General features: G+C 41.9%; 4 protein-coding genes across 4 annotated transcripts; 2 read left to right on the top strand and 2 right to left on the bottom strand.

Moving 5' to 3' along the window:
• Nucleotides 1-10582: 10582 nt before the first annotated feature.
• On the top strand, nt 10583-36076 carry LOC118796352 (lamin-A-like). The gene is made up of 13 exons (XM_036555189.1): nt 10583-10782; nt 11802-12160; nt 28366-28522; nt 29926-30051; nt 30922-31092; nt 31568-31693; nt 32160-32380; nt 32593-32866; nt 33172-33279; nt 33639-33758; nt 33915-33974; nt 34459-34683; nt 35945-36076. Exons 2-13 carry the CDS (start codon nt 11817-11819, stop codon nt 35978-35980), a joined length of 1968 nt encoding a protein of 655 aa, XP_036411082.1. The 5' UTR covers nt 10583-10782; nt 11802-11816; the 3' UTR covers nt 35981-36076.
• A 3253-nt stretch (nt 36077-39329) lies between these two features.
• LOC118796348 (platelet endothelial aggregation receptor 1-like) lies at nt 39330-73587 on the bottom strand. Its single transcript, XM_036555182.1, has 23 exons — nt 73147-73587; nt 57373-57483; nt 56218-56319; nt 56032-56132; nt 55580-55672; nt 52703-52952; nt 51910-52015; nt 49894-50030; nt 49370-49582; nt 48967-49141; nt 48470-48590; nt 47718-47881; nt 46415-46517; nt 46118-46264; nt 45241-45372; nt 44708-44836; nt 43677-43802; nt 42848-43057; nt 42442-42560; nt 41700-41832; nt 41212-41274; nt 40416-40616; nt 39330-39800 (listed from the first exon to the last, which is right to left on the bottom strand). The coding sequence occupies exons 2-23, from the start codon at nt 57480-57482 to the stop codon at nt 39658-39660; spliced, it is 3078 nt and encodes a 1025-aa protein (XP_036411075.1). The 5' UTR covers nt 57483; nt 73147-73587; the 3' UTR covers nt 39330-39657.
• Nucleotides 73588-81043: 7456 nt separating this feature from the next.
• LOC118796577 (disintegrin and metalloproteinase domain-containing protein 15-like) lies at nt 81044-104873 on the bottom strand. The gene is made up of 25 exons (XM_036555546.1): nt 104357-104873; nt 102035-102132; nt 97186-97262; nt 96763-96841; nt 95911-95987; nt 95057-95252; nt 94879-94944; nt 93544-93615; nt 93163-93332; nt 92183-92267; nt 91598-91746; nt 90972-91149; nt 90436-90528; nt 89316-89511; nt 88850-88958; nt 88443-88638; nt 88179-88256; nt 87977-88088; nt 86874-87024; nt 85998-86106; nt 84884-84949; nt 83940-84008; nt 82756-82824; nt 82336-82484; nt 81044-82226 (listed from the first exon to the last, which is right to left on the bottom strand). The coding sequence occupies exons 1-25, from the start codon at nt 104622-104624 to the stop codon at nt 82172-82174; spliced, it is 2967 nt and encodes a 988-aa protein (XP_036411439.1). The 5' UTR covers nt 104625-104873; the 3' UTR covers nt 81044-82171.
• A 4719-nt stretch (nt 104874-109592) lies between these two features.
• Nucleotides 109593-117967, top strand: s100v2 (S100 calcium binding protein V2). Its single transcript, XM_036555248.1, has 3 exons — nt 109593-109723; nt 111652-111783; nt 116742-117967. The coding sequence occupies exons 1-3, from the start codon at nt 109712-109714 to the stop codon at nt 116910-116912; spliced, it is 315 nt and encodes a 104-aa protein (XP_036411141.1). The 5' UTR covers nt 109593-109711; the 3' UTR covers nt 116913-117967.
• The last annotated feature ends 355 nt before the right edge of the window (nt 117968-118322 follow it).

The raw sequence follows: 118322 nt of genomic DNA, 5'->3' as shown, positions 1-118322 counted from the left end.
ACTACTCAATACTGCACATTACGTATACGTGTCTTTTATAAGGGGTAACCGTATGTTCAAAAGAAACAAAAAGTTTCAAATGTGCATTTTTAAAACCACAAACACACTTTGTAGAACTGAATACCGAATGTAAAGGGAAAAAAATAAAATAAATCACCGTAGAATATTTATATTTCAACTAATTCATTTAAATGAAATTAAACGGTTAAAGTTAAATTAAATGAATCTGGACTGATACTAACGATCAATATTTCAGCGTTCAAGGTGTGTGTAACAAAACAATTACTGTTAAATATACGGTATAGGCAAATTGACGTGGACTACTCAGATTTCTCCACAAGGGGGCATTATTTAGTTAAATTTAAAGACACGAAATTTCAAAGAACAGCACCTGTTCATAGTAGGACGTATGCATATCCTGTTCCATCCAAAAACTAAATGAGTAATTTTTCGCATGAGCAAATAAAATGGGGGTGCAGCGTTATGCAAATTATAATATTACACAAGGCTGACGTTGCCAACGAGTCAGAGGTAATTAAATCAAAGTGGCTACCAGGTGCTCGTTAAAGTCTTTTTTTTTTTCTTTTCTCTGGCATGTTAAAAGTAATTGAGCTAAATTTTCCTGTCTGCAGGTAAGCGTTTTCATTCTTTGCGCAATTTTGGTGTCATTTTGTAAAATAACTCACGACACACGTGTTTATAAACGGGAAACTGGTGTCTCCATTCAAAACGCAATCAAACATCCAACGTACCAGAAACAACATGCAAACAAGCTGCTCAGTGACCATGGTAAAAACAAGCACCGTAACTTCGGAAACAAGTACAGCGTGGTATTTAGCTGTTTATCACAACTACTGATATTCCAACGATTGTGTTAGACCAGTGTCGTGAGTGTTGTGAGAAATTACCTTAAAGCTGTATGTTATCGAATGTCTCTTAACTCATTATAGGTTAATACCTGCTGTGTCAACAGAGTCAAGAGTATTTGCTATTCTTTCCTGAACAACAATTAATTGCCTATATTCAGCCAATTCGGTTTATAATTCACTTATTCCCTCGCTCTTCATAAAACCAGAGATCCGCTGATATGAGTAGGCAATAAGTTGCATTTTCTAATTTTTGGATGCGTTCTGAAACTGCTCTCAGGGAATTCACATTGTTATCTAAATTAATGAAACAAAGTAATAATTTACACTGAAATGCACACATCTAGTTCACCTGAGTGTTTGACTTCGAATAGAAGCACTGGTCGTTTGGAGGTTTCTGTGAAAAGCTGATTGTGAAATCGCGACAGGAACGAACTTAAGACTGTCGAGACTCGTTCACCAAGGTTGTATTCGACGGTTTGGTACTAAACTCGGTAGGTTTGTGATTTTGAGACACCAGATGTATGCAGCGTGAAACCAAATGAATTGAGGTTCAGTCGGATAAAATAGCTCAAACTGTGGTGTCCCGAAATGTTTCTCCCTGTTGAGTCCCGTCCAAGAGAACCGTCATTTGTATTAACATGCAATGCTTTTACATGGTGTTCCTTTCCTGCTGCAACTAATCGAAGGCGCTAAACATCACGCCAGTAATGCAAGACTCGTGGCATGTCAAGTGTCTGTCATCCATTGTTTTCCACTTTTCCAAAAACTATATTTTGCAGGTAAACAACGAACAAACCGAACGCAACTAAAAAGTTGCAATGTGGAGCTGTGTAGAGGTTTATAAAACACCTTGATGAAACCCAAGTTCAAGATTCAATTCGCGTCAGTAGGTAGAAAATTGTTTTGATTTAAAAAATGAAGTGAAATGAAATTTTCCTGGTCAGTAACGAAGCAAACTTGAAAACTGTGGGGGTGGGGTGGGGGCTTAAAGTCTACCTGATGTCAGTCAATAACAGCTGGAATTGCTGTGGAAGTGCACTCAAAACTGCAAAACTCCACCCCGTTTTCGTGCAGCGAACCCCAGTGCCTTCAGTACATCCACACTGACCTCCGTGTTGAATGGATTGGTGGCACTTGTCCCGAGGCGCTAAGCACCGAACAGAGATCGTGGCTGGTGAATGAGGGAGCTGCTTATCACCACACGATGGCGATAGAGACACTGCACACGTCTGAATACTCCTGCCTTATTTCTTCTCCAGTTTATACACAGAGAAAAATGTTCGGGCTATGAAGAAAACCAAATGCAATATGGGACTTCACTCTATATAATTCCAGTATACGTTCTGGCAGTTGTATAAGAGTCTTTGCTGAATGGCTAAATGTAAAATGTAGGCTATGTCAAATGATGGGAGACATAGAAGTAATGAGTAATTTAGTAACCTTATTTTTACAGCCATAATCCTGCAGAATTAAACTCACTGGAACACTTCTAGACACCCTTGGTACCCGTTTGTACTAGGTTTATAGGCTCATCACTTTGTCCATAATGGCTGCTTAGGTGTTGGTTTGTGGTTAATTTAAATACCCACACAGGTGGTCTGTAAGACATTGTAATATTTTATCTTTGTGTGATAGAAGACATTGTAATATTTTATCTTTGTGTGATAGAGACACACTTCCTGTAATTTAGAAGTATGAGCATTACATGACCCGACAGTATAATCGTTTATACTTTTCACAGTAAATACATCACCTTCTAAATATAGTAGGCTACTGTTATTAATTATACTAAAAGCCCCATCATGCTTTTTTTAGCCATACTACTAGTGTGAACAGGGAGAAGAACATTTTTTTATTTGCTTTTAGACATGATTTTTTTTTCTCTCTCTCTCTCTATGGATGCAGCATGAGTGGAAGCCCGAGCCAAATTTCCCAAAGTTTTGAATCTGAATGAAGATGAATGCTGAATATTTATACTGCCTTTGAAGAAGCACTGGGGGTGGGAGGGCATGTGGATTTCACACGGAATGACAAGCGATTTCAGAGAGGGGTGTTTATTTTCTCCTTTTACAACAAACAGCTGAATGCGTAAGGCAGGGTTCTTTGCTTTTTAGGCAGAACTTAGGCTTTACTTAAAAGGTGAAAGATAAAATATTATTCTTACTATTATCATTCATTAAAATCATGCAGGCAGCATCCATCATTAAACTACCGTAATATGCTTTGCCATAAAGAACAGCAGGCAGTTTTCACATGGTGCAGAGTAAGTTTCAGCATTTGGCTTGAAATAGGAGCACTCAACTTTCCAGGCGGACACCCACCCACTTCCACAGCTTCGGAGCCTGCGTTGGAGACACATATTTTCCGCTGAATATGAGTCAAGCAATTCTTCTATAGTGCTGGCTCAAGATCTTCGCTAACCATTTCAGTTTTTTAAAAAATGACAGTATGTAATAATAAGCAACGGTTTCCAGTCTGATTTGAACCGCAATGTTAGAAATTGAGTACAGTTGAGGTTGTCATGGTTACAGGGAGAGGAAGCTTGCAGTTTGGCCAAAGCCACCAGTTCTCTTATGCGATTTACGGAGGCATTAATTATAGAACCAAAAAAGGTAGTTTGACTGCAGTCCCAAGATAAGTGTCAGAACTGCCTGCTACTGTGTTCCACTTATCTACCAGATACCAGGGTAGTCTGTCTGGTAAAAACTGATCATTTTTAATACTGTTTGATTTTTTTTTCTTTTTTCTTTTGGTAGAGTAAAACTGATGAGGATGGGTATAACTTATGAAATGAGGAGCTATACAGCAGTGTGCCCTGACATGCTGACTTAGTCCCTAACAGTCTTCTTCCAGAGATCTTACAGGCGAAACTGAATCACAGCTTAATTACTCCAAAATACACCTTCACATACTATGCATATGTGTAGTTGTCCTGTTTGGAGATAGAAAGCACCTTCATTTTGTTGTCCAGTGCAACTTTTAAATCATTCCTGATAATGCTATTTCAGGAAATTCTGCTTTCCCAGTGTTCTCTCCATGAAAGATGCAGAAAGTGGCACTGGTCTTAACCAGTTGACCTTATGTATTCAACAGCAACCTCAACTAAATTATTGGCTTTAAATTCCTTGATGTGTCCTTTCTGCATAGACAGGCTTTGAATTTGGTACAATCATTATTGCAGCTTCCAGATAATAGTGTGAAGAAAATGGAAAATGAAATGTCTATCTCAAATGCTAACATTGTGTGGAGTACCATTTAAAGGCAATTACATGCTTTGTGTTCTTGTGTGGCTTTTTTTGAAACAGTATCAGAGAAAACAAGTATCTTGTAACATTAGATCAAGACTCTACCAAAGCTTTCTGTGTGTGTGTGTGTGAGTGAGAGAGAGAGAGAGAGTTTGTGAGTGTGTGTGTGTATGAGTGAGTGGCAGTGTGGCTTTGAGCTCACTGCCGGTAAAGAGTGAGTCATACAGGCTTATTCTTCCCCTATGGGCCCACTGCCTGCTGGAGCAGCCAGTGGGAGCGAATGCTGTGGCAGTGTCTGTAGAGAGAGGGAGGGGTGTGGGTGTGCTGAAGAATGGGAAGAGATGAGTGTGCAAGAGGGAGGGAGAGAGCGAGTGTGCAGGACATGGCTGATGGGGAGAGCGAGTGTGCAGGACATGGCTGATGGGGAGCCATGACCTGCACACTCGGGACAAACCGTGATGGCCTTGCGGTATGAACGAGAGAGAGTCCATGCAGCAGGAACAGCATGTAGCTGGGAAACTAGAGGGAGGGCAAAGCAATCACCGTTTGCAGATATCTGGATGTAGATTCAGAAATCAAATCTGCAGTGAAATAAACTAACACACACAACTCTGAATGGTGAGGGAATTCTCCATCTTCCAGTGGTGTTTCTTGTACTTTGTTTTCTGACGGTCGGCAGCATTTTGTCCAGTAGTAATCCACAGGCACCAGGTTCCTCCATGGTTAGTCAAGGATAAATCATGTAGCTACAATTCATTATCATTCATTTATACAGTCAATTTAAACTAAATGTAATATATTTGCAGTTAATGTATTATGGTGGTACTTAAAATGAGTGAGGCCAGGGTAGGAGTGTCGAGAATGGTGGTGTATTCAGCCAGAGTGCAGACACGTGTTGTATAGTATGCAGAAACACACCTCTCTCTCAAAATGCAATATAATCAAAACCTCAGGTTGGTGACTGGACTTTGTGTGAAGGTCGCTGCAGCTATTTTGGGTGTTAAGCTCAAGCATCTGAAATGTGAGATTCTACGCCTCTGTTTCTTGGACTGTAAACTATCTCGGTTTGCAGAGATAAGTGGGGAATTGGGTCGGATATTGCCCACACGGAATAGACAGTGAAAATGAAAAAATGTAACGTATCTCTCTGTGCCTGTATGAATTCTGTCACCTCCCGGTGTTTGCCTTATGGGTGTTTGAAAATGTAATTTTATCACACATGCATGAATTTCTGTGGCAAAGCAGTGTGTACAGTGTTTAACACATTGTGACAGAGTACATTGAGCTATGCGGTGTTCAGTTTTGCTGCGCAGTTTGCGTTGGGCTTTCACATTATAGTGCTCATTAGTTCTGGTAATGATATTAACAAGTGTATTTAATATCTTTACAAGTGTGATATGCTTGCATGAAAAGGCAAATGGGTTACATTTGTACGTATGCAGTATTTTGTGTACACATATACCTAGACTGTCCATTTTGCCCCATTGAATTCACTTGCTGCTGTTGTGTACATGCTCTGGTCAGGTGCATAAGATCACCCTGTGCACAATCTGACGTGATTGTAAGGGGGTATCTATGTATATTTTCACAATTTTGCAACTGTGCTGTTCTTTGTAGAATTGTGTGCAAGTCAACTGCTTTTGCATAGTGAATAGCTGATGCTTTGTCATGTCAGCTTTTTTTGGATAAGATTTACTATGCAGTAATGTGATATTATGTTACAGGTAAATCACTGATTGAGGTAAAAATAAATTGGATGTGGATGATAGACTGTGGATGATAGACTGTGACCACAAACATCCTGTAAGTGGGTGGCAGAGATGGCAATCATGGTAGAAAGAGGAGTGCTGGCAGTGAAAATGGCAGCGTCAGTGAAGGCAGTGATTCAGGTAGCAGTGATTGTAGTAGCATTGATGATAGCAATTACATATGTTAGCATGAATGCTAGTACTGGTTATATTAGCAGTAATGCTAGCAGTGATTATAGCTGGCAATGTTTATCTTAGCTGCAATGAAAGCAGCAGTAATGCTAGCAGTTATTGGTAGCGGCTGCGATACTTGCAGTGACAGTGGTAGTGGCAGTGATTGTTGGACTAGTGGCGAGTAACAGCAGTGTAAGTAAAAACATGATTATGTAAATCAGGACTGCTTAAGACAGCAATAAAGGACAGTGAACTGACTGTGACAACAGTTGAATTAATATTATTAAAACATTTCTGTACTTCATCATATTTTCTTTTAATGCAGGATTGCTGCTCATGATAATCTTTTTCATGTGAAATAAATGTGTTATTTTTCATAATGTTCTGATTTTTGTGTTTGTCTTTTCTGTGTTAGTCATGGTATGACAGTGACATGTTTGTCACAGGGATGTTTGGAATTGTTTAGTTGGTGTCTCTGGGACAGTACAGTCACAGTCTAGATCTCTGAGCATTGTGTCCTGATCCACAGTTGGGAGAGGGTCATAATCATGGCCATTTTGCAATGAAGAATTGCAGCAAATTTGTCATCCAATCGACAGACCCATAAAATGATTCATGCAAACTGCAAGGAATGTCACTCCAGATTTCACTATGACGTAGTATGAAAGGTATAGCCATTACACAATAATGTATGGAGCATGTAGGAGTGTTCTTCCTCTTTCAAAAAAGTTGTCTATACCTGTCACCTCCCCTATATCAGAGTCATTGTAAATGAAGCTGAGATATGATTATTTGGAAAGGTAGGGCTTTACCATGGAAGATGTGCACTGATAAACCTAGCATTGAAAGGTCACGTGTAATCTGATGTTGGCTGGCATTTATTCGGCTGTGTGGTTTTGGGCTTAGGGAACTGGAAAAACTTGGATATTTGAAATAGCAAGGGGTTATAGTTGCATGTGTATATGCACAGACATGCCTTCATAGAGGCAAGAAAGTTTTCTCTGCGTAGGATGTGCTTTGCTGGGCACCGTCTGAAATGTGGCACAGAGACGGTTTTTGATGTTACTGCCTCTCATGTTTGCTGTTGACGTAAAACAAGCCTGCTGTTGTGGAGCTGATGTCTGCATGGCATCTGCTTCATCTCAGAGAGCAGCATTGAGCAGGGGTAGATGGACATCCTAGTTCTGCTGTCCTTTCCACTGTGGTGTAGAACTGATTTTGCCAGATCATCTTTATTGACTACTGTCAGCACATGACTGTCCCAAGATATTTTTACATCCAAGTGGTAAGCATGGTAACATAACATTTCAGTGGGTGTGGTGAAGTGGTCCTACAGAGTTTGGGTGAGACCCAGTGACTGATTATTCAAATATTGATCATGAGGTCACTAATTGTTCACTCTAATCAGGATTCAAATGCTTGTAAATTACAATGAAATGATGTTTTATTCTTTCTCAGTATCAGAACCATGCATAAAACTGCATACTCCATTGACATTCTGCATAATCCTGCCTGAAAGTATCTATGAAGGCCAGTCTCTCTGCACTTACAAACACAGAACTAGGGTTTTCTGATGTGTCTGGGGAAAAAGGGATGGAGGTTTGATTATGTAAATACTTGATCTTGAGAGTCAGAATATTCTAGTGCCATATTATTAAAAGTTGCATATCCCTGCTGCTGGCACAGTTCTCACTTGCAGTTTTTCTCACCCTTCTAATTTATGAGTTTAGGCTTGGATGGAGTTCAAAAGTGCACCAGAGGTGCAGATTCAGTAGCCCCTATGATTCTGATCATTTTTCATTTAAAAGCATTTATCTAAACTATATTTATGTGTAAGTGTATTCATCCTGAAGAGATGGCCAATGACCAAAAACATCTGAGTAAATGTAAACTGATATAACAAACAAGGTTTATTCAAATTATGGAAAACTAATTTACAAACAAAGTAGTTTTTTGTTATTGAAGCAATTGATTTGTGTATTGCTTTTGTTTGTAGCAAATTATAAGATGCTCATTGAAACGGTGACTGATTGAAACTAAAACATAGTTGATTTTTTTTTTAATCGGAACACTGTTGTATTGGGATTTCCTTTAAAGTTGCAGGGAATAGAACAGTATGTGTTGGTTTGGCAAGAAATCTCACTAGATAGAACAGGTATAAAATGGTACAGCTTTGTAGAAAATATGTAATTTAATTGAATTTTTGATTGCAAGTTCATGCTTTATCTGCTTGTTCTTTACACTGATCATTAGATTAAGGGTTTCTGGGGTATTGCTGGATGTCAGAGAATGTTGTCACATCTCTGCACATACTGAAAGCATTTGTTGTTCAAAAAGGTCCCCAAAAACATACTAAAACGTCCAGTTAAACTACTGTTGCATGATTTAGAGGCAAATACATGCATAGACTTGTGGGTGAGAGGAATTTTCCTTTACCCTGGTAAAGAATGTATGAAATCCTATGTCATTAGTCAAAAGTATATATATATATATACTATATTCTAAGCATCCAGTGTGCTCAGCTCACCCGAAGCAATGAGAGATGGCCGGTTAGTTCAGTTTCAGCACACTGTTTTTTTTGTTTTGTTTTTTTTTTTTTTTTATTTACTCTGCAGTGGACACTGCTAAAAGGGGTTATAGACTCCAATTCTACATCGTACATAATCAGTCATCTGTTTACGTGGCGAGGTTTTCATGGGGTCAGTGTCCCTCAGGTCGTTATGTTATGTGGTTCCTCCATAGTGATCAAACAGCCTGAATTGTGAATGCTGTAGACAGAGAGTAGCCTTGCAGGTCCTTATGTAAGTTGTTGTAGAGGCATTTCTGGACCTTGATGATTAGTTAGCTATAACAGTATCTGATCTGTTGACAGTTGCAATGCTTTGATAGTTTAGATTACATTTCTGTGATCTGCGTTCCAAAGAAATCTCACTATAGATACCCAAATTGTTCTTTCCATATTGATTAATTAAACACATTAAAAAAGTGTAGTTGTCTTTATTTTCAATGAACCAAATGCTCATCTTTCTATGATAATCTGTTCCTGTACTCAGACTTACTGGTTTAATTTGACTGCTTTTTGAAGTCACGGATAATTGCACTTAATAAAGAAAATATTTGTACTGTTCAACAACCATAAAATGTGGTATGCAGGTGACCACCTGTTCACTAGCCTTGTAAATGACCTTTTTTTGCACCTTTGGAATGTAGCTCTGTAGGACTCAGGCAAAAACACACTAGCTGTTGGTTAACTTGAGGTTCGTCAAGCGTCGGGGGCACTATTGTTCTGAGGGTGGCATATCCTGCTCCCTCACTTCCTGTCTCAGTGTCAGACCTGGGCACCTTCCAAGGTCAGCAGGCATAACTCATTCCTCACACCTCCTGCCAAAACAAGATCAGAACTGGTCTGTGTGAAGTCTGGTTTGAGGAAGGACTCCATCAGCCTCATCCCTCCTCCATCTTAATTAACAGTTTTGTCATTATTGAGAGTGATGCATACAGGGATGTTAGGATGATGCTGAAGCGATGGTATGTGTGAAGGATGGTGATTGAGTGCTTTCTTGACCTGCTTAAATCTGAGGGGAGGAATGGAGGAGTATTTACTAAAACGCCTTCTCACGCACTACTCTGAGCTCAGACAGCAGCTGAGGGCAAACAAATAACCAGAAAGAGACTGTGTGTGTGTGTGTGTGTGTGTGTGTGTGTGTGTGTGTGAGAGAGAGAGAGAGAGGGGGAGAGAGGGAGAGAGAGAAGTTTGAACTTGAACTTTATTCAAAAACTTGACTTGACTTCAGTGACCAAAGATTTTGGTCATTAAAACTGCAGAAGTAGTGTGTAGTTGACACATCAATACACAAGAAAATAGAGAAAAAGTTGTCACATTGGTGCTGACAGCTGACACTTCTGAAAGTAAAAGTGTGTTCTTTATTTAATCTATAGCTTTTAAAACTCAAGATCATTTATTTTACAGAACTTCAAACCCAGATCAGTTCTGTTTTCAATCATATCATGAATGAGTGTGATCAAGTCCAGAGTTCTTTGATCTATATGGCCATCTTAGTTTGGACCAGCTACGATATATTTTATGTTTTAGAAATAATACAAAGTAATAGAAATGGAATAAATAGAATTAATAGAAATGGAAAAAATAAGGACAAAATGATTAAAATCTATTTTAAGAGACTATAAAAACTCTTCAGATCCTAGCCGTGATAGAAACAGTGTTAAAAAATAAACATAGTTATCGTGGTACACGATTATCATTGACAACAAACCCGATTATTGCATTGGTGTCATGTAAAATCTTGTCCTCAACTAAAATGGAGAAAGAGAGAGAGAGAGAGCGAGAGGGAGGGAGGGAGAGGGAGAGAGAGAGAGGGGGGGGGGGGAGGGAGGGAGAGGGAGACACTAAGTGACGGCTGAGCTCCATGTGCGGGCTTGGTGTGTAACCCCGCCTCTCATTTCCCCACCCTTCCCTCCCCTCCTCTCTTTCTACAGAAATACATTGGGCGGGGAAGGCCTGAGGTGAAGTCATTCTGGACCAGGAGCCAGATATACAGGACTGCCACAGAAGAGGTAACCCTGCAGTACAGCAGCATTGCAACTTCAAGACTTCACAGAAGGACAGATCTGAAAACTAAACTCTGCTTTACCCACGCTGAACACACATTCACTCATTCAGCAGTGACTCCAGAGCTCTTCGCTAATTCCAGAGTATCCACCTGTGCACTGCAAACCCTCCCGAAGGTAAGAGCTTTTATCCCTTTCCTATCTTTTCACTTTGGAAGCACAGAGTGTGAAGGCTGATGTTTGGACGAGAGTGGAATTTTTGGATTTGCTCCATGTCAGTTGGAAGGCAGTTCTGAATTTGACTTTGGCGGGAGAGACATGTTATATCTGCTTGGGATGAATGAAAGCACAGGTAGAACATATTCTGATTTTAATGAATGATCTAAAATGTCATTTTATAACATATTTTAATGTATTCTTATGAATACCATTATATGAATATGCAAGACTAAAACAACATGGTTCAGAGTTTAAATACTTTCACAGTTTTTGTGACTGAAATAAAACGCACATATTTTGACCACAACTAAAACACCTATATTAAAATAATATTTGGGGGTAGTGGAGTTAATGCAAACAAATGTATGAATGCAAATCAGTCTCATGTTTAGTATGTATGGATTTAGTAGAGATTAGTATGGATTCTCTCATCTCCGTACATGCAATATGCATGTACTGTATAAAAAATGCATTCCTCCTGTTTTGTGTATTGACCTTTAGAAATTCTGAATAAATTAAAATCTAATAGGACAAAATTGCTAAATTTTGACATTGAAGACTAGACTAGTTTATTAATGGACTTTTTTACCCACTGAACTATTCACATGAGAAAACTCTGAGGCTGATCAGATTTTTTAAGAGTGCAAAATAAATTATTCAAATTATAATGAAAAAAGCAATGCCATAAACGTAACACCAGACTGATGTTTTTCCTTTTGCAGAAATCTGAATAAAAAAAGCTAAATGATGTTGGAGTGGGAGTACTTTACTAGTACTCTAGATAGTATGGAAAGATGTGTATGTTCTTAAACCTCTAAGTATATACCACTAAGTTCACTGAGACCTTGCAGTTCGCCCTCTGATCACCTTCCAGCTTAGCCCTGTGCCTTATCTTTAAAACACAGGCGTTCCTCAAAGCCTAAATCACGGTACGCCCTAACTGACCTTGGATGCCATGCTTTTGTGTTCTTGCACAGGAAAGCGGTTTTGCCATGGAGACACCCGCCCAGAAACGTGCCACCCGCAGCGGCAACACGCCGCTCTCCCCCAACCGCATCACGCGCCTCCAGGAGAAGGAGGACCTGAGCAACCTCAACGACCGGCTGGCCGTCTACATCGACAAGGTGCGCTCGCTGGAGGTGGAGAATGCCGGGCTCCGTCTGCGCATCACCGAGTCGGAGACGGAGATCAGCCGCGAGCTGTCGGGCATGAAGGCCGCCTACGAGACCGAGCTGGCCGACGCCCGCAAGACCCTGGATTCGGTGGCCAAGGAGCGAGCCCGGCTGCAGCTGGAGCTGGGGAAGGTCCGCGAGGAGTACAAGGAGCTCAAGGCCAGGTAGGACGCTCGGCGATCCATCTATGTTTCGCAGTGTAGCGGTTAGCGAACTTGTATCCAGAGGGTTGTGGGTTTCGATCCCGCAGAGGGGCCGCCCCATTTCATCATTACGCAATGTCCTTAACGTATACTGTATTTACGGGTAGTACAAAATGGCAGACACATAAATCACCCTGGATTTTATTTTCCTATCAAATGAAGATGTCATGCAAAATTTTTGCTCACCTACTTTGACATTCCTCTCTGCTCTGGCATTTCCCATGACTTACATGGGTCTGTGTGCAAGAACATAATGTGCATATTTGTATATGTAAATTACACAAAATGTTAAGTGATCTAATGTTATATGAGGGCATTATGAATACCAGAAGCCAGTAGGACTTGGAGTACTCATGCTTGCTGGGTACCTTGTTTATAACTGCAGGCTACTGGCTTGTGCAGTTATAGTTCATTGCTTTCGACTTGTGATGGTATGCCAAATCCATAGTAACATGAATTGCTTGTCCTTGTATATTTGTGTAAGTTAGTGGTAATTTAATTACCCCCGCCCCTCAGTAATTAATGTGACTAACAACTGGGACTGGAGCTAGAGCAGTCCTTAAAAAGGGAAGAAGCAACATCCTCATTACAACAACCTTGCGTGGTCCATTCGGCTGAACACAATTTTACTGGAGCAGCCAGTACAATAGATTATAACAGAACTACTTCTCCTTAATAATAAGGCAACTGCTCTCTGATACAAAAGTGAGGCATGTGATAGAACTGAAAAGCCAGAAACCAGAAAGCCAGCCAAAAAGCCATGAACTCTGGAGAACTTACAGGAACATGTTGCTTTCTTAAATGCTGACACTCATTCTGTTTTGAAGACAATTTGCAGACACAACAGGGTTGTCTAGCCTATAATGCTAATTAAAAAGCTAAACGCTTTAACACTAATTACATCACTCATCTCACAAGAAGCGTTGGGATGGCAGGTATGAATGTATGGTGGGCCAGCTCTGATACAAATGGGGGGAAAAAAACATACATTTTCAATACCTAACAGGAACACTAGCTAACTTATGTGTTTTTGGCTTATGTCGCCACAGTTTTAGCTAGCAGAGACATAAGTCTGCTTTCACTGCTCTAAACAGATGGTATACTGGTCATTAAACATGCAGGTACTTAACCTTTTCATAAACGTGGAGTTTTAACATCACTGCAGATGTTCTCCTCCTTTACCCATTATCCATTGCTATGCGAAGTATTTAACATGTGTGAGAGGTTTGGCATTCTCATACACAGCATTGTTGTGAAGGTACCAAATAACATAAAACCTAGCATCTCTATCATTACTCCTGATGTGAAAATAAAAGTGCAGAGCTGGCCAATGTTGACTAGTACATCACTGCAAAATACTTTGGGTGTGACATGAATTTGTTTTGCCAGTCTTTCTTCACTCATTATTACACTTGTCTTGGGGTTGAGGTTGGAGGTGTGTCAGAGGCAAAAGGGCAGGATCTGTAAACCTGTCAGTCAACTGAGATTGTCACCTTATGCAATGAGTGTGACTACCAGTACCAGAAAATAAATCCTGTGAAAAAGTGATTGTTTGAAGAACATTACTTAATGCTTCTTGTGAAATGTATGACATATTTAAAAGACACTACCCAAAAAAAAAAATTTACCAGGAATGTTGTGAATGAGGAAAATGGTGTGGTTGTAAAGACAACCAGTCCTTCCTGTTACCTCTTGTCCACACATGTACTGCAAAAACAGGCCGACTTTGCAATTCAAAGCTAGTAGGCAATAAACACATTTTTACTCCAAGCCCAGCTACATTCCTCCAGGAGGACATAATGAAAATAAGAGACATCAAAAGCAGCATCCAGAATCAAATGGCAACTTACACAAGAATCTACATGCATTGAAATCTGGATTCACTGCCATGCTGTGGAAGCTATTTTATAGGGATAAATTTGTTTACTTAAAATTATGGAAGTGTATTCTTCATGCTTTTTCTATTTTTTGTGACCCTGTTTGGAATCACCAGTTGAACATTTGCAACAACCTCAGCAGCCATGCAGGAGCTCCGAAGTGAGACAAATGCATACACTTGCATGCAGACAATGGCTGTTTTCACACCACAAGTCCCACATTGCACCACAGTGAAGTGGGTATTAGCCAGTGGATAGGTGGTACTGCACTGACATCCAAGAAACTCACAGGCACCTGATGAACTTGAGATGAGACAAGCCACTTACCCATTCCTGTCCCCAGTGGAAAAAAGCCAATTTGGTCTGCTACCCTGCACCACCAGTCATTGTCAGCTGATGACACGGCTGGCATTGAACCCAGGCTGTAGGGCTAAGCCTGCAGTCAAGACAGACAAGGCTCCCTGCTAAATGAGCCACTCAGGAGACCCATTGAGGTGTATGTTGTGGATAAGAGTGAGTTACTACGGTGACAAATACATTTCATACAAATAGGAATGCTAATTTTGTGGAAATGAGTCATTATTTATGAGTGATTCAAGAAGTAGGTATACAAATTACTGTATATCCTCAAGAATAGTTCTGAAACCAATTGGACCCCATGCTATTTTCCCATTTTGTTAGTTTTTCCATACTAAATTGGCCCAAAATGCATATATATATGCACAATGCTACACAAATAAACTGTGTAAAATGGTGAACATTCTGATATTGGTTAGGAAATAAAAAAATTTGCATCTCATTGCATAAGAAGTATCTGCTCCATAAAGTTGTTTGGGGTCACATAACACTGGGTTCATAATTTTGGATCAGTGTTCCACAGGTATATTGCAAGTTCACAGATCTTTACTTGATCTGGATGGCTCATCCTATTCAGAGTCAATCAGACCAACCAATCCATATACTATTATAGATTAGTCAGTCTGGATGGGATCTCTGTAGTGTTGATAAAGAAGAACCTGCTATTGAAACTATAGGTACTGTAACTCATGATCTGAGTGAAAAGCACTCAAAAGCTAAGTTTAGTGGCAAGATCACATGCATCAGTCAACCACGTGAACTCCATGGAAACACCACAAATGTGTATCCTGCCTGGAGGGATGCCTCCTCTGAACACACCCATCTCGTGTGACACTACGGAAATGCGTCACACCATGCCACGCCACACCACGCCATGGCTACAGCCTCCCCCTCTAATGCCATTGCACCTCTAGCTGTGTGTTTATAGGCTGTGTTTAGTTGCCATGGTGATTTTGAGCCATTTCCACCAGTGTCTGCACGGTGTGACTCAGCAAGGGGGAACAGCGGTGTTGTTTGCACAGAGCAGGTCTCTAGCAGCATTGGAGGAGTTGTGACTTCCCCCTTTCATTTGCTTTGGTCTGAGCCTACTGAATGATCTCTCACATCTGTGTCTTGGATAGCTTTGTGTGGTGTGTTTGAAAGTGTGGTTTATTCATACATTTGTGCATGTAAGAAGTGCGTAACCTGGTTCTGATCCTACAACAGAAAACTAAAATAAAGTGCACTTCCATGTCATTCCTGCAGTCCAAATAAAGTATAGTCACAGTGTTACAGATTTTTATGTCTGTTTTCAATCAAATATTTTGTAATGGGCCAAAATGATTGTCAGCACATAAGTACATACAAAACAATTAATGGGTTTCCTTAGATGTTCACTGGTAGGTTGGTTTCAAACCCCAAGAATGTTCACACTGTATGATATTTCTATTCACTGAATCCATTACCCAGCGTCCTTTGTTTTCCTGTGCAGTCTCTTTGAGGCAGCCGGTAGCAGCTCTGAGAGAGAATCTCATTCCAGGTAAAATCATTTCCTTGTATAATGTAAACACAGAATAATCTGACTCTCTGTCCCAAGTTGGAGTGCTTAAGGAGCTGGGCCTATAACCCTAAAGTTGTATGTTTGGCACCTACAGAGGGGTACTGCCATTCTGTCCTTATGAAATACACTTGATTGATAGAGCTGATGCCTTGTTTAAGGCTTTTCCTAAGTAACTGTAATGATGAAGGGGTGTTGATGAAAGTGCCACATGGTATTTGTGTTTATTATCCTGCTAGGCTTAATTCAAGATGAGATTCTTTTTAATTGCCTGTGGTCTTTGGGTGCAGAGCTGAATAGGTTTAATTGACGCTCGTGGAATAGTGCTAATTAGGTCTTGTTGGGAGTGTTTTTGCGTGCATCGATCTTGTTTGAAGAGTCTCAATTTGTTATTCAAAGCGTTCCTGTGGTGGTGAGATTCTAGCCTAGCAGACTAAATTTGAATGTGTTACACAGTATTCAGTTACAGGATTTCTGTTTATTGCTGTACTTTGAGGTATTCTTCTTGGGATTAATAACATCAGAATAAAATGCTTCCATTTTTGTTTATTACATATATTTTTTTTTTGGTTCAGGGGACATCAGTTCAATTGTTTTCCCTCTAACCCCCTGGAGCATTTAGTACAAATATGTAAATATGTTGAAAGAATAGCATAATCGCAGATGGTTGGAGAGAATCTTGTAGATTTCTGCTATAGAGTGAATGAAGGATCTGTCATCATCTCTTGTGGTTACCCCGTTATCTCTTCAGAGGAGACCTGAAAATGTGAAAGTAAATTAATTGCAGACCTTAGTTCGTTTATTGCCATAGAATAGGTCTTGTATGGAGTTTGTTTAGACTGTAGACAGTTTGCCTTTATCAAAGGGATCATGCCACCACAAATATCAGTTGCTGTCCGTAAGCCAGGCCGATTATAATGGTGCACAGCCACACCCATGCAAAGCCAACATCAAACACCAACCAGGAACCAACCTGTCTCACTATGCCAATATACTTCTTGCCACAAAGTATTGTGGTTTTAACCATACAGTTGCCTCAGCCCCACCCGAACTGCAATGTCTAATCTGTCTGTCAGCTTTGAAACTGGTGCCAAGATGCTTCAGGCCAGTAATCTGGCACCCAGCTAACCTTTCTGTGACGGACCTATCAAGGTTCAGGTCATTAATGGGGATATCTGTGAGTGAAGGTGGTGTACATTACCCCCCTTCTGCTCTGGGTTTAGACCCAGTGAACACTGTAGCATCCTTTCCCAGATTCAAATAGCAAAATGCACAAATAATATACATACTTAAAGGTTATACTTAAATGGTAACAACTGCACAAAGTACCCCCCCAAGTCTGTGCTCACCTCGGTTTGGGTTCAGATGCAGTTTGGGAAATGGAGGCCATTTTAGCCTGTGGTTTTGTGACCATCAGGAAACACAGAAGGAAATATCCTTATCTTAACTGCACTGGACCACACTGCCTCAGGTCAGGGTGTTCATCCATTATTGCTTCCTTTGTATACACCCCTGTCCTAGATAGCTCAGGATCTCCTCTCTATATAAATACAATATTTTCCAGCTGCCCTCATATTCATGGCATCAGTAGACATAGGAAGAGTAAGAATGTATTGGTATATTCATTTCATAAAATATTATTTATATAATTTTGATAGTGTAATGTAAAAAAATCTATCGTAATGAAAAAATTTTTTTCCCATCTTCGTCACTTTAGTGATAGCTTTCATAGTGCTGACAAAATATGGTGGGTCTTATCTATAAATAAGATTATATTTATAAGGCTATATTCATTACCTTTGAAGAAGTGCATGTAAAATGTTTAAACAAGTATGGAGCTCTAGAGAGTTAATGACGTGAATGGCTATTTCTTGCGAATATGGGTGACGATTCATATAATGTGTACTTTGAACAGTAAATATTTTCTATCACCATGGTTTCAGAGAATACACGGGCTATTTTTATCATAGAGAAATCCTAACAATTTCCTGTAGTAATCATCCTGGTTTAAACTAAAACTTACTGTACCATTGTGATGTACAGGCAGAAGAAATTGAAGGAAATGTGAATGTGAGGAACTGACCCATTCAGTTCTGTTTCCAGTTTGTTTGGACGCTCTAGTTGCTAGCCTCTGTTGCAGATTTGTAATGACAGAATGAATCCCCAGTCTCAAATTCATTGCCCTAATGTGGACAAGTGTTGGATGGTTTCTTTAGTAGAGATTATTGTGCTCATCTGTTAGCATCAAAGTCTCCTTTTTGTCTGTTGTTATTGAAGGATGTGACCGATTTCTCCCTAGCATGTGACGGTAATATTCAATTAAGAGCAACTATGTGAAGAATACAGGTATACTGCTTCTCTTATGTCTTACCTGCAGAAGACATGGCATCTGTCTGTTTGATGGGCTCATAAAGATTGTCCTATCTGATGCTTATTGGATGCTGTTAAGCCTCTCAGAGCAGTGGGTAAAGATGTGTGGGAATCCAGAGAAAATGTAGAGATCAGAGCCCAGCTCTAAGGTTCAGTTTCAGCCCTGGAGCAGCTTTCAAGTCTAGTGAATTGACAGCAAGATTTCAAAAGGGCCGGGCACCCTTTGCCATTGCAGAATTTCAGTGGCTTGGTCAGGAAGGCATAATGTTTCAGTCACAGGCAAATGCAGGACCGCCCTAAACATGGCTACTTGCGAGGTTTGAATTTTGGTCAAGTTCCTTGGAAGACTTAACAGTCTATGAGACCTCAAGTAACCGAAACGTTTTCTGGTGGCTGGCTTTTGTTTAGCCTCATTCATTCCAGCCCAGATGGAAACAATCTCACCACCACTTCTCCTTCTGATTTTATAGTCCTACAGAAAGCAGCGTTCAAACAAGGCTGCTCTTATTAACTTTAAGCAGGGAGAAACAGCAGTGAAAGTACAAACATTGCCCCACAGCACAGGGTGCTGAGGCCATAGACCATGAATGTCAGTGACACACACACACACACACACACACACACACACACACCCTGAAGGCGAAGTGTAAACATACCTGAAACCAGAGCTGTATGAGGTGACTAACCTCCTGCGGTCCACCCCGCCTAAGTAATCTCAACAAGACCACGATCGGCATTATTTGTGCTCTTTATAAATATTTCACATTTTTGCACATATTCAGGCACCTTTTTGCTCAATTACCTCACTTGTTACCTCATTTGCTCAATATATCATGTGTAAGAGCCTCAGGAAAGGCCCAACACTCTCACATGGGGTATGAACCTTTAAGCATTTACTGTTGTAAAAGGGAGGGGTCTAATGACTCCATTCTACAGGTGTCATGCAGCAAAGTTGACAAGGCTTTTCAGCAGGGATGTTCCCTCTGATCTGTTTACAGGAATCCGCTCCACCCAGGTGGCCTCGCTCATAGCCATACAGTCATCTGTCCTACACAGGCAGTGTCTTTTATTCGGGCCTGTCAGAACCAGTGGAGGCAGTTTAGCCCCATATGGAGCACTGTTTAGTATTGAGTCAGGGCAGAAAAATGCATCCCACTTTCTAGAACTACCACCCGCAAAATAATTTGGTCGTAGGACCAAAGGGGAGCTGTAAGATTTTGGGGACATAGAAGAAATGCCTGCATTGTGCTAATCTTCTTGAAGTCAGATGGACTTGGGGGCAAATTGAATCCTATTTTGGGACGGAAGGAAAATGCTTGTGTGGGCTATACTCGCTTCACATGACCCTTTCATGAAAGGCACCAGTAATTTAGTGACCCCCCTCCAGCCACAGAACTTTATAGGAGTGCGAGATGGGAAGCTGTGAATGCAGTTCTGGTGCTGGCTGTGTCAAAACTGGGACATCACTGTTACTTGCGATATTAACTCCTGCCAGTGGAGAAAATGTAAGATGGATAAAAACAGCCAGGTGTCTAACATGTACATGACAGAGGCCTGTCTAGTGCCAGTGGGACTGTATTCTGCCGTAGTGGGGGCTAACTTGGAAGGGTTTGGTGTGTGTGTGTGTGTGTGTGTGTGTGTGTGTGTGTGTGTGTGTGTGTGTGTGTGTATGTGCGTGCGTGTGTGTATGCGCGTATGAGTGTATGCATGCGTGCGTGCGTGCGTGCGTGCGTGTGTGTGTGTGTGTGTGTGTGTGTGTGTTTGTAAAAACCAGAGCTGGGATCAGAATTTCCATGGAACTCAATCTGTTCTGGACCAAGCAGAGCTACAGATGAGTCACAGGGCAAATTGCTTTAAGATGGGAGAATTCTACAACCAAACAGAGAGGTTCTTTTCACAACATAAAAAGGGGGTTTGGAGATATGGGAGGAGCCAACTGCAACTTTTGCAACTGGCTTTTTTTACCCTCCAAGAGTTTGTGAAGGTCAAATGCCTGCATTGAACAGGGTGTTTACAGCATTGCTTTTAATTGACATTAAACTGTAATGAATTAAAGTGTGTATTTTTCCAAACCCCTGAATATGTCCAGGTGTTTTACATCAGTAAACATGTGAAACTTGTATAGCGTGTTCATGGCAGCTTCATTAAGAAACTGATTAAAAGTCATGGTTTGTTTCTTTTAACCTTTCAGGTCCATTTTTAACAAAGCATTTGTCAAACTTTGTTTTAATCTTAAAACAGACTATTAAAAAAACATACATCATTGGCCTGTTTCTCCACAGGTGTTCTCAACAACTTCGATGTTAGAGAGCCATGCTCAAATTTGTGGGGGCCTTGTAATCTCATATTTACATCATAGTTTTAATGTCAGATTGCATTATGGTGTTTGCAGTCTGATAGTGATTAGTTTCTGTGTGCAATGCAGACGGCATATCTGAAAGACAGCTGCCTTTGTGCATGTGCCACATGGAACATCTTGCTCAGGGTCACCAGCAAAACATGAGGTGCATGAGGTGCCCGATCTCAAACACATTTAGTCTATGTCCAACAAGACAAAGAGTCTTCTCCAAGGTGGAGGTTTCAACACCTTGGTTAAAATGGACAGACTACAGCGCACCCTCGGACGGCCTAAGACATAAACTCCCCAGACCGCCGCACGGTGCTGCCTCCTGTGTCGTGGCGACTCTGCAGTCAGGGCTCACGTGGCATTGCCGTGTGGTGTAGCGTGAGACCGAGGCCCTCCGGCCTCCACCCCGTGCACTTTGGTGCAGCGCCAGGGCACTAATGCAAAACTCCACATCTACAGTATGCAGCCTGGCACAAAGGCTCCCCAAACTGAAGGCAGCTGGACCACAACGAATGCAAAAAGTAATGCCTGCATATGCGTTTGATTAGGTCTGACATTAACTGAACATTTCCAGCTTTTGCCCTTGGTTATACATGTTGTATATGCAGTATGTTTATATTGTGCTGCATAATTCACAGCACATTACTAAACACAGCACCAAAAGCCTGGCTTTACAAGCTCCAGTCGCTGGACACCCCTCACTCCTTATACAGGTACATTTATGAAAATGAACATGGACATTCTCAGGCCTATATTTAGTCTCACTGCAATGCAATTGATCACTTGCTTTAGTTACTCAAAGATAATGTTTAAGGACAAAGGACATTCTACATGTGTTTAAACATATTCCACTGAAACCGAATTTGCAGCCTTTTGAATATGATGGTGTCTATTGCATTGTGTGTGTGTGTGTGCGCGTGTGTGTGCGCGCGCGTGTGTGCGTGTGTGGTTTGGTGCTTAGAGCTGAATGAAATTTTATTACTGAGCACACCAAGCTGACTCTCTTCAGTAAACAGAATGTGAGTACATCAGGAACATATTTATTTGCAGTTACAATTCATGCTTGTTTTTTTTTTTCCTTTTAAATGAAGACTCTGAAAATGAAGCCTGGTGCACAGCAAGAGTGTAAAGGTTTCAAAATAAGGCTTGTAATTGGAAATTCTTCCTTTGCATTTTTTATTTTCAAATCAAATCTGTCTGGCATATGGAAACAATCAAATATGCTCACAAGCCTTATTTATCCAGAACAATGCTGTTATTCACACAGAAGTTTCCATACAGATACTTGTGGACTGCAGCTATACAATGCATCCCTTTTTCAGATACTTCCTAAGCTGTTTCTTATCTAACATGGCAAATCTTATCTGGACAATGCACAGTGCTTTTACTAACAAAGCCTCAACAGGTACAGTCCCCAGCCAGTCTTTTCTTAACGTGTGAGTGAATCACACTCCGCACGTGAATGAGGGACCACACCCAGCTGTGTGCTCAGTGCTGAAATGCAGGAAGGACCATCAGCAGGATAGTGCCCAGATAGGGATATGGCTCTATAAGACTCAGGTCTTTGCTCATATAAGCTGTGAGTTCTATAATAGATGTAAGTAAATAAGTAAAATAACCTTTCAAACAGGTGAAAAAACCATTTCTCAAAATGCAAATGCTGAACTTTACCAAAATCCTTGGACATATAATACATACCCAAGGACTGTTCTTAATCTTGCCATTTACTCAGCCTGCACCAAGAAGTTGTTCAGGAAGCCACTGTCTAAGATTATTTAAATGTTCAAAAGCTGTTTTGCAGAGGCATTGAAGTGACTTGTAAACCTCTCAAGCTCTTTTCCTGAAAGAGAATTTTTTTTGTTTGCTCTCGAATGGAAAGACAAACAGTCTCAACCCCGGAACTACTGATGCAGAATTCTCAGCTCAAATTCTCAGCCCCCTGTTTGGCTTGTTAAAGCTGTTAACCAGTGCAATTCCTTTTACTAAAGACTTTGGTGCCGGCAGTTCCATCTGGGCGGATCTGGGCGGATCAAAGATGGGAATACCATTTCTGTCACGGCATCTAAGACGCATCAAAGAAGTGCATAGGCATCTTTCCAAGACCCAGTGCCCCAAGTGGAAAAAGCAGCTATCTCTGCAAACATATTGTTTTACGGACACTGTGGATTGCCCAAGTTTTAGGTTGGTTACACTCCAACAGCAGCACAATAACATACCTCTAAATCACATGCTCATTGTGTTTTCAGTCCCAGAAGGCACTGGGAGAATGTTTATGTGCCAGCCAGTTCGGCTCCCTTTATGGTTTAATATTTGGGATATTATGTTATAGCGAGAGTTGTCCAACTTATTGGGAAGAGCGGCCTTTGTGATGTGAATCATTATACTATTACAGCATGACAGGAAAGTTATGACTAACATCTGCCCAAAGCAGTCTAGTCTAATGTGTATGGTGAAAATACCGTATCTCTGTTGCTATTGGAGATCTGTGTTTGTTTACTATTTGAATAATGTGAATGAAGATAATGTGACTTCTGTTAATATCTGTGCTAATCTATTCATAGTGAAATGGTAGTACAGATCAGATAACAGACACAGCTACCAACCATAACATGCAAAAAAATCCAATATTTAGCTCATATATTCCAACACAGCACCATTAATTGAAAATTGGTCAGAATTATACATGTGCAGATCCTGTTGCTGCATAGAAACATAGAAACTGGATTTTTTTAAATAATTATTGAGTTTCTTGAGTTTCTTGGTTGTTTTTTAAACAGTTAATTTTTGGGTAGAAGAGAGGCACTGCCTAAACAATGCACAGCATAAGTACAGTTTCAAGGACTTTAAAATGTTTTGAAGTGCAAGCATCCTGTATCCTAGCGATAGGTTCTGACATGACTCCCATACGCGTACATGACACGCCTGGGCCCCAGTCCTGGAAAACACACGGTCTGTTTCTGAGTTCACTTTCCACTCTAAAAAGCATGGACATTCGTCAGGTCTGGGTCTGGTATTTCACGTAGTAAACTAGGGAGACCCCGGCGGTGCATGTGTAACTTATTCCAATGCTTTCGCACAGGAAACTCCCTCTAAAGTCTGCTAAGTGCGAGCTAACAGGAGGGAGGGGGTGAGTTAAAAATAGGGAGCTGACAGGGTGTTGGGGTGCCCCCCGGTAATGACTGTGTCAGGGAAGTGTGTTTTTGCTGTGAGTCATTGCAGGATCTGTGCTACGTGTTTCCCTGTGCTGGCCAGACAGGCGGAAGAGCAAGCAGTCAATAAACTAGAGCGTTCCCCTTCATGGAAAGGAATCTCGCATGTACAGGAACGAGAGGTGTGTGTGTGTGTGTCTGTGTGTGTGTCAGTGTATGTATGCATGTGTGCGATTTTTCTGTTTGTATTTGTATGTGTTTCCAAGTGTGTGTGTGCGCGCATGTGGGTGCATTTGCCAGTTTGTTTGTCTGTGCATGTGTAAGTGCATGGGTGTCTGGGTGTGTGTGGGTTGGGAGAGAGAGCGAGCAAGTGAATGAATGCAAGATGGTATGCACACTTCTCTCTCCCCAAATAGCCCATTTGACTCAAATATTTTTAGTTTTGATCCAGTTGACCAGGTCAACTGCCAACAATATCACCGCAAAATGATGCAAGGATATCACAGTCCTTCAGATTCCATTTGCATGCATAGTGACCTGCATGTTTATACAGCATGAGGCTGGCACTGCACACTGCAAGAAGTCAGTCATCCCTTTCCTCCCCTCACCCTGCGCATACCAGGAAGCTCCGTTTACATTTTTCAGTGGAAATATTTGATCCGCCTTTGCTTTGTATTGGCTTGATCGTTTTGGATGGAACATGTCTCTGCTTAGTTTGGTCTCTCCTTGAACCTCAGTATACAGTTGAGCGTGAAGTACATTTCAAGGGGTGAAGTACATGGCAGAGGTAAGGACAGGCAGGAGTAGGGAAGAGGTAGGGAAGAGGTGGTCTTGTGTGTGGCCCCTGTTGGTGCCTCTTAAAGTTTGTTGTTGTTGGCTGGAGTGCTCAGTTTGTCCTGGAGGGCCCCAGTGTTTAAAACTTTGTGTGGGCACCCTGTGCTACACATCCGCAGTTCAGATCCCCCCTGGGACGCTCCTCTGATTACTCATTTTGAAGTCCCAGCATTTAATCAGTCCACTGTAAACCACAGTGGAATGCCAGGCAGGGCTGGTGACTAAGTCTTTCCCCGCTCCCCTCCCCTCAGATCTCATTATATATCCAATAAGTAGCTGTGTGAGCACAATTCCACTTCCCTGCTTCAATTATCTCTCCCCAAAAAATGGAAAGGGGGGGGGGGTTTGCCAGATTTAGGTGCATAGACCAGCCAGCTCGGGCCTCGTTGCCATGGAAACGCCACAGCAAAAACAACTGGGCCTCTGCCTGCTTGCGGCTTCCATGGACGTCACAGCGAAGGACAAAGGCATCGATGAGTCACACGCGATGGAAACTCGGCCGAGGCTCTCCCGTGTTCCCCCTGTCCTTTCCAGCAGTTAGCAGAAGTTAATCACACCCAGCTTGCTGCCTCTCCAGCCATTTCATTTTAAAAGGCCAATATCTGTGTGTAATTTCAAAGAACCTTCAAACAAGCACAAGTGAAATCATGTGACAATGAATGCAAACAGTGAGGCATTAACATTTTTCAAACTTACTGTTATATTAGTGCCTCTCCCAGGAGTGTTTGGATGATACTGTAAATGGACTGATATCAAAACAAATCTCAAACAATAGCAATGTCAGGGTATAATACTTGTCAACACATAATTGATGGTATGCATCCAGTGTATGCAAGCAGTATTTTTTTATCCATCAGATGCAGATAGTGAAATGTACTGTATTATGAATGCTTCCACGACATGCTGAAGACACATTTGTAACATTGTAGGGTTTGCCTTGGGATATATGTCCTTATACAATGTCTGTCAACATCTGAGTTATAATGAGTGGTAATCACACAGGATTAATGTCTTCAGGCTGAGTGGATCTGTGTAACATTACAAACCAGTCTGGAGAGCAGGCTAACAACAGACTCCGGTTCTGTGTCAGGCTTCAGCTTGCATGGGCACACCTTAAGGATGAATGTCTTACTGACATTACGAGACTAAACATTGCAACACGGCCCACTTTTGGAACGTCTGCAGCGCATCACACCCCATGCATTCCAGCTCAGTGTTTACGAACAGCATGCACAGAATGTTCACTGTTTATGGCATCCATTACTCCTGTAGCATACTGGTACATAGCTGCCTCCCTCACATGCAGTTTATTTGATCAAACCCCTTTTACATCAATACCATCTGTGCCATGGCCCAGGTTTTAAGTGGTTTCAATGTGACACACACCAAGAATCTCATTATGCTTGATGAAAACTTGATGCAAACATTGGCATTGATTGTCCTTTGGACACAACCATACACAGATGATTACTATCATCACAGAAATGCCTTTGAATATAAGTCCCATTCATTTCATTGTCATTAATTTTTAGCCCCAGACCCATACGCAGTGTGCTTTTTGGCAACACATTGTCACACCATAGTGCAATCACTGTTAAAAAAAAGAAAAGAAAAAAAAGTACAGCATGATGTAGTGTGCAGGTGTGTGTGTGTGTGTGTGTGTGTGTGTGAGTGAGTGAGAGAGAGAAAGAGAGAAAGAACCCAAGTCAGACTGCACTAGACAATCTCTCTCTCTCTCTCTCTCTCTCTCTCTCTCTCTCTCTCTCTCTCTCTCTCTCTCTCTCCCTCTCCCTCTCCCTCTCCCTCTCCCTCTCCCTCTCCCTCTCCCTCTCCCTCTCCCTCTCCCTCTCCCTCTCCCTCTCCCTCTCCCTCTCCCTCCCTCTCTCTCTCTCTCTCTCTCTCTCTTTCTGTCTCACTCTGCATCTGCCACACCCTCAGATGCACTTCCCCCAATTGTCAGACACATAACGACTCTGTGGTCCGCTTCCTGGAGCAATGACATCTGGAAAAAACAAACAGAGCACGCTCACATGTCCTCCCAACAACAGGGCCACACGGCCTCACAGCTTTCACATTTCCCGCCTCTGTCCGCTGGACCCCATCCATGTTGCCCATTAGCGCCATTAGCTCCTCTTCCAAGGCACCTTCATTCAGGCCTGCTCTGAAACCGTTAAATGACCCAATGAAAGACTGAATACCCACAGGCTCAAAAATGAAGTGGCTTCCCCATCCATATCCCTCTATAAATTAGGAGTTTTCTGCCTAACTGTACTTTTTTTCCATCAGGTTGCCTAAATGAATAATGAGTGTTGATTAAGAGCACCTACAGCTATTCCCAATGTACTTGACATTAGCTTAGCTTAAAATGGTCATTACAATGCAGTTTTAAATTAATTCAAAATTTTCTGGGCAGTATAAAAAGGTGGTATTTAACAACTAGCTCCAGGGAAAATGTTTTGTTGGTTCAGGGCTGAAAGGCTTAAGACAGAATTCACAAGGCGACACCCAGACACAGAGACAGGGTGTGTCTCCCAGAAGCTAGCTAGCAGGGGGGTAGGAAGGGTGATAAAGTTTACTCTTTAACTGTGGTACTTAAGCTGTTAAATTATCTTTTAACATGTAATGTTTTTAAAAAATTGGAATTGACACAGCCTTCAATGAACCCATGCCGTAGTGGTCAGCCTGCAAATTAAAAAAGGCTCTTAACAACTGAGGCAGTCTGGAGGCTAATGTTTACTTCGTAGTGGAACTTTAGATCAGTATTTAGCTTTTTCCATCTTACTTACTCCAGTCATTCAGTATGTGAAAATGAACCCCCAGTGAAGGTGTTTACCATGTATACACCAACTAATTGGCTGAGTTATAAATACTGCCCACATCCAGCTAAAACACTTTCTCTTTTTCCCATAGACCAATTCTAGTTGCCACTGTGGTGAATTGCTACTGACAAGCTGTTTTACATTGGTTGCCAAAGACTTCTCCCTTCATTCCAAACTGTTTTTCATGTAAAGCAAGGCTGGGTACAATTGTATACTTGCCTCAGGTGAATGTGTGCTTCGCTGCAGAGCTTGGCAGAGGATGGCTAACCACAATCTCATACTAACAGTTTGTGCATTGATCCTCTATCCACTAGCGTTGCTATATTTAACATTATACAGTATGGGTGGTGTAAAAGAAGAGTTAACTCCTATGGAGGTTAATGTGGTCAAAACTGCAAGTACCCCAGCTGGATAATGGGATAGGGACTGTTACCTCCATAATAACACTCTTGATCTCAGGGAATGTCATTAGCCCCTTCACCTCTTTAATGTACTGCTCCACATATTTCTGCACAGCTGTCCCAACAAAATGGCTTATTGTAAGTCTCTAGCGAGGACCTTATCTTCAGTACTGATGCAGTGCACCTCACAGCTGTTCATGCAGTTCTCCATGAATAACCCAATGATGGAAAGCTTCACAGCACTGCTTGAGCCAATAGAATGTTGTTTTACTGATGTGTACATTTGGCAGCACCAAAACCTGGGACGCACCACCCATGTCTCCACACCATCAGGAAGCCCACTCAGATGAATGAGTTTCACAAAGTGTTACTGGCTACAGAGCTTCCAAAATCATCAACCAATAGCATGCATTGCTGTTGACGTTTTGAAAGTTTATTGTGGCAGAGTGTAACCGTGTGCCCCCTATTTCCTCAGAAACACTAAGAAGGAGGCGGACCTGGCCGGAGCCCTGGCTCGGCTGAAGGACCTGGAGGCCCTCCTCAACTCCAAGGATGCTTCCCTGACCACGGCGCTGGGGGAGAAGCGCAGCCTGGAGGGGGAAGTGCGCGACCTGAAGGCCCAGCTGGCCAAGGTGACATTATCTATGCGATTTGAATAATTAAGTTGCTCTGTGATTAACATGAACCAGTCAAAGCATCTTGGCCTGCTCGTTTAAGCACTCTGATTGGTTTTAGGAAGATGATCTAATAAATGAAGGTTTGGACTAAAATGGTGAAGCGGTTCTGTGTAGCTTGACATTACTCAGAAACAATACAGTAATGCTGAAGAGATGAGTGCAGGGCAGAGCAGGGCAATTCAGCATAAGCTCTATGGGATGGTTCAGTTTAGACTGAAGTTCTGAGGTGTAATGCAGGCTCTAGCATCATTTCCGGGTCTCACTGGTCATCCATTGAGTTACTCTAAGTTCTGTGGAAGTATTGTGCTTCCTGGCTGGAATTTCCCTATGGACTGAGAAAGAGCTGGGAGGCATGGCTGGAAAGCCCAGTCCTGTGGTTGTTAGCTTTGGTCCTGGAATTCCTTTGGTTGTTTGTTATTCCAGCCAGTTCCTCTCCACCCATACTAAATCTTTATCTCTGTGTTTTCAATGTTTTATATTCATATCATTAATAAACATGGTTCAAGTTTATAACCCAATTATTTAGTTGTCAACTGGACAAAATCCAGCAGTCATTTTGATGACCAGGGTGAACCTGCTTTTGACTGAGCTTTCATGTCAGATTCAAATTCAGCTTTGAAATCTGTAACTATAGACACTCACTAAGTGGGTTGCTATTGGAGGACAGCTGTTCAAGGGTTAACATTTCAAACTGTGGCCTGCAATCCTGCTGTTTTTCCTATAGTAATTGAGGGGGACCTTTAATGGAATGGAAAAGTACCATCACAGAAGCACTCAATGCAGCAGATTTTTGTGTAGCCCTACCATTTTGTTGCAAGGGGAACTATTGCAGTTCTTTTACAAGGTGTTAATGGACAAAGGGTGATTAAAACAGGCAAATCACATGTTTTTGAACAGTCAGGAGGTATAACAGTTAGGCACTAGGGCCAGAACCAAAGGGCTCTGTACAATATACTGTAATAAGGGTTATTACATTTCAGATGAGATTTAAGCAGCACCTTAAAATAAATGTTGAAAATTAGAAGGCGGATTCTTGGCAGTGGATATAGCAGTAAATTAGTGTTAAGTTATAGTCTAGTCTTGTCATGGCAGGCCTTCAATGGGTGGGGGTGGCTCCCATTTTAAATCTGTGTGTATCTGCTTGCACATTTGTATATGTGTGTATGTGTGTATATATGCCTGTGTCTGCAAGCATGTGTGCATGTCTGTGTTTGTGTGTGTATACACATACGTGTGTGCGTGTGTGTGTGTGTGTGCACGTACATACACGCTTGTGTGTGTGTGTGTGTGTGTTTGTGCATTTATGTGTGTGTGTGGTGCCCACTCTGACCCTGCTGTGCGCTGCGTTTCTGTGGCAGCTGGAGGGCGGCCTGGCCGATGCCAAGAAACAGCTGCAGGATGAGATGCTGAGGCGGGTGGATGCTGAGAACCGCATCCAGACCCTGAAGGAGGAACTGGATTTCCAGAAGAACATCTATGCTGAGGTCAGTCCCTCTGCTCCCAACACCCACCAATACACCTCACCTTCATCGTACTGAGGTCAGTCTGTCTGCCCCCACCACCCACTAATGCTGCATCTATATCATACTGAGGTCAGTCTGTCTTGCCCCAAGGTCCACTTACACCCAATCTATACTGTATGGAGGTTAATAATCAAAGTAATAACCTCAAATCAAATCTGTTCTTACAATAAGCCATAAGTATAAAAATAACTATAATAATGATGCTCTGTGGGTTTTGACACTCACAGCCCTAGATCTGTTTGGAACAGAAGTAATCGTGGGCAATCTGGCATTGTGTTACCAACTTTCTTTGTAAGGCTCTGCTGTGCTTGTGGGATATGCTGTATAAATGCACAGTATCGTTCTTAGACTGTGATGGCTCAACTGATCATTTCAGTTTCATACCTTGAAATAAAACAGGTGGATTCAAGGTGTGGAGTCGAACACAGCATTGACTCAAAGTCAGATATACAGTATGTGTGCAAAAAAAAGACACATGCATATGGGCACGCATGTGCGTGTACGTACACACACGCACACACGTGCACACACACACACACGCACACACACGCACACGCGCACACGCACGCACACGCACGTACATGTACACGCACACACGCACGCACACGCACGCACACGCACGCACACATGCACACACGCACGCACACACACGCACACACACGCACACACACACACACCCGCACACACACGCACACACACACACACCCACACACACGCACACACACAGCACACCCACACACACACACGCGCACACACACGCACACACAGCACACAGATGCACACTGCACACAGTCAGATTCTTACCATGTCCACCTGTCCCTGGTCCCTCAGGAGCTGCGGGAGACCAAGAGACGCCATGAGTCCCGCATTCTGGAGGTGGACAACGGCCGGCAGCAGGAGTTTGAGAGCAAGCTGGCGGAGGCACTGATGGAGATGCGGGCGCAGCATGAGGAGCAGATTAAAATCTACAAGGATGAAATCGGGAAGACCTACACGTCCAAGGTACCTCATCCACCTGCCGTCCAGATCACAGGTTGCAACAACATCAGTAAACAGCATTCTGTTCAGCAAACAGTTCAGCAAGAGCACTTTAAAGGCAGGTTTAGCTCACCAGCACCAATTCAGAGGTGACACATTGGGTTCCATGCATTTTAACTACATGTAACTGTGCAACCTTTGCAATTATTTTTCACCAAGGTTCTGTCAACATCATAGTTTAGATCTGTTTGAGTCACTTTGTGAGATTGCAAATGTGATCTATATTTCATGCTCTTATCAGGAAGTCAATTTCATGAGAAATTTGTGTTTTTTCTATAGAATTAGATAACGTAGTACCTCGGCTGTACATACTGAAGGCTGTGGGCTGTATAGCTCAACCTTTCTGCCAAAGCACTGTTGCATTAGCACTTGGTTGGCACTGAGCATGCTCCACCCAGCCCCTCCTAAGCCACGCCCCTTTTGCTCATGTGTCTGGCAGCTGGAGAATGCACGTCAGTCCGCCGAGAGGAACAGCCACCTGGTGGGCGCAGCCCACGAGGAGCTGCAGCAGACCCGCGTGCGTCTGGAGAGCATGTCTGCCCAGCTGAGTCAGCTGCAGAAACAGGTGGGCGTTTCCTCACTGCCAAACGCAAACCCATCATACTTCTGATTACGCGCTGATGCTGGATCACTGTCAGTTCTAGTTACATATAATGATCTCCTCATTACCTTGGTGAGGGGCCACAACATTGAGGACGCTTAAATGCTCACTGCATGTATACATTATAGGTGATTAAATAGATGCAGTCTGTTATTTGTCATTACAATTTTCTGAGGGCTTCATTATAAACTATATTTTATGATAATGGCAAAGTTAAAAGATGCCAACCTTTGATTCAGTTCTGAAATGGATATCAGTGAGTTGAGAATCCAGACTGAAGTTGGGTATGCTGATCTCAGATCAGTTAATCGGGGCAGTGACAAATGTTTCAAATAATACCGGACCAGCTAATTGTCTTGAGGCATCAATAAAGAAGTGAGCAGGAAGTATTTCGATGGGACCTGACACATCTCGATCCCCCCCACTGTAGCTGGCGGCGCGTGACGCAAAGGTCCGGGAGCTGGAGGAGGCTCTGTCCCGGGAGAGGGACACCACCCGCCGGCTCCTGGCGGACAAGGAGAGGGAGATGGCCGAGATGAGGCAGCGCATGCAGCAGCAGCTGGATGAGTACCAGGAGCTGCTGGACATCAAGCTGGCCCTGGATATGGAGATCTGCGCCTACAGGAAGCTACTGGAGGGAGAGGAGGAGAGGTGAGAGCAACACATGCATAGAGACAGCCACGTATTTACACAAACACAGACAGAGACATCTGTGTGTACACACACACACACACATACACACACACTCTCTTACTAAGGGAAATATGCCCCTGCACGATACTGCTTGTCTTTATCTCTCCTCTCAGGCTCGTCTAAAATGTGCCCTCCTCTTTTTCCCCGCTCCTTCCCTGCCCTGTCCCTAGGCTGCGCCTGTCCCCCAGCCCCCCGCCGACGCGTGTCACCATGAGCCGCTCGTCCGGTTCTGGCACTCACACCCGCGTGGTCAACTCCAGCGGCCACAGCTCCTCCGCCAAGAAACGCCGCCTCAACGACACGGACAGCGAGGCCTCCAGCACAGCAGGGGGCACTGTGGCGCGCACCCGCATCACTCAGCAGGCCACCGCCAGCGGCCGTGTCACTGTGGACGAGGTGGACCTGGACGGGAAGTTTGTACGGCTCAGCAACAAGGCTGACCAGGTGAGGGGGGGTAGGGGTGAGACAGATGAGAGGGGTCAGAGTCAGAGACTCTTAAACAGAAGACTGTCAGCTCTTTGAATCATCTGTCTTGACTACTTCTGTAGTTCTGCTTGAAAATACAAGGCTGTCCTTTGTGTGTTTGCTAGGAATGTTCCGGGTTTTTTCCCATTAAATTTAAGCATATAGTGCATATAAGTGTATAGAGATTGCTTCATCTACAGTACTAGATGAGTCCTACCCTGTGTTACTGCAGAGCACCAGACCTAATACAGGTATGTGGTCTTTCTGCTCTCTCTCTCTCCCAGGACCAGCTCCTAGGTAGCTGGCAGCTGAAGAGACAGGTGGGCTCTCAGGCTCCCATCGTCTTCAAATTCCCCCCAAAGTTCACCCTGAAGGCCGGACAGAGTGTCACAGTAAGTTCAGCTACAAAAACCGCCCCCGCTGCTCTCAAGGCAGACACCAATAAGTGTTCCACAGCATTATAGGCTGTGACAGGTATAAAATCTGCACACTTTTCATGTACTATATCAGATACTGATATCAGAGTCTCTGTAAGTGTAAATGTCACGATTCTAGATGTTATTTATTAGGTTACAATGATTGCATTGCATTGCCTTATTGTCATTTAGCAGACACCTTTATCCAGGGCGACTTACAATTTGTATCCATTTATACAGCTGTATACAACTGTGCCATTATGTCAGCAGTAGCTTTAGCCTGGATGCAGCGTTGACTCTTGTGTTCTTCTCCTTTTCCCCCCTGTGCACTCCAGATTTGGGCAGCCGGGGCCGGTGGCACCCACAACCCACCCTCTGACCTGGTTTGGAAGGGCCAGAACTCCTGGGGCTGTGGGGACATGTTCCAGACCACCCTGATCAGCGCCAATGGAGAGGTGGGCAGCCCTGTTACATGTCTGATCTGTGCTCAGATCATGTAAAAACAAATTATGGACTACACTGTAAATCACTAGACCTCATATGGATATGAACAATAAGAGCAAAGTGTGATTTCTGCATGGAACTGACTTTCTGTCCTCTTCCCTGTGCAGGAGATGGCAATGAGGAAGGTTACGCGCGTGCTGTTCCAGGATGATGATGATGATGATATGGTAAATAAAGCTGTCTGTCTCATGTGTAATGAAGGAAGGGAACTAGGTGAAGGAGACTGGGAAGAAGGATGCAACTGCTGAATGCTTTTTTGTTAGACTTTTATAGCACCCTGTCCATGTTAACACAGTACAGAAGCCGCTAGACAACACTAAACACACTAAACACTAAACTAGACTATATTTTTACGTGACCGAATAGTTAAAGGACTCCAAAAGGAAAAAAAAATGTATTTGTGCTGACCACACTTACAGTATCATACTCATTTTCACCTGTATTTCTCTTGCCTAAAAACTGGCCACTGCTAACACTGCTACCAGGAAACTTCTTTCCGCTGCCACCAGGAAACTTCTTTATAATGCTTATCGCCATCTGCAGGAGGAAAATACAATGTTTCTCTGTTCAAAGTGCTTCTCTGTCTCCCTTTGCAGGAGAAAAGTGGAGTGTTTCCCCACTGAAAGCATGTCTCTCTGTCTCCCCCTGCAGGCAGCGCACAGCACTTGCGGTGACAGTGAGTACAACCTGCGCAGCCGCACAGTGATCTGTGGGTCCTGTGGCCAGCCTTCCGAGAAGACAGGAGGCTGCTCGATGTCTGCCAGCTCGGGAGTGTCCAGCGCCTCCGTGTCACGCTCCTTCCGCAGCACTGGCGGGGGAATCCCAGAGGGGCTGATCTCCCACTCCTACGTGGTGGGCAACAACATGCGCCGGCAGGTAGGTTCGCTGCTACAGAACCAGCAGAACCATCTGCATAAGCAGCAGAGCTCTGAATCCTAGAACAACAGAGCAGTGTTCCCTGGTGACGGTACAGTGAGGGTTCATGAAATACAAAATGGGTGGGTCTACCATGTAATCAATGCTTTGTCTATTTGAACCAATCGTAGTGTTTTGATACAGAGAGAAAAGTTGTTTGATTGGTTCCTATGAGTGAGTGACTGACAGCACAAGCTTCACTATAACATTGCTATTGTTTTCCAGCCCTTGCCCTGAAGGCACCTGGTATTTCCCTTTCCGATCCAGTCTCAAATAATTATAATAAAAGTAACTAGGTCTAAAATAATTATAAATGATTCAGTTAATTATTTAATACTGATCTGTAGTCTACTGTTAATTCTTTATCTGCTGTTGACATTTTGTGCGTCGAAATAACAATGTTGAATGAACAACTTATTAGTATTAGCACCTTGAACAAATTACATGCAGCTGTCTCAATTAAGGGTAATTAGCTGTCCAATTAACAGTTTTATCTCCCACTACACACCTAATTACTCCTAATTAATAAAGCTAAATGCCTGTCTCAGTTAGTAATTGTGAAGAGACTCAAATAAATTTAGATAATTCACAGAAGCCATAGAACACTTTGCTACATACTGTATAGATAAATCCATAATGCCATCCTCCAGATTACAGAGTTACAGCTTGGGACAAAGTTAAAATGTGGCACACTGTATGTTTTTAATCATGTGAAGTTATACCACAAAGCTTTATTAATAAGCTGCAAGCACTAAATAGTTAGAAATGGAAAATAGCCCATGGCTGTCTTGTTAGCTTCCAGTTTATAATATGATCTGACACAATGGCTTGACATAAATCTAAATAGACAATAAGGTATTTAGTGTACTGGGAATATGTGTTGAATATGATTTTGTCATGTTACATGCATACCCCAGTACAGTGATACGGTCACACATTCTTACTGCTGTTATCCCCACTATTGTCAGGGGGTGTGATTATCTGTGATGGCTCCTTTAACATGAAAAGCCTCAAGACACTCCAGCACCATCAACATGGATTACACTACTATTCACATATATATGCATATATATACAAACACATATGCATACACTTGCACGTCCACATGCGCGTACACACACACACACACACACACACGTATACATATATGTAGAAACCTGGAACCATGTTTGAACAGTGTTTTAGCATTCCTTCCTGACGCTCCTATCTGCTCCCCCCACAGGCTGGCCCCAGAGCAGAAAACTGCTCCATCATGTGAACAGGGGAGCAATCTGACCAGGAAGAGAAACATTTCACATCCTGGAATCCTGAAGAAGACAGGAATTGGCCTTTTTTTTTTTTTTTTTTTTTTTTTTTACAAAGCAAAGGAGTATTTCCATATTTTCAGTTTTTTCTCCATATGTTTGAGATGAGTCTTTAGTACCACTTACTCTGCTGATATGTACACACACACACACACGCATACATAAATACATATATATATATATATATATATATGGTGATTTAGCTTTTTTATGTGCATGTAGATGTTTTGAGTTTAGTGCAGCTAACCACAGTGTCTCTGTAATGTTGGAGAGAGGTACTGAGGAGAGATCCGGCATTCCCAATGCCCAGTAGTTTAATCCACCCTGGTTTCCTTCTGTAATGTTCCAGCTGTCACCAGTGAACACGCACAGCTCATAAACCTTGAGGTGAAATAGACACCTGCAGGCCTGGAGTGCGACCTGTATCCTGTAAAATGCTGCATATGTGACAGTCAGTGTCAACTCTTCCACTTGGTTGGGTTGTAACAACTTTGGTTGTTCATTAACAGTCTAAACTCCAGGGGAAAAGTCTGACATACTAAGCATTTATTTTCAGCTTTGTACAGCAGTTCTCTCTTTGGAGTGTATTTCCCTGGGGTTCACTTGTAATTGTTTTTTTTTTTTTCCCAAAAAACTGAAAAGACTTAATTTTCGAGCATCAATTAGATGCATATGTTGAATGATATTGAAACAGCCAATTTCTTTCAAGGATTAGCCCCAGGTATAATGGAACGCTCAGAGACACACTTATTTGTATTTCCTTAGAGGAAAAAAAAGTCATTTTTGGCCTGCAATAAATTCTAGATATTACATGTAGCCCTTTCTGTTAGTACTGGAGCCCAAAAACAATCCAACTTGTTTTGCCTCCTGCAATTAACTGGAAGCAGTTTTAACTGCATCATAATTATCTTTTTTTTCAAACCATCAACAATAATGCTTCAGTGTTATGAGGCAGGCATTGACCACAACTTTGTTATGGAGAAATGGGCTCTACAATGAAATTTTATGTTAATGTAGGGCCTATTAAAACCAGTGGTGACTGGAAAATGTAGTACTTAATATTGCCCCAGCAAACATATGTAACACTTTAAATGGCTTTCAGATGGTTGATGACTAAATGCCAATTTGTGAAGGGTTAGGGTGATATGTGCTAAACATATGATTTGCTAAAATCTTTGCTTGGGCATTCATTTGAGAAAAGATTTGTTGATAAGTGAATTTGTTTTTTGGGATGAATTTGTTGAATTTTCATTGGGATAAGATGATGGACTAAGTAAGAATAGTTTGATTTTGGAGGTGATGGGCAAGGTTAGCTGAAAGGCTGGATGGGGCATATCAGCTAAGTAGTTATCAAAGGGGGCATAGTCCTTAAAAGTAAGGTTATATTATTAATCATTTTCTAGTGCTGGTTGTCATTAATTTCAGTTGATAAAGATTACCTTTTGGAAGCAGTCATATTTTTGTCAGAAAAGTGAAGAAATTGGCAGCTATGAAGATACTTCCTTGTGTATGGAAGGGTACTGTATATTGGAGTAGGTCTGTATTTGTAGTACTATACTCTAACAAGGAGATGTTTTATGTTACAGTAACATGTAGTGATTAGCTGCAAAGTTAGCTGGTACACCAAAAATGCAACAAAATATCATGTATAGTTAAATGGAAATTAAACTTTTGTTCTTATTGTATATGTAGTTAAAGCTGACAAATGTTTGTCCATAACTCTTGCAGGTAATTAATAAACTGGCACAAGGTCGACTGCTGTTGCTGAATTCAAATCCACCGGTTCAGTTTAACCCACTGCCCTTACTCAAATGAATTGATAGCCAGGATTTTTTGTTTCAGATTAGTCACTCAATGACTGATAGATGTTTGCAGTTGTTAATTACAGTAATGTAAAACCATGAATTATTGTGGTAGCAATAATTTGCTATGTTTTTTAATCATTGATGTGCTTCTCGAAAGACCTTACTCAGGGTATACATGCACCTTGTTGAGTTTGACTCTGTGAGCCCTTTCTTCTATCAGCTGCCTTAATACAGCACATTCAGTCTGCCCAAGCCCCTTCGATACCTCTCTGATACACTGAGAACTATTGTGACTCATTTTAACTGCTCATGTATAGTGTGAGATGCACTGCCATTCAGCTCAGTGGTGATAGTTGATTGTCTGTGTTGACCACATCTATACTGTGTAGCTGTAGATTCCTGAACAATTAAGGAAATGGTTAGATCTGCTTGCTTGCTTTGTTGTGTTTTGATGGGGGACAGGGATAAGGGGAGGGCGGGGGGTTAGGTGAATTAGGGGTGTATTGTGTATGCAATTGGATTGACCACATACTATCACCAAATATGTCCTTGCAGCAGTTGCATGACATGAGCCAACATACTTCTCCCAATTTTTGTTTCAGTAGTTTTTGTTTGGTATGGCTGAAGTGCCATTACCTACAATACAGTTGTAATGATCAAACTGAGTGACCAAACAGAGGCTATTATCAGTTGAATGGTAATTATCAATTGTAATCCTGTACAGGATCTTCATGTGTGCATTTCAAACGATAAGACCTTTGATGGAGTTTTGGCATAACGTTCTTAGGTAAAGGATAAATTTAGATTACCCTTGCTGGACAGTGTAGGTTAAATTTAAAGCTGGAAACTGTAAACTGGACACTCAATGAAAATGTATTCCCAGTCCCTCCAGATCTTCAAAAGGTTTCAGCCCACAGGCCAACTTATTTTCTTAACCTCTATAACCTTTTCCATTTAATTCAATGGAAAGTCTGTCGTGCTCAGCTGTAAAAGGTTATTAAAAGCAATAGGACTACTTATTTTGCAATGCTCATTTTGCAAATGTACAGTATGACTTCTTTTTTTTCAAACTGTAACTATGCATTTGTAAAAATATAAAAGGGAAACCAATGTTTGTGCCTGAAATTTGCCATGCTGAGTTAAATCATCAAAGTGGAGTTCTCCATTGCCAACTGTGCCAACATTCTTTGATTTAAAACACTAAAGCCTTACATGGGCACAGCACTGCCCACCTGTGTGTCCAAATTAGGATTAGTACTGTCCAGTTATTTTCTATTACAAGCTAGGGAGTGGAACTGTTTTACTATATTTTTTTCTAAATAAACATTTTCTATAAACCTAGTATCTGATGTCTTGATTAAATGAATATAATCTCAACAGAATGGTGTTCGTCTGTATTGCTGTGTATTGACTAGAATAAAAACTTTTTTATAGCTGTAGATAAAGTGCATTTCAAAATGAGACACACAAATCAAGCCAAAGAAGGGTCTTATGTACATTATATACAAAACACATGCTGGCATACATTCATTGGTAAGTGACATTCTAACCAGAGACATGGCTGAAGAACAACTGACAGTGCCCGTTTACCAATAAAAAGACAATAAAAAACAATAGTCATGGGCAGAGTATCGCCAGGGGATCTGATGAAGGTTCTCCAGGCCTGAATGGTCAACTAAGCTGTCAGTCACACTCCCAAACCCATCCCAAATTCACTTAGCTCCCGATTTCTACTTATTGTAATGACATGAAATGACACCGTCGAACTACGAAATATGGATTTGTGTTTCACTGTGCTTCTCTGTGACAGTTCGGTGAGGCTGTTGTCAGTGTGGGAGTCTCCGTGGTTTGGGGGAGGGCGGGCGGCGGACAGGAGGGAGGTCGTAGTGTCCTGGAATGTGACTGTTGACAGGACGGTCATAGTGACTCTGGGACTCCTGCTCTGAGACGTTTCCAAGGGACCAGCAATCTGGGGAAAAAAAGGAAGAGAAATGACCTGTTAGAGACTGAAACGCCAGCGACCATCACTCAATGACAAACTGAGCTCTACTACTGACAGCTGTCTCTCTGTTTAACAAATAGATGAAACTACCAGCAGTACATGTGATTGGCTTAACGACAGACTAAAACACGAAGTCTGGAGTGGTTCCTGACCAACAGTATATTCGTATGATGGATTCTACCACGAAATGGGCAGACATGTCTGGAAGTGGAACATCCTAGTTTTTTTCTAAAGGGAGTTAAATATCATAAATTTGTGTGTGATTCAGAATACCTGGTGCTGAAGGTCATATTAACCTACGCCAAATTTGTCTCTCTCTATACTTCCCATCTGCCTTATTTCATTTCCCTTTTCCAATCTCCTACACTTTCCTCTACCCCTCGCTTTCTTCTGCATATCATATTTCAGTTCAGCTTCTTCCCACTGATAACTACTTCTTCTTCAAACACCACCTTCCCCCTCTACATTCTCCACAGCCATTCTTCCTTCCTCTCCCACAGTGTGCCTCTGTGCACAAATGCCTATCACCCTGGTCTGTATAATCAAGCATACTCCTGTCTAACAGAAAACTCTGATTTTTACCCCTGTGGGAGGGGATGGGGGGTGGAGGCGGTAGGCTGATCTCCGCGTAGGACCTCTCCCGCCTGGCGAGTGGAGTCATCTCCATGTAGCTGCTCTCCAGTGGGCGCGGCAGCAGCGTGGGCAGGTCCTTGATGGTGGCATAGAGGTTCTCACTGTTCAGGGAGCTGCTGCTGACTGCCACAGGGGAGTCCTTCGACAGCTCTGTGTGGAGGAAGTGGAGACCAATCAGGCTGCGTACAGGCTAGGCATCCACCAACATACTTTACAGTTTAATAACCTGCCAGTAGCTCAGAAAAGAGACCTGAGATTTTGGACTGAAATTTGAGACTGTTTAACTACGAATAAATTAAGAATAAATTGATATTAAAACAATCTTTTTTAGATGTGTTCAGTTTCTTTACTTCTTTAGAGTTCACCACCATTCACCAGTTGACAACAACACACTCCTTTTAACTCCACTTCTCTTCTGTGTTGCACACTACTTTTGTTCTATTTACTTGGATTAAGTATGCATTTTCCTTCACAAAACAAATAATTATTGGCAGATTACTATGGCTATGTATCTGTACATGCCAATGCACATACATTCAGGACGTTGGCGCTCTAACTTCTCTCGCTGAGTATAAAATAGGAATCTGACTCTCTTTGACTTAAATGTGAGCCTCATTTGCTTCCTCTGAGATCTGCTCAACACTGATTTTCCATGGAAACATGGTCAGTGATACATAGAGTCATAGTCATCCTAAACTACAGGGGTGTGAATAAAGGAATGAGGGAGAAAGACTGGTGAAAATACCTTTGTTGTAGTATTTGCCTAAACTGGAACTGTAGCTGTAACTGCGGTCAAGTCCAAAAGCACCTGTGAAAACACGCAGACATTATTATAATACAAGTAGTAGTTACAAGCAGTTCACCAATTACCCTTTTTGGTATCACCCACCCATTTTCTTTGGGGAAGGTGTACATGTTTTGTGGAGTGTGATGCAGAGAAATGACCACACAATACACTATACTACCCTGTGCCTGGGGTGTAAAAGATGTTTGAACATTTAATATAAACAAATCATAATAAATCTTTGAATTGTCAGCTATTAACCATGTAGCAATTATTTTAAGAATTCATACTACATGAATGCTTATTGTTTGTTTAAATCTGAGTAATATTCTACTCAGTTCTCTGATCAGTTGGTGACCCTCTTGGATTTTTTTAATAGAATTCTACAGCAGAAGGTCAATGTGAAACACCATGTCTTCTGTACTTGAAAACCAGCCTCACTGACAGACCTTGGTTCTTGTGAGCGGGTGCTTCATCGTGCTTCCAGTCAGCGGGCAGTGTGGCGTTGCACTCCGCCCCAAACAGCCCCAGACGCTCCCTCTCCACGTTCTTCACGTTGCAGAACAGCTGGTTATTGGTCTTCTGTTCAAGAGGGGGGAAATTGCCCATATCAGCTCAACTATCCATACTGTCTGCAGTGTGAATGTACTGTGTACTGGTATACAATTTACATTACTGTCATTTAGAAGATGCTGTAAACCAGAGTGAATTACAGGTTACAGTTTTTTTTACATGTTACTCATTTACACATACAGCTGGATATTTACTGTGGTAATTCTGCGTTAAGCACCTTGCCCAAGGGTACAACAGCAGTGCCCCACTGGGGATTCGAACCAGCAATCTTTCAGGTTACCAGTCCTGCTCCTTACCAGTATGCTTCACTTTCTATGTATTTTAGTTCTTAAGCTGCAGTAATGTTGATCAACAGAATGCGTGATATTTTGTGAAAATACAATTATTATACAATTATACATATATTAGCTGTATGGAGTGTGTACATTCACTTCTTATGACATTACTGTCAGCTCTTATGGTGAAAAAAAAAAAAAAAAAAAAAAAACTCATGCTGCTTTATTGTTGGAGTTGTGGAGCGCAGATTTACTTACTTGCACAGAGCTGGTACAGTGATCCCGATCACAGAGTAATTCTGTGTGTTGAATACGTAGGGAAGAGCGATGGAGTGACTCTTACCTTGATAAGGGTAGGAGAGCAGTCCAGGTTGTTTGGGACGTGGGGCAGAGGGGGTCGGTTATGGGACAGTGTGTGGTAGCTGGGGTTGGTGTAGTAATGGTAATAGCTGTGTGGGACATCTGAGCAAAAACACAAAAAAAAAAAAAGACACGCACTGAAATCATCCTATATGCTAACACTCCTATCTTACTTTTACAACTCTATTGTAAGGGAAATGTACTCAGAGCATTAATAGCCTGGTGTTGTTACTATTAATAGAGGAACTGGGAACAATGTAAAGCTGCTTTGTGACAACTTGTGTTGTAAAAAGCGCTATACAAATAAAATTGAATTGAAATTGAATTGAACTGGTGTCACTGGATGACACTGCCCCCCAGTGGCACCGATTCAATTCAGCAGCCCGTACCTGGCACGGCGTACTCGGAGTTGACAGTGTGGGTGGCGGAGTAGGCCACGGTGGGCTCGCGGCTCTGCTTGTCCGTCAGCCTCCGGCGGTAGGCCAGCAGTGTCCCCAGCAGCACCACCACCAGCACGAGCAGCAGCACGATGCCGACGATGGCCCCCCAGGACACCCGTTCCACCGGCGTCAGCGGCACCATCAGGTTCACGTCCCTGTCTGTGGGAGGCAGAGTTCATATAATCACGCGGTGACTCTTTACTCCTGCCCCCTCTTCAGTACAGGTCAATATTTTCAAAGGACTGTATCTGGGGCGGCAGTGTAGCATAGTGGTCAGGAGCAGCGCTTGTAACTGAAAGGTTGCTGGTTTGATTCCCTGCTGGAGCACTGCTGTTGTACCCTTGGGCAAGGTGCTTAACTCAGAGTTGCCTCAGTAAATAGCCAGCTGTATAAACGGATAACATGTAAAAACTAACCTATATTGCTTTGGACAAGAGCATCTGCTAAATGACAATGATGTAATGTAATCTGATGTTACATGAATAATACATGCAAATACAGGGTGGCCCAAAAGACAAAGCCCCATGTGGACTTTAAGTACAATAATAAGTCATATTACATGTCTAAATTGTCAGCTATATCACTAGTACCGCTACCACTGCTCACCAGGGATTCAAGCCTGTAAGCTCCCTGTCACATACTCAGTTCCCTGCTCACTACATTACATTACATTCATTTAGCAGATGCTCTTATCCAGAATGACTTCCAAGCACAAGTGCTTCCAGGACACTACTTTGCCCTGCCAGCACAGTAGATACAGTCTCTGCCAGGCTCTTACCTGGAAGGCAGTCGGTCCCCTGGCCTGAGGCGCACACACACGCTCCAGAGTAGGGGTCACAGCTAGTGTTGGGCGGACAGGAACAGGTGTAGGCACAGTTTAGGCCAAACGTCCCGGCACGGCATGCTGTGGTCAGAGGGGTGTGAGGAGAGCACTGAGAATCTGTCATCTCACACAACATAAAATGTGATTTGTCACAAATATCAACGAGGCACTCTCCCTTCAAGCACAGCAAGGGGAAATGAAAAGCTGTTCACTACCCTATTTATAATATAATCTATGTGCACTGTATACATACATACATACACATACATGGGGTGGCAGTGTAGTACAGTGGTAAGGAGCAGCCTTCATAACCAAAAGGCTTCTAGTTCAATTCACCACTGGGGCACTGCTGCTGTTCCCTTGGGCAAAGTACCACAACTGCCCCGGTAAATAAATGGATAATGTGTAAAAACTAACCTATGTAAGTCGCTGTGGATAAGAGCATGTGTTACATGCCAGTGATGGAATGTTAAAAGCATACATGGTGCTTTTTTTACATAGCACTTTTCTGTTTAGCAAAAGCAGAACTCTTCATATAAGCTGTGACTGCTTTATTGGACAAATATGTATAATTTTAAAAGAATTTTTGTATGTTATGAACCCCATTTATTGTCATTCTGTATCTATGAAAAAGCTCACATCACTTTTGTATTTCCCCCTCTTTTTCTCCCCCTTTGTTGAAATCCCTGACTGCGCATGAGATTCCTGTCCCCACAGCATCCTCTGTACTCAGAAGCCCTGGGCCTAAAAAGCCCAGACTACAGCAGTGGAATGAGGCCAGTCGTGTTCTGCAGCTAGCCTCATGCTCATTGTCGCCAGTTGGCACAGCTAAGGCCTGATCCCAGGCCTAAGTTGTAGAGTTCAACAAGTACTTGGGATGAGTGCCTTGGCTGACCAAGCCACTCTGAGTCCCCCAAAGAAGCCTGTATTTATACATACAGCCAGTGAGGGACTGGATATCCACATGTATGTGAGGGGGAACTCACGCTGGGAGCAGTCCAGCCCTGTCCAGCCTGGGGTACAGTGACAGAGACCATCTTCATGGTGACATGTGAAGTTGTTGGCACAGCGACACACTCCAGCACACTGCCTCCCATAATGACCTAGAGGGCATACTGAGAACGCAAACACACACACAGTAAAATTCCATTCTAAGGATCATGTAACAAATTAACGTCAAACTAAGTTCTTCAGTAGCTCCAGAAGAGCACATCACCTGCCCATAGTGTTAAATTCTCTGTCTTGTATGATTGCACATACTGTATTATCAGTATTCAGGAACTAGGGTGCATTTTTGATTCCCCCCAGTGAGGCACTTCCATAACCCTGGATTTTTTTCCATAAACTTCCATAAAAAGCCATAAAAACAGATAAAAATGGATAATATGAGCTCTGTATGCAAACCACCCTGAATAACAGTAACTGCCAAGCAAGCAGACAGTATATTGTAATTTAGTGCTATGCACCTCTACTTAACTTTGTGTTTGAAAGAGTGATGTCACAGTTCACCAGGACTGACCTTGGTCACACAGGAGTCCGGTGTACCCTGGGTTACACTGACACTCCCCCGTAATGTGATGGCAGGGGAAGGAAGAAGCACATGGCGGGCACGGCAAGCTGCACTGGGCACCATACACACCGGCACGGCACACTGCCAAGCACAGAGAGAGTGTCAACCAGCCTCATTTCATTTTAACATCTCAGAAAAAAAAATCTAGTGACTCACAGGGTGCACCATAGGGAAAACACTTCCATTAACAAGACATTTTATAACAGGTAGTGGTAGAGTCAAAACTAGTGAGATGGAAATGGCAGGAGAGTGTGTGAATATTGCTGAGACACAGAGAATAGAGGAAACCAAGGGAACAGAAGGCAATAAAGATGACAGAAAGATAGATGTAGCTGGGCCTGATACAGCTTGTCCAGAGAAAATGGGAAGCAGAGAGTCACAAATAAAGACCAATTATGAAATAAAGACAAATTATGAAAAAAAAATCACTTGTTAAAGAGAGAACACTGTGAAGTAAATCACCGAGAAAAAAATGGAAAGCATATGGAAGAGAATAAAAACCTTATTACACAACCTGAAATTGAAATTACATTACAATGCATCCAAAACAAAATGATGTTCTATACATTATTTTAACAACTGGCCTAGCTGATCCAGCTTCAACTGGTGTCCAAATAGCACTGAGCTTAACAATCACCAACACAGAGCCAGAAGACCCATACCCCATACTTTATGTAACATGATTTTAAGGTCCTATACTCACTGTTACAGGGATCAGTCATGCTCACTGTCACTGTGAGGACTCATACTCACTGTTACTGAAAGATCCCCTACTGACTGTGACTGTGGGGATCCATTCTCACAGTGACTGAGAGGATATACTTACTGTGCTGGCACTGCACTCCCCAGTACCCGGGCGTGCAGATGCAGTTCCCATTGTCTGTCTGGCAGGTGGCGCTGTTTAGGCAGGAGCAGCTCTGGTTGCAGTGGTGTCCCCAAGAACCCTCTTGACAGTGCTGAGCACACCGAGGCCCTGGGAGACGTACAGAGAGCAGCTGTGCATTAGGACGTGGTATTAGGTTTACTGTTGGTCACTGGTTAAGCATGCAGCTGTGAGCGCACGTCTGGCCTGGCCCCTTTTGAGCAGTTAGTTTCTGTGCTGGCAGAGTTGAGGACCTGTTACCCGTCCAGCCTGGCAGACACCGGCACTGTCCGCTGGTCCTGTCACAGCCATCTGCGTGGAGGCAGTCACACCTCTGCCCACAGCCTGGACCGTACGTGCCCTCCTGCACGGAACAACACGGCGGCACACAGAAGGTCAAAAGAGGGCGTACATTAGGTCATACAACGGCTATATTCATAAAGCCGCTCTCGCAGCGTCTGAGCACAGCCTGTTCTTTTCCGCTGTGCTGTTCATGAACTGAGAGCACTTCTCCCTCTGAGGACACAGCGCACTCCTGTGCACTCCAGCTGAAGAGTCAGACTGCCAGGGCATTCTCATTTCAGAATGACATGTAAAATAAGGACTCGATGTGATGGACGTGGTTCGGTGGACTCAATGGACAGTATTGCGCAACACCCGCCCACTTGTTACAGAGGCTCAAGCGGTTTGGCATGTTTCCCAATACAATTTGCGAGATCTCCACCAGACCTTATCTCCATATACTATGATAACAGTTTCACTGGCTTCTGCCAGCTTCCAGTAGACGTTGGGCTGCTTTTCAATAACAGAATTTGAACATACTGTTTCCTCTGACTTCTCTGATTTTGGACAAGAGCTTAAGGGTGAATTTATGAACACACTGAATGGACTATATTATATGTGTCATACGATTGTCATATATAATAGCAATTTCTACACAGTTTTCTACATTCATGCTGTATTGTGTTAATTGGAATTGGAGTAATTGGAATTCAGTTCTACAAAGTGCAAAACACTTAAAATAGGTTTAAATTTAATCATGAGAAATCAATGAGAAAATGTGTTCCATATTTATCCAGTATTAAATATGATATGGCTGGAGAGAGGTCAATATTCTAAAGCAAAGAGGATGTGCCTTACCACTTTTCACAACCAACTGGCAGCATACTCTACAGTATACTTGTACAGCAAAAGGACATTTTAAAGGTCTCAAGAATGAATAGTTCTCTAAAAATATTTTATTGGCCTTGTTGTCTTACCCACATTAAGCCAACTGGAAGCCATATTGCAGGCCATCAAGGTCAACAAAGCAGCTCAAATTCAAAATGCACTTTTCATGGGGAGGTCTGTGAGCCCATTCTGCTATAAGAGCTATTAACACATTATGGCTGGAGACAAAAACCCATAAATCTCTCCTCTCTGTTACGACTGTTCCTTTTTGGAATTAATTGTGTCTGTCTGACGTGTGAGAACCAAAAATTCCAAACAGCAGGAAAGCTGATGAAAAACAGACATGGGGAATAAAATCTCTATCTACACGAACTCCACGTTATCGTTCATTTACCGGACATGGCTGGTCACACAGCGCCCCCTTCCATCCTGCAGTGCAATTACAGGTGCCGTCTGTCGGATTACACAATGCCCCATTGGCACAGTGGCACGTGCCATTGCAGCCTGGGCCCCAGCTTCCCCTGGAGCATGGGCTGGAACAGTCCAAACCTTTCCATCCTACAACAGCACAAGGAAACATAATAAAGCAGTTAGGTTTAGATCTGGGTTTTTATCCTGGAAAATGAGTTGTATACAAGGGATGGAAACAGATGCAAAGCTTAGGCTTCCAAAGCTGGCACATTCAGATATAAGGTTAAAGTTGGATTCTGTCTCCATATCTAAGGGAACATGTGTCTTATCTCACAATATCTTTGTGTGTTGTGGTGTGTAGTGCAATGCAGTATAGTAAGCCAATTCTGTATTTCTGTATTTCTCTGTTATCTGGGCTATATATGAGTAGATGTGTGCCCTTTTAAATTCCTGGCTCTTCATATTTCAATTCATATCTGTTCATGTATTCTGTGTGCTTAGTTTTTTTTTTGCTGCTTCTTACTGTATGTGTCTGCATGTGACTTGTTGGTTCCTGCAAATCCCTGTGCATGCCTCCTTATCTCCGCCTTTGTTTGTGTGAATCCGCTTGTTCCTGAAGGTGTCTGCGTTTGCCGGTTTCAGCGTGGAATTACCTGTCAGTTCCAGTTCTTGCTGGTTCCCCTCTTTCTGTGTATGTGCGTTTGCAAGTTATTGCGTGTGGTTGCCCCCACTCACCCTCTTTGCAGAAGCAGGTGCCATCAATGGGGGAGCAGGCCAGCGAGTTGGTGCAGGAACACTGGAGCGAACAGTTTTTACCAAACGTGCCTCTCTGACAGTAACTCTCACAGTGCTCCCCCTGCAGGCCAGACACAACAATGACACCACTTACTGTCATAGCTCCACAGCTGTGTAACAAACCTCGCCCTCATTTTCTACTTTGTCACTCCCTACTGATCCTAGATCAGCAGTTAACAATAGATTGATAAGAGATTGATTTATTTACTAAGCACAGATCTAAGATCAATGTGGAGGGAGGAGCAGGGAATGGAAAAACACGTGCTCCTAACCAGTGTACAGCTAATACCACTGAAAATACTATAGTTTTATGGCAGTTTTAATGCACACATTAAGTATTGTAATTATTCTGAATGGAGTCAAATGCATACCCAGTTACCCCCCGGTGTCTAACCCTTACAGAATTACAACCTGTCAGCACCAGCTTGGCCCCTTACCGTATAACCAGGGGCACATTGGCAGTGGCCAGTAACACTGTCACAGGTGCCTCCGTTCAGACACAGGCAAGTCTCCTGGCATCCGTCGCCGTAGTAACCCTGTGGGCAAGTCTCGTTGCAGTACAGCCCCGACCAGCCTGGCTTACAGGTGCAGTCACCCTTCATTGGATGGCAGCTGGCCAATGGACAGTGGGAAAAAGGATGAAATATAAGAGAAGTGGGGATAAAGTCTATAAGTATATGAGCAAATGTTCTGAACAATGTGCGTTGACACTGACCACAGTACCACACTAACCTCACTGCACATCTGGGTGTCTATGCATGCACGTATCCACACTGACCACAGTGCATATGCTTGTGTGTGTATGTGTGTACGTGTGTGCGTGTGTATATCCACGCTGACCTCAGTGTGTGAGTTCTCTTGCAGAGGCACTGATGGTCACATTGCAGGCCATACATCCCCTCTGGACACATCCTGTCCCTGCACTGCGGCCCCCGGAACCCAGACTCGCACAGGCAGCCTCCGTGGATGTTATAGCAGCGAGCCCCGTTGGCACAGTCACACACGCCTTTACAGTCCTGCCCATAGCTGCCCACTGCGCATTCCTCACTGCACCTGTGCAAATCAACACAGAGACAGAGACTCAATGCACACAGAGCGATGCACAGGTATGCCGCATGTCCACCATCGCCCACTGATCTGGGAACAGCCAGCCACATGATATTCAATGAATTTCATTCCATCCACTGTTTTTAGATCTACATACTGTAGATTGTCTCCTGACAAAGAGACATTTAGAACAGCCATGTGACAGAACAAAAAATAATTTCTGCACATTGCCTAGTTGACTGTACAGTAAACGGTCCACCCTTTGAGAATGATAAAGTGGTTAAGTGGTATATGTTATTGCTGTGCCAGAGACAGACCTGTCTCCTGTGAAGCCAGCGGCACACTGGCAGTGTCCGGTCTGCACGTCACAGAGCCCTCCGTTGTGACACACGCACTCATTGGTACAGTTCACCCCAAACCTGCCCTTCGGACATCTCTCTGTGCACACCAGACCCTGAGAGAGAGAGAGGGAGAGAGAGAGAGAGAGAGAGAGAGAGAGAGAGAGAGAGAGAGAGAGAGCGAGCGAGAGAGAGAGAGAGAGAGAGAGAGAGAGAGAGACAGAGAAAGGGGGAGAGAGATAGAGACAGAGACAGAGAGAGAGAGAGAGAGAGACAGAGAGAGAGAGACAGAGAGAGAGAGAGAGAGAGAGAGAGAGAGACAGAGAAAGGGGGAGAGAGATAGAGACAGAGAGAGAGAGAGAGAGAGAGAGAGACAGAGAGAGAGAGACAGAGAAAGGGGGAGAGAGATAGAGACAGAGACAGAGAGAGAGAGACAGAGAAAGGGGGAGAGAGATAGAGACAGAGACAGAGAGAGAGAGAGAGAGAGAGAGACAGAGAGAGAGAGACAGAGAAAGGGGGAGAGAGATAGAGACAGAGACAGAGAGAGAGAGAGAGAGAGAGACAGAGAGAGAGACAGAGAGAGAGAGAGAGAGAGAGAGACAGAGAGAGAGAGACAGAGAAAGGGGGAGAGAGATAGAGACAGAGACAGAGAGAGAGAGAGAGAGAGAGAGACAGAGAGAGAGACAGAGAAAGGGGGAGAGAGATAGAGACAGAGAGAGAGAGAGACAGAGAGAGAGAGACAGAGAAAGGGGGAGAGAGATAGAGACAGAGACAGAGAGAGACAGAGAGAGAGAGAGAGAGAGAGAGAGAGACAGAGAAAGGGGGAGAGAGACAGAGACAGAGAGAGAGAGAGACAGAGAGAGAGACAGAGATATTTCATTTTTTTAAGGTGCAGCCATCAGGCTTTTCTAAGATCAAACAAAAAGTGTGTCACCATACAAAAAGACTGTCCTGATTCCTGAATCGGTCACCATACAAAAAGACTGTCCTGATTCCTGAATCGGTCACCATACAAAAAGACTGTCCTGATTCCTGAATCGGTCACCATACAAAAAGACTGTCCTGATTCCTGAATCGGTCACCATACAAAAAGACTGTCCTGATTCCTGAATCGGTGTTTGGATACTCATGGAACTTGTGGTTTACTCTAAAGTCCTTAAGCAACTCATTCATTCATGGATGTTATTTCTATCAATGTCACAGGAATGTTGGTTATGGCTGGGGAAGACATTCAGGTGATGTCATATGGGCAGCATCATGTACATAAGACTCCATTACTTCTATGTCAGACCCGTCCAAATTCACTTCCATATAACGAACAGAATGGTTTTCACTGACACCTGCTGGTTTGACTTAGTCACACACATAACTGTGAACAAATGAGCATGATGCATTACAGTGACATATTTATCTATTTCTCATATTAGCACACCTGGCAACCTACACATTTTCAGCATGTAGTAAGAAAATCATGTTTGAATACAGAAACATGTATGTCATCTTTCAGTATGTTATTTTAAAATGATTTTTTTTTACATTGGTCATTGTCTTAAAAGAGAAGTCTTTGCACAATCATGACAGTTTTAAATGAATCATTTTATTGTAAACTAGGAGGAGCTAAACTGGTAACAATGTCTTATGCACGTGATCCTGTACACATGAAAATGTTGGTAGTGTGTATGCAACTTGCCAAAAGGGGATAGGGCACATGCAATAAAACAGAGGGCATTTGTGACATCAAGATTAGACATGTCATAAAAAAGGCTAAAATAGTCCTTTAGTTAATCATGTGGCTCTGAATTCATCAACAGTGACTTACTACACCTGTGCTCCACAGCCCATTCACTATGTGCACCTGAGAACCATGTGGCTTCAAACTCACACTAAGACCAAACAAAGACTGGGAATTTCTTCGAAAGGAACACAGGGGGTTACTGTTGACCATATGACCATGTGGGACCCCCCCAGTTTAAGAGGCCCTCTGGCTGATCTTACCGTCCAGCCGGGGGGACAGACGCACACCCCCTCCCCTCGGCAGAAACCCCCATTCTGGCAGGGACATCGAGCACGGCACCGTCGCCCAGAGCAGGCTATATCACAGCTGCAGAGGACAGAGAGGATATTCAGTTAGAACATTTACATTACATTACATTTATATTTACACTTTGTACACTTTAGTACACACTCTTTTGCAGAGCAACTTACACAGTGCTTTAAGACCTTACGCTGTCTTGTCTTTCTCTTTTTCACCTTGACTTTGGAATAATCAGTTAATTAATGAATTGTTAATTAATTATGCTCTCCTAACTGCACTAATACATGAGGTGTAGTGAAGTTTTGCATGTGTTCTCCTGCAAAACACTTCCATAGCCAACTGCTCTTTTACATACAACAATTCCTACTCATATCAGACACAGCCTGCACTTGGAGCATGAAATTCACTGAATGTGCCACTTGGGAGCTATAATCTTGCCAAAATCACTTTAAAAACATAAATAAAAGTCAGCAGACCTTTACCCCTTTGAATCAACCTTGACCTCTAGTGGTGAAACATCATTACTGCACTGCTTTGATGTGGACGGAGACAGACATGGAATATGTAGAACACAAGCCCTTAGGGGAAGGTAATAGTAAAAACTGGACTGTCTGAGGGTTTTTATGGTTTAGCTACCATCATTTCTGGCTTTTTGAGCTGACAGTGACTCCAGCGGTGCAATGTACTGTGAATAGTCGACGAACCACTACAATCAACTCAAAGAACTTCACAAAGACTGCGGCTAGTACTCACAGCGTGCCGGTAAAACCTTCTTTGCAGCGACACTCCCCGGTCTCTGGGTCACAAGAGCCACCAGTTCCGCACAGGCAATGCTGCAGACAGTCCTGGCCGAAGGTCAAGAGAGGACAGGGGTCCTCGCAGCTGGGTCCCTGGTATCCCGGGCGGCACTGGCACTTGCCCGTCAGAGCATCGCAGCGGCCTCCGTGCTCACACTTGCAGGGTTGTCTGCAGTCAGGACCCCAGTGTTTGTCATCACAAGCCACTATACAGGACATACAAACACACGACGTGAATAACACAATGTTATCACATCACTGGCCTGGAGTGGAGACACTGTCAATACAGTGACCTCCTTGTCTTACATTTATAACGTGCCTACCCTTCAAAGCAAGTCTCCCACAGTGCCAACATAAATCATCTGACCATAATCAAACAGAATATCTATCAGTCAACCAATCATTCAGACAATCACGCACCTGGATAATGCATCAATAAATAACATATAATTATTTAGTTGTAATACAAACAAAAACGCACATGATAAACTGGCATAAAGAATATAATAATCTACATACAAGACAAAATACTGCCATTAAAACAACAGGGTGTACATGGGGATAGACTTAATTTCAAATGATTCAAGCACAGTGTTAACACACATCACATTGAATTTAAAGACAGTATTTGACAAATCTAAACTGCTTCAAGCTGGAGCGGAAAATGAGAAATCAACCCAGACAACAAATGCAGGTAATAACCTGTGCAGTACCACCCCATAGGTGTCATTCTGTTCCTTCATAAAAGGCAAGATCACAGTAAGGAGCACAGATACTGACAGGCCATCAGAGATCACTCTTGTAATGAGTCCCACTGAAATTCTATCATCACACATGCTTTCACAAAAATTGTGGGAAACATCCAATTGTGCATTAGTTTAGAAATGTAATGATACGGACTATCATAGAGTGCTGACAGGACCATTTGCATGGTTTTGTATGATGAATGAGGCTAAAATCAGGAATGTTACAGAGGGAGTGGGGGGTCACAAAGCCCTGGGGTAGAATGAAGTGGATGATTTGGGCATGGGTTGGATTTTGTACATGATAGCCAATGAGCTGCAGCAGTCTCAGCTTCTGGGGATCTCTGATACTATGTGAATGTTAACACAAGGTCCATATCAGTTTAACAAGGTCAGCTGCACAGGCAGAGAAACATGAAGTGGAGGCAGAAGACCCTCTTAGGTGCAATACAAACTTGCAATCAGACAGTGGAGGGCAATCAAACACTGTAATTAGTAAGTGCATAGTTAATGAGTTTAGAACACTAACAATATTACTCAGAGAAAATGAAACAACAAAAACAAAACAATTACATTGCAGGTTCATCTTTTTTATGGACAGAGCAAGTCAGTGGAAGTCGCACAGTTTCACAGTTATTTCCATCATTTCTGGTCTATTGTTTTTTGCATTGATATTTAAGTTCTTTCTGAGTTGTATTATGTCACTGATCTACACCCAGTGTATATGTGCTTAGTAACTCTAAAATAAAGAATTTTCATCCATCCAAAGCCCAGAGGCAAGATATTTGTGCCCTGCAGTCCACCAGTGGTATTCTAGATTAAACACAATCTAAAACTCTATACGCACTATAGTGAAGCTCAGAGTGGGAATCATTCTTCTATGTGGCTTACTCGTGAATACTTGAGCAAGCTCGTCTTTTCTAGCATCATTTATCACTCAGACAGATAAAAAAGATAAGTAAGATAAGCAACTTGCTTTATAAACTCACTCACTGAAAACTGCTTAGGTGAAATTGTCTGCTTTTTGTCTTTAGACCTTAAAGGGGATTTCAGGCACCAGATGGCTTTGTTTGACCTCCACACTGACCCTCTCTCAACATGTACACAAGTCCTTTTTCTGAGATTGATAGGCATTTGTGGAAATTGGACACCAGGTGCATGAGCCAAATGGTTATCGCAAACAAGCAGAAAGGCATCGTTATTTCGGACTGGCTCGCCATGTGTTTACCACTGTGGCCTCATCCCATTCCCTCAGTGCACAGTGCAGTCCTCTAAGACCAAAACTTGCCTTCCTCTCTTGAAGAAGAAAAAAAAAAGGTCATCTTCAGTTTACAAAAAATGTCACTTTCCCAGTGGTCGTGGAATGCTTCAATATGTGGGAAAGACGCTTTATTTCTTCCCCCTTTTCCCAGCGCACACTTAATTTATTCTGCAGTGCAGGCACTGTATTAACCTCAGTCCCCTTCTGCTCCCGCAAATAGCTCATCGCACAAACATTCAGGAAGTACCCTCTTTTATTCCACTGCTGGATTCTAATATGGGCCTGCTGCATGGGGCCAAGGCAGTCACATTACCCCAGGTGGTGGAGGCCTCTACCCAGGGCTAAAGATTCAATTTTCCATTTCCTGCTCACAGGAGCGGGCACACGGCACAGGCAGCTGTCTAAACACTCTCTAAAAAAATCAAATTAAACAACTAGTCTGATGCAAGCACAAATCTATACGGTGGCCATGGAGTAGTAGTGACACAGATTCCAATGTATGCAGGAACATGTACACGTTTAAAGATAGACGGTAGGGTAGGATGTGAGAATGGAGTTGCACAAAAATATGGGAGCAAATCAGGGCAAATCAGAGACAGAGGAGGTGAGACAGAGGAGGTAATGGGTGGGGTTTAAGCAGAAAGTCACAGAGAGGTGTGAATTTATGTTAGATCTGCCAGTTTTGCATTATATGAGCCCCATAATGCATATCTCATGGCGTACCATTGCTGGTCATCAGAAATGGGCCTCTGGCCTGTGCCCATAAAAGGATTTGTATCCTGCCATGGCCCTTCGTGGGGTGCCGGTTTATAGGGGGGAATGAACTCACCCATGGAGCAGTCCTCTCCCAGCCATCCGCTCTCACACTGGCAGTGGTCTGGTGCCACACAACGCCCGTGGACACACTCTTTTGTACAGCGGGCTGCCAGGGAAATAGCAACATGCTCATTGATATGGGCGCACTTATCAAAACATATATACCAGCAGACAGAAAGACAAGCTCCTTGAAAGCAATACCAAATTTTCCTTATTGTAAGCAGTAAAAAGGAGAGTGCTTCTGAAAGCACACTTGCCTTTGTATGCTACGTCTCATTTTCAACCAAGTTTATGCTATAGCAACAAACTCAAGGTATCTTAAGGTACACAAACATTGTTTTTATTATGATGTTATACACAGAAAACTGACCACTGCTGAACAGAAATAACACCCACACATTTGAAGATTTACAAGCCAACCTCTTTACCTGTGAGGCATACCAATCGGACACTCTCAGTACTTACGGACACATCTTTCTCCACTCTCGTAGTACCCAGGGCAGCACTGGTACCTCTTGCGATAGTCCATCCTGACCGCCTGCCGATAGGCTATTTTGTATGTTATCCTGCACAAGAAGCAAAAGGAATATCATCACCCCTCTGGACTTGGGCAAACGAAGTGACCTACACTGGCTTATGTTACCAACTCACCTGTGACGGGTGCACTTGTACAAGGTCCAGGGATCGGAACAGGGTTCCTCATACACTTGGTCAAACGGGTGGGCGTATGACTCCTTCACTGAGGTTGTGTAGCTGGTAACATGAAATATGTGAATAGGGTTAACACTACCCGATCAAAATAACACAGAGAACATTAAACTTTGGCTCTGTGGATGATACATTTGGCTTCTTTCTATGCTTTTCCCCCTGTATGAAACCCTCTCTTTTGGTACATTAGGCATATCTCGCTGCACAACCTCTGCACCCGTGCACTCGAAGACGAGTGCAACCCTCTGATAGTTGCATGCAGCCACTGTCTTTTATCACACTACAAGTCACACAGTACACCTTATTGAAAATGGGAGCTTACTGGAGGATAGGTGCAATTCAACTGACATCATCCAAGCAACTCGCAGGCATCTGAGGAACCGCAGGGTGCATGAGAACAGTGAGAGGACCCTGGCCAACCTACCCACCCCTATCTCCAGTGCAATGAATCCTATTTGTTCCACTGCTGAGGGGTTCCAAATCATTCTTTGCAAATGTCACGGCTGGACTCAAAACTGGATTGCGCAGCTCAGCCAAAGTGAACGCCTTGCCTACTGAGCCAGTTGGGAACTGTGCATTTGGCTTCTGTGTCTGCAATAGCTCAAATGGGGCAAAAAAGTTGTGAGTCTTGCCACAACAGTATTCTTTTCAAACGAAAAATTGTTCCTGTGATGCACATTCATAAAGTGAGGATAAATCTGTCTTCAGTCTGGTTCTTGCCTTCATGTAATATGTGATATTTCTACTGCTGCTACAAGACAACAAGACAACTGTGTGGCTACAGATGCTTGGACCTGCAGATATTTTGGTCATTAATAGTGGGATGAGGCTGAGGCTTATGTGGTTTGAATGGACTTTGATCTACGACAAGGCACTCAGAGTCAGAGCCATATACAGACTTGGAGGGTATGGACATAAATTAAAAAAGAGCATGGTCAGCAGTGGTCAGTCTGGGAATATATGGCACTTTTTACCCCCACACCCCATCCTGCACATGCATTTTCAGAGTGCTTTAAATCTCTGTTATACTCTGCCCCATATAATTGCACCAATAATTGACCATTAAAATGAGTCACTCAGACAACGTGTCAATCTCACCTCTCCCACAGGCTGCATACGTTAGGGTCACTGGGGTTCAAAGGCCAAGCGAGGTCAGTCAGGAAGCCCAGGAGGAGTAGGGCCACACAGCACTTTGATGACAGCCCCATCCTATGAAGCAAAGCAGAACACACTATTAGTCACCCTCTCTGAAGCTGTTAAAGAACAACATTATACAGGGTTCCTGTGTAATGGACTTCATTACTACTCATGAAGAGAGTGGGGGGATAGCAGGCTGTGGGGAAATATACAAAAAACAACTAACATACCTCCAAGACTTAAGTACACTTATTAAAATGTGTTTATGATAGAGATACAATGCGAATAAGTGTTGCTGAGTCGTTTAGAATAATCAATTGTTGGGTGTTGTAGGTCCATGAGAATTGTTGGATTTCTGTCCTAGTCGGGTAAAAATCACCAATGTCACCAATGTCAAACCAAACTAGGCGAAATGGGCCGTGTGGAAAACACTGTCAAAAATAACGCCATGAGACTTTCTTTTAATAAGTCCAAAATAATAAGTCCAAAATCTCTTACTGGCGTGAAACACCTGTAAGACTATTCCATGATGACAAACGGGAATCTTGCAAAGACTGAGAGTCCCTGTGGCAATGATAGTGTTTGTTGCTCTTTTGGAGCTGTAGTAGGAAAATAAATTCAAAGCTAATGGGTTTTGGGTAGTAATTATGTGGTTTCTTAACTTTTATCAAATCCAGCCCTCTGGTGCAAAAGTAAATATGTAAATATATGCATCAAATAAACCATACCAGTACATGATCATCATTCACAGTTTATAAAAATATACACAATAACATAATTACTCTTAAATAGCTCAAAGGATCCATATAAATATATATTTTCTGTTGCAGATCACAGGGTATCAGGTTTTAATTAAACAATGTAAAAGAACAATATGTACTCTGCATGGTTACGAAAACAGCATATGGAGCTTCAATCAAAAGAGTTAAGAGGGTGACAAAATCCGGGCAGCAAAGACGGGGCACGTGACTTCGGCTCTCCTGAAGTCACCAGTATGAGTGGCACATGGCGCCATCACAGAGCAGTATCTCCGCTGCACGAGTGAACCCGAATCCCAGTGTCCATCTGGTCCCAATCAGCTGGGAGAGAGCAAGCTGAGAGACAGGGCAGAAACACTTGCCGGGCTCCAGGGGAAACGAAACAGCTCTGTGACATTTAAGTCCTCCTTTAAAAAAAAACAGTCGGGAAACATCCACGCCGGGCCTCAGGATCACTGGAGATCACTCGCCCACCGTGGGAAAGCAATGCTGTTTTCTTCACTTAAGCACTACTCGTCAAGACCATTTCTCTCTATTTTCAGACACCCTTGTGAACAGCAGTACTAAACTTGTTTCAACAAATTAAATTTTTTAAAGTTAGGAGTATACAGTTAACAATAGTACACACATTATTTTTGGTCTGGATGGCTATTGTGTAGCTAAGCTGATTTACTGAAAAAGGTATGATGATAAAAACAGCTACTTTCTTAAGCCATATGTGTGCAGTCATCCCCACAATATCCAGGAAAAAAATATATTAGTATTCAAAAACATTTTTTCAAAAACTAAGCTTAAATGGCATTCATCAGCAAAGATTAAATATTGGCTATAAAAATATTCAGGGGGAGATGGGAGTACAGTATGTTCTATAGGCTAAACAGAGTAGTTTGACACAAGTCAACGAGGAGGGCAAGATGAGACTGCAGCCAAAGGCAGCGCAAAAAAAGGTCAAAGTCATTTAAACATTTAAACGCATCTGACACCACTACACAGCTCTACAGTGCAGAAATGCACATCACAATGCAACAGCTCCCTCGCTAGCAGCATAAATCAGTCACCAGTCCTAATCTGCTCCTCAGGTCCTTCCCATTGTGGCTCACAGACCAGAATAAGAGAAGAACTGGGGTTTTATAAGAACAAGCTAACAGCTTTCACAGAGGGCGGCCATTTAATTCACTATTCGTCACCATCTCATCTGACAGGGGTAAATGTTTTTTATGAGCTTTTCTTTGCTGTTTTAATTGCGCTTTGCTAGACAATGTCTCTGAACCGCATTGGGATTCCTAAATACTGAGGCATGTGTGGGACAGCGTGCAAACATCACGAGTGGGATGCAAGCACAAAAGCATGCAAAAAAAAAAAAAAAAAAAAAAGCCATGATACAGACACTGCAGAATGGACACAAAGGCGCCATGTTGCAGACATGAGATGATCACTAAACACCTCCAGGTGGGGGTTGTATTGCTCCTTTATATTTATATTGTAAACACTATTCTCAGATTAGTTCTGTATTAAGTCCTGCTATCTGAAGGCATAACAATTATAAGAGTAGATAAAGGTGCTACTAATACTGCAATACTGTGATATTCATTATGCTGTACAAATGTTGCTCATTCTATATACACCACAGCACAGAGGCAGTCCTTGGACTTCAAGCTGGTCACCAATGACTAACCAGGCATACAGACTCAAATATATGCCTGGTTTGGTTTCAATGGGCAAAGCAAGTGATCTCACCAACCCTCACCAGCATCATCCACAAATGAACAATCTTATTTCTGGATACATGAGAGAAAAGGATTGAGGCTTATTCATAAATAGAAGGACAAAATGATATTAAGCTGCCAGTTATGGCAACTATACAAAAATACAACCATGTCAACTGTTCTACAAAGATCCAAAGAGCATGCTTTCACCAAGATTATAAATACCGACACTGCAGACCCCTTCATTTGTTTGTATGCCCTAGGCAAATCCTGTAGATAATGGATCCTTCACACAACCCCTACAATGGGACAGAATTAGAAGAAAAAAAGCCTCATGTTAGCCTGCTTCCTCTTAAAAAAGAATAAATGTGACTGATTTAAAAATACACTAAAAATGAATTAAAGTCCCCTGTTCTTTTGATTTACTTGATGAAAGCCATTCAGCCACGTGGCTGTTGGCCCATCTGGGGTTTGGTCCTTTGATACCAAGCTCCTGCAAAGACAGAAATACAAACTGTATCTTTTCTATGAGACAGAAATGAAATATGCTCTGCACAGCACATGGAACTGATCAGAACGCTGCTTTCCCTTTTTCATTCGTTCTCTCTCACAGGGTTGAGCTCTTAATTATTGAGGTAGAAAATATTACTCACTTTTTGGAAGGGGGTGATGTGGAGGAGAGGGAGAACAAAATAGGGAGGAAAAGAGTCAACAGTGGGTAAGTGAGAGAGATGTATGAGGCCATAGGCATAGATAGAGTTACATGTATGTGTGGTGTGTCTGTGTGTGTAGTTCTATGCGAGCAAGTGTGTCTGTGTGTACTTCTACAAAAATACATGTGTGTGTGTCTGAGCCTTTGAGAGAAAAAAAATGATTAAAGATTAAGCTGTGTATCCTTATGATGGATGTTAATGTCCTCACTAGTCCAGTTATACTATATTATATGGAGTTTTTTTTTTTTTAAATTAGCATCAATTTGTTAAATGATCAAGCTAAGATAAAGCGACCAGACTAGCCAGGCCAAAAAAGTTTAGAGACATTTAACACTGTTTATATCCTGCATCTCTAAATGCTATATTTGAAAAATGCCTGTCACATAACTCTAATTGCTCAATAATTGATAACTTTCAATCACAACATCACACAGATTAGACCTATTAGACCTATGTTCATCTCTCCCACCAAGTCTTCATAACAGATATAGTCAGGTAAACTGTACTACACCTAAAAAATGACTCAAGAGCCTGCTATCATATCATATCCACGTAGTTGTATATGATATACATATGAGAATGCATATACATCTGCAAAATATAAACATTAATAAAATTGCTGAGCGCATAATAGTGCAATTTTCAGATGCCTCCAATTCAGCTTTTTTTTTTGAGTCACTCTTCTTCCATCACAAGTCAAGGCACTGGAACGATCACAGCAGAGTCTGTCCCAAATACCCCCTCAGATAACACCCTTCCCCTCCATCCACAAGTACGTGCTACATGACATTGCATGAAGTACTCCCTCACTTACACCTCTCTTTTTCACTTAGATTGGATCGCAGACTAAATTACGCTGGCATTTACAGTCTTGTTCACAGCCAGAGCAAATTTTACCATAATTTCCTACAATAACCTACACACTGCTCAACACATTCAAATCTGGCACTGGCAATTATGACCAACATATTAATGAGTCTAAGTGAGGAAAATAAGAGAAATTAACTCATGTATTTGATACTCCCATCTGAACTGAGATATTAATCATAATCGTACAGAAAAAGATTAATATATTTAAATTATGCTTTAGGAAAATCATCCATTACAGATGATACTAAGAAGCTGGCTGAATCACAAAAGGAATCACAGCCAAAGGGAGGTAAAGTAATAAAACATCAATTTGCAAACCAATGAACATTCATGTGGTGGAGTCACCATGAAATAATCCTACATGTGTAATTCATGTCAGTTCTAATAAAATGAATTATCCATTTTCTCATTTTTTGTGTTGAGTCACATTCCAACAATTTTGAAACACAGGAAAGGCTCTGTAATAGCTGAAATATGTAATCTGACAGCCAACAAAATAATACCCTCACAATGAAACTGGTCATGAAGCATCTCCCCTGGTGGAGTGAATGTAAAAAATAACTGAAATACCTGGACATGATATCAAAAGTAATCAAAAGCCTTTTCTTTGTTTGTCTCTTTGACCCTTTTTTCCCCAACTGAAATATTTGTTTTGGCCTGGCATTCTGTAAATATTAACCTTAAGGTGTGGACTTGATCATGCAAAAGCTATTTTTGATCTTTGTGGCTTTGGAATAAAACATAAGAACATTGCACTTCATCATTTTACCAATATCTAAAGAAATAATACTATTATACCAAAGTAGTGGTATATCAGTATACAGTATATCAGTATATAAAGTAGGCAACATATCAATTACGTCTGTCCCTTTTATGGAATATTGAATACAACAGTACCAGAATCCCAATGCAATTGTAGGTGGTGTTTCCACAAATCCATATTTTATCAAAGCCACATTAGAGCAGAAGTGTTAATAACAGTATACAGTACAACAATAATGAGTGGGATACTGAAGTCACAGGCTTAGCTCTAAAATAATCAAATGTCTTTAACATACCTATATGAATCAGTGTATAGGGTGGGTCTCTTCAGTTCATCATCATATTTAATTGGACAGCAGTGACCTAAACTGGGCATAAGAGTCAGGGAACGCAGTTCTCACAGCTGTTTTATTTGGGCATTTGCAGTGGAAATTCAAACAGGCACAGCTCTGTGGCTCTGCAGCGACTGCCTCACACTTATGTCCCGTCCCATCCAACAAAAACAGGATGCACCCCTCCCTCTAGGCGGCCCAACACCACTGGCCCCTCTCCTCTACTCCACATGCGTGCCTGTCTTCTTTGGGCTGTCTGGAGTCCGGCAGACTCACACAGGACAGGCAAACACTCCGCTCCGCCCGCTTAGTTCCACGCTCTGGTGCTGCTCCGCTAGGTGGGCCCAAATAGATCAAACAAAAGTCAACACTTGCAATATCGGATTGGGAATTGGGAGCTGGACTGCACCTTTCCTGCTTTCCAACAATCTATGATTGCCCTGATTAACTATTGTGTTTGAGACTTTCTGAAGCAGGCCACGTGACTTCCTCAGACTGGTATGGTCATCACCATTATAGCAGGGTCCTGCTACTCTACATACAGTATAGACTCAACACCTGTAAACTGCACATTTTCAAGACTGGTGTGATTTTAGAACAAACTTAAACCACGCACACAATAAGCATACAAAAAGTCAGTGGGACTTCAAGATCGTTTGCAATAAAAACCAAACAAATATGTGACGATGTCAATAGAGAAAATGACAAAATACACCCATGAGGTGAACTGTACTGGTAAAATCTGACACGTATACCTGTCCCACAGGTATACGTGGCATGTAATAACCCTACTGAGAACAGTCTTTGGCAACAACGAATACAAGTCCCTGACAGGGGTGTCAGAGAAATGCTTGCTAAGTCCAACCAAAGGCATTGGTTTGGCACCTGGGCTGTGAGAGAATAATTCGAAGTGTTGATAGTACAGTGTTACCTGTACCAGTACCTGTACTCTATGGTGTGATATCTTTTGACCGGTCCATACAACTACAAGACTTTTGCTGAGAGAAAAACAGCGATAAAATAAGTCACATTTACAGACTGCAAAAAAAGCTGTTATCAAAAGCCCTTCACAGCAGCCAACCCATCTGTGAATTACACTCTTGGTCTTCATTAGCCACGCACCACAAGAGCGTATCCTGTCCCTCATGTTGTTTCTTAATGTTCAGTGCTCACTTGCAACTACAGTGTTGGCTGCTAATGCATCTTCTACTCCTAAGATGATAACCGCAAGCAGCATAACTGTGGTTTCACAGATAAGGGGTAGCAAAAAATATTGCATGCGCACGCACACACAAACACATGGAGATGTCACTGCACTGATCACCATGACAGAAGATCTCGAGCACATAAACCTGCGAGAAGGCCTGATATTTGAAGGCAGACTGAAAAGCGAATTAGGCTGGCGTCTAATGGATTTTGAGACGGCACAAATGCAGAGAGCAGCATTATCTTGCACAGTGCGGTGCTGCCCGATGGAACACGTCATGCATAGCGACATGGGATCGATCCAGCCCGGGACCAGAAAACAGAAGATTCAGCAGAAACACACACACATCAGACTGCCAGGGCAGACATAACACAGACAGCCGGAGACATGTAGACTCTGAACACAAACTGTTTGCGTTCATGTTTCATTAAAGCTGACTCTTTCTTAATAGTCAAGAACCCAAACAAACATTCTGTCACAGTGTGCCTTTGTCAAAGCTTCCTCTCCCTCCTTCCTCCTCCTATTCTCCCTCTTCACCACTATTGCTCTCTACCTCTATTCCTAAAAATTAATTTCAGGACACACAGACATAATTTGTATATATATATATATATATATATATATATATATATATATATATATATAGTTAAAAGAACTGAGCTTCTTGATGCAGTGAGTTTTGATCGATACAGTGTTTCTCTTGTTCTCTACAATAGATAACATTGGTTGAAAAAGTGTTGAACTTCCTCACAGTCAGATACAGAGGTGATTTTTGCCCTGTTTATTCTCTTTGAGTGCTACCTGGAGTCAATGAAACAATGATGCTATCTATGGCTTAGGGACATACTATCCCGGTCATAACAGACAGATACACAAAAAAGATTCCATTACAAATATTAACTCAAATTACACTATGTTACATCCGTATGGTTCCAATACGTTTCTCCGTCATGTTCTTGAAAAATTCCAGTGTTCTATTGATGGCGGAAGTGACGGACACATCGCCCTTGATAACATCATAGTCTGAGCTAGCTCATTAGTCACACGTTGCACTTCCTCTAACTTCCTGTTTCCTGTAAATACAATCTGGGGTGGGTCCACTATTGTTAGAACATGAACCTCAAGAAATGAACTGTAGGAGCACAAAGGTGCCCTCAGACGTTTGACTGCTATGATAAAAATGAAAAGAGACCACACCATAGAGAGCTTGCCTTCAGAGAGACGTAGACAGATCAGAATTTAGGTTGGTCTTCCACACTCTTACAGGCTACACGGTGCTCCTTTCTCTGTAGCCAGTAGGAGCCTGAAACCCTGAGATAGAGAAACTTGGATCCTGTCTTCTTCTGACTCTAAAGGAACAAAATGTTTTCAGTGACACTTTATGGAGACATGAAGAATGTTAACGAGTGTTATGCAGTCATGATCATACAATGCATGCTGATCTAACAGTCAAACATCTGGAGTGTCTGGATTTATCAGATGAACAAAGAAATGAGACAGCATCTTCAGTTGGCAAGAAACAGACCACTTCCTCCTTAATTTGTATTAATAATCACTCAGCCGATCATGGGCCAGGTCCAAATCATTTGGTGTTTTTCCTCTTGTACATTGCTAATGGAACAAAGTCAAGTCACAGAGTGTAACTAGAGAAGGAAATGTTGTACTGGTGTCTATGGAGAGTGAAATGGCCCAGTCATCAAACCCATGCATTCCACCTCCATCGTCCATGTGTGCAAATATTTGCTTCATACCAGGACTTTCAGTATGCTCCTCTGCTAGCTGGCACAGTCATGACATTACAACTGCTGAGCTGTGCAGTCATAGATTGTCTCTAATGCCAAGACAGCAACCTCTGCACATATTAGACTGAAAATCCTTGTCCTCTCAATGTTGCCACAGAAAATCCATTATCATCTTGGCACCAGAGGACCTCAACAAGCTAAAGGGAAAAAGAACTTTTCATATGTAGTCTGACTTGTGATTAAAAGTCTCAAGTGACACCCCCATCCCCCACAGCATAACCCAGCTGTGCAGTTAAACTACAGAACCTTGTGCAGACCTCTAGAAAAAGGCACTTCAAATCGTCATTAATCCCAGCTGTATTAACATGCTCCAGAATACATAACCATTCTAAATCACATTGGCTATGGGCTTGCACTGTGCAAATACATTAGGTAATATGACGTAAGATTGTGACATATGAACACACCTCCAACTCCAACGGTAATGGCCGTATGCTGCACTGAGTCCTGTGAGTACCGAACAACGTCAACCCATTATCACGCCCAAGGCCTAACCCACTCCACAACAGACTAGCACTGATACTCAACAGCAGGAGATTTACAAATGGAAATCGCCAGTTAAACAAAGAATGTGGAGAGGTGTGCAGTAAGTTTCTTTTTATTTTTGTTTAACAGACCTGTGAAATGGAACACATTGTGGGATAACAAGTTTCTACCTCTCCGGTGTCTGGTTTGAATCAACAAATTACTAATACATTTGGCCGGAATGTTTATTGGAGGGGATTTACATGTGTGGCTACTTACTTAAGCTTCATTTTTATGGGAAGGATCCAAACCCTCATGTCACATTAGTGACAGTATATTGGATATCATCAAAACCCCAAAAATCACCTAAAATAGTTTTGTGGGAATATAAAACATTCGTAAAGAAGCATTTCAAGCATGGCTTCCTTAATGTATGCTAGGTACATCCAGGTAAACCCTCACCCTGGGCTCATTTTCAAATGCTGACTGACCTTCCTTAAGTGTCAAACTGCAAATTAAGCTGATGATAAATGAACTGCTGATTATTTTTTCAAGAATGGACCCTAGAGGGCCTTAAATTAAATGGCTAAAACTTGTAATCCAGACAATACAAATGAGCAACACATATCACTGACCCACTGAAAACAATGCCAGAGCGCTGTCAGCCATGTCACATCCAACTTCAAGCAGGGATAGGCAGCATTGCAAATGCATACATTCGACACATCTGTAGATGTTTAACTGTAGGCATATATTTATCTGTTATGCATGCATTACATATTACAACTTTTTTCCCAAAAACACACAAATATAAAAATATTGAATGTGAAGCTATACAAAAAGTACTCTATTTGATACTGCCTGCTTCATCTGGATGTTATTGAAATCAGACTGATCCATCACTGACTTAGACACCATATGGTATCAGTCCTCTAGCCTCTCACGCTCACTGTCATCTTTTCAATGTTATATCTGTTTCCTGTTTATTAATGCCCTTTTTAATGTCCACTCGATAAAGAGGTTTTCCAAATAAAAATAAATGGTCTCCACTCCTCTCATCTTTCTCTCTTTGTTCTTGCTCCCTCCATCTTTGTCTCCATTTGTACTTCTCTATCTCTCTCTCTTTTCTCTCTCTCATCTAAGCTTGGAACTTCATTCCAAGTCTCTCTGTCTTGTCTCTGTCTCTCACGTCCTCCTCCGTCTCTCTCTCCCTAGGAAGTCCAGGCCTTGCCAGTAAATTCTTCCCCATTAAACCCCTATATTTTACTGGCCTTCTGGAGAGTGAGGAGGAAATCTGCTCTTCATTAATGTGATCTATTTATCGCACAGGAGGAAAATCTATCTAACCAGATGTGCCTTAGCCTAAGCACATGACTTGTGGAAGCGTGAGGCATTTTTTTTCCTACCTCTGAAACTCCACCCCCGTTTTCTCCCCTGAAGGTGACTTGAAGGTGAACCCTTGCAACATTTTCCTGAGCTACAGTCATGGCTCAGACGCCGTAAGGCGTCAAAATTTAGGGAACTGCAGCTCAAGGACGGAAATCTCCCAAGTTGCAAAGCAGTGTGGTCCAGACAACTGATGCTCGAAGCCACACACAGTCTAGATTAACTGAACACAAACGTCCACAGCTCCAGACATCCTAATCTCATCAAGAAAGGGGAAAAGGAAAAGGGAATTTCACTGTTTTGGAACTGATCATATGCCATAACCATAGATAGATAATAAAAATACAATTAATAACAGGCTGGACATACCAAGCATGCACATATTAGACATTGATATTATGTGTACTTGTATCTCCAAGTAAATACTTTCACTGGGGTTACATTCCAAATGCTTAGTGACCTTAACTGAATGCATTCCTATTATCTGAAGAAAAGTGTAATTATTTATGTTTTTTAATTATTCACAATAGCTTCCTACATGACAAGTTAACAATGCAACCGCATTTAAGCAGCACATTTCTTTTTTTCTCACCATTTCCTATCCCACATCATTTGAATCAAGAGAGTGGAAGCAAAGTTCAGTTTGCATGAAATAGAACATCAGGTTTGAGGAAAGAGCCACACGTTTTAGCCTCCGAGCCCCATCCTCTCTTGTCAATGCCTCACCATCTTTCTGAACAAGCAAACTGCGAGAAAACAACGAAACAGGAAGCTGATAGGAAACATCTTGAGCGCAAATCCACGGCTGCCTGGGAACATCCTTTCCCTCGGGCCTGCAGTACGCTGCACAGCCAAGGGGGAAAGTGCCAGCCCCCTTATAAGCCCACACTTGCACTGCATCCAGACTTTCTCAAACCTTCTTGCTCCTTTGGGGATCCAAGGACAAAGCTTGCATTTGTGCCTCTCCCAACTTCAAGTATTATTTTGCAGTGTATCTTTTTTTTTTTTTTTTTTTTTACTGTAAAGTTGCTTGTGTCCAGAGGGTAGGTCCCGTATTCAGTGCATGACCCCGATTCTGGTGATTCCTGAGTCTTAGCGAGGCTTTGAAAGGGTGATTTAGTGCTTGTTGGATCATGGTAATGCATTGCTGGGCAAGGAATAGAACTGGGAAACAGTGGATTCAGTGACTCTGTGTGTGTTGATGTATTCAGTAATCCGGCAGGAGACAATATGGGCTCACATTCAGATGGGGATGGAGTTTGTTCCAATGCAGGCCCTTTCAGATGAATGGAACAATTAAGGTACAATGACAGATAAGAATTCTGAATGTGCTTCCACTCTCAGAATTCCCAAAATCCCAGTTAGGCCAGTACAAAATGTGCATTGGATATTAGTCCTGCATTCTGGAATCAGAAGTGAACACTGATTGAAGATTTGTCTCTTAGGTCATACAACGAGTAGCAAAACAGCAGCTTCAGATTCCTCGAAGAAAACTGAAATTTACCTATATTTGTGTAATCAATACCCCCCATATAGTAGTACATGAACTACACTGGCAAAATCACTTTGTAAAATTCCTTGTTTAGTTGTTTGCTGCTTAGTATTTGTTTGCTCACAGCCAGTCAGGTTATTACAATCACGTATTTATGATTGACAATCAGAATGATACACACAGCTGAAAAGTATCAAATGGACAGCACAAGCCTTAAGGGCTTGAGAGAGGTCTGTAATGGTCCTGCATTTCCAGTCTCATAAGGTTGATATGAATCCACAGCTATCTGTTTGTAGCAGCCCGTCCTGCAATGGAAACCGCATGGAAACAGAGGCACCGAATCCAGACTCCAATTTTGCTGCTACCCACCCGCCTCCCTAACTAGCAGTTATCATCCAAATGACTACTGAACAGACCCTCACCACAGTACAACATTATGTGGCCACAGTAACCCCACCCCCACCCCCACCCCCTTCCCCACACCCACCCTTCCCCCACATCCACACCCAGCCCCTCCCACATGCCCTGTTGAATATGGCCTGCCAAGCCCTGCCTGTCAGTGTTCCACAACACAAACGGAAGCAGAGCAGAGAAGCAGAACTGGTCCCCTCCCCAAAACCACTGGCTTACAGCAGTCATATCTGCTCCAAAATCTTGCTCTGTGGCTGCAGTGCATGCCTTCCAACAGCTCACCGGATTTAAGCCTGTGGGGGCCATATTAAGTAACACTACTTTATTTTGAAATCAATTGATTTTATATGTCTCTGTTTCTTAGAGTAAAGCCATTTTGAGGTTTGGTTGTTTTTGTGAGTATTAACCTACACTATGACTGTTCCCACACTGCCGTTCCAGTGCAGTTGCTTATGCTGCTTGTAAAATTTTCCACAACCAGAGTCACATAAAGATGTACGTTGACCAACATAATGTATTTCTACAAACACAATTAATATTCTCTATGGAAATATTGAATAAGAACTGAATTCAACAACATACTATGTTAAACCTGAGGTATGGTATATTAACATTTACAGACATATACAAAAGAAAAGGCATTTAACATTTCCACCCAACAGATTACAAGCCCACTGATACAGTATCCAATGCCAGGAACTGACTAAGTGACTGACTAAACTACTCCATCAGGATTCTAGCAAAGAAAAACACTTAAGTGTCACTCACTAACAGTGACAGTGTACCACGAACACAAAAGGCAGTGTTTCTGGTGCCACAGTACAGAGCTATCATTCAAGGTTAGATCACAGAAAATCTGGCAGTCACAGGACATAATTCTACCTCACACAGCAGGCAGAATTAATTGTGGTTCTGTATATATTCACATGCATGTCATGCAGAAGAAGTCCTGCCTTGGATGAGAGGGGTGTGTTTTGCACTATGAACGAGGACCACAACAGAACCAGAGTGAACCAGGTCTAATCAGCAACCAAGGAAATATGACCACAGCCTATAAACACAATATAGGTACCACATATACCACATATATTGTGGCCACAGAGACTTGTGAGGGGCCTTTTTAACTTTTTAGATGTACCTGGAAAGACAAACACTCTAAAAACCACTGTCCCTAACCCTGTCTAAATATTTGCCAGAGAATTGTAAACACAGAAGCAGCAGAGAAGGAAACTGCTTGTATCCACCACTGGAAATTCCTGTTAGGACTCCCCAGTCCTGACTTTGTGTCCACCCAAATGTGTGGGAGGTTCAGTTCGGTCAACTTTCTAAAACCTCACATCTTTCTGTGCTCAAGAAGCATCTCAAGGTTCTTGAGCAAAGAAAATACAAACATTACAAGGGTACAGCTTAGAATACAACTGTGCATGTCCGATCCTTTGAGATGATACTGCCTCTACTGACGGAAAAGCCTTTGAAATGACTCAGCGTGGATATATCCATCAGTGCCTATCAATGCTCAGAGCAACACTGCCTTCCTGTCTCCACTGGTGTATGTATGACAGAGATAGGCCTGCTGTGGGTTTCAAACAATCTATCCATTGCCATCTACACAGCACACCACGATATATGATTACCTAACTGAACTAAAGACCCAGGGCCCCACTCTAAAGAACCAATCGCATTCTGATTCAGACACACTGACATTCTCTTTTGGAGCAGACTCCCAGAATTCTCAGCTTCACTACTCACATCAGGTGCTTTGAACCAGAAGTCCAGGGAGGCTTTCCTGCTTTTGGCATCCTCAGCCAACCAGGGGAGACAAAAAGACTGGATAAATTAAAGTAAATACTGTGATTTATCTAACTTGTCAGTGAAGGATGTAATGTATACACCATATAAAATGTGCTTTTCCATATTGTTGACAACGTTGCAGTTTATATGCAACAGCCACACTGTTCGTCTTGGATAAGGCCCCTGTTCTTATTGTGTTTTTATTTACTTATACACTTTTAATCATTGAATGTCAAAATATCACTGAATGGTCCTCCATATTTGAAGTAATGTAACCCTCTTTTACCCACAAAACACTCAAGTATAAGAAAAACAATCAAAAATAATGAATTACTTCAAGTAGCTATGTCCTCACAATTTCAAGCAATATTAAAATGTCAATGAATTATCTATTTTGTATGCACATTAGGTTCTCCTTTAGGAATACAGAGATGAGACAAAATACAATTCTGGTGGTAACTACCAACCATTTGAATGCTGAAAGAATTCTATGAAGAATCTATTTGTGATCTCATGGTCAAATATACAAGCTATTTAATACTCAGTCTCATCCCTTCACTCTATGGGTGTCCTACACCCACAGAGTGGTTGAAAATCTAAAGTCTCCAATCTAATTGGCACAAGCTGACACTCTACCAACGATCATAAATAACACATAAACCCTGAGCCTGCTTCCTGCTGTTTACGTGGTCTAGCCCACTTCTTATTGCTGAGGAATCTCACTGCCATCGCAGAAAAAACGTTTGAATTTTGCCAGATCCCCTCCAAGCAGGAAACAACAGGAGGCCACCTCCTACAGACTTCCTGTCCAGTCTCCATTGGGATGCTAGCTGGGGTAAGAAGAATACTATGATAGGAGAGACATGCAGTATTTATTTCCACCATTCTTACTTATTCTTCTGAAACAGAATTTGACCGAGGATGACAGGGCTTGTATTTTAGGTCTCAAATATTCTGAGGCCCCATTTACCCAGCTAAGTTGACTTTACACCCAGCTGAGTGACTTGCAAAAACCTCTCCTCAACACAAACAGTACTGCCCCCTATGTGGCTTCAGCCAATGAATTGCTGGGTTCAAGCACGGTGACTCATCCACAGCTTTACTGTTATTACAGAGCAATCACTGCCTCAGTAATATACTTATGCATTGCTCCTCATCTGTTCTTTTAAAGAAGATAATATATGCAGCCAGTGCTGATGTCTCCAATCACAGGCTCAGAGATTTTGGAGGAATGAAAAGTAATCAGGTGTTTGTCTGTAATGTTCTGTTAATTACTCAAAAGAAATGCAATGCATGGAAAAAGACTTACAGCTGTCCTCTCTCCAGAGGGGGAGCTTCGAGGATCTGACAGGACCATAAGGGTGTACATAGTATGCTTAAACCAAGACACATCCAACTTTGCTTTGGAAGTACAAATGCTAATTGAAGAGACGAATGTACCACGGCAATTGATTGTGTTATGTTGTATGATGCACGTGTTTGAATGTCGTTTGTTTTTAGTGTTTCATTAAAATTTTAAGATTAACGATAGTGAATGGGGAAAATATAATCGCGATTGTTCTGAGCAGAACAACACATATGTTGTTGTAGTTAAAAGTGTTACATGTTTATGCTACAGTTTCCACATAATTCCTGCACGTAGCAAAGAAAGGCAACAGACGAATCACCGTAGGGAATCGGTATACAAAATGTGTTATGATGAGCGCCGATTACAAAGTAAATTACAAAGGATTACAAAGCGAAGTCAATTCAAATAAGGTAGAGTCACTCGATTCAGTATAAACCAACACATCAACATACGGTATAAGAACGGTATCAGAAAACAGTAACAGCCTAAAGCTGTAAGATTTTCTCAGCCTGTAACAAATGTAGGCTTAATTAATTAAGAATAAGTGTAGTAATTCAATTAGTGTTCTTGTCACATGATCAACGTTACACAAACAATCATATGTGAGAAAATCCTAATGAAAATCCTTATAATTACTGCATAAAGAATCGACATTGCTTAAATAAAACTCAAAATTATTACGGGCATCTTACCTTTCTAGGACATTTGCGGAGTTCCCAGGGGCCCTCCAAATGTTATTTTCTCAGATCACGTTTTTTGCGATAAAGTATAATGAACATTAAACACCATAAAGCCAACCTTGCTCTTTCACAAACGTCTTATTCATCTCCAGTTTTGGAAAACAAATAAAACGGTCTCATGTCCACGGCATCTGAATTCTAAAAGTATTTCCAAAAGTTCACCGCATAAAAACAAAAGTAAAGAACTGTCCACGCAATTTCAAAACTATAACTCGTTTCCTATTAGAACTAGTGCGCGTGTATGTATTTTCAAAGTTTCACTTTTTATCAGGTGTGTTGCGCATTTGGAAAAATTCGTCGCTTTGGGCTGCTTGCTGGAGACCGAGTGCCGCTCCGTCAAAAAACAGGGAAATGACAGGAAAGCACTGAAAATACGCTGGTGCGCTCGCCCAACCTCCCTCGAATTTCCGCTGGAAATTGTAATGAACTCAAGGGCCGGGGGTAGGAAATGTCCGCACAGACGGACAATGCACGCAAGCAGGTGAACTGGCACAGAGACAATGTGACCATGTGACTTCTAACAAATTACCATCCGTTAAATTGTTTTTCAAGATTTGCTAGAACAGGAAAAGGGTCAAGAAAAATCGCTTGAGGAAAAGTAATTTAACCAGAATTATTCATTCATTAATCATTATTTTATTTAAAATTATTAAAATTCAAATTAAATTAAAATAAAAATTCAGATAATTTTTAGAATGAAATTAGTTATAAATCATTATTATTTCATGCATTTGCATGCATATCCCTGTCGGCCAGTTTGCTGAAAAGGTTATTTCCATCTCTACGTAAAGATCCACATTGCTTCACAGGAAGTCACATTGAAGGTTTGATTGGTATCTTCTAGTGATGTTATGAGACTGTTTTTTGCTTTTACTGGCAGATCGTCTGTGACATGTTTAATCTGAGTTGAGATTAATGTAAATGCCTCCCATCTACATCATATCCAGTCTTGGCACATATTAGTGCCTCCCATTTGGTTGGATGGAGTTCCTGGGGAACTAGGTTGTTTCTGGAAGTGCTATTGGTATATGATGTGTCCTCCCCCTGAACCAAGTTGAAAATCCAGTGCTACTGCAAAGTGGTGGAGACAGGTCTTTTCAAGGAGGCTATGCCTTTGAGATGACACATGAAATTGAAATTCAAGCTGTGGTCATTAAAATTCCCATTGAAACTATTGAAAATTGCGGGGAGTTCCCTCGTGTCCTGCCCGAAATCCCAACCTGGCTCTTTAAATCCGGTTATTTTAATCATCCCTACTTTAATTAACTAAACTGGATCCCTCGCCTCTTCGGCTGAAGTGTTGCCAGTGTTCTGTTTGTGCTGTGCACTAACAAGGATATATTTATTAAACATGATATACCGACACTCATATTTGACTCATTTTGACACATTTATTGAGAATGTGATTTTCAAAGAAAAAAAAAAGTTTTCCTGCTCACAAACTTAATTCACATTTTTCTCTGTGTGATACATTTGTGAGAGTAACAATTTTCTTCCCTATGAAAGCTATTCTATGTAACAGTTCCCTCTATTGGCAAATAATGGAACTGACAGCAGGATTTTCGTGTTTATGGGGTAAACATGGTGAGATATGCTATGCCAGCGTTTCTCAAACCTCTCCTGGAGTACCACTTGTCCTGCATGTTTTAGATCTCTCCCTGCTCCAACACAACTGATTTAAATGATCAGCTTGTTACATGGACAAAAGTATTTGGCCACACCTGTTTTTCAGGGTTTGGGCTAGGCCCCTTATCTCCAGTGAAAGGCAATCTTAATGCTTCAGCATACCAAGACATTTTGGACAATGCTATGCTTCCAACTTTCTTCTCGTCCAACATCAGTGCCTGACCTCATAAATGCTCTACAGAATGAACGGGCACAAATTTCCACAGAAACACTCCAAAATCTTGTGGAAAGCCTTCCAAGAAGAGTGGGAGCTGTTATAGCTGCAAAAGGGGGGTCAACTCCATATTAAAGTATATGTATTTGAATACAATGTCATTACAGTCCCTGTTGGTGTAATGGTCAGGCGTCCGAATACTTTTGTCCATATAGTGTATGTTGGGTATCCTTGAGGGGAAACAGTAGCACCCAGAAAGACAGAGGGGAAGTGTAGTGAAGCAGAACTCCAATGTGTCTTACTTGCAGCAATCAGAGATGTTGACTTAGTGGAAACAAGACCGTCTGACTGCTAATGGATCAGCGATATCTACAATTCCAAATGATTTAATTTTAGACAAGTGAATTGTCACATAATACTGTTCACCAACCACACAATAAACACCTGTAGTATTCAGAAATAAAACTAAATAGCCATGTAAATTTCAGTTAATCTTTTTTATTTTTGTGTAATATGGACTTTGTATTAAATCTCAATATAAGGGCATAATTTAGCTGACACATTTTTACACAACTACAAAGAGGATGACGACACGGAAAGTGGATGGAGACACTTTCATTTATGCTACACTACTATACACTTTAGTAAAGGAAAGCAAATGAGGCGAGTGAGGTGATGCGCAAAATGTCGTGGGGAAAAGCAACCTTACAGTTCACATATTTCAAAAGTTGAGAGATGAAATCACAACCTCATTCATCAATACGGGACCAATTCCTTCTATGCATCTCTAAGGACACTAGCGTAATACACAATGTAATGTACAGTAAAGTCGATTACTTTATGATATGATATGCATATGTTACAGACAGATGTGTGGCTACCAGAAATCTTCAATTTTCAGCAATAACTGTCTTTGTGAACAGGGACGGCAGAGTTCTAGTTACAATACCTACAGACATTTCCTTCTGCAGCTTAATTTTTTACTCCTAAATTATTTTAACTTATATCAGTCGCGTAACAAATGAAAGAAAGGAACTGGAGTTTGTGACTCCCTTTATACCATTAGATACCATCTACTCTGGGTTGCATTCTCCAGAGGCCGGTGTTCCTATGCGTTTGCCTGTGAATAAAACAATATTGCCGAGTTAAAAGTTATGTAACGGGCAAAATGTAGGCTATCACATCAAGTGATAAATAGTTTATATAAATATAAATCAAAATGAACCAGTTCATACATGTTCTGCATAGCTGCTCAGTAACTTTTCAGCCTGCATCAAAAGCCTCACCTGACTTTTTCTTTCTTCGGGAGCAGATGGCCACTATGACCATTATTATCCAAGCCTGGAGACAAGCAGTAACACCCAGTATCCTGTACACACTCACTGCAGCATAACACATCATCTGGTAGTCTGGAGGGATAAAAATTAAACTCAAACATTCATTCTCCACATTAAAAATATATCTACAAATAGAATTTATTTACAATATTCAGATAATAATTCATAGTTTATCACACAATTGTAGCAGTTTTGTTCTATTGCGGGGAAAAGAACATATATATATATATATATATATATAATATTATTATTAATATTATAATATTAATATTACTATCTAACATATCTACAGCACGATCCTTCAATTAAGCATCTAAAGAACTGCAAAGAGTGACCTTTAATTAGAAAACATCAAAATTAAAACTGGCTTAAACTGGTTTGTCATAATACTATTATAATTTATATTACTATTGATAATATATGTTATTTTTATCATTATTAGTAGTAGTGGTAGTAATAATAAAAGTAATGCTTTTATTGTTGTTGTTAGCATTGGTATTATCACCATCTTTATGTGATTAAGAATGATTTTCTATTACAGATCCATAAAGTTTACCTCCAAGTTGAACGCTTTTGGAGGTATATTTCCCATCAATGTCCACCATACAGGTGCACGTAATTCCTCTCTCCCACTCCTCCACAGGAACCAGGACCTGGTTCATGACGGACTCTGTGACCGCATCACTTTCACCTGTCCAAATGGACTCGGTCAGCCCGCTTTCACTTCTCCCGTCTATGCTCCATGACACACGGACTTCAGATGGAACAGCTCCAGAGATCAAGCACAAGAGAGGGATTGAGGAATGGAGGGAGTTGTCCGACGGCCAGAGGATTTCGATAGACGGGGGTTCGGTTCTCTTTTCTGCAGCAGGAAGTGACAAAACAAAAAAATATAGTCCCAGCTGGAACCCATCCTTGATGTGTTGACGATGGAATTAAAAAGTGTGATCAATATCAGGATACTCAGGAAAGCAAAATACAAAATACAAATCCAATATAAATCTACCCTGCATCTATTCACCAATTATAGGTTTTTACTCTTGGTAGCAGTGTAGATTTGTTTTTGCTTTAAAATGTTAAGGATTTTTGAAAACTTTTTCATTTGCTAAGAATACTTACTTGGCTGAATTTTGACCTGCAGTCTATTTTTTACCTATGGTTTGCCATCTCACCTGTTACTACCACGGTTGACCCATTGCCAGTGTAGATTATTTGTCCATGCACAGCTGAACAGTAGTAAGTACCGGAGTCCTCAAGTTTTGCTTTTTGAATAGAAAAATGACATATTTGACTTCCCGCTTTGGCACCGGTGTTGCTGTCAGTGTAGCCGTTCTTACAGACCTCCATTTTCCTGGTCCTGGGATGTGTCTTCATCCAAGCTATGGTGTAGCAGTACGTAGTTAACCCCTTCAGGTCGCACTGTAAACTGATTGTTTCACCAACCTGGACCTTTGCCAGCTCTGGGAACTGGGGTACAGGTGCATGTTGAGCTGTAAATGAAAGAAAATAATTATACAACATACCAATGTAAAAACTATACAGTCCAGACAAATATAAGTACTTTTGATTTTAAAATGTTACTTGTTTTGCTCAAAAAACTACCATGTAAGATGGATACCCATTGTCATATGACACTCTGAAGAAATAACATATGATCAAATGTTATCTTACGTCATTCTAAAGCAAACAAACTAGGAAAAACTGTAAAAATAATGGCAAATACCTTTCAATTCAAGGACACACTGCAGCAGGAATATCAAGGACATCATGTTGGCAGTTGCACAAAACTACTGAGGCCACATCCACTCAATTCAAAGGTGAGACATTGAAATCAGACTTGTTTATGAGGCGACTATTTATTGGATGGTGTGTACGCGACAGATGACAAGATCAAATAGAAATTCAGGAAATGTGGCCACCATACTCAAACATGCTTTGTATGTGCAAAATGCAAAAATAACTTTTTAGAGATTTTAAGTGTGGTAAACTGAGTGAATTTAAACACAGAAACAACCAATTTCACTGTAATATTATGATAAGCACCTGTGCAATGGAGTCCAGTAACTGTTATTTAATCATATGAAATTCCATATTTATCACCACAGTCCACATTAATGCATTTTTATGTTATGCCTTTTTCTTAACTTGACTCTTTCATTCAACTAAATCCATAACTGAAAATCTTTCTTCTTATTTCTTTCTTATTTATTTAAGTCAGCTTCAATAAAAAAGCAGGTATTTTATCATAATAGTTTCAGGTTTTAGGTACTGTACATTCAATGTATGCCAGTTTTTCCATTTTAGGTAAAAATGAATAAATAATCAAATAAATAAATGCCCTGTGATAGAGAAAATGAATCAGTATATGAAACAATATATTGCAGTAGCATGCTTTCTTCTTCATCTGAGGCATGCAGCTAAAATAAGAATCAAAAAACATAGATGTAAATGAAACGTGCAGTTTTTGCATGCACTATACTGAAATGTGATAGAATGTCATTTAATCAGAACTTCATTATTTAATCAGAATATGCAGTACGAGTAAGTCAAAAATATTCTTCAGTTGCAATTAAAACATTTTCATTCCAGAACAAACTCTTAACATGTCCATTGTCCTCAAAATCGGTAAATTTGGAATTAATTCCATTGATTGAGGCCAAGGGATGAAGAGTTCAAATTTAACAAAAGATGCTGGACTATCCAGTCATTTAAACTGAGTATCCAAGCTTTCAAACATCTTAAACTGAATATATTTCAACAAATATGTGTGGTAACTTGTCTTGAATTAGCATATAATTAAAGTTAAGACAAGGTATGTGTAAAAAAACATATAATGTACCTTTCCAAAAAGTACAACTTAACAATGATAGGCAAAATAATTCTGAACACAGAGAAACATTAGAATAAATACTTGAACAATAAATACTGAACAATATGTTCTTAGATGTAACAGTATAACAACCAGCATGTGATCTTTAAATGCGCTGAGAAAATCGGAGAGCTGTTTCCGTTGAAAGTGTGCACAAGCATGACACAACTTCCTTAGCTAAGGCAACGTGCTAGGGTTTGTTCCCACAATGCATGAGCAGTGGAAGATTTTGCAGCATTGCGCTCATACCATGTTTAACCACAGGGTACACAGAGATAACCTCAAAGATATGTCTCTCTACAGTCAACGGGCAGCTTCAGGTTCATGTCCACCACTCCTTCACACAAAAAGCACTCAATAAGTTACCACATATAGCTGGTCAGGTAGAAGGTGCAGCCTGTAACGTAGAAAGTCACAATTGGTCAAAATGAAGAAGTAAGCAACAGTAACACATTTTAAGAGCAAATGCAGATGCAGTGCCCTTTGTTCAGAAGAGTTTATCCTTGGAGACTATGATCCTACAGGCTCAATTAGGGAATACAATGACTCACTGATTTTCAATTAGCCAGTTAAATCATTAATAGTAACACAGGAAATGTAACTGAGACAGGTTGGCTGATCACATCTTCAAAAAAATAAGTCAGCTTGACAGTTAGACAGTAAGCTTGACAGGTAGATAATGATAGTTAAGGCTAATGAACACTCACTTCCTCTACTGAAACAGATGGGGCCACTGGTTCTCAAACAGGATGAGGTTTTCCATTGATGCACAGCAGCTTCAGTCAAGACCATGCTTGAGTTAACAAAATAAAATACTCAATAAAAAAGTATTGAATCGGCAGCATATGTACACATATGTTGAAATACACACACATTGTATATACTGTATTTTAATCCATCTTTATTGTTTATTTTTCCATTTCCTTCAACAACTGCCTGTTATCATGTCGCTGACCAAATTTTTGCTACTGATTAACAGCTGATGATGGAGGAAAACATCCAGGCTTTTTTGTTCCTGTTTTCACAAACCATAACATAAAATGCAGCAAATGTTGCTGATTATACAGAATATAGATCAGGAGGTAAAAGTGTTTATATTCTAGCTTTGAGCCATTGAGAACCATATGTGAACAACACTAAGCAACACACTCTCTGGTTATATTACTATGAATAAATAAACAAATAATACACGAATGCAAAACTGATTAACCTGGGTTCTGAAATAACCTACAGTATAACTGCATCTGAGGTTTGCCAACACGCTGTTGTCTTGGTTCAGTTTCCTGATCTGTCTGCTATAGTGGGTCTACATCTTAGGTGCATATGTGGACATTCAGCCATAAATCCCTACATTTCCATCTGTTAGAGATTTGTGTAATCTCTAACAGATTACACAAATAGGACAATAATGAAGTCAATAGTTTAAATATGGAAGATTACACAACACTGATTGTAAGAGCTTATTAACTGCTATGGAGAGGGGCATGTGATTGTTGTGTATGTTTCCTTTATTTATCACTGTGGCTAATGCTCTTTCTTTGGTCTCTCTGAAGGAAAGACTGCAGTAAAGTCAAGGTTTAACAGGTAACATCTTGCAATACAGTTTCTATGGCGTTCTCGGTACTGATCACTTCTTTTAAAGGAGACAATCAAGGTAAACCACTTCAATGCTTTTAAGATGTCAATTAAGATGTCACAACATCAACAGCAGGCTGTCTGTTCATCTCATTCCGTTTATTGTAGCAGCCACACAGGTGATTGCTAAATTGCATTAAAATGCACCTTCAAATATTTCAATCATCACAATAATTTGTTTTTGTGATCCGATCTCCACTTAGTGTATTCTTATGCCCCCATAGTTGTATATGCACACTCTCCAGAGTGAGCTGAGATCTGAACTTTAGGGAAGGACTCCTGGGTCTCACTTCTAACAGAATCCTGTCCAACACATGCTAAATTGAATTTAAAAAAAAAGATTCCATTCAAGGTCCATTGAAGAGGACAATAGGAATGGCCATCCAACTGCAAGCCTCATTCAACAGTCTCCATACAGTGGCCCCAAGCACACAGCGTGAATTTGCTTTTATTCCAGCATCTGATGTTCCAGTCAGGATGTGTCTGTTTGTTAAGATCAAGCATACAAAATACAGCTCTGCTTCTCTTCATTATTCAAATCAATATGATCTGATTGTATAAATCTATAAAGAAACACAATTCTAGAGCCTCCAAATGGTTGCCAGATTGCTGTCGAAGATGGATGTCAATGTTCAGCTTCAAAGGGGATTGTAGGCTGGAGCATGATGTGGACACATTGTGTTTAATAAAGCCAATGTGTCGAAGAGACCCAAACAGACAGAGGCCTCTTGAGGTGCTAACCGTTAGGACAGGATACACAACTGTTCACAGATCACAGTTCAGACACAAACCACAAACGTGCTCTTCTGAAATTCACACATCCTGGCTCTGCTTCTGATGATTGTTTCTGGTAATTCAGTATGAGATCCAGCTGCGTAAGAGAGCATTGGTGGCTGTCTTGATGCAGAATCCCTCTATACAAAAACAGGAACTTTAAGCATTTATTCCATTGTCATCACCCATACAACATTTATAAGTATGGCTGTCCAGTCTTTGCCCACATGCCCTATAGCCAATGCCAGGAGTCCATTCTCAATTCAGCAGGCCTAGATTATTGAAGCTGCTTTAAATTAAATGACAATTTTGAGAATTCAGCGTTTCACCAGGCTCCATCCTTAGCCGTTGTGAAACAGACCTGAACTAGCAGGTGGCTACACTTGACGCCCTTAGGAGGCTTAGGCCTGCCAGTCTGAAGACACCTCTCTTCAGAACCTTCCTGAAGAATGAGCACAGTAAGACAATCCTGATAGGCATCCGGTTTTCACTGGCTTTACTGTTCGAGGGTAAGTAGCAGTGCTAAGACGGTGACATCACTTTTGAAGGAGGAGGAGGAGGAGGAGGAATACGAGGCCTGTATGAGAGAGAGGAACAAAGAGGAATCATGGGGATAATCTGAATCATGGACAAACATGTCTGATGATCTTTTGGCAAGTAAAAATAGACCTGATTTCAGTACTCACCTGGTTGGCTTGATGGCGATTCCTGAGCGGGAAGTGGGAATGGAGGACAAACCAGTCCCATGTTGCACCGGGACTTCAGAAATCGCGGGCAACGGGGGGTCTGCTGGCAATCGTCTCTTGGGAGGGGCTGGCCGAGCAGGAACGCAGGTCTAATAAGGCAGAATATGGGGCACATGACACAATTCAAAGTTCTTTAAAGGGGTTCAGATGAGTGTTAGTGGTGGGAGAATGAGATTTCATGACCTCCAAAATGGGTGGAGCCATCATAAATTAACAGGGATTCACTGACTTAAACTAAATATAGAATTTTGCTTTACTAAAGACATACAGTCTTCTGATTGGTTTATCCAAGCCCATGATCTGATAATTGCTCCCTGCCCCACATGGGACAGCCCACTTCCGTTTCCCCACCCCCGGTACCTGTCCATCTGCTGGAGCTTGGTCAGGGGGGAGAGATCTGTTTGGACAGGCTGGTCGGCGCAGTGTTGTCTGAAACAGTAGACAGTAGTAGGACAGAGAGAGAGGAAAAGTGAGTAAGACCACCATGGATCAAGCATCCACCTCACCAATTACCCCCTCCAGGCACTGTTCTACCCCATATCAATCTTTTGATACAAAAAACTGCCAACTGGGAGACAACTGCAACACATATCCAATGGCATCACCCATCCCACAAGTAAAAGGGCTTATTCAGATTAGAGTCCTTTCAGTTTAGAGATGGTTAACAATATGTGTCACGTGGTTGTGAAGGCTGCATGCTTACATCCTGCTTGAGCCAGACCACACAAACACCACACGGTAATGACAGGAACACCGGGGTCAATGGAGATACAGTGGCCCACATGCCATCACCTGGCAGTGACTGCATGTTCATACATGATTTGGGTGATATCTATCAATATTTCATTATATAATCACTCTCCCTCTCTCTCTCGATATATATACACTTCGGCATCTATATATACACGTAGACACACACACCAGTAGTAAAACATAAGAACACTGCAGCTCCCATGCACTTCACACACACCACAGTTTCCGTTTTACTGCGGCCACATAAAGCAAACACAGAACACAAAGACATTCTTGCACAGAGCTACATGCATCACCAAATAAAGCCAGCTGTACACTAGGACCCTCTGCACTGAGAGAGCAGTCGTACATCCACTGAGTCCATTTTTTTCCTCCTGTCATTTACTCATTCAGTCCGAACTAACCATTACCTTAAATGCAGCAAACACGCACAAGCCCAGTTATGATACTGTCAGCCACGTGAGAGCTGGAAAACCTGTTGAACTGCAAGCCTCAAATGGCTTCCTGGCCATTGCTGGCCACCTCAGGTATGAGTGACTCGGTGGAATGCTGAGAGTCTTGCAAGAGATCTGCCACCGAGCAGGGGAGGACGGGGAATCTCCAGTCAGAGACGGTTCCTTGTGTTTCTGCAGGATTTCAGACTTCTGCTGAAAGTTTTGATGGAATCAGCAGGATACACGATGATCAAGATGAACACCTCATTCAGGGGCTCCACCTAGATGATGCTCACTGACCCCCCCCCCCCCCCCCCCCCACACACACACGCCCATGCCCCCTTCTTCTGCTCGTACCTTGCCAGTTTTGGGAATGGGGTCAGGAGGCAGGGGCTTGGTTGGAGGGTGTGGTCGTTCCCCTACAGACTGCAATAACAGATAGGGAGACAATATGAGAAAGAGAAACAAGGAATGAGTTCACCTCGTCCTGGTTTCACTCTTTTCTCTGTCATATAAAGTCAACCCAACATCTGAGGCTGACTGACATTAGACTAGCTGACAGTGGTAGAACTCAATCAATTACAATATGTGTATTTAATTATGCAGCGTGCATCAACTTTTTAATATTGGTAATAAGTCTTATCTAGACCTAAACTCTGAGAAAACTTTAATAGGGAATTAAGCTGAGAGCCATATCTGTCAGTTCTTATGTAACCTTTGTTACTGTTTGCATCATTTTGCAGATGCCCTTACTCAAGAGCAGTCTACAAACAAATTTGTTACAGACAATTGCAGTATTGATAGTACATCGTAACTGTGCCTTCTTTCTCTGTCCTTTCCTTCACCTCTTTTCTGTCCTTTCTTTCCATAAATGTAACTAATTAAAACAGGAAAATCAAAAAAAAAAAAAAATTAAATTTAAAAATGATGTCTGACAGCAATACTAGCAGACTAAGACAGCCTTGAACTGGATGAACCCAGGTGGTGTCACATGCAGATATTTAAAATGTCAGAGGTCTTTCAACCAAAGTTTGGAACAAGCAGCTACTCTCTCACACATGCCTCACACAGACACCATCCATGATTTTCGTGTATGCTGTATGTGTCACGTGGCAACAGTCCTCGTACACACAGGTGAAAATTGAGGTACAAGGGTGGCTGTAATTGGATAAATGATTACCTAGAGACTTTCTCCCCTGCCGACTACTTCTCACATCCAACTGAATTGAAAAATGGCCTATGGCAGCACTGGCCTGTCAAACACTGCTTAATGCCTGTGGCTCAGAGAGCGATTACTGTACCTGGACATGTTTTGACACCGGATCAGGTGGCAGCGGCTTGTTAGGAGGTAGAGGCCTGTCCTCAGCCTAGTTAGGAAGGCACATGGAAAAAAGCACATGAGAAAGTGACAGCCTGTGTCAGTCAAGCATTAGCCAGTAGGCCCAGATTAGGCTTGCACAATGAGAGGACAGAAAGTTTGCCATCCCTGAAGGTGATAGTTTGGAACTCATTACAGCAGGGGCAGAATGAAGCACCACACGTCTCTGCTTCAACATCTCTTACAGTCATGCTGATTATGCTCTTTTCTATGTTCTGTTATGCAATGCAAGTTACATCACATAGAAGCCTGTACTTGCCAGGATTTCCATGCTCTATACATGCAATGGTTGACAAGTAACCAAGTATATAAATGCCTTACCTGTCATACTGAAATTGAGGTGCATATGTCATCATAGGTATAGTATAGTGCACAGAGCCAGACTTTTAATTGCTTTTAACTAACAGAACTACAACAACATTATTTCAAAATCTGTTGAAATTAAATAGTGACAGAAGTGTTTCAAACATAAATAAAGGGATAATTACATTACAGATAATATATGAATTTAGACAGAAACCAAGACTCTGCAACCTCATCTCCACTGAACAACCCCAAGTTCTCTCCCTAACAGCTCAGTCACCAAATCAGAATCACCAACTTAAACAAACAACAAAGAACATCAGCAGAACCACAGCCTCAGCCTCAACAGCAAACTACACCTGCAATATGTAATTCTTCAGGAAACATAGACATCCATGTTGTAGTAAGTGACCATTTCCTCAGCCAACTCCACACTGTGCTGTTCACAAGGCCAAAGCCATTGGGCACATCAGACTTCTCCTGGAAGATCTCTGTTAGATAATGATGAGTGCCGGAAGTAACAAGCCTAAAACCAGAACATTTTGGTAAAGGTTGGCGGAATACAGGAATGACGTAACTTCACAATTTGAGCTTTCCATTGATGCTGACGGTCATCAACGGAAAGATTAAAAATATGACACACCACAGCATGTGGAGCAAAGGGGGAGCCTAAATGGTTGGCTTTGGAAAAAAGGACTATTTCTTTTCACTGGTGTGCCCTGCTCATATAACACCTTTCCAGCTGAAGGGGTCAGAACAATGTCCCTTTTTTGGTTCGCTGGACAACTCAGTGGCTGGACCTGGTCTCTGTTCCTGGCATCGCCCTCCTCTATGGCCCGAGTCCTGGAGAACAGAACCATCACATGCACACATCCATCAGACTCCCAAGGACACCTGTGCAGAACTGCTGCTCAGGAAAAAATACAAATGTCACTATCCCTGCTTTGAAAACAGGGATTAAATACATGGTTCTAATGAGTCATGTTTTCTTTTATTCAACAATTTACTTAATTTACTATATTAAAGGTGTAATTGGCTTGCCACATCAGAGGTGTAGGTGTTTTTAGTGTTATCTAGGGCATCTGAAATGCTCAGGTCACATAGATCAGTGTCTATGTGTGCCCACTACTGATGGAAAATTTGTGCATTGAGTAAACTCTGTTTCGTATCTGGCAGTTGGACTGCACAGTTTCTACGGTTGTGGCTTTGACCTTAATTCAGACAACACTAATAACACTCAGATGCTGGTGGAAGATTTTAGGTCGCTGGTCTTCAAGGATCAGCAAGATCATCAGATGTGAACATGTTTCAGCTGATTCACTTGACAGAAGGTGATTTTTTTTTCTTTCTTCAGATAAAGCATCAATTTCATTCTGTCATCTTATTCTGGTACTACTGCCACTTGTGTATTGTACACCAGGATACACTTACAGTCCCTAGTGACTAATAATTACATTAATTGGAAAGCTGAAAACAAATGACAACATGACAACAATCCTGCTGCTTCATCTCAGGAGATGTGACTACGGTGAGACAAATCGCCAAAGCTTTTGCACCCGCAATACCAAAGGGTAACTCTAGCAGGCGCTGTGATGAGATGAGGCTCTTACCAGTTCTTTTGCCGACTGTGAGCCTTTAGGAAGGGGCTGCTGCTGAGGTAGAGGAGGCGACGATGACAGTGAAGAAAACCTGCCACCATCAAGAGCAGCACCAGAGGCAGGATAAAGAGGACAATGACCAGCAGGGCCACTCGAACCACGTCTGGGCGGTGGATAGAGAAAGGGTATTTTAAAAAATGCAGCTGACAAACAGATAGATGGAATTCTATGACCATTCTAGTTCAATCTGTGAGCTTCCATTACACCACCATTCTGTATTTACTTTGTTGTCTTTCTATATTAATCTGTCTGTATGTCATTACGTCTATCCACATGGCAAAGGTCATTGAGATTACAACTTAAATGTGAAGCTTCCTGCAGGTTTAGCTGTAAACAAAAAAACAGAGCTATAATCAGGAGCCAACTTATTATGCTTAATTAGGCTTATTAACATAACAGGATTATTTCAATGACTCTTGCCATTTTAATTACTCAGATGAGCTGGTGGAAAAGGACAATCACATATGTAAGTAAGAATATCACAGAACTACAGTAATTCAGTGCCATTTCAAAGACCTCTGCTACAGCCAATGACTGATATAACTCTGAAATGCATCTGTTGGTTTCTATGGAGAAATCAGTCAGTTAGAGTAAGGTGACTATGCTTTTGGAAATTGGATATTCAGGGACAGGTGGTGGGGTTGGTAACTGGTTTACATTTACATTGATTCATTTGGCAGACACTATTATCCAAAGCAACTTACAAGAGAGGTAGAGTACAACACAAGCAAAAAAAACCCATAAGGAGTCAACAATATTAAAAGCATTTAAACTAAAGCCCCAGGTTTAAATTGAAGTCCCCTGATTTAATTGCTGTTGCTATGGTTACAACAAAGTGCAAACGGGATAGATTGTCAGCAAGAGGGTAGCCACAGACCTAATGAGTAAAATGCCTGCGCAGTCAGTACAGAAGCTAAATTTTATTTCTTAAGCCCATTTAACACATCTCTCTACATTTTGTAACCAGTAAGCAATTTTCTTGGTTTCCCAGGACATTTACAGAGCTGAGGTATTGGTAGGGACATTACAGGTGACCGTGGTGAGAGTCTGGGTACCTGTGGGTGCTAGGATTGGCCCACTGTCCACACTGCCTCCATTCCCTGGGTATTTACAGTCTGGAGGAGCCCAGCCCATGTCACAGTGGCAGTTGTTATTGCTGTTGCACACCTGAGGGGGGAGAGACATGAGATCAGTACAAACACAGCGCACTTGACACCCTTCACTAGACATAGCCCCCATCCCACCAATGTCACTCACCCCGTGGCCATTGCACTTCCTCTGACACTCCTCCACACCAAACACGGCCACATCCCGACACCGCTGGCCCACACAGGCCTGGGACACAAAGATGGACAAGGCTGGTTAGAGGCTGCAACCACTGTGTTAAACTTTAATGGTTAACAGGCACTAATCCATACTGCAGTGTACACAACAATCAAATCAAGTAGATACACACTCATCCTCTGAAATAAATAATGTGAAGAATAACATTTTTATTCATATTGCCCTACAAATTCCCACCTTGCCTGGACCACAAGCGGTCGCCTGTGCCACCACAGCAGGGTCAGAGACGTCGTCACCAAGGTCAAAGTATGTTGCGCGGCAGACAAACTCGCTGTGGTTCCGACGGACTGTGGTCCTGAGGATCTGGGCCCTGGCACCCAGGAGGGGCCGGCTGTTGCCTCCCTGACACTGGATTTTCCCACAATACACGTCACTGCCACAGGAAATGGTTATATGATGAGTTAAGTCCAGCCCCTTTGTACTCAATGCATCTCCTTTCACCACTGACACACTATGTTCACAACGCCTCCACAGCTTTGAATTGGCAAATATGTCTCGTGTTGGTATATCCAACACTTCTATAGCACTGAAATTAACACACAGTACCCATACCTCATTCATGGTTTTTAATTTGATCCACTTACACATCTGAGCAAGGCACATACGTGCCGTTGGGCATGCGGCCACAGTTGCCGTATTTATTGCCCAGTTTGTTGACAGAAGAGAAACACACTTCCGGAGCCTGTGTGGAGTCTGGGGCAGAGAGGGGGGGAGAGATGGGAAGGCAAAGAGAGGGGAGAAGGGAGAGAGCTCGGTATGTCACATCCACATTGACTCTGCATACAGAACTGCACTACACTGGACACAGAGCAGCAAAGTCACACCCATACAATCAATGAGCCACTCCCAAGTCCCTTACAGAACACCAACCTGCACATTCTCTGAGCCCCATTCACACCACAAAGAGCCACACCCACAACATAGCGTCCTAACCGCCTGTACTCCTAGTCCCGCCTTCATAATCAATGAGCCACTCCCACATCGTGACAGGGCACCCCACCCACCAACACACAGAGCCCCGCCCACACAGACAGAGAGCCGCCCACTCACTGGGCCCCCACAGTATCTGGCACTGTGAGTCGAGGCTGGAGCAGATGCCACTGGAGCAGTAGGCCTGTCCCCCCTTGCAGGGCTGACCGTCCTGGAGAAAGACATTGGGGGGGCAGTGGGGGGAGGTTCCAGTGCAGTGCTCTGGGAGGTCACACTCCCCTAGGCGGTCCCTGCACACCCAGCCCGGGGAGCGCAGCTGCATGTGGGTGCAGAGAGGTGGAGCAGGGAGGAGTGTGGGTTGTGTGATGAAGGGAGAAAATGTGAGGAAGATAAACAAGGAAATTGAAAGGAAAAAAGAGAAAGACAGGGATTAATTAAATGGAGGTGAATATCTGTAAAAAAAAAAAAAACATTAACTGAACAATGTTCAATGGCTTCCTCTAGTGGTAAATCTTTGTAACTAAGGCAGCCACTCATTAAGTCAGAATGGGGGACTTTATATTAGGGATATGATTTCTGCTTCTGGTGGTGGATGACCACCAGATGACCTCATAATTTCCTGTGTTCTGTCTCATTTAGTTATTTCTTCCACCTATGTTAGTTAGCTATTGGTTTCACCTGTGTTCTCTGTTATTTAAGCTCTGTCCTTTGTTCATGTAGTTCAGCGTTGTCCAAACCTCTCCTGGAGGGCCACTTGTCCTGCCTGTTTTAGATCTCTCCCCGCTCCAACACAGCTGATTTAAATGATCAGTTTGTTATTAGGCAGCTTCAGGAGTTCATAACGAGTTGATCATTTGAATCAGCTGTGTTGGATCAGGGAGAGATCTAAAACATGCAGGACAAGTGGCCCTCCAGGAGAGGGTTGGACATCGCTGATGTAGTTGTTTAGTTTTGAGTTGCCATGTTAGTGTGCGTAAACTCTTGTACCAAGCTTGTTTTGTTTCTCTTGAGTCTTCAGTAAAGGAAACTTTATTTTCTTTGAATCAAGCCTTTTGTGTCTTGAGTCATCTCTGCACTTGGATTTGCCCTTCTCCTTGCTAAACTCTATGTTATCTAGGGCAGCTTTCTACATCACAGGCAAAACTGTAACCAGAAAGAGGAGAGGAATAACGGTCCCTGCTATAAGAGACATCTGTGGGTTCTTAGAATAGCCAAAGCTGGGGAGAGAGACTGAGGGTACCTTGCAGTTGTCACAGCAGATGCCATCAGAGGAACACTGTGCCCCGGGAGCCAATGTGCAGGTGGTAGCATTACAGCAAGGATCTTTACACTCCTGAACTCACATGAACAGGAGATAAGAATGCAGCTGAGCCGAATGATTTTATAGGGAAACACATTACACAGAAAATTCAGTTTATCATAACCCAGTCCTAGGTATTATGTTTGTGCTACAAGCAGTTTATACAGGTTCTGTACATAACTCTGTAAGACAGGACACTGTTATCAATCAGTACTATTGCTATTGCTATTTCATTACCCTTAATAAAAACCCTTAACTAGGGCGACTTCCCAATACCATATTCACATGTATGCAACCTGCTGTTTATTAGGTTATAATTAATTATATGTAAAAATGTTGTAATGCACAAAGGATGTCCAAACGTTTCATGTATCCTGTACATTCTATCACTCATTTATGCATAGCAAGGCTGCTGGGATTTAAACTCGCAACCCTAAGCTGTGTGTTCCGCTGCACTTCTGCTTCATGGTGCCTACATGGGCCAGGCCGCAGTCGCACTCCTCGCCCTTCTCCACATACAGGTTCCCGCAGCGCGGCCCCCCCAGCAGCCTCTCGGGCCGGGGCACATTGAAGAGGCACTTCCCGCCGCCGTGGAGAAGGGTGACGGACAGGTCCCGTGCGCTGCAGCTGCTGAACATCTGTCCCGGCAGAAGCCTAGGGGTGACAGAGCAGAGCAGGAGAGGGACAGGAGAGAGGCACAGTGACTCCAGGCACCCGCTTCTCTTACAGTACAAGATGTGTCGAGACATACGGTATAGTCTAGTGCAAGGCATTTAACTTGACAATTTACATTATTTTCAGTCTCCAGACTACTGTTCTGATGCTAATGAGCCCTTTGTTAACAGAAATGCAAATGTTGTTTAAAATATTTTAATAGTATGTATTATTTTTTGCCTGTCTCCCAGCACATGCACCCTCATAACTCTGTCTAAGTACCTACACCCAAATATCCTTTACCAGCGGAGATCCAATGCCTCCACCCTCACACTTTTCTCCAAACACCTCCACCTCAAAAAAATACATAGAACACTTTCAAACACTCTTTGCCAAGCACCTCCACCCTCACACCGCCCCTCTCCCTGTGCCAGCTCTGAGCACTCACCCAGTGGAGGGCTCCATGATGCAGCCTCCCTGCTGGGCGGAGATCTCACACAGGCATTGCCGATTGGCCAAGTCGTGGAACATTCCAAGGTTGTGTCCCAGCTCATGGGCCACAGTGGAAGCCACGCCCAGCACGCTTACCAGGGTGTCCTGCGGGTGCACCACAGTGAAACGGTCACAAGGGGCCAGTCAATTCCCAACTACTGGGTCTTACCTTCTCTGCCGCTACATCAATCCAGCTTAACCCATTTCTTTAATCAGTACTGCAGGCAATGTTACCATAAAACTAAAAAAGTCAACCTGAGGTCACTCTCAGAATAGTTCAGAACTGTACTATTATTATTTTCCATAGTTAAGCAAAAATGAAATCAGACTTAAAATGCATCCCTGAGAAAACCCCTAGGTGCCACCACTTCAGCACTGTATATGTGATTTGCATACAGTGTGGTTATACACTACTCATCCCATTCCAATTGTTCATGACCAGCAATGGTTTGTAATAATATTTTAAGTTGACTCAGGCTTGGAAAGGCTTTGTGAATGTGACCAAGGAAACTCAACCCAAACAGAACATTGTGCCACATACCACATTGATTCCACCGGATCTGTCTGGTGAACACATGGAGGACTGGGAAGCCATTCCAACAGTGTGACCATTAAAAGCTTCCCCCCTGGAAGAACAAACCACTTACAATCTCATTTTAGCCAGAAAAAAATCCCTCACTGTGCTCAAATCTACTATCCAGCCCCTTTGTGGTCAATGCCAAGGTTTTCTAATTTCACATAACACACATACCATAAAGCTATTTATGCACCTTGGCTTTTAGTTGAGCAGCTGAGACAGAGGTTCAAATAAAATAACAGCCCAGAGAGCCAATTGTTAAAGGTTTCCCTTGTAGCAGTTCACCATATAACAACACTCAACTTCCAGTAGACTTTCTAGGACCCTTTACACACAGAGAGTGACATAATATAATAATGACCTAGTAGTGTAAAAGATTAAATACAAATTTCTGCCTATCAAGGTACAACTTTTGTGTAGGTACAGTGGGATGAAGGTGAAAAGGCCAAAAAGCTGTTCAAGAACAATCCTATACAAAAATACAATATTCAGAATATATTTTAGAGAATATACTTCTGTACTTATATGGATATATTGAAAATAAGTAAATTTTACCATTTCAGTTTATTGCAATATACTGTATTTCTGCTTTGCATTGATACAGTTTAAACATGTTCACAATATACTCTTGAACAACATTTTTCTCAATATATTACTACCACTAACACTATCTCTTACAATAAACACTGAGATTTAACAATCTTTTGTTAAATCTTTTGTTGACATTTTGTTCATTGAATTATGGCAATTACTGTAAGACTCAGTGTTCTGTGGGTTCCCCTTGAACAACTCTTCTCAGTGTAATATTTGTTCGTACACATTTGTGGCACTTTTCAAGCCATTTTCCTGTCAAATACAAATGTCCAATTGGAGCACAGCGATTGGCGCTGCTAAGAGCAGTTCTGGGTCTAGACCTTGGCCAGTTCAGAAGATAAGGGACTCACAGGACCAGCTGGGCGTTGTCATGGTGCAGGCGGGGCAGTAGCTCATGGTAACGCCACTCCAGGAAGCGGTCCAAGGTGGCGGCAGGGCTGCCGTCTACCTGGATCCTGTTCCCGTCACTCCAGATCTCCAGACCCAGCAACGCCACGCGCACATTGAGGGGTCGGTAGAACTGTGGGACCAGATGCAGAGGGGAAAGAAGTCCCATATGAGGTGGGTGAGGGGGGATGGGTGTTAACAGAATTCCTTGTGCATTTGTTGTACAGTCTTTATACAATCTTCTGCACAATTCAAATCAAAGCCATTCACATGCTGACAGTTTCTAGATTCTTCCACAGCAAATCTGAGACTGAACGGACATACAGATTTTTGAGAGTTCTCACCAAGTCTATTTGATTGGCCATGTCCAACATGCGGTAGATGATGGTCTTGTTGTTCTTCTGGTAGTTCAGGTACTTTAAAAACAAAATCACTTTTTTCATTACTTCAGGTCATTGTATGTTGATCCTCTGTTCACAAACTCAGCTGTAATACTTCTCCAAAGCTACAGAGGGCAGTCACAGCTGTAGTCTTTCATTCCAGCCTGGCACTAAACAACCTGTTCCAGCCAAACTGCAACTCGACTGAACCAGTTTACAGTAATTTGCTTCTCATTTATGTCAGCGTTAGTGGTACAGTGAGAGCTGGAAAACCTGGCGGATTTTAGCCCAAGGGGACTGAATTTCAGCCCCGCCCTACTCTGTTTATCGAGGAATACAGCGAAAGGATTCGTGAGTGACAGTAGAGGGCACCACGATAAAAGATTTGCATTTTTTCAGACTTAGTCTGTGATTTCAAAACCTGGGGCCAGGTTCCATACAAAAATTTGACCTCTTATTTGGCAGCTCATCATCCATGCATAAAAATCTGATTTCCAATATCTGTTTCCAATATCTTTGAAATTTTGAGGTTGAACAATGTCACTGTGAAAGTACCTCATATGTCAGTTTAATGTCAGTAAACTTTAAGAATTGATGTTGCATTTAAGAGATATTCATTTTTAGGTGGTACTTACATCTTCCCACCTGTCGTCTGGGTATACAACTTCACCTGACAAAACAACAAGTAGCATGTATGGAAACAGGTGGCAACCATTTCAATTTCCACGTGATAAAAGGTTGGATTTCAAGTTGTATTACAATCATGAAATTGCAATATGGAAACTGGCACCTGGAACAGAGCAGCCTCAATATAACGGTCACTCAAGAGTCACTGCCACTGCCACAAAAACCTTTTGATGAACACCACCACTCAACCAGCAGACATGGAAATTGAAGCACAGAAGCTGTGGTGGAACCATTTGGATGGAATTTTAGCACTTTCAATTTCTGTGAATCGTTCTGTAATTTCACTGAGTTTTTGTCCAGTTATAATTTTGGTTTCCGCTTTGTATTACAGCTCTCTCCTTCTGTCTCTGTCTTTATCTTTCTCATCTGTTTTGCCCTCCATTTCTGAGCCTCTCCTTACATGAACTACTGACTCTTTAAAAGGGTTAATAACCATGCTGATAATTTCATCAAGCCAATGAGTGCATTGCTCCTTCTGCTTGCCTTGAAAATGGTTACAGTACAGGACAACAGGCATTGAAGCTGGGAACACGTCAGCAAAACTATCTGCTAATGAAATTCACTGCCAATAAAACATTCATGTCACCTTGAAAGAGCCAAGGCACACCGTACCTCTTTGTGATCGACCACAAGCACCAGCTCTATATACTTGGTCTCCGTTAGGATGTCTCTCTTTCTCTAAACAGACGAAGAAAAAGAACAAGATGTGTTAACAGCTATTTGAGTGGCATGTCATGGGTGCCTGACTCTGCACCATATTATAATCAAACCTAATTCTTCCCGCCCTTACTCTGTGTGTTTGAGGCCAGACATCCAGAGGGAGCAATGGATGATGGGACACCCCACAGTTTCCAGTCCATGACCCCAGTTGATGGGTGGGGTAGAGCAGGTGCACGTCACTGCCCCCCTCCCCTCCTTCCTCTTGGTTCTCTTCTTCCTCAGGCTTCAGCTCAAAGCTCAGACTAGCATTGATCACAATCACCCCCCTGTAACAGAAAAATCATTGCAATATTTAAAGTCAGACATTTATACATTCTACCTAAATTGTGGTCTTGCATATGCAAGATTTCCCTAAGACACAGCATTGGGATCCCTGCTCCCATGTGAAACTGAGCTGTTAATTCCAACAGCAGTGTAGCATACTGGTAAGGAGCAGGACTCACAACCAAAAGGTTGCCGTTTCCATTCTCCGCTGGGACACTGCTGCAGTACCCTTGGGCAAGGTACTTAACCCAGAATTACCCCATAAATATCCAGCTGTATAAATGGGTAACATGTAAAAAACTGTAACCTATTTAAGTCAATCCGGGTAAGAGTGTCTGCTAAATGGCCATTATCTAATGTAATGTGACTTAATGGGCTGGTGAATTTTCTGACCTAATCAGAAATAAGAATCAGATCAGAAGGGAGACCACCTCACAGCACCCTTTCACAAGTGTTTGCTAACAACAAGACTTGTAAATCCAACCAAAAACTCTGGATTGGTTTGCTTGACTTTGTTTTCTCACAGAAACACCTCTTAAGAGTTTTTGTAAGTAAGCTTATGTGATTATGCTCCAACACTGCATGTCTTGTTTACTCGAACACCTGTCATATTGAGGTGAGCCAAATGGAGACCAATACAAAAACGTGCCTGTAACTCACCGAAGGCCAGAGCAGACACTGAGGGCCAATCTGGACTGGGGGAACCCCCTCACTGAGCCATGGTAGTAACAGTGCCTCTGTGCCAAAGATGGGGGAGAGAGAGGCAGAGAAGGAGAGGGAAGGAGAGAGAAAAAGAAGAGGAAGGAGAAAAAGGACAGGGAGAAAAAGGAAGGGAAGGAGAGAATGTTATGAGGGGAGGAATGGAACAAATGTGTGAAAGTATTTCAAGTTTCTCTTTCCTTTCTATTTACCTGATCTATTTTTACTCTGACAGAGGGAGCAGAGGGAGAGGAGGGAGAGCCTAAAATGCTTCAGCTACCCTGGATAAGTCCTGTCAGTTTGAATCCTTGAATCCTCAAGATGGAGAGATGAAGGGAGAGAGAGAGAGCAAGAGAACGAGAGAGCGAGAGAGGGAGAGAGAGAGAGAAAGGGAGGGAATGCATGAAGCTTAGCAGGCATTCTTGGATATTCTCAGGAGCCTGCCTTGTTGCATCAACTCACCACATGTTCAGACATCATTTCCTCTATCAAAGACAGATGGGATCTTTTGCTGTCTCCTACCACAGACAGCGTGGTGCTTTTGCACTGCTGGCAGTTTGGCTAAGTCAGTTTGCCCTATGTACTTTAACACTGTGCTCTTATAATCAGATATGTCAATATTCTGTATATACCTCAATGAAAGATATAATTCGAAATACAAAGAGAAAAGAGGCAGCAAATTATACTAATCACTGATCAAAGCTTGGACAGTTGATCAATTATGGGCTACGGCCCTAGCTGAAGTACCTCCAACAAACCAACAGGAGTTTGCCAAAAACACAGCGGATATTGACGAACCCTTTGGAAACTCACCACTGGAGTCTCGTCCTGGGCAACCCCAGTGCCATTGGGTGGGTAGTAGAACACAGCTGGGGGGCTGGGCAGCAGATCACTGGAGGAAAACACAACATGAGTAAATGTCCAGATCACAATCCTATGTGATCCAGTAGGTTAGGCTAAGCGGTCACCCAAGTACACAATGGGGGTCGACTGAGCCTTGTCAGAGCAGTGTCCAGTACTGCTTATATGGTTACAGTGCAGTATAGTGGAATGTGGCAGTGCATGGTTAAATTGAGCAGTACTGCAGAAGTCTGGAGTTTGGCTGAGTATGGTTAAATATGAGCAGTGCCGAAGCAAGTCCTCAGGTCTGGCCATCACCAGTAGACCAACCAAAGGACCAATACTAGATGGATGGATAGGTAGACATCTGCATCAGGAAAGAATGCCTCTCCTTACTGATTTTTCTCAAGGTCCAAAACATAGACGCTGCCTTGGATTGGCAGTCCACACTGTAGCTTCTCTGGGTGACTGTTCTGTGGAGAGAGGAGATGGAACTGTTTAAACCAACCAGACATCAACAGACACAATCAATCACTGCTTTCTCTTTTTTTGATGAAAATACACCTCTGCCTTGCTCATCCCTCAAATTCAAAACATTCCTGGGTAAATTATTCACTGAGGACCTTTGAGAGCTTCAATGTCCTGACGGAGTCAGTGCTTGACCCACTGCAGTCATTTGTGTAAGTATGAATGTTCTGCGGCTGTTAATGCAGTTGAGAAGTCGAGCAGTTTTGACCCTCAGTTCTCTCTCTTGTGAAACATCTGGCACATTTGGAAAGTGTAGCAGCACTCAGTGCATGAGAGGTCAGGGCACAGAAGACAACAGTTCAGATCTATGGAATGCACACGGTGCTGCTACAGTTGCTGGAAGTACGGCTGAACCAGAACTTTAGAGAACATTGAAGGGTATCGTCAGTGTGCTTACTGGACCTCATATTCCTGAACATGAAACCCATACACTCATGCTATATTCCAAGTACTGTGCTGTTGCCTTGGCTGATGTCTGAAAAAGGACCACTAGTTTACCTGCCCATTACCATTTAATACGTAAACCTGTTTGGAGGTTGAAATTACCTTAGAGAATACCAATTTCTAGAAAATTTTCCAGTAAATACCATTAAGTGTTCGAAATTAGACCCTGGGGAAAAGAGAGTTAAGAGTTAAGATGGGCCAAACACCTGAGTTTTATTTTCTAGAATGACCCTAAAATGAACTGTTCAATTTATGCAATAGTATTTTAGTGTGACAAGTAATCAAGCACACATCCAATCTATTGTGGTAAGTGCTGAATAAAAATAAGAATACACAAGAGTGCCTGCACGCCACTCGGAAGGTTATTTGCACATACATATCTCTATGTACATTTGTTTACCCATATATCTACACTTTACACAAATAAATACACAAATTGAAAACAAATACACACAGATGCGTATGTGTAAATAAATGTTTACTTTTTACAAGCATTACAGCAATGTGTGGACTGTGCTTTTTCTTACAGGTCATGGCTTTAGCTCAGTCTGGGCCAAGGTCCAGTTGGGGACTGCGAGACCCGGCAGATGGGTGGGGTTCTGGCTAAGGGTTGAGAAAAACAAGCCCCGCAAGCAGGGAGAGAGGAAAGGAAAAGGAGAGGAATGAAAGGCCGACTCAGCAAACCCTGTTTGGACGGCCTCCTGGGTTTGTGGGAACTGGCCAGGGCAGCAGGAGAAATGTGGCTTTCCTTTTCCCTTTCTGTCTTTTTCCCTCTTGCCTCTATTTAAAAAGGGCACTACCTCAGCATGCTGTTCAGGAAAATCTGTTGCCCCATTTTTGGTTTAATTTGGCTCTAGATTTCCTGTCTTCTTGCTTTTTCACTCCTTACTCATTAATTATTTTTATTCTGTAACTTTATTGTCACTCTCCTGCTTCCCACTTCCCTTTCCTTCCTCTCACTCCTTCCACCTCTGTCGTTCTGCGTCCTCTTTTTCTCACTCTCTGTATGTAACATACTCCCCCTCTCTCTCATATGAGATATTTTATTTGTTTTCTTATGCTTCTTGTATTTATGATCATTTTGACAGCTGTTAAATTAAGAGGGAGTGGCAAGTCCAGAGGAGTGGGGTGTAGGAGGAGATGGGAGGTAAGTCCAGCTATGATCCCAGCTCCTACAACTCCCACTCTGGTTGAGACAGCTTCGCTGCTAGAGCAACTGACTGATTCCTAATTTTGTCTATGTGAGTCATGAAACATTCCTGCTATAAGTCCACTGTATGCGACAGCAGAGTGATTTCTCAAACCAGCTGGCCATGGCATCTAGAGGAATGTGTGCTGTGAATCAGTGGGTTGTTACCGCTCAGCAGGACTGTTTCCATAGCCTTCTATAACACTGCATGCCAACACACGACACTCACAAAACCACAGTCCGGAATCAGTGTTTCACCTGATGACAATGGATGAATCAGAATGAGGTTCCAGCACTTGCCTGATAAAAATCACATAAATGTATGCTAGTAACATTGGACTCATTTTTTACATAACCTACACCTAATCCCTCATGAGGAGACAGCCCGGTATTAATCTCACTGCTATACAAGCACTGGATTCAAAAAGAAATGGGTAATGATTAAACATTACATTTATTACGTGGCAAATCAGGACCACACTCTATTGTGGTATTCACCTGTCTTGAGACATCGGTTGAATGCTGTCAGACAGTTTCTTACTTGGCTCCCACGCCAAAACTCTACAACAATTTGCTTATGATAGCCAGAATAACATAACTGTAATTTATTCAGCTTCAGGTCTGTGGGTTGGTTCATGGTTAAAAATAAACAAGCAATATTACAGAAATCAAACCACTCGTGTGGCGGAGAGAAAGTTGCATGGCAACAGCACAGGCGCTGCATAAACACCATTGACAGTAATGGAACGAGACATCTAAAAAATAAAATTACCGCAAATATCATGCACTGGTGATGGAGCCCATCCATCTATTCTCCTTTGGGCAGTCCTTGTAACACAGTCAGGTATTTTCCATGTTGACAGCATTTCTCTGCCACAGGATATAGCAGCAATCCAACCATTACTGCTGTTACGACACTTTCTTTCCATTCTAAAGAGAATTCACTTTTCACCTTCCAGAACAACTTTGAAAAGACACCCATAAAACCCCTTCAATGTCACTGTTGCACTGGTTTTTACAGCTTTGTTTAGCAGAAAATATGTAAATACTACAACTAAAGGCAATTCATTTAATAATATTATCTTTCTAATCATTACAGGTGTGAATGGTTACTTCAGCAGCCATCCAGTTTGTGCATTAATGAATTAAAGGCCTATAGTACAATACTTAATTGTCTCCATTAGACTCTTTATCTTCATGAAACAGATACTGATAAGACTAAATCCCACACCTTCCAGTACACTGCAGCCCGCTCCTAAAAAAGGGTGTCTAATCCCACCCCCCCCCCCCCCCCCACCCCCACCTAGGCAGCACAGGTACTGTAGGTGTCTATGGAGACAGCAGTTATGATCAATCCGGATCAGTGAGGATCTGCTCTGTAATCCAGATCTAGGCTGAGTCAGAGAAGCATTTTGTTCATGCTTCTAAGTGTGTGTAAGCACCACATGCAGGCTTACATTCCTACACGTGGCAGGGGGCTGAAAGTCTCCACAAAGCCTCCTGGCTGGTTCACCAATGCTTTGGTGCTCAGATAGTTCAGGAGACAACGAAAAAAGGAAATAATGCACAGCAGGGATGGTGTTGGATGTAAAGGTCTGAAGCCTATTTGCAATCCAAAAACCATTAGTACATTTAATGTCACCTGCCTGTAACATGCAGTCCCATCCTTAGTACACAAAGCAAAATGGTGAGCCAGAACATTGACTCATGCATTCATTTTTTTGCAAATTACCAAACCCATTCTATAATTAAGGGTTTTGAGGAGCGAAACCCAGAACATCTCCAGTATTCCAAGAACACTAAATTCCACAGTCCAGTCTGCCCCTGAAATAAATGACTGAACTGGAGTGGGTGTGGCCAAGATATTTATCTAAATGATTCTGCTGAAGTCTTCATCATATCATCATATCAGTTAAATCCTTTGGAGGGTGAACAGGCCACCTACCTCATCACTACCCTTCAACTAATGGTGACTAACATCCAGTCACCGCCTACATTTCCTCTAAATTCCCAAACATGGGTTTCTTTCAATTTTTACTTTTCGTGAGTTATAAGAGTGCACATGCACATGTGTGAATACACAACGGTGAGAGAATACAATACAAACTTTCATATAAAGCACGTAACAGGTATTCTTAATATGAAAACTTAAATTTCTAGACAGACTGGGAACAATGCTGTTTATTTTTCTTTTTCTTGTCTCTTGAATGACAGACAGGCAGGAAACATTCTGAAGATCTGGAATTTTTACGGAAGCTTCCTGCCTGGAAAAGGCCAGCCCAAGGAGGGGAAGGATGGGGCAACTTTTAGGGGATGTACATGTCAGCAGGTCAGAAGCCACTTCCTGAAGAATACTGTTTTTTAATGAAAAACATCAATCTACAATTTGTCATGAGCTTCAGCTCTGAGTGAAAATGGTTTGCAGTCAACGCCCTACAAACAGAAGATTTTACTAAGCGGCCTTTATAGGCAGGAGCGATAAAAGCATTCTGTTTTGGATTTTGGACAGCGAAATGCTTTAAGATGGCTGCCATATGCAGTAAAAGTCAAAAGTTTGGACACACCTGATTAGGATAATGGGAAACATGTTTTCAGACACATTTTGATCTCAAGACTTACGCTTAAATTCTTCAAATTTGTTTCTTAGACAAATATAAATAGTGAAGTTGATGCCTATGTATGAATTTCCTCCCAAAAAAAAAAAAGAATTTTGAAAAATATTTTTTGTTACTTTGAAGAATCTAAAATATGCAACAGTTTTGATTTGGTTAACACTTTTCTGGTCACTGCATAATTCCATTTGTGTTATTTCATAGTTTTGATGTTGTTACTATTATTGTAAAATGTGGTAAATAAATTTTCTTTTTTACTATTTTTTTTTTTTTTTTTTTACTATGAGTAAGTGCGTCCAAACTTTTGTCTGGTACTGTATTTCTACCCCTACAAAGGGTCCTTTGGGGATAGTGGCTTAGGTTTCATCATTTATCAAGCAGTGCATAATGCAGGGAGAGTCTACGCTAAGCCTAGTGGCAGGATCCACAGAAGGACAGACAGAAAGGATCAGGGTTGTATGGGGAATCTCACCTGCAGTGCTTCGCGCAGAGATTTCCTGTGGCCATCCATGATGACAAAGGGCTTGGTCCTCTCAGGCCACATCCTTCCATTGTCCCGTTGGTCTGCAGCTAGAAGGAACAGGGGCATAGTGGTCAAGGAGCTAGTCTGATAAACAGGCTATATACATGGAAAGTGCAGAGTGTACGGGTAGTCAAGCAACCTTGTAAAGACCACTGATTTAGTGTGTGCCTGGTAGCCCCCACCACTACTTATTGAATATATATCATACAGACAAGTGTTACCAACACAATAGTCCTCTTAAGTTCCTTGACCTTCACCAGTAAACTATAGTAAATAACATACAAACTGTATATTTTCAAAAGCCTAAACAAAGAGACTGGAAGGTTTTCTGTACCAGATTACAGTAAAGCATGGAAGCAGTGTTTCAGCACTAGAAAGGCTTTAACCTCAATCAGATGGAAACACTCATTCTTTTGTTGGGGTGGTCTACAGGCAGGCTAAACAGCTCCCATTTATCACAGGACAGCACAATCCACTACACAGGAGGGACCACAAGGCTCCTTTAAATATTTCAAAATATTTCAAAACTGCAGGATCACCCCCTTGGAAAACTACTTAAAACCATAATACACTGATTAGGGTAGAGGTAATCTGACCAGCAGACTCCAAAATCTGTGTTAAAGAAATTCAAGGGGTTTTCTTCTCTCTCACTCAAAATATAAAAGCGTCGGTGATATGAGAAATACCTTGTTCAAGGTTCTTCCGTCACAAATGCACCGTCAACTGCACATTTCTCCCACAAAGAGCTTAAAGCAGGTAACTGTAAAGGCCGTCTCATGATCCAGATCAGAATTAAAACAGAGACTCAATCACATTTGATCTATGCAGTTCAGTTAGAAAGCAGCATAGACAGAGATCCCACGGATGTGGCCTGGGAAATAGTGGCTAAAGGCAACAGTGAGATTACAAAGGACATGTATTAGACCATGGAGTGATTCTGTAGGCTGGGACACAAGTGACAGCATCATATACAGCAGTAAAACAACCCAATATCTGAGTGCAATGAGAACCACTGAGATGAAAAGACTGGGTGAACCCCAGCACCTATGGGATAACCTCTCTGTGCTAAGAATTAACATCATTAGGCATGACTCATTGGCTTATATGGATACACTAAGAGCAAGTAGGAGTCCAAAGAACTTTACAAAATATGCACCACTTATTATATTATATGCCCTACTAACATTTTGTCAGCCCTTTGTAACTTATTATAGATAACTGCATACTTCTTTTAAATGCATAGTAAGCAGATTTTATGACTTCCTCCTCATCTGTGCAGACTCTGGTTCATCGCACAACTTCACAACAGTCCTGAGCATATGCATTTCAAAAGCTGGCTGTAGTTGAAGGTGCAATAACAGTAGGTACACAAATACCTCTGCAGCTTCCTTATAAGCAGGTCTGGTGCAACTATTGGGAACACTGAGTGGTTGTGTTTGTACAATGCAATACAGAAATGATGCTGCTTTTGAATTAAAATGACTGTCAAAACAATATCCAGTCTGCACTCAACTGTTTTTTTTGTTTTTTTTTTCGCTAAAATGTAACAGTCAGGATGTAGTGTTCATATACTGTATCTTCTAAACCAGGTCAGAATAATATTTACAATAATAGACTGGTATTACAGCACCTGACATGTATCTCAAAGTGTTTTACAAAAATACTTACCAGTTTGTACAGCTTACAATGTCTCCTGTGTAATTCTCTGCAGCGATATGTTTTTCAGTTACTGATGTGTGCCAGAGGGCAACTAACTAGGAGGGATGCTGGGCACATTGCACAGAGCATTTCGAGAGATTAATGCACTATCTGACATTTAAGTGAACTAGGAATCAAAAATAAAAAACTTGCACAAAAGTGCACAAAATATCAGACATACACCACTTAAAGAAATACAGACGAGCAAAATGAAAACAAACAGGAAAATATAAGCATTGGCCTTCTTACAATGTTCACATTCATCAATATTTTGTCTATTTTGTTCTCTGCGCACGATAAGTATTAAGTTAAAACGGGAAAGACAGTGGAATGAATCACTTCAATCTAGAGCACAAACAAAGAACAAGCAAACAAAAATGCACAAGTGCCTGTAAATACATTTTGAGCAACTTGCGCCATTTAGTATTAGTTTAATAGCTCTGAGCCAAGGGAAATGTAACCAATCAAGCCCCATTAACTTTACGATGCCTGTTCATCGTAAATTCAAATGGTTACGTTACATTTTTAGCGGCACTTCTGTTGTTGGAAATCAGTGTTTACAGCTTTACCTACTTTTAAAGAAAGGGAGGCGAGTTCTTGCTCTCGACGGCGCACGCTGAGGCTTCATCTCAGCTGTCTCTTCCCTGGAGGGATTTGGCACATTGTCCGCAGACAAAACGATTCCAAAACCAAGATCATACTGTAATCCAACACTACTGTTAGCTAACGCCAGTGTTTGACAAACTGTGCCCCATATTGTAACTATCAGCGAAATCTCGAACAAAGTGACCCAGGCCTGCGTTGAATACAGTACAGTGTAGCGGCAGCGGTCCGTCCCCATGCTTTCATTATGATAGTAAATATCCTCCTATACACAAACATACACTCCCGTTCAAACTGTCGACCATGTCAGTCTGCAGTTGCCGGTGGTAAACAACAGGTTCATTTACATTGCAAATGCGTACGAACTCCAATGAATGGATCAGACACTTCTTTGGAAGGTGATTCAAGTAATTAATGTGGATTCCAAAATGACTACACAATTGTTGTACAGCAAGCACAAGTGTCAAATGTAAATGTCCACAGCAGGTGCGGCTACTCCACGCGCATTAACAAACGCCAAGACAAGCGTCCCTCTCCTTCAACAGTGAGCTACTGCACCCAATAAAAATTCCGTTTAATAATATGCGTATTTTAGAAAGTGAAATTTGACCGTATTTGTTTATCGATGACCACGTCTTGGTCAAAATATATACTTAAAGAAGCCAACTATTATTCTGTAAAATACGTGTTTGTCTCCTTGCGTGCTGCAACAGAATCCCGTGCCCAGCGGAGCTGTAGCGTCTCCCGAGCGCTAACAGTGCAATACTTGGCGGAGGTTCACAATTAGCAGCGATGGTGTAATACTGAGAGCAAAGCGCAGAGGTTTTCTTTAGATGTTAACTGTTAGGTGTCCGGAAGCCTTGGTAATTACATTATCAACTACTCTCTGTTGGGTTGTACTAAGAAATCTATAAATTGACCTCATAATTACAGTGACCCAGAGCATAAAATTCATTCTTTGTTAACGTCTGTGCATGTGCCAACTCTGTGCCAACGTATACATACGTAAAACAGTTTTTACAGATTCTTCGTCTGAATATTTGATGCATACATTGCAAAATTACTGTTAATTCTTGTCTTAACTGTCAGTATATATAGTAACTGCATTAATATATATTTCTGGTACGGCGCGTAATTCAAAACCTAATGCTTTCTCTTGATCTTCTGTTTAAGCAGCAGAGCTAACATTAACATTAAAATACAATTATCAGTTTAAAATCAACATAGTTAATGCAGTATAAGAGCATATATTGTTTTCTTCACTCTTTGTTAGCTTTGTAGGTGTTCTTATTTGACACATATTTTTACATTTACAAATATATACAGCTATAAGACAACTATGACACCTTGTTCAGAATACTTTTTCTCGTATTGTTACATTTCCGCATGAATTTGCCCAAAAATGGCCAATTGCCCAAAATTCCCACCTTGCATTTTTTTTTTTAAATGAGTGCTGCGAGTTTCTGATCATCAACTCACCCGGATGACCCATCTTATTCACTGCGCTCACTTTTTCGCCGCGTCATTCTCTGAATCAGCACAGCATCCGTACAGCATTTTAAAAAGACCCAGCTTCAGATGTGATGCATGACCCCTGGCCAATGTAACGTTGTTGGCTAGAGGTGCTGAATTACTTCTAGTATTTTGTGTGCATGTGTAGCTGGGCTTTCGTCTACATTACAGCAGCGTTTAATTGTTTTGTCTAATGTCCCTACCAAAATAACATGGAAGTGTTTGTAATCATTTTTTAATTATATGAACAGAACACATACTATTACATGTAACATGAGCATTGTAACTCCACATCATTCTAAAAATATTTTCAAAACTGGTTGGGCTGCTAAGTGCTAGGATGAAATAAACCTTTGACTCCACGGATAACCTACGTTATTGAATCACAAGCTTCTACAAATTCTTCTACAAATAGAAACAAGCATAATTTTGAGAAATCAAATTTTATACCGCAAAAGTTCCTTATTATAGCATTGTTTTTCAATTTACTTATTTATGTTTCAACATATTTTCAAAACTATTTTCAAGTCTAACCTGTTATGGGGCAAAATCTTGCACGGCAAAATAAAGAAAATGCTTAGTCTACTCGCCATAAATGATCATTCGTGTCAATCGTTCTACATGTTATGGAAGAATATAAATATAAAACCTACAGCTTTATCTGTACTATAAGTAAACTTGAGAACAAGGTTGTGACGTCTTCCTGTCCTGTTGGGAGAAAATAAAGGATAAAACAGCAATAAATGAATTTGATAAATTAAAAATGATGCCACTTTGACTATAGGCATCGCTATCATACTAAGAATACGGATTGTCTCTTTAGCGATGGTAGTGCCATGGTTACACTCAGGAAATGACTCATTTGTCCTGAAGATCTTTGTGGACGAAGGGGCTTTATCACAATTCTTGGCAGGAAGTGACTAATAAAACACTCGGACTCTGACTACATGGCCACGCCCAGCACCGGGATTCCCCTGTTCAAACGCTTTTTGCTGGTGGAGCTTGGGATCTACTTGGCGTTCTGTCGAAGAGGTTTGCCCTCTTGTGGACAGGAAATGATAGTGCAAATGAATTGTTGCATCATATTTCTTGAGCGTCATACATTGGATGTCATACCAACCTTTATACTCTTGTTCGACGAATATAAACCTGATACCAGGTTGTTCTAAACCAACGCTATATTACTACTACTAATAACAATTATAATAATAATGATGATTATGATGCCTTTATGTAGTGCCTTATGTAGGCTCTGAGAGGACTTTTCAGTGAAGGAGGGAGGGAGGTGATACCTCAGCCAACACCCAATGAGTAGCCCGCACATATTGAAACACACATACACACACACAACATTTTCTCCGGTCTTTCTTATCATAATGTCAATTTGTTTAATTGTAAATGTAAATGAATCATACAGACCTCCGCCAATTTATGATCTACACTACGAAGTGTATGAACCCTAGCCTACACGTTTGACTGCGTATGGCATTTGAAAGGCCCCATTTAACAGCGGCATTTCTGTGGAAGAACAGAAGGCCTTCAGATGGGATCTACATTTATTAGATATATTTTATTATTCACGCCACAACGATGCACAACCATGACCTAGGGCCCAGTATGCAGTGACAATAATGAGAGAAAGTTGCACTGACTGGTGCGAACTTCAAAACTGTAATATTGGTGTATGGGGTGTCAAATGCACTACTTCTATTATGAACACCACGTTGTAACACCAAGGAAATGGGATGTGTATAGAAAATGATGCAATTGTTCATTGTTTAACGTAAAAAAATCGTTAATGGCAGGGTTAAACACTTAATTCTCGACATGAATTTGGTTTCCGGGCAACAACTACAGCAATGAATACTGCGTGTGTATTGCTACAAAATACTATTGTGTCATATAATTGCCCAAGAGTCATTGCTGGACATGTTTCAAAACAGACAGTTTACTGTCCAAAAATCGAATGGTATGTAAGACACCAATAGGCGACTCTCTCTCACCTGTGGAAGGACGTGAGGAATGAAACACAAACCAAAGACGACTGTAGGACATGGTTCAGGGCATTCTGAACACTACAAAAATGTATAAACTGAGAATATTAGTAAGTGTTTTAAACCCAGCATGTATCATCGTCAAGAACAGATAAACAACCGATTGAAGGAAAAGCGTGTGCCTACACCTACCGTAACAGTCGTATTGACACCTTTATCATGCCCTTAAAGTAATTATCCATATCTGTATAAATATTGGTCGGACAAAAGGAGATTGCTTTATGAGGCTTTCCGGCTCTGAGGGAAATTAATTCAGGGCGCTCTCTGTAGCACATGAGCAAGCAAAAACGAATTATTTCGGTCATTAACAAATTAAGGGTTTGGAAGAAAGATAAACGCACAGTGTGACCAGGATTGATCTGGTTGAATTTTTGAAAGAAAAAAAAACTAGTAGCTGGCACAAATTGCCTGTAAGTGATGATCTACACCCAGATTCCCCAACCACTACCCTTAACCATCACAAGACAAACAACAAAGCTGGTGCTATTAGCACTTCAGGGAAACTTTTGCCTCAAGCCAGTGGCTGCACATGGGACCTCATTTGCCTCAGCGCGTAGGTTGTTTGACCCATAAAAACCGGTCTCTTGTAACCAGCAGGTCGGTCCGTCGGAGTCGGCGCAGTTGAAAAGGAGTCTGCGCAGCAAGATTTCTCCCCAGCGTGTTAGGGCATCGCAACGCGCTTTCAGTACATTCCTTCTTAACCGATTCAGGGTCAGCTCATTCTATTTCAGATCAGAACAATCATGTGAAAGGATGATGCAACTGATTCAATATCAGTGTCAGTGTGAGTGGCAGAACCAGGCAGAGGCGGCCGCTGACACTTTTGGAGACTACATATCTGCACCTGAATTATTAAAATAGAATATCAGAATAGGCCTATTTAAAAATCAAAGCAATTACAACACGTGCTAACATCAAAAACTAGTAGGACAGAAGTACGAAATTGAATTGTACATTTTACACTATAACGTTATATATAACTAGGCTATGTAACGACAGTTTAAGAGACACCCTCACTTTCCTGCTATAAGCAGGACTTTGACTTTTAAATGTGCGTGGGCGAATTAAACGTTTCACAAACCTTGGTTGCAAAACAGGGTATTAAAGCATTTAAAAGAAACGAGTACTATTTGTTTGGGGTTGATGTTGTGTTTAAACTGCTGCCCCTTTATTTCTAACAACATCCAGTAACGTTTTTATTAGATTCAAGAGAAACAAATTTGATGATGGGTATTTATGCTACGGCATGCCAGCGTGCGTAGGGGTTAACTAGTGCAACCACAAAAAACGGGGAAAAGACGTATGCCAGTCTAAACTTGCAGCTCGCAGTTTCTTAAATGAAAAGAGTGCCAAATGTTCTTAACATGTTCCAGATGTGTTAAGGCCCCATGCAGATGACTTGTGTGCAACTGTGATTGGTCTCTTTCGACTAAGATACGGTTAGCAAAACTCCAAAAATGAGCTGAACTACCCTCTGTGCTGTACTTCACTATGCACTCGCCTGTCTTCCCCGCCCTGTTAACAATCCCAAGAACTGGATTTCAGCGGACTGAAAGTTTCCCCACAGCTTTTTATTTCTCTGAGTGACACGGAAGGTGGAATCCAGTTGCACTTTTTTTTTAGTTGAGTGGGAGGATACGGGACGTCAGCCAAGGTATGACAGAGGCGATGGAACGCTGAAGGAACAAAGTTACAATTCCTTAGCTTCGCAGAAAGAAAAGTTAACTTTTATCAGGAAAGACCAAAAGAAGGAATTCAAATGGCGGAACAGGTATGATAACTACTTTTAAAGAATAGTTTGGAAAAACAGGCAAGCGCACAGGAGGTACTTTGAGGAGAACTTTCACGCATTCTTTTTTTTTAAAAAGGGCGAAGTTGTCAGCACCGTTGTAGGTATCTGTTGTGAACATGTTGAGCTGTTTTTACACACATAGTTACTGTAGTTCACCGTAATCATTGTTATTAACTGTAGACTAATGTAAACGCTTAAACATCAAGCTGTTAAACGTTTAAACACTTTGCTAAGTACGTGTAGTATTTGTATTCAGACCGTTTTGGCACGGTTGCTTGCACATTACAGTTTCAGTTTTACGATTGTGTATACTAAGTTGTGTTATGTCCATATATTAATATTTTGCAGTGTTGTAACTTTCTAACTGTACAAATGTAAGTGCACTTTTTCCAGTCGTTGAATGAGTATCGATGCCAGCATGGGTTTTGTGCAATTTTGTGTCTGTACTGTCCGGCAGTACAAGGTGAAGCACATCTATGCGCAGTATTCGTAGCACCCTTCCATCTTTATATCACTGCACAGGCCGGCTCTGGCCACCGCGAATGGAAATGAAAAGCACGAGAAATCAATCAGACTCTCTGCATTCCTGTTTCAAGGCAGCGCGGCCTTGGGCCGAAGACAGTGTGTTTCTGTAGGTGTGGGGTCTGGAAACGTAATCCATCTTTCTGGCATACAGAGGCACGCAGGCAGACTTCAAAAAGATTCCAGACTGTGGATCATAAAATATCCCAGTCATAGGTGAGATGTCCTGTGAGTATACCTGGAGGTATATTAGAGTAAAATTATACATGTTCAGTGCTTAGACTTGTTAACATAAACCAGTTTTTCAAAAAAAAAAAAAAAAGTTACAGCTTTGTAAGTGAAGTAGAACCGTAGTACGAATCCATAAAACACAACATCGGACCTGAGGATGATTTTTTTTCAGTCGAAGTTACGGAACAGCCCCACCTCTATACTAATCAGCTACAACACAGTGGGAGCCATCCCTGCATATCCTAAGCCATTCGGTTTATTCGAGGGAAATGGAAGCAGACGGTTAGTCACCAAGCTCCAGAACTGGGACTAATCCTCGATTATTGCTCAACTGGAGTTTGCGGTCTTGTGCACGCCCTGAAGGTAAATAGCAGTAAACATCACAGCTGTCTCTGCTCGACCTGCAGGTATTACAGGTGCCTGAATCACTGGGAAAAGTTGGGGAGGCGCGAGTCAGTTAGCGCGCACAACAAGAAGCTACACGAATAGATCACGCACTGTGACGTTATTGTGTTCAGGGTGTGCAAATTCCATTTGAACACATTTGTAATGAATTAAATAATCAATTATTTCCGCTTTCCTCCGGCGATTTTATCCCCGGACAGTATTCATGCTGCTGTGTAAAGCATACGACGATTGTTTTGAGGCAGTGCTTTTCATTCAAGAATCGCACACGTACTGCATTCCGACATAGTAGAAAGACCTGCAATGCTTTGGTATGCGCCTTAAGACGGATGTAGTGTGTGAAACATGCTGGTATGCAATTGTGGATGAGAGTACACATTACAGCACACCTTTTAGGTTTGTCGGTTGTTTGACTAGAGACGGGGTAATTTCAGTCCTCGAGGGTGGTTGGATTTCCTGGTTTTCATTTTTTTCTCTGAGTGCCAAATTGTTTCACAGAAGTCCTTATTTTCGATTAAAAAAGTCTCGCCTCAGCTGGCCCTTCAGGTGTAAATGACTTGCTATTTGAAAGGCAACTGTCTCTACCTGAGAGACCTATCAGAACCTTTACTGCCTACAGTTAGAGGAAGTTTTAAATTCGCCGATTCTCCAGTGTCCTTCTTACTTTTCTTCTCATAACAACGCAAAAATATTATTGTGGTCATTCTTATCAGATTCCACAGCATGACATGGTTTCTTTCCTTCTTTAGTTTTCAGACCTGGAGAAGGCCATAAACACCTTGGTCACACAGTTCCATGCTGCCGCTGCTGACAATAGCCCTACGCTGAAAACAGACGAGTTTAAGGGTCTCCTCTCCTCCCAGCTGCCAAACCTCGTCAAGGTACAGTAAGAGCTACCAGCCTGCCGAGTCAACCCAGCCACACCCGCCATTCAGCTCACTCAAAGGGCGTGGCTCCTGCTATTTTTGCCTCGTATCAGAAAATCAAGGGAAGCTTAGAATGGCAAAATAACCCAGTTTCCTAATTATCAATACATACAACATATGGAGAAATGAGGTGTGGTTTCACAATCCATTGGGATCATTCTGAGAATGGTGAACACTGAGAGAAAGCAAAACCAACCCTTAAGTTGACAGGCTGTACAGGTATTATATATCACCAAAGGAATATGAATTGCAGCAAATAGGCATCATGCTGAAAAAAACAGTGCTAAAATAAAAAGTTACACAACTGTAAAAGAATTGTGCCTAACAACTGTGCTTAATGTCAGTGACCACATGATGGAAATACTCCACATTTCACCAAATGCACACAGTCTTCTGCATTAATTTCTTGTAATAAGTGGTCCAGTTATGCACTTAAGAGCTCGGACAGAAAAAAACATCTCAGACACTCCAGGACCAGAGTTACCTCTGTTTAAAATCACAGCAGTTACAAGATGCTAAATAATGATCCAGAAGAGCAACATTAACTTGCATCATGCACACATGGAGATTAACATTGATCTGAAAGAGCTGCATTGCAGTATATCAGAAATCACAGAATAATCCTATCAGAGAAAGGCAGAGGTCAGGGTCAGGTTCTGGGAACCAAATTCAAGTGTTGAAACATGTCAAGGTGTTTAAAATGGTAATGGTTTGAGTTCTAATGCATCCCTCCAGTTGACACCCAAAGTTTTTTTGAACCTGAACCTGTAAAAAGGCCAGGCCCTCTTTTTCCCTTTTGTTCTTTTTGCCATCAGAAATGAAGCAATGTGTTGTTTCAAGTCAGGGCCAGCTTCAGAGGGGCCCAAGGCAAAATTTCTGAATGGGGCCACTCCTCTCCACTTTAAGGAGGCTGGGGTGGGATGGGGCAAGAGGTTTGGTGTGTGTGGGGGGTGGGGGTGGGGGGGGGGGGCAAGGGTAGGGGGGGTTGCACTGGGGGGTGGTCCTTAGTCATCAAAGTGGAGGTGACCTCATTGTTGGGGGGGGGGGGGGGGGGGGGGGAGGCAGGATGGCACTACAAGCAGAGTTTTTCCCACTGTATTCCATTTCTGAAGTGAGTAAAGCTGCTGCAAGACTTGGGACTACACGATCCCTTTGGTCTTGAGGCCAATACACAATGGCTTGCATATTAGCTAAACCACCTAGTGCTTGAAGTTGTCTGAGTTTAATTATGCCAAATGTCTAATTAAATACCTTTGATGGGATGCAGATGTACAGTTTTCCTCCTTTATCTGAGTACCTTTCTCTTTTATATTATAATTATTTCCCTCATGACAAGCTCCAATTATCCGCAGCTGATTGTGATTAAGCCGGGATAAAGAGGGACTTTCCATAAACAGCTGCAGTATGGAATTTTTTGTTTCTTACCTTTTGATTAAACTGCATTATTTCAGTTGTGTTGTTAAGTGATCCCAGTGCCTTACAGCAGAAACACATTTTGAAAAAGGCCATGTAAACCACATACTGTATGCCACTGTGGTGAGCTCCAGGGCTCATCGTTGCTTGATGTTAAGCTAAATTTCTCATAGAAGAACATGGTCCACGCTGTGGAACACATGAATTTAGCATAGTTTCTCAGGCTGTTCTGATGAGCGCTCCAGAATCAGCTTCAATTTTGTCAAGCATGGACAAAGCATTAATTGTCAGCATAACAACAGCAAAGACAGGATGTAAACACAGCCTGTGTGTGCTTGTTTGTTTTTTGATATTCTGTATCATTGTATTATTGCATAAAATGAGTTACACAGATGCCAATATCAGGGGGAGAAACTTAAGGAGCTAAAAGAGACTTAAAGCTTAAAGACGTAAAAGCCCTCCTTGTAAAATAGGCAGTGTACAGCACCAAATTGAAATTGGGAGCTATAGGTACCTTTAGCCTGAATGGATAATGTTCACTAGAAGACTGGAACCCTGGGTAATGAAAGAGCAGACAGAAAGCAATATTATTAGCTAAAAAGAAAAAACACTTAAAGTCTCCCCTGATTCACACAAGGCAGAGCTTTCCTGAGTGTGGTTTTTATGAAACCACACATCTACACATAGCATCTTGGGTTATGTCAGTTGCTAAAACGTTACACAGGATTTTGCCAAAGTGCTGATGGGAAATGAAGTCAAGCAGCAGTGTGCGATTCACATCACAAGCACTTTTACTTTTATGAATGCCACATGAAGACCTGCATGTTCTGTGAGTGAAGTTGCAAAACCTTGCTCAGCATTTAGCTGATGATCCCACGCCTGTTTATAGAGTGCTCCGTCACTTCCTCAGACAAGGTGATTAATACCTGGGTGTTGGCTCACTCCGTGCAGGACCCAGCTTGCTTTGAAGGGAAACTGCTTTTGAATCAAGCAGGTGGTAGTGTTTTCTGTTCTGTATTAATGCAGGTATTTAAAAGTCACCACTTTCTACTTTTTGCAAAGTGGTTCATTTTGTGTTGATGAATCAGTTTTTGATGAGGCAGAAGAAATAACATCACCAATGCTTCACATGAGCGCCAAATGACGGAGAGACGCTGGTGCCCTAGTTACATACACCATAACCAACACTGACATGTGCTTTTCGTCAGCCAAAATGTGTCCTCAATCCAACAGAGACACCTAAGCAGGGCTCAAGAGGCGTGGCTGGAATGCAGTATGATCAGTGGGCTTAGTATGATGCATTTCCTCTAGCTAGTGGAGGCAGATTCAGCTAGAAAAAAATGTCATGGCCACGTCCAGTTTAGGTGTCTTTATTTCATTCTCATTTACACATTGTCTCTTGGCAGAGGAGTGTGTCTGACTTGTGACTGACTTGTGTCAGTCCATCACAAAGAGACATAGGTGGAACAGGTATGGCTGTGATGCAGTATGGTTATTTATGGAACAGTCACTATGCATGACTGAATGGCATGGAACATTTGGAACAATCAATCTCCCCCAAGAGCAAGGCTGATGAGCTAGCCAAAATAAATTATTTTAAATTACAGACCTTATGTTTGGTTAGCAGACAGTCTTACCCAGAGTAACTTATATAGCTTACATATCTGTATTAAATAAGACCATTCAGGTTAAGCACCTTGTTAACTTGTCCTACAATAGCAGTGCCACACCTTGGAATCACACTGGCAAGCCTTGGCAGCCCCATCATGCCATGTGTATTGATTGTATTACATTATGAACAAACCTGACGCCTGAGCACTAAATAGAACATGTTTCACACATTTAAGAACAGTACCATCTGCTAGACTCAGAATCTGTTTATTAGAGGTTTGTGGCTCTTCAAATGTTTTAATAAAAACAACCAGATTGGTTTCTCATCAGTTGTCAGACTAATTAGGAACTCAACTCAGTTTATATATATATATATATATATATATATATATACACATATATATTTATTTATATTTATTTTACAAAGTTTTTTAAGAGAATGTGGAGGTTGAATTTGATTTTTTCTTATCGTGGGAAGCGAGATTATGCCAACCTTTATTAAAACACAAGCTTTCAAACGTCAGGTATTCCACTTCAAAAATTCTTCATTCATTTGCTGTAGATCTCACAGTTTTACTGACACCGTTCCCGAAATGAAAGGTATCTCTCGAATGACAACCCATTTGGCATGAGGAACTGAAAATCCTGCAGGGACAGTACTCTTAATGCAACATACATAAGAACTCCACTAGATGGCGACAAAACGTCACTCTCAACTCTCAAGAATTACGTTCGATAAACTTTATTGCGCAAATGAAAGGTGTAATAGTTCATATTTTGTATAATTTAGATTAGAAAATTTGACATGATCAAAGACTAATTGTGTGAGTTATAATTGATTGAAATTAATAGCTAAATGTTGCATGTATTTTCTTCAATATATTGTATGACACTGAAAATATTCTCTGATAAAAGTGTTGGAAAGTGTCTAACTCTGTAAAGCATGACTCCAATAGTGTATGTTTGTATTAGCCCTTTGAAAATATGAGGTCAATGTTATTACATTTACATTTATTATAAAGGTATCATTTTCATCTCATACGTGTATTAAATTAACTGAATTATTTTTATTTCTGTATTGATATTTTGTTTGCTGAGATTTTCAAAAGATATTACATGTACAATTCATCTAATAAATTATCATCAAATGAGTTATCTTTGCCCATGTTTACCTGACATGCTCATTTCTTATAAAACCAATTCAGGAAGTAATTCCGGCAATTCACTAATGAATAATTATAATATGTTATGAGTGGGCTGAATCTGTTTTTGTGGCCACTCCTCACTGTGGGCTTAATATTTTCATCCTTAGAAAATTACATCTGCACTTTCTTGCTAATGATAGAAAATGGCTGGCAAACCACAAGGGGCCATTGTGCTGATCTTCATTGCACAATATTTATCATTGGCTGAGTTGCAAATTTAATGACTTACATTTTGAAGTTCAGCCATTAGAGGCTATTACCAGTCTTTGTTACCATTTTGCCAGCTAATATGCAGTAGCTAACAAGTGTGACTCAAATAAACGCTCACCAAAGTGTTTTATTTAGTGCTGGAGAAGGTTTGGGCAACATTTTGGCCAAAGACAAAAGTGTGTGTGTGTGTGTGTGTGTGTGTGTGTGAGCTTGTGTGTTCATTTCATCTTAACATTTGACAAGACGTGTTTGGGTGAATTTCCCTCTCTCCCTCTCTCCCTCTCTCTCTCTCTGCCTCTCTCCCTCTCTCTCTCTCTCTCTCCCTCTCTCCTTCTCTCCCTCTCTGCCTCTCTCCCTCTCTGCCTCTCTGCCTCTCTCCCTCTTTCCCTCTCTCCCTCTCTCCCTCTCTCCCTCTCTCCCTCTCTCCCTCTCTCCCTCTCTCCCTCTCTCCCTCTCTCCCTCTCTGCCTCTTAGACGGCGGGCAGTGAGCAGGGCCTGAGCGAGCTGCTGCAGAAGATGGGAGTGAAGGACGGCGAGGGCATCACCTTCAAGCACTTCTGGACGCTGATCCAGTCACTGGCCACCACGCAGCACGGCCTGTCGAGCCGCTCCAAGACCACCAAGTGCAGCTGCATGCTGCTCTGAGGAGCGGTGCACCGCGTGAGGAGACTGGGCGCGTCCAGGATCTTCTCCATTACACCACAAAGAGCAGAACCCCAGTCCCGTCCTGCCCCACCCTCCCCCCACCCTTGGTGTAGTCTCCATTGTGGGAAACACCTTTGATCACCAACCAAGTCTAGAGATTAGAATACAGCACTCTCCATGCACATTTAAAGAGTAACCCTGGAGAGTCGGTGCTGAGTGCTACAAACACAATGTGAAAAAAATGGTGCATTTTAGGGCTTTGGTCACTTTTGGAGACTCCTGATTGGATCACACCACTATGGTGGCTGTTTCCAACCTCTGCAAAAGCACAAAAGCACAGCCATGGGCACACTAACCCCCCCCCCCCCCCACCCTGCCCCTACCCCAACACACACAGACACACACACACCTGCTGCAGTCTTTACTGTGGGTGATCTCCCAGTCAGGTCTCTGTTCGAATCTGTGCCCCCCCACCCTTACCCTCAAACCAGGTGCTGGAGAGTATAGTTTACATTGATCCCCGCCTTCCAAAACAGTCATTCCCAAACACTGGGGGCAACCCTCTCCTCTCCAGTACTATAGATACAGCATCCCCTTTCTCTGAAATATCCATAGTTTACAGAGATGCAAAGATCTATGTTTGCTAAAAAGAATCTGTCATGAGAGCATATGTTGCACTTAAAAACCTTGAATAAATTTAGGCAATGGACATGACAACCTTTAGAAACACCACCTGTGCAATCCTCTGCTCTTGGTAATTGTGATGAAGTCCCCACCCAGTTGATCACTACCCATGCTGATTGTAATGCCTATAGCAGCTACTAACCTGTTAATTCCATGTGATGCTGTCAATGACAGTAATCCAGTCACTTCCAGTTCTGGGGCCAGAACTTCCTGTAACCCAAATGTATTCGTGTTTCCACTACCATTCAATGTTTTACATCCTAACAGAGTATTGCATTCAGTTTTTTGTCATATTTGTACATTCTTATTTTTCAAAGTTTTCTGGTCAATAACCGAAACAATGGTGACATTGATTTAAAAATTTATATGCCATTAAAAAATGAATAAAACAAAACACAACTCTGTGTATGCACCATTAATTCTCTTTATTTTATTAGAATCCGTGTCTTTAGCCTCATTACCATGGCACTCTACTGTACCTACAGACAGACTGCAAAGAACAGCAGTAACTTTAATTTTGAAACACAAGCAAAAGGCAACATTGCCTCTTTTAGTAAAGGGTTGACCATTTGCATAGGACCATGTTATTGCATCACACATTACACTCTGTCAGGCTATAATTCCACTATCTACATGACAGATAGCTCTAAGGTGAATTTGCATCTCCATGCTAAGCTCCACGCCTTCAGTAGAATGTAGCGCTTCCATAGGTAGAAACCTGGGAGC

Source organism: Megalops cyprinoides, chromosome 21 (genome assembly GCF_013368585.1).
Source record: "Megalops cyprinoides isolate fMegCyp1 chromosome 21, fMegCyp1.pri, whole genome shotgun sequence".
Taxonomy (NCBI): domain Eukaryota; kingdom Metazoa; phylum Chordata; class Actinopteri; order Elopiformes; family Megalopidae; genus Megalops; species Megalops cyprinoides.
Note: the sequence above shows the minus strand (reverse complement) of the source record. Positions and strands in the feature narration are given on the sequence as shown.

Bases quoted from the DNA above. Each gene is read 5' to 3' on its own strand.
- LOC118796352 (XM_036555189.1), top strand. From the start codon at position 11,817: ATGGAGACACCCGCCCAGAAACGTGCCACCCGCAGCGGCAACACGCCG. The intron at 32,867-33,171 runs GTGAGGGGGGGT...TCTCTCTCCCAG, and splicing joins TCAGCAACAAGGCTGACCAG to GACCAGCTCCTAGGTAGCTG. The intron at 34,684-35,944 runs GTAGGTTCGCTG...CTCCCCCCACAG, and splicing joins GCAACAACATGCGCCGGCAG to GCTGGCCCCAGAGCAGAAAA.
- LOC118796348 (XM_036555182.1), bottom strand. From the start codon at position 57,482: ATGGGGCTGTCATCAAAGTGCTGTGTGGCCCTACTCCTCCTGGGCTTC. The intron at 45,373-46,117 runs GTAAGTATATCC...TGTGCTTGGCAG, and splicing joins GGGAGTGCAGTGCCAGCACA to TGTGCCGTGCCGGTGTGTAT. The intron at 43,058-43,676 runs GTAAGAGCCTGG...TGCCTCCCACAG, and splicing joins GGGGACCGACTGCCTTCCAG to ACAGGGACGTGAACCTGATG.
- LOC118796577 (XM_036555546.1), bottom strand. From the start codon at position 104,624: ATGGGGACGGACCGCTGCCGCTACACTGTACTGTATTCAACGCAGGCC. The intron at 97,263-102,034 runs GTGAGATTCCCC...CTCTCTCCACAG, and splicing joins CTCTGCGCGAAGCACTGCAG to AACAGTCACCCAGAGAAGCT. The intron at 91,747-92,182 runs GTATGTGGCACA...GTGCACCCGCAG, and splicing joins GATCCGGTGGAATCAATGTG to GACACCCTGGTAAGCGTGCT.
- s100v2 (XM_036555248.1), top strand. The intron at 111,784-116,741 runs GTACAGTAAGAG...TCTGCCTCTTAG, and splicing joins AGCTGCCAAACCTCGTCAAG to ACGGCGGGCAGTGAGCAGGG.